We start from the raw sequence: 144,179 nt of genomic DNA, 5'->3' as shown, positions 1-144,179 counted from the left end.
CAGTGAAATGTAGCTATTTTGCTGCTCTTATTGCGTCATCAGATAACTGCCCGGCCGCCCTGTTTAGGGTGACCCGCTCCCTGCTCCACCAGGAAGCGCGGGAGGACCCCTTGGAGGGTAGAGCCGAGGATTTTGTTCAGTATCTGCATGACAAAATCACTCAGATCCGGGAAGATTTGGACTCCGACTGGGTAGTCTCAGGGGGAGGGACTGGGGCAGGTCTTGAGAATGTTATCTGGGATGAGTTTGATCCTGTGACCCCTGAAGACGTGGACAGGATTCTGGGTAGACTGAACGCGACCACTTGTTTATTGGACCCGTGCCCCTCCTGGTTAGTGCTGGCTTCCCGGGAGGTGACGCGAGGCTGGCTCCAGGGGATTTTAAATGCTTCGTTGGGTGAGGGTGACTTCCCCACCACCTTGAAAGAGGCGGTGGTGAGGCCTCTCCTCAAGAAGCCTTCCCTGGACCCAGCAGTGTTGGCTAATTATCGTCCGGTCTCCAACCTTCGCTTTGTGGCGAAGGTTGTTGAGAGTGTGGTTGCGCGACAGCTCCCCCAGTTCCTGGATGAAACAACGTATCTGGATCCATTCCAGTCGGGTTTCAGGCCTGGGTACAGCACGGAAACGGCATTGGTCGCGTTGGTTGATGATCTCTGGAGGGCTCGGGACAGGGGTTGCTCCTCTGTCCTGGTCCTATTAGATCTCTCAGCGGCTTTTGATACCATCGACCATGGTATCATGCTGCACCGGCTGGAAGAGTTAGGGGTGGGGGGCACTGTCCTACGGTGGTTCTCCTCCTTTCTCTCTGACCGGTTGCAGTCTGTGTTGGCAGGGGGGCAGAGGTCATCCCCGAGGCCCCTCGTATGTGGGGTGCCACAAGGATCGGTCCTCTCGCCCCTTCTGTTCAACATTTATGTAAAGCCGCTGGGCAAGATCATCCGTGGTTTCGGGGTGAAGTTCCATCAGTACGCTGATGATACCCAGCTGTACATCTCCACCCCGGACCACCCCAACGATGCCCTTGAAGTGATGTCCCGGTGTCTGGAGGCTGTGCGGATCTGGATGGGGAGGGACAGGCTCAGACTCAACCCATCCAAGACCAAGTGGCTGTGGTTTCTAACATCCCGATATAGTCAGTTGACGCCATCGCTGACTATTGGGGGCGAATCGCTGGCCCCCATGGAGAGGGCTTGCAACTTGGGTGTCCTCTTGGATTCACGGCTGTCTTTAGAAGAGCACTTGACGGCCGTGACTGGGAGGATTTTTCATCAGGTTCGCCTGATCCGCCAGTTGCGTCCCTTTCCGGATTGGGACTCCCTACACACAGTCACTCATGCCCTCGTCACCTCCCGCCTGGACTATTGTAATGCTCTCTACATGGGGCTCCCCTTGAGGAGCACGCGGAGGCTCCAACTGGCACAGAGTGCGGCCGCGCGGGTGGTTATGGGAGCAACATGGCGCTCCCGTGTAACACCTCTCCTGCGCGAGCTGCACTGGCTCCCGGTGGTCTTCCGGGTGCACTTCAAGGTTTTGGTGACCACCTTTAAAGCGCTCCATGGCTTAGGACCTGGTTATTTACGGGACCGCCTACTACCACCAATAGCCTCCCACCGGCCGGTATGCTCTCATAGAGAGGGTCTCGTCCGGGTGCCATCAGCTAAGCAGTGTCAACTGGCGGCCCCCAGGGGGAGGGCCTTCTCTGTGGGGGCACCCACTATCTGGAACGAGCTCCCCCCGGAGATATGGAGGATCCCGGATCTGCGCACCTTCTGCCGTGCTCTTAAGACCCTCTTATTCCAGCAAGCTGGCCTGGCCTAATTTTTTCTCCCTTTTCTTTTAAATTTTAAATTTTAAATTTTAATTTGTTTTAAATTTATTGGGATTTTAATTGTCGTGGGCCAATATTATTTAATTTGGTTTTAAATTGTTCTTAACTTCTGTATTTCTGTATTTTATCTTGTGCCTGTTCACCGCCCTGAGTCCTTCGGGAGTAGGGCGGTATACAAATTTAATAAAACATAAAACATAAAACATAATCCTGTTGGAGAACCTTGGCAAAGTGTGTAGTGTGCACTATAATAAAATTAATAGAATAAGATATATTACTAGTACAGATAGTCCTTGACTTATAACAGTTCGTTTAATGACTATTCAAAGTTACAACGGCAAAAAAGTGACTTATGACCATTTTTCAGTTACAACCTTTGCAGCATCCCCATGGTCACATTATCAAAATTCAGGCACTTCTTATTTATGATGGTTGCAGTGTCCCAGAGTCATATGATTCCCTTTTGTGACCTCTGATAAACATAGTCAGTGGAGAAACCAGATTCACTTAACAACTGTGTCACTAACTTAAGAACTGCTGTGATTCACTTAACAATTGTGGCAAGGAAAGTCATAAAATGACTCAACAAATGCTTCACTTAGCAACAGAAACTTTAGGCTCAATTGTGATCATAAATCGAGAACTACCTGTATTATTATTTGAGAAACTAATGTAAATTTTATTTGCCAGATTTAACTACCTTAACTTCACTTGATATGCAGTGAGAGTGTAGCAGTTCTAAGTGCTTCACCAGTATTAGAGGATTTAATGTTCCTTTATAGAAATATAAGTCTATAAGGCTGCGTTTGGATAACAAGGCACGACTTTAACACTTTAACTTTTATTGCTCAAAACTGCCTCAGATATAGAGGATCAGATAAAGATAACAAACATGATACAGAAAGACTGAAATAACAGTTTGCTGAGGCAAATATATTCCACAGTTAGCTACAATGAGGAAGCACTGATTGATTCATTCATATTGATTCTCTTTTCATGAGGAGTTACTGACATATTAACCTCTTTATACATATACAAAATGGGATTGAGAGGTTCTGGCCCTTACAATGTGGGTTTCTGCACAGTTCAGTACTCTCTCCATTTTTATTTAACATCTAAATGAAACTGCTGGGTGAAAATAATCTGTTGCCATGGAGTAAGGTATCATCAGTATGCTGATGATACTTAATTATATCCTCTGTCCCTGGCAAACTAAGTGATGCTATGGATGTCTTGTCCTGGTGCCTGGAAGCTGTGGGGGTCTGGATAGGAAACAACAGGCTTTATCTGAATCCTGGCAAGACTGAATGGCTCTGGGTTTTGGAGCCTTCTGGATCTGGGACTTTACCATTTTTGGTGCTCTCAGTCAGATCTGATGCACTGTCTGGGAATCCTTTTGTAGACCCAATAAGAAAACATTTTTGAGATAATTCTCTTGTTTGTGATTTGTATTTCCCCTTTAATTTTTAAATTAAGCCAGGTTTGTTTGTACATGTCCAATAAAATGGTCCTTTTCCAAATCATGTCTGGTTCCACTTTCTATTCTTTCTGTCTTATCAGACAAAATTTTCTTCACAACTATCATTCTCTCATTAACGTATTTTGAATATAATCTACCCATTTAGTCAGACATTATTACTGACACCATTTATATTGTACCTACTCATTTCTAGCTCTAATCTTCAAATATCTCCTTTAATATTTCCAATGTTATGATTGAAAGTGTTATGCCATTTTTGTATAGGCTCAGGTTTTTCCCCCATCTATTTGGAACCTTTAGTTCTCTCTAGTGTCCAGTTCTCAAATCATAAAGCCGCTTATCTATGTTATTAGCCTAAGATTAGGTTCCCATAAGAAGATATTTTTTATAGTCAATTCTAAAATCTTACAGTGAAAGTCAATATTCCAAATTTAACTGGACTGTTAGTCTGTTTATAACTTTCTTAGATCAATTTTATTTAGTGATCTGCTATTTATTTCAAACTCTAAGTTCCTAAGCATATAATTATTTTTTCTTTTGCTCAGAACTGAAAGTAAACACTCCTGGCAACTTTTCAAACTTGTTATTCTGATGGTTTCTAATAGCTTTATGATGGTTAGATAAGGAATTTCTGAGAATGATTAGAAATAGAGGCTTGCAAATTTAATGTCCTTTAAAGAGCTTTGCTGGGTTGCAAGCAAGACAGCTAATCCAGTACTCCAGTATTCATCTTCCAGTACTCAAACCTGTGTAGACTTTTATCCTGTATTCCTTACAAGGAGCAGCCATATGGAGTTCGCATGGGTGATCTCCAGTCTTCTCTTTGTCTAGAGAGATTCTGAAAAAACAGTCTATTCATTGTTCTTTGGTCTTTGCTATTAGTTTTGGATATGCTTTCACAGAGTCATTTTCAGTTCACCATGACTTCCCGCAGAACTCCCACAGTGTATGAATATCTTTTTTAAAGTACAGCAAATGGAGTGGGGAGGGAGGAGAACCCGCTTCAGGTTTCATCAAATCAGTTCCCCCATTACATTTGATTTAGTCTGCATTTTTTAAAAAAAGAAGAGGAAGTGCTATTACCAGCACACATAGCCTTGAATAAAGTAGGAGTATAAAACCACCCAATGAGTGCAATGTATTTGTCAGGGCATTAGGGCCTCAGCAGCTGTTGTATTCCTTCTCCTTTCTCTGTTAACAGCTGCTAAAAATACAAAAACTAAAATATTATGAGGCTAATTAATTTCAAGCCTATATTTTATTGACGTAAGTTTATAACAGTTGTTTTGCTTTTTCATAGTTCTTATGAATCTTAAGATTCTACTGTCAAAATATGCAAACAACAACCCAATAGTTATCACCATCTGCTCTTCAGCAGACAAGCCTGTGGGAGTGAGATTAAAACTGTCAAGAGAAGAAGATTCCAATCATCTGTTCAGCAGAAGAAATCCAGATCAGAATCTAGGCAAGCTTTGTCTGAGTTGATGTCCTTTAACATATTCAGCCATAACTTGAATTTTTAACTTGACAATAACATAGTCAATGACGAAACCAGTGGAGGAGGACAGTGAGACCAGTCATTTAGACCACAAGTGTTATAATTTTTGCCCGAAACTGTCTATTATACCATGTCTCTTTTATAATAAAAATCCATTTCTGGCTGTAACAAAGAAGCTACTGATTGAATTCCTAAAGTATTTCTAGGACAATTTCCCTGTATTTGGAAAAGCCAAAACAATTTAATGGGATTCAGATTTTCTCAAACTCAGTGCCATTCTTAGTAATCATATTCTGAAATGCGTGATAAATCTACTGAAGCTGATGGAGTTCATTGTCATGCATACATGACATCTTATGCATTGTCATGCATAAGGCAGTGATCTATTTCTTTTGATGTGTGTGGTTTTGTGTGTGTGTGTGTGTGAGAGAGAGAGAGAGAGAGATATGTTGGTTTATCTTTTAATCAGAATGTATTAAGTTCTAGAGAACTTCAAAGCTTTTTTTCATTTTGCATATTCAAACTGAAAAAAATATTTATAAACCTCCTACTATTTCCTCCTTTCTCTTTAGGTTCTAACTGAACAGCCTTTTCCTTTTCCTGGAGCTTCTGTAGATACAATTAATAGAACTACCATTTTGGATTTCAACTTGCTGAATCATTCTTATATCATAGTAACCCAACTCATTTACAAAGCATGAAGAATAATGTGTGGCATGAATTGCAATTTTCAAAATATAAATAGCATAATATGTATGCACCAGAAGCAAAGTGTGTAATGAACTCCTATAAATGTAGGTTCATACCTTATTTTTTTAATATAAATATTCCTTTCTTTTTTATGTTACTAGACTTGGCATTTGCCCCAGGTTGTAATTTATGTTCTCTCATAAGCTATTTTTGAGATGTATATGGATTAAAATATTGATAAAAGCAAATATTAAAAAAATAAATAAAATCTTGATGGAAGATATATCTTTTTACCAAATTCCCAAACACTGTGTCCTACTGCACCATCCCACAATCATACAAGGAAATGTAATTCCTTGTGTATTGGATAAAAGGGCCTCCAGTAACAGGAGCATTTTAAGCCACCTCTGTCTGTTGATCTGAACAGTTAGGCAGCTTTATATCAGGAGAAGCTGAACTGCAGGTAGGCTACTTCGTGCTTTAGGAATCAAACCTTAAATTGTACGTGGAAGGTGATTGATAGCCAGTGCTGATCTTTCAGTGAGGAATTATACGAACCCTGAACTAAACAGTAGCTTAGCCACTGCATTTTACATGCCTGAACATTTTTCAATGATATCGTCATTAAGTTAGTCACACCTGGTTGTCAGAATCCCCTAGGAAGGTCATAAATGGTGAACACTGCAACTGTCATAAATATATGATGGCTACTAAGTGCCTGAATTGTTTCACATAACTGTGGGGTTTTAAGTGTGAGGACTGGTCATAAGTCACTTGTAACTTTGAACAGTGGTGAAATCTAAACCGGTTTGCTACCGGTTCACTGGCCGTTCATGCACACTGCACACGCTGTGTGCGCATGCACACCAAAGGGAGGCTTGGGAAGGTAAGTAGAACAGCGGGGGGGGGGGGGAAATCAGCTGTGGCATGCGATTTAGCTTCACTAGAAAGCAGGATTTCCTGCTTTCTAGCAAAGCTAAACCCCACTGCACAGCTGATCATCGGAAATACCGGTTTGTAGGAACCGGTAGCTTTTTAAACTGCCAGTTCAACTGAACTGATAGCTTTTTTTTACAACCGGTTTGCCTGAACCTGTAGTTTTTATCATTACCAGTTTGCCCGAACTGGAGTGAACCGGTAGCATTTCACCCCTGGGTTAAATGAATAGTTGTAGGTCAAGGACCACCTGTGGTTAGCTTCAGAAGAACTGGAGCGGGTGCACTAGTTGATACGTGGGTTTCAGCAGGTTCTGACTAGTTCTGGAGAACCGGTATGGAAATTTTGAGTAGTTCGGAGAACTGGTAAATACCACCTCTGACTGGCCCTGCCCCCATCTATTCTCTGCCTCCCGAGTGCCAGCTGATCGGGAGGAAATGGAGATTTTGCAGTATTCTTCCCCTGTCATGCCCACCAAACCATGCCCACCAAGCCACACCCACAGAGCCGGTAGTAAAAAAATTTGAAACCCACCACTGTTGTAGTCGTGTAGATGTGCTCCTCACCATAACTGCCACCAGGAACTATTAAGGATTAAAAAAATCAGGCAGCACCTTTTCAGACCAACAGGAAGGATAAAACCCTGTGAAAGCAGCAGGTCACAAAACCTTATGCATTTATAACAAACCTTATGGTCTGAGAAGGAGCTGCTAGAGTCCTGATATTTGGATACCATACTCGTCCTGATATAAAATCTACAACTGAATTAAAGAATAGAATAGAATTCTTTATTGGCCAAGTGTGATTGGACACACAAGGAATTTGTCTTGGTGCATACGCTCTTGGTGTACATAAAAGAAAAGATACATTCATCAAGAATCGTAAGGTACAACACTTAATGATAGTCATAGGGAAACAGTCAATATAAATCTTAAGGATACCAGCAACAAGGTTATAGTCATACAGTCATAAGTGGGAGGAGATGGGTGATAGGAAAGAATGCTTCTAAACTGCAAACCTACTTCTTTGGTAGGTAACCACCCAGAACGAACTTCACCAAAATGCCAAATATTAGTTTTATTTCTTATCGATACTACTACCATCCTGTCTGGATTTAATTTCAGCTTGTTCAGCTTGAGAGTAAAGTGGGGAAGTCTGGAGACTTTCTCCTTGTATTCCTCTATCCTGGCAGACAGATGTGGGAGAGACCATTCATCCCCCATCTTCAGCCAGGACTTTGTAATATATGCTAGGTCAGTGCAGAATAAAATCCCAAATAACAGAAGTTTTGTCAACAAATGATTTGACATTAAAAAGACCTTTATTTTCCCCAAAATTAATTGTTTTATTATGCAATACAAATAAGACTTTTTGACTGGAGACTCTTCTTGGAGTTTCTTAGACTTTGTGCCTAAAGTTGGGAATAATACTCAGTCTCTTGTTTTCTAGCAGGCTAAGGAGGATAAAGGACACAAACAAACCTGGTCTGTTACTGCCTTTTTATTTCTGCACTCACTGACAATCCAAAAGAAACTATTGTTAGGGCTATCAGCCTGTGCTTCCCACTGCCTTTTATACTTTGACACTGCCCACCCATCACCCAATCACGCGCACAATCCTCTCCCATGTGATCCGGAAGTATTTACAATATTCAATAGCCAGGATCTGCTTGGCCTATCCCATGTCCCTCAGGCTGCTTGGCCATACCCACTAGGAAAGGGTGCCAGCCACTGTGCTGGTCATCAGTCTATGACAGTCAAGGGAAGATGCAGAGTTAGAATTGCTGCCAGGAGAATCCAAGTAAGATGCAGGGAGATTGGAGGTGTTTCCTCCTGCTTTTGCCAGTCTCCTTGCTGATGTCATCGCTGCGCAACCACCTCTTAGCTGTTTGGCGGCTGTGCGACTCCCCTGTGGAAAGGCAGATCTCTGGAAACAGTTCGGAGCCCTGACGTTGCTCCCACAGGTACCAGGCAGCGCAGCACTGTAGTGTGCATCCCCCTTGGCTCCTCGTACAGCTGGGTGGTCGCTCCCCCCAAAATGGCAGCTCCAGGCCGGCCGGCATGCCAGAGCTGACGTGTGTGTGTGTGTGTGTGTGTGTGTGTGTGTGTGTGTGTTTTTCTATCGAGACACATGGTCTACCCCAGCATGTGAGAGGGAGCATACTGCATCTCTTTTGCCTTTCAGCTCCAATCCAGGAGCCCTCAAGCAGTCGCATTCACGACAAACCATTTTATACCAAATTTATATTTCTCTGATAAAGAAATAAAGGGAGACTAGTATAGATCTATTTCAAGCTATTTAGCTCTTGTTAGCTAGCCATACCTTTACTTGGATTTGAACTTGGGCTGCCTGCATGTTAGGCACTTGTAATAACCTCTGAGCCACAAGTAAGCGTATGGGTAGCTGATGAGAGCTAAATAGCTTGAAATAGATCTATACTAGTCTCCCTTTATTTCTTTTATCAGCGAAATATAAATTTGATATGTGTGTGTATGTGTGTGTGTAATTTATATTTGCTGATAAAGAAATAAAATAATTTTTCAGGAAATATAAATTTGGTATAAAATGGTTTGTCGTGAATGCGACTGCTTGAGGGTTCCTGGATTGGAGCTGAAAGGCGAAAGGGATGCAGTATGCTCCCTCCCATAGACCAGGTGCTTCGACAGAAAAACACTTTACACACACACACACACACACACATCAATATCATTACATGAACAGTGAGGCATCTGGGTATCATACTACTTTTAACCACTATATTTTAAAACTATAGTTTAACTATATTAAACTTCATCTCATGCCACTAAGCTACAAATTAATAAAAGTAATGAGCAGTTGCCCTATGCAAAGTCTGAGCTTTCCACCCATGTTCCTTCCCTTTATAAGGGCAAAGAGAATGAGCCAATTCAATGACGATGCTTGTGCATAATTTTAAATGTGTTTATGTTAAGTAAAATTTGATGCAATTTGGACAACACTAACAATAAGTTATAGCACTGTGTGTAGGTGGGAGTGGTTTCTTGAAATGATTTTGCTCTACAGTACTTATAATAGAGTAAGTTGGATTTTTTTTCATATCTTTCTTTAGGCAAAATAAAGTAAAAGAAACATAAATATACTATTTACAGCCAATGACAATGTGAAGCTATGTGAACTTGTATTTTTGAATCTTTGAGTATATACTGTCTTAAGTGTTACTAGAGGTTGATAATCATCAATGGGTTTTTTGTTTTTTTGATGTCACTGAACAAAAGAAGGATATTATATTAATGTATATCAAAAAGTGTATATAGATTTTTCAGATATACTGTACACCACGATCAGTGCTATAGTTTTCTTAACATTTTATGGGTATTTGGCGGACCATCTGCCGCCAGCAACAGTTCCCCATCGCCCGGTGCGTTCCCACAGAGAGGACCTCCTTGGGGTGCCGTCGGCAAGACAATGTCAGCTGGCGACCCCTAGGGAGCGGGCCTTCTCTGTGGGCGCACCTATCCTGTGGAATCAGCTCCCCCTGGGGCTCTGGGTGGCCCCTGACCTTCGCTCTTTCCGCCATGGCCTCAAAACATGGCTATTTTGCCTGGCCGGCTTGGACTGAAAGGGTTTTAGAGGGATTTTAATGGTTTTTATAGTTTTAATAGTTATTTTTTTTAAAAAAATTGAACTTTGTGTGTTTTATTGTGAGCCGCCCTGAGTCCTTTCGGAGATAGGGCGGCATATAAGTCCAAATAATAAATAAATAATAAATAATATGTGGTTGATATTTCTCATTGCATGTTATGTCTTCCAAATATTCCTATTTCCTATATTTTTTCACAATATATATATCTTTATCCATCCTTTGGAGGACTGTCTCATTTCATATAACCCATATTATTAATCTTTTATACATCCACACTTCGAAGGGTGTGTTCTGTATGTATTGTTACATACAGTAGTTTTGTGTTCCCTTTAGTTGTTTGAGCAGTGTATAAACTACTGTATGTAAAGAACAAAGTATTTAATAAGGCTATTTCATTCATTCAGATCTCGGATGTCTTCTGCTTGTGTTCCCTTTATTTTTTTTGAGCAGTATATTATCTTATTGCTTGAACTATTACCTATACTACTACTTTACATGATAGAAATGGGAAGACATAACAGCGTACATCTCACAAAGTTCCAATCTTAAATCTCAATAGCAAACAAGTTTCCATATTTTTTTAAAATAAGGAGCTTTATCCAGCTCCTTATTTCCATACTGTCTATTTAAGTTCAAAATATAGTCCAGGCATTTACACTTTATTCAAACCACTATTTTTCTTTTTTTTAATAATTTTTATTAATAATAAAAAGAAAAAACAAAACCAACATAAATACATTGAAACAACATACAAAACGAACACACATCAATTCAGTCCAATGACTGACTCTTAGAAGATACTACAACGGTGGGTTATTTTTCATATTTCTATTTGTATCAATATCTACAGTCACCTATTTACTTGGTTATATATGTACATATATAGTTGACTCCTTATTTACTTCTATGCATTTCTATTGAATAGTCGAAAATCATCTTTATATTCCTATTTTTGCCTCCAGCCAGCTGTACCATCTTTGCCATACTAAATAGTAATCAGTATCATCTTTCTCTTGTATTTCTTTTGTGAGCTTATCCAATTCTGCACATTCTGTAATTTTAGCTATTATTTTGTCTTCTGTGGGTAACTGTTCAGATTTCCAATGTTGGGCAAAGAGTATACGTGCTGCTGTGAGGATATGGATGATCAGATATTTTATTTCTTTGGTATATTGTGCTGTGATTATTCCCAATAAAAAGGTTTCCGGCCTCATTTCCAGTTTTTGTTTCGTGATTTCTTCAATCATTGTTTTAATTTGTTGCCAGTATTGTTTTGCCCTTCGGCATAGCCACCAGAGATCATAATATGTCCCTTTCTGTGATTTACATTTCCAGCACATCGGAGATGTATTTGGGAACATCTTGGCTAGGCGTGCCGGTGGGAGGTGCCATCGGTAGAACATTTTGTAAAGGTTTTCCTTATAGGGTATAGACAATGTCATCTTATAATTTATCTTCCACAAATTCTCCCACTTATCCAATTCAATAGTATATCCTATATTTTTGGCCCATATTATCATATTCTCTTTGACAACCTCCTCTTCTAATTTGTATTTTAGTAGGTACTTATAAATTTTGGTAATCATTTTCTCATCTGTACTTTGTAATATTTTATCCAATTCATTTGGTTCATTTTGGAATCCGAATTGTGCCCGATCAGTTTTGTATCTTGATTCTATTTGCATGTATGGCCACCAATCAATGTTTATACCCTGATTTTGTAATTCTTGTCTTGTTTGTAATTCTCCTTCACTGTTCAGTAGTTCTTTATAAGTCCTCATTTTCTCTATATCCATGGCATTGGGATATATTAGTGCTTCCATTGTCGATAGCCATCGTGGAATCTTGGTATAATGTTTTCTAATCTCTTGCCATGATTTGTACAATGATTCTCTAATAATATGTTGCTGGAAATATCCGTGGTGCTTGTCCTTTCCCTCCCACAAAAAGGCATGCCATCCGCGTTGTAATTCAAAGCCTTCTAGTGATAGCATTCTTTTATTCTTAAGGTCTATCCAGTCCCTTATCCAGTTTAGCGACGCTGCTTTATAATATAACTCCCAGTCCGGTAGGCCTAAACCTCCTTTTTCCCGAATATCTTGCATACACTTTATTTTGATTCTGGCCCTTTTCCCATTCCAGATAAATTTTGTTATTATTTTATTAAGGTCCTTAAAAAAGTTCTTTCCTGGCCAGATTGGGGTTACTTGAAAAAGGTAGAGTAATCTAGGCAGTATATTCATTTTTATGGATGCAATTTTCCCTAGATATGACAGTTGTAATTTGTTCCATGTTTCCAGGTCTTTTCTAATTTGTTTCATTAATTTGTTATAATTGTCTTCTCTAATTGTTATTGCTTTAGCAGTAAGCCAGATTCCTAGATACTTTATTCTCTTTACAATTTGTATTCCTAATTTGTCTTCTAGTTTTGTCTCCTGTACCTTTGTCAAATTCTTTGTTAATACTTTAGTTTTTTGTTTGTTAATTTTAAGCCCTGCGACTCTTCCATATTCCTCTATCTTCGCTAGAAGTTTGGTTCCTGTTATTTCCGGTTGCTCCATTATAAATACCACGTCGTCAGCGAAGGCTTGCAATTTGTACTCTTCTTTCCGTGTTCTCAAACCTTTTATTTCCGCATCTTTCCTGACTTCATTTAGTAATATTTCCAATGAAATTATAAACAGTAGTGGGGATAAAGGGCAGCCCTGTCTCACACCCTTTTGTATATCCAGATTTTCAGTCATATCTCCATTAATCATAATTTTGGCCGTTTGGAGAGAGTATACTTTTCTAATCATATGTAAAAATTTAGCACCAAAGTCCATGCAAACCACTATTTTTCTACTAGAATACTTGGTTTAGGGTTTTGTTTTTATTGATGACAATTATTTCTTTTCTTTTGGATTTATTTTAGTCAAAATGTTAATTCAGTGGATATACATGCTTAAGTCTTCAGTTTTGTAAAGCTTGTTTACTATTTGCCACTGTATCATTTCTTTATATATGTTAGTATTGTTTAATTATGATACTGTGCTCTATCCTTTTATTACAAATGAGGTATTCCACAAATGATATTTTTATTTTTACTTCTTCCTGCAACACCACCTCCCTCTATGCTGTAGAACAAAGGCCATTCCACTAATGTCATTGAAAGTGAGAAGTATGTAAAGCAGGGCTGCATATTGTCCCTACTTTTATGCAATTTCTATATCAACTCCATAGTGGCCCATCTTCCCCACACAGACTTCCTGGAGGAACTTGCTGTTCTAATCTGTGCAGATAATGCATCAAGACTTTCAAGATCTATTGGCCTTAAAAGACCACTGAGATTACTGCAAAGAAGATCAGTTTGAACTCAATTATCAGAAACCTAAAATCATGGCATTTGCCAAAGGACTCAGGAGCTATTCCTGAGCTTAGACAGCCACAAGACTGACCAGGCCTACCATTTCAAATACTTGGGAGTAGAATTTCATTCCCCCCACCCCCAGGGATTACATTGCTAAAAATGCACAGGAGAGCTCATCTGCCATTCTTAAATTCCTTAGGAGAAGAGGTGGCCACTATATACCTGCAGTTCTCAAATTATTTGAAGCCAAGCCAATATCACAGCTTCTGTATGGTGCCCAGTTGAACTCCTCCTCCAATTTGCATTATTGGAACATAGAGTCACACTTTTGTGAGATGGGCAGTCATATAAATAGAGAGAGGGGGGAGGGAGGGAAGGAGAGGGGGAGGGAGAGAAGCAGAGAGAGAGGGTGGGAGGAAGGGTGGGAGGGAAGGAGAGAGAGAGAGAAAGAGAGAATGCAAAATTTTAAAATCAGATCTATTACATTAAATTATTAAATTAAAATTTTCTAGTTCAACAGTTAGAAAAAGTGCAAATCAGGGCAGCCAATTACTGAGCAACTGTCTTCTGAAGAAATATTACCACAATGGGAACTTCTTAGCCTAAACGGAAATAAGGAACATTATGAAATAGATGTGAAAGGTCATGTGTGCCACAGATAATGCAGGGTGAGAGTTTTTTTTCCTCTTTCACACTGTTAGCACTTGATCCTATTCAGCGAATATGGAAAAATTCAGGGCTGAGAGGTATAAATATTTATTCAAAGCATACAGATAATTGGTGGAATTTCCTGCAAGCTTGTAGTAATGGCAGCTAATTTGGACACTTCAAAAAATATTGGACACGTTTATGGACAATCAGGCTATCAATAGCTGTTAATACAAATAGGGTTTTATTTCCTTCTGAATTTTAACATATTATTGTATGCTATAAATATATGTTGCTGAGGATGACAGTGAAGTCCAAGCATCTGTGTGACACAGGAAGAAGGATGAGCTGCAGTGGAACAGTGGTTAGAGTGCAGTACTGCAGGCTACTTCTGCTGATCATTGGCTGCCAGCAGTTTGGCAGATCGAATCTCTCCAGGCTCAAGGTTGACTCAGCCATCCATCCTTCCGAGGTCGGTAAAATGAGGACCCAGATTGTTGGGGGCAATATGCTGATTCTGTAATTTGCTTAGAGAGGGCTGTAAAGCACTATGAAATAGTATATAAGTCTAAGTGCTATTGTTATTCCATGTTCCACATATTCCATGTGTTTCTGGGATACTGTGGCTCAAAAATTCAAGATGGCAGCCACAATCATATGATCAAATTCCTATACATTTACACATGCAAAATAAAATGTGATTGTGCCTACCATCTTGACTTTTTTAAAATCTCCCTGAAGGCACCTCTACTGGACTAAATGGACCTATAGGGCTGGTCCAATAGGTCCAATGTATTCTTTCATTTAGCTCAAAGGTCTGTAAACTTGGCAACTTTAAGACTTGTGAACTTCAACTCCCAGAATTCCCCAGCCAGGAATTTGGGAGTTGAAGTCCACAAGTCTTAAAGTTGCCAAGTTTGAAGAACCATGATTTAGTTGAATGAAGTCACTAAAATATTTCAAAATGGTCTACCACTCTTTGTCCATTAATATTTTCTTTCTTAGAAATGGCTTTGTAAGAAGATAATCATAAATAACACTGAGTAACAGTCATTTTCCTCTATTCTAAGAATTGCAATTCTACTAAAGTAACTAAAAAGATTGGGAAGTTCATATTTTTGGAATGGTAATTTTTTAAAATAAGCACATTTTAGCAATCTATAACACTCATTTTGAAGATTGTAGCAATTTTCTCATGTGTAGTGGAAAAGCTTTAAAAATAATTCCAGTATAAGCTGTGTGTATTGCATGTATATCTAGACCCTAATCAAATTAGTATGGATAATTAACTTCTCTAAGATGGGATAAAAACAAGAGATTGTCCTTAGTCTACCACATTTGACTTTCTGAGCTTCTTCTCTGAGCTTTTATTGGACTAATGTAATCCTACAGAAACATAATAGTGTGCACTTTGTATAATGGACAGTGCTCCTTCACTAAAAAAAACAATAATCCTGGGGTCTACTCATTTTGGATTATCTTTTGAAAGATCTTCATATGAGTTAATATCCTCACTAAATTTTAGCATTTAGGCTATCAACAACAACAAAGAATTAGGACAGAAAGAAGCATAATTTAATTTTTCTATATTTTCCCCTGATTATCAATATGTCAGTTGCTAACCAATTTTCTATATAAGTGCACTTCCCAGAATAGCAACCTGAACTTTACTTTTCTGTATAAAAAATATAGGTACTTTTCAGCTAACATCATACTTTTATAAACCACAGTAATGATGTTAGATGAAGTACTGTATATATCTTGTTACAAAGCAATTCACCACACATTGAAAAATATTAGTAATAGTATTATGCCTAAAAGCCTTCCATAATACTAGCAATTATGCTCTTTATGTAGGCAATTCACCTTCAGATTTAAGCATATTTTGAATAAAAGGTGGCCCAAGATTATGACGCTTAGATTTGGATACAGTAAAGCAAGCAAGCTTACTTTATGCTCAAAGAAAGGAGTAGAGAATACAGTGTTAATAATAGAAATGAGTTATTAGTGCAAATTAAATGCAGAGATTTACAGGTAGTCCTCAACTTATGACCACTTAGCGATTGTTCAAAGTTACAATGGAATTCCCAAAAGGTACTTACAACCTGGTTCTGAAGTTCCAATAGCACCCAACACAGAGAGAGAGTCACATCATGTTTGCATTTTGGGCACATAACAGCCAGCCTGCATTTACGTCTATATGCATCGTTCCATGGTCACATGATTGTGATTTAAATTTCTGTTGAAAACATGTTGGTACTGGTTTTGGGCAAAACAGTCCTATAGCAATAACACTTAATGATTGTGGTGTTTGTTTAAAAACCACTACACCTGCTTAATAACAGCCACACAAAAAAATGTCATGAAATTGGATTGGTCACAACAGTCATGATTTATGCCCATAATTGGCAGACTCCATTGCTGTCATAAGTTAAGGAGTTCTTGTATTATTAAAAATAATATGCGAAAGAACAGATAGATTTGGGAAGGGATCAGATTTCCAGATCAATCAAGTAAACATCTCAGGAAACAGTAGCAAGCACAGAACAAAATGAGTCCTATCTGTATCATGAGATATTTTCTGCAGAGATCATTCAGAGCAAAGCAGCTAATGAATATCAAAAGAGAAAGCACACAAAGTTAACCTCATATTTCTGTGGCTGTAGCAAAGAAAAAACAATATATTGTTACATGAAGCACAATACTCCATCCTCATGCATTAAAATTTTCAGCATGGCAATTTATTTTGGAATTCTGAAAGTTGCAATATCGATATATCTTGCAGTTGATGTTTGGAAATGCTAGACGACAAACAGGATAATAAAACTGCTTAGGTATTGCCTCAGTGAAATTCCACTGCTAGACATTATAAACAGATTCAAAACTCATTACACAAATATCATATTTTTAATATAATATAATAATGTATTTACTTCCTTTGTTCAAGTTTATGTTCATACCTATAATTGTTATCTTGTACATGTTTGACAAACAAACAAATAAATACAATAAATATCAAGCACATATCCTCTCATTTTTCTGCTTCATGAATTTAAAGAAAACAACAGCTATCAGGGACTCTCAACATATTACAAAATGGCATTGAAGTTTTATTTTATAAATAAGAGAATGTACATATTCCAATCATCTCTTCCATGTCAAAGTATTAGAAATTAAATGACAAAGTCATTTCAGATAATATGAATATTTTACAAAAGCACCTCAATAAAATGTCCACTTTTGCACATACTTAGACATTCTGAGCAGTTTGATGCAGCCCCAGATAGTGCCACAACTCAAGGAGAGGCTAAGAAACAGACCATTTGCAGATTGATAGGTAATGCAGTTGTTATAATTTATAAGAGTCAAAATCTCATGTCTACAACAGGAGACCCTATACTGGAGTCAAAATAGTACTGGAAGCTACAATGATGCTTTTGGTTCTATATGTTCAGAGGCAGTTAACTGAATCTAAATGATCCACAATACTGTGATTTTCACAAGTTAATTGAGATTAAATCATGGATAAAAATTGTGGCTGAAGCATATTGTCTCAAGTTTGGGCATATTAATTAAAAAGGAAAGACTCCCTCAAATGCTAATATCCTGCTGGCTCCTTTGAGAAAGCACCATGAGCTAAAAAATTTTTTCAAGCTTTACAGAGGTGGTTTAACCACAGGATGGCACCAATAATACACAGTAGGAAGAAAAACTAGTTCTTAAGCTTTTGAAGTAACAGAACAACAGAGCTGGAAGTTTTGAAGTAACAGAACAACAGAGTTGGAAGTGTCCTTGGAGGTCTTCCAGTCCAGCCTCCTGTCAAGCAGGAAACTATACCATTTCAGAAAAATGGCTGTCCAATCTCTTCTTAAAAACTTGTAGTGATGGAACACCCACAACTTCTGGAGGGAAACCATTCCACTAATTAATTGTTCTCACTGTCGGGAAATGTCTTCTTAGTTCTAGCTGTGTTGCATATTTATTTATTTATTTATTTATTTATTTATTTATTTATTTATTTATTTATTTATTTATTTATTATATTTCTATACCGCCTTTCTCCCGTAGGACTCAAGGCGGTGTACAGTCAAGAAAAATATAGACACACAAACATCATAAAATTGCTAATTAAAATTATTACTTAGATTATAATTAATAATTATTAATTATTAATTATTATATTGAATAGGAGGAAACACAGGCTTCACTCAGGTCCGCCAAACTGGTGGGAAAATACTCAAACCTCATTGGCTAACCTGTCTGACAGCTCCTTATAAAAGGGCAAGCTGTCAGACGAGCCGACTGCTGGATTGCATTGCACCGATCTTTTTTACTGTTGGAACCGTGTCCTGTCTCTTCCATTGCCCGATCTAACAAGCTGGATCTCTCCTTGATAAGTTTCCATCTGTTAGTTCTTGACCTCACTTCAGGAATAGGTTGACCCCCCTCTTCTTTGAGGCAACCCGTTAGATATTGAAAGATTTCTATCATGTCATCTCTAGTCCTTCTGTTCATTAGACTAGACCAGGGGTGTCAAGGCCCATGGGGCTGGCCTGGAAACAGCGAAGGACCAGCCCAAAGGGTCTCTGCCAGTGGTGGGTTGCCCCCAGTTCGCACCGGTTCTACAGAACCAGTAGTAAAACTGGCGGGAAGCTCCGCCCACCAACCCCAACATCATCAGAACGCTTCTAAGCATGCGCAAGAGCGTGCATGCAGCCCCGTTGCGAACCAGTAGTAAAGGTAAGTAGAACCCACCCCTGGTCTCTGCCAGTGAAAACGGTGCACAGCCCACCTGAGCTCCATTTTTGCTGGCAAAGGGCTGCAGGAGGCCTTCACAGCTGAAGAAGGGGCCCAGGAGGAGCTCTGTTTTCACTGGCTGAGTGCTAGCAAAACAAGCTACTAGCAAAAGTGGCATTTGATCACATGAGTGACGTCGAGCTGGCCACGCCCACTCTGGCCATGGCCATCCCAATCCCTGAGGTCAAACACAACCCTTATGTGGCCCACTATGAAATCGAGATCTACTTCTTGCAACTGGTCTTCATATGTTTTAGCCTTCATTTTTGGAACAGGTACACATTATTTATTTATGCACAAATATCCTTGGAACATCTTTGTGGCAGTTTATGGAGACTTGGAAATTACAGAGATATGTCATTATCATCATGTAAGAAATATCTCTAGATCTTATGATTATTGAAAGCTGTGTTGTTGCTGTTTTAGAAAGAAGCTGTAGATCTTTCAGCAAGCATCATTACCAAAAAAAAACCACTTTTTCAAGCAAAAGAACATTTTTAGGTGTTCTTGTTGGAGAGAATTCATTCTGATCACCAGTGTAAAGGGACTGCTGCTTTTGTGAGTAGACCTATGCATATAAATTACTTAGAAATCTGGAATATAATTATATGCAGGCATATCATAATTCTTTCTTCTTTCTTATTGAAGCAATTATCGATTCATATACAGATTGTCCCTGATTTAGACAGTGTGTGGGTGGAAATCAGATTGTTTTGACTGTTTGCAGATGTATTTGGACATTTACAAATAAAGCATGCTTGCATGCTTGCCAACCTATAAAATTTGTGAAGAACAACCTATTCAGTTCTTGCCTATTGGAACACCAGCTGTGCACAAGGAACTGTAAATCAAGCAACCTTGGCTTAAAAGGCCTGTAACTCTATGCTTCTTCCTCCTTTGACAAAAATAAAGATGAAAATATTGGTGGTTTTTCCCCTTGTTTTTCATACTTCCTCTGAGAGGTCTTTGTAATTTGATAGCTCTTGACTCCAGGAAGAGAATGGAGAACAATTGTGAGGAAGTGGTTGGATTAGCAGTAGAGACCCACTTCTAGTCTACCCACAGCCACAGAAGTTGTTTGGGGGGACCTCACAGGGTAGTTGTAGGAAACTAGGAGGAGGAAAGATTTTTGTTGCCTAGAGTTGCTTATAAAAATAATAAAGACAGAATATAACTAGCTAACTAACTAGTATACTCTCTCAAGTTCTGTAAAAGAGGTGAGATATAAATGTAAAAAAGTTTTTACTTTATAGGTTTCTTGATTATTTATTGTTGCACTTCTTTTAGAGTTGTTGGCTGAAGTGGTTTATAAATTCATAAGTAAATCAATAATAAACTCCCTTTTTACAGCTCTGTAGTCCCTAAGTAAATCAATAATATGTACTATAATTGCTTTCAGCTGCAAGACCCTGATAATGATGCCATATGATCAGGAGTGGGAGCTTGTCTTACAAGAATACAAGGCTGTGGCTTGCCTGAAAGACCCCTTATACGCCTTCTGATAAAGCTGGACAAGATTCTCTCTGAACTTCTCATATCTTACAAAACTACTAGCCAATCTCTATACTTGTTTTGTTTTGTTGTTTTATATTTTCCCAGCTTGTGGTAAGCAAATAAAGTGACTCATTCACCACAAACAGAAAGTGCCAGTTCTGTATGCCACACCCAAACCAAATGGAAGTGGTGCATATGCAAAAGCAGCCACTTTGTGGTGGCTCACATGACTTGATCCTTATGACATGCTTATGAGATTTAGGGCAAAGAATACAAGAGTTCCTAATCAAACCTATTTGATAAGTGGGTTGGCTCTTTTCTCATGTCATACTATACAGCTTAGGAATAGTATGTACTACACAGCGAATAGCCAAGAGCTGAAGTTGGCCCAGGTTGTCATTTCATGAATAAGTGATTACTAAGATTATGGGACAAAAAATCTTGCAATACCAAGATAATGTAAGTACATCAATATATCGAGAGATTAAATAACTGCAGGATTTAATTTCTTGATGAGTTATTGACCAATGTTTACAGACAATATGCCATGACCCCATCAGATCCTGGTTCAGAGGAGGAGGAGTTGGAATCAGAACGATCTGATGGGGATGGCACATCTGCCCTGGAACATCTGGAGAATCCAGGGGCTGAGGATGCCGTCCCAAGCACCTCCAGCATTGGGGGAAGTGGTTGACTGGATAGGGAGCTGCCTGCCTTCACACTGGAGGATCGGTTACAGACAGGCAGCGAAGATGACAGACAACAGATCCCCTGTGATGAGGAAAAGCTGCTTCCCCCACCCGATCCATTGGGAACAGAGAGTGGAGGAGAAGGAAGCTCAAATTGCCTGCCTAAATCAGCCACTCAAACCACAAATCTAAATCAAATTGAAACATTAATTTGAACTGAATTACAAATTGAACTCCAAACAATAATTCAAATTGAATGCAAATCTGAATTGAGGGAGGGAGTATTCCCACAGCATCCTCAGATGGACAACAGGGGCATCACAAAGACAGTTTTAGAGATCTTGGAGTTGATTCATATGCAAAATGTGGACCATGAGAAGAAGGAAAACACACATCCAAAATTGAAATGCATTGTCTCTGTGGTAAACTAAGGATGGGATGAAGGTGACTTCATTCAGGACACGAAGTAGTAGTAGAAACAGGTAGACATCTTATTTTTATAATTAGAAGAATATGGGGATGAGCCCACAAATTACTTCCATGTCGCCACTATTTCCAGTTCTTCAGAATTAATGTGAAGATTTTTTTTTATTTCTGCCAACATATAAATATTGAACAAGGAGTTTTTGCTTGTGCAAGGTAGAAGTAAAGAGAAACTAATAGCCTAAACCGAAGGTAGAAACTGATAGTGTAATTGATCAACTTATTTTTTGATTCGTTTGGACTACTGAGAGGCAGATGCAAAGTAAATAAAATAGCATTCCACAGAAACTAGAATTACCAGATGCAAGGCTAGGTAAGAATTCCTTCCAGTGAGAACTTGTTACAAACAATGAAATATGCCACTGTTATTAAAATTATTGAATCTGTTCCAATAATGACTTGTATTGGATATAAGAAAATGTATTTGTAGAAAAATTAAACCCTCCGAGCAAAATTCAGAGAACTTGAAGACCTGCCTACATTTCAACTCTTAGATTTAAGCTAAAACAATTATTATAATCTTGTTATAAATCGTCTCCAGAGATTTCATCCATAAAACTGCAAGAAATGGATTGTGTTACAATTATTAATTAAAAAAACAAGAGCTTCTGTGCAAGGGAAGGGACATTTCTAATTCACAGGTTCCCAGCACTTTTTCTTAGATGGTTATTTTGTTAGGCTTTCTGTGTCTGGTTGCTTAATTCTTGCTCTGGTTGATCTGTGCTTAACTTGGTTTCAAATAAACTAGACTTAATTTTGATTCATCTTCTTAGTAATATTGAAGTATGCATTATTTAAAAATGGCTTGTTTGGAGTTGGTTTTTTGTTTTGTTTTTGCCTAACAGTCATTCAAACAGTGAGAAACATTATTTTAATAAAACAACATGAAATTATTTTCAAATGATGAAAAACATGAAATTTGTGTCTAGGCATCACTTGCCCAAAGATGTCATGATGTGTGTGGTATCACTGTGACTTCTAATGCCTAGAAAATGTAGTTTTGGGATACAAGATATTATGGCACAGATAGACAATTGTACAATGAAGTATCACAACATGAACATGTATGTGACATTAAAAATCTCCCCTGCAAGCACACAAATATCTTCCAAGGTAGTGGAACTCTTGAGTAAGTACTGGCATCACTGAAATGTTTCATCATACAGAACTGTCATGCCACATGAGTAACGTTTCATAATCTGTACCACCCCAGAGTATCTGAATTTATATGTTAATTAATTCAGAGTATGAAAGTTAAATGCTTTATTAATTTCTTGCTTATGAAATCATAACAGAAGGCATATAGTCAAATAACAATACAGGGAAAAAATTAAAACTACATCTGTTTATCCTTAGGACTTTTCTAATAATAGAAAATGTTAGGAAACCACTGCTACAAAAATACAGTTCACTCTACTGTGGGCTGGCTTTATGCTGAAGTAAAGGTTCTTTAATATCACGGTTAATATTGCCCTGTGGTGTAGAAATGTTCTAATGCAGAAGTCTTCAAACTTGGAACCTTTAAGATTTGTGGACTTCATAGCTGGCTGGAGAATTCTGGGAGCTGAAGTCCATAAGTCTTAAAGCTGCCAAGTTTGAAGACCTCTGTTCTAATCAGTGGTGGGTTTCACTTATGTTTGCTACCAGTTTGCTTGTGCGTGCTTGCTTTGCTCACACGCGTGTCATTTCTGCTCATGCGCAGAGCATATTTGACAACATCCAGGCGGGTGGGTAGAGCCTCCCTCCGCCGCTACTACCAGTTCTCCTGAACCGGTGCGAACCGGTAGCAACCCACCACTGGTTCTAATGCAAAACTTGAATAAGTTTCAGTAAAACATAATCTTAACCAATTTTTTTAAAAGGTCTCTGGTACATCATAACTACCTGGAACTGCTAAGAAACATATGTCCTTCATTTGATGGCCAAAGACTAAAGGTAATTCTCATTTAGCCTTGTTAAGTGACCTTTCACAGTTGCAATAGTAATGAAAAAGTCAATATTTTGATCAATCCTCATATTGGTGCAGAGTGCGGTTGCGCGGGTGGTTATGGGAGCGACGTGGCGTTTCCATGTAACACCTCTCCTGCGCGAACTGCACTGGCTCCCGGTGGTCTTCCGGGTGCGCTTCAAGGTTTTGGTTACCACCTTTAGAGCGCTCCATGACTTAGGACCTGGTTATTTACGGGACCGCGTGCTGCCACCAATAGCCTCCCACCGGCCAGTACGCTCTCATAGAGAGGGACTCCTCCGGGTGCCGTCGGTCAAACAGTGTCGACTGGTGGCCCCTAGGGGGAGAGTCTTCTCTGTGGGAGCACCTGCTATCTGGAATGAGCTCCCCCCGGAGATACGGAGGATCCCGGATCTACGCACCTTTCGCCGCGCTCTAAGACTTTCCTATTTCAACAGGCCGGTCTGACCGAACATTTTCTTTTCCTTTTTAATTCTAATGATGAATTTTAAATTTGTCTTAAAAACATTGGGGTTGTTTAAATTGTCATGGGCCAAATTATTTAATCAGATTTTATACTGTTTTTAAATTTTGTAATTTATGTGTTTTATCTGGATGTTCACCGCCCTGAGTCCTGCGGGAGTAGGGCGGTATATAAATCTAATAAAATAAAATAAAAATAAAATATTTACAACATTCACAGGTCTGTAAAGCCAAGAAAAGCTGAAGTAGATTATAAGCACCAATGACTTCCTCTTAGCCACAACTTCACTTAGCATCACAATGACTAGTCCAAATTGTGGTCAGTAAATGAGGACTACCTATATTTGAATATCAAATTATTTGCATGTTTCAGTATTATTTATATAATCAGGCTATGAGAGGCCAATATAATTGGTTTGAAGTATTCATAACTATTGAATATAATAATAAATAACTATAATACTGTAAACTTGGTTGCTTACTTAAAATTAAAGACCTCTGAAGTGGATCTTAACCTCTAGAGTCCTGATGACCATGGAAAGAGGGAGGGGGGACGCACGTTGGGGTTGGTGGGCAGAGCCTCCCCCTGGTTTTACTACCGGTTCTATAGAACCGGTGCGAACAGGGGGCAACCCACCACTGGTGCAAATCTAGCCTGCATTATTAGCTTAAAACTATCTAAGCCTGGTATCGTGTGTAGCATATGGGTTTATACATTTTAGTTAAAATTTGTTGGGAAATATCATTTCTCTATTCACATTTGAGACTCTTTGATAAAAATTGTATTTTTAGGTATTTAAGGAGAAAGTGAAAGAGATGGCAAGAAAGAGTTTGAAAGATTAACAAGATTGTTAGCTAGTCATAAAAAAGGAAAATTAAAACAATCTGCTCTGCTTCTATGACTTCAAGGGTGGCTTGAATAGCGTATAATAGGCAATGATGCTTTTGATGTTGTGAAGCTGAATCTGCCATCTTCCCCTGCATACTGAACACGCTGTTTTGGAAGTGGCAGGTAGTTCAAACCATGTCCAACTTTTGTGATTCTATTTGTGCAATTTGTATGCAACTCTGCTGACTTTGCCATATTACCTCCCTCTGAATCATTTTTCTTCCCTTTCCAACGCAAGCAAGATTGAACAGCTTTGAGTGTTACTCCACTCTGGACACTGGTTCTGGGTACTTTACATTGCTTGATGCGGATGGGTCTGGCTCTTGTTTAAGGAACAGGTGGCAGTCATGGCCAGGAGTGTCTTAGCACAACTTTGTGTTATCTGACAGTAATGCCTGTTCCTATTGTAGGATGAATGGAAATTTTCCTAGTTTTTATTAGCTTATTAATAGTTGATTAGAGGCTTTTGTAAACCATGAATTAATGTGAACCAGAATTATTAGTTGTGCCTTTGCCTGCCAAAAGTAATATTTCTTTAAAACCTTTTGGAAAGAGCTACAGGGACTGATCACAAAAATTCTCCTATATAGACTAACAAGCTGTGGTTTTGACACTTAGCTAACACCACTTGCAAGTGAAACCATTAATGGTATCAAGGAAGGTGACATGAAATTAGGTTAAGCAGTGGTTAGAGGCAACCAGACAAGGGTCCAGAGGTGAACAGTTTATCATTAGCATAGTAAAAAAACAACAACAACATACTGAGGGGTAGTCAACTTATATGATAATGAAGTAGGCTTAATTAATTAATTAAAAAACTATTCAGGTTGCTTTGTACACATGTGTGACTGTCATGAAGTTTATAACCAATCAGCAATTCTCTTACTTTGGTTCCCTGGGGTAAATTGTATAAAAATAACTGAGCCTGATTTTTGGTACACTCCTTCTACTTCTGCACAGAAATAAAATGTCTCTCCTTGACTCTCCGTGGAAATTGGCGTCTTCACACTAGGTTCCTATACCTAGCTAGACTTCTGGCCTACACTAGAGGGAGAGGCCTTGTTCATAGTCACTCATGCCTTGGTCACCTCTTGTATGGATTATGCAATGCAGTCTACATGGGGCTGGGCTTGAAGAATATTTGGAACCTTCAGCTGGTGAAAAACGTGGCTGCATCAGCAGTTATGTCTACCTCTCATTCAGTGCATGTCTGCTCTGCAAGTCGCACTGGTTGCCAGTTTGCTTCCAGGTTCATATCAGGGTCCCGGGGATGACCTATAAAGCATGGAACAGGTTATTTGAGGGCCAACTGATTCCAATCACATCTGCCCGTCCCAACAGGTCCATAGGAAAGGGCATACTCTGGGTAAATTGGCCAGGGAATGTCATCTAGGCCAGTTAGGCAGGCTTTTCTGTTATGGCTCCTCCTTGGAATATCATCTGCCAGGAGGTCAGATTGACTCTGCTGGCCTTTCACAAGGCATTGAAAACATGGTTTTGCCAATGATTATGGGGAACTGGAGTGTGTGATACAGCCTGTGCAGTGGCTGTATTGATGAGTGTTACCCCAACTATGTTTTCTTGTATGTCTTCCTACTTAAGTTTTATACTGTTTTTAAATTATTATACTGTTTTGATGTTTTTATACTGTTTTGCTTGTGAGCTGCTCACATTAACATGCACAGATATAAATTTGAAAAAGAAAGAAAGAACAAAAGAAAGAAAGAAAGAACAAAAGAAAGAAAGAAAGAAAGAAAGAAAGAAAGAAAGAAAGAAAGAGGTGTGCAAGACTTGCAGATCATTGGTCCCATTTCAGTCAGACAAATATCATCTACCAGTTGTAACTATCATTTTCATTAAGCAATGTATGATTGCGATTTTAGGATTAGTTCATGAAATATCCTGACTTTTCTGAACCCCCTGTCGCTACCCTGATTGCTGCATTACCATCTGCAGTTTCTAACTGTGAAAAGTAAGGTTTGCTTGTAGAAATTTTGTACTGTTTCAGGGAGAAAGCAATATACTTTATCATACTTTATTACAGTTTGCTATTTCTGTTGATAAAGTTAATTGTTTAACATTGAATAATTATATGGGTAGAATTAGGTAATAATCTAAGAAGGATATTAAATTGAGTAAGTCTGCAATGAAGTAAAAATTGTTCAGTCGTTGTGCTTTAAGGACCATAAGCACCTTTGCTAAATGGGAAAAGGAAAACTTTCATTAGGACTGAGTTGCAAGTTGACAATAAACTTTTGTTTATTAAGGCTTTTGTTAGCTGTGATGCAGACATGGTGATTTAAGATCAACAATTATCTCCCTTGTAGCTTGTTCAGAGTAGAGTGTTTTAATGTTTATTCCTCTTGTGGACTTCACATGGATATAGATATAGTACTTTTGGTGATGTTTTTCCTGCAGGTTTAGAAACTATTGTAATAAATTGTTTCTGTGCCTCAAAAAAAGCTCATCTCAGGATGTCCTAAAAGCATCATATTCTGGAGGCTTCTTTCTGGCCTATCCAAACCCTAACAAAGGCAGCAAGGCTGCCATTCGTACCATCAGCTGATTATTATAGAGGCATCTTCACTCTGAAAGGCCAGGCAAATGCTACAGCTCCCTCTCACATATCCTACTGAGGATATCTTATAGCAACACATTTATTATTATTATTATTATTATTATTATTATTATTATTATTATTATTATTATTATTATTATTATTATTATTATTAATTGAATTTGTATACCGCCCTACTCCTGAAGGACTCAGGGTGGTGAACAGCCAAAAAATAAAATACATATAATACAAATGTTAAAAAACCATTAAAATGCAATTAAATAAATTGGCCCAGAGAACAAAATTTAAAACACCCCAAATTTATAAGACAAATTTAAAATTAAAAAAATTTAAAAACAGTTGAGGTTAGGCCACGCCGGCCTGCTGGTATAGGGATGTTTTGAGGGCACAGCGGAAAGCGTGCAGATCCGGGATCCTCCATATCTCCGGGGGGAGCTCGTTCCAGATGCCCCCACAGAGAAGGCTCTCCCCCTGGGGGCCACCAGTCGACAGTGTTTGACCGACGGCACCCTAAGAAGCCCCTCTCTATGGGAGCGTACTGGTCGGTGAGAGGCTACTGGTGGCAGAAGGCGGTCTCGTAGATACCCTGGTCCTAGGCCATGGAGCGCTGGCACCAACTGACTATATCGGGATGTCGGAAACCACAGCCACTCGGTCTTGAATGGGTTGAGCCTTAGTCTGTTTCTCCCCATCCAGGTCCGTACAGCCTCCAGGCACCGGGACATCACTTCAAGATGTTTGCATGATGGTTTGTTGGAGAGCTTCCCAGCTTAATCAGTGGAACAACTTGCCTCCAGAAGTTGTGAATGCTCCAACAATGGAAGTTTTTAGGAAGAGATTGGACAACCATTTGTCTGAAATGGCATAGGGTTTCTTGACTGAGCAGTGGTTTGGACTACATGATCTCCAAGGTCTGTTCCAACTCTGTTATTCATACAGAATCCAATCGGTTATTCATCAGGAGTAAGAACCTGATGGAAATGGTCTTGGATAGAAATCCTTGTTTTCCATCTCTCCTCCTCCAGCTTCAGAAAAAGGATTACAGATGGAACAGGCTCCAGAGGGACTGAGATACATAGATAGGACATGGGTAGAAATGAAAAGTCATAAACTCTATCCTCTCATATAATTCTTATTGGTTCTAAACAGTTTCAATACTCTATTCTAGTCCACATCAGGCTGTAAGCACCAAATGCTCTAAAATTGAATATATCAGTGATTGTGTTAGCTTTGGCACTGCCTTATGCCCTAGGAGGTCAAACCACATTGTAGGGCTGTATTACTATTATCCTTCTCATTTTTCCTATGACTTTAGCATCTTATGACTATCGCTTTGTTGTTTGTATCTTATGATGTATGTTGATTGCTTTTATTTAGTATCCCATGACTATCACTGAGTTGTATCTTATGATTTAAGATGATTGTATTTTATTATTATTATCATGATTTGTCACTTGTTGCTTGTATATACACTGAGAACTTACGCACCAGAGACAAATTCCTTGTGTGTCTAATCACACTTAGGCAATAAAGAATCTATTCTATTCTATTCTATTCTATTCTATTCTATTCTATTCTATTCTATTCTATTCTATTCTATTCTATTCTATTCTATTCTTAGTCCATTGACTATTTACTTATTTATTTCAGAATATTCCCAAATCAATCATTTTTTTTATTATCACTATTTTTTAAAGTTTTTTTTTTGAAGTCAGTAGACAAGTTCCAAGTCCCTAGCTCTTTAAATCAGAAAAGTATTTCCTCTTCTCTTTAACCTAGTTGAAGTCTGCAGGCAGATTAAGAATTCACTCCATATTAGACATGGGCACAAAGTGAACTTCCAGGAGCTGCACTTTTGAATAGCCTTGCAGAAGTCAGTTGGAGGGAAGTAAACTTTGCTATGTTTACAGACATAACAAGGCTTAGTGTTTCCAGCACCTTTGTACCCTATATTTCTTCAAATCCTAATCACACTTACACATTCTCAGAAATGCTTATTGAGTGCCATAAGCTTATTAAAAAGATAGCTGCAAGTGAGAGAAATATGATATTCCAGTTCAAGGATTTTCAAACTTTTTCACCCACAAAACCTGTTAGCTAATAATAATGATATTTAGGTCCTTGGAAAGAATTCAATAGTAGATAAAAATGCCAAATCCAGCCTAAACTATGTGATGAACAACAACAACAACAACAGTAATAATAGTAATAATAGTAATAATAATAATAATTGCCTGCAAGCAAGAACTGGTGGGACCACAAAATAGATAATTAGAAAACGAAGAAGCTAAAGTGTTCTGGGAATTCAAGACACCTGTCACATAACACCATAGACTTAACAATTGTCAATAAGAAAGACAAAAAAATATGGATACAACTTGGGACGCAGCAGAAAAGAAGAGAAAGGACTGGAGAAAATCACAAAATACAAAGACATGCAAACAAAAATAGAACGAAGATAGTACTAGTTCTAGGTGCCTTGGGTGCAGGCCCAAAACAAACCTGAGCACTATTGGCATTGATACAATCCTCATTCATCAATTACAAAAGGTAGTTTTGTTTGGAATAGCTTACATCCTGTGGACAATCTCTTTGACACCATTAACTACATCTGCCTATCCCAGGTCCTTGGGAAGAAGCTGATAGTTGGATAAAAAATGCCAAATCCAATCTAAACATTTGTCTGACTGTCCAACAAGTCATAGTAGTAATAATCCAGAATTCCTAATCAAGAGACAAAGTTGTAGAGATAAAAAATTGGCTTTGTACATTTCCTTGAGTTCTTGCAGAAAATAGAAATATAACTAATGAAAGATGGAACAAAAATGCAACTAACAGATAGAATTTTAATCTAATAATTTAATTTAATAATAATTTAATATTATTAATAATATTTATTATTACACTGGAATTCCAAAGTCCAGGTACAAAACTGGAATAATAACACAGATTCTTTCCCTTGTGTGAAATTTTTAGTTTGTAAGCTCTCATGACACTCAGAAAAAAAAAAAGGCTGAACTATTGTATTTGCGTAAAAGAAAGACTTTTTTCCCTGATTATTTACCTTCAGATAATAGGGTCAGCTTACACTAGTGAGCTTGTGCTTACAATATAGTAATTCTTGGAAAATGTTTTCTGGCTAATCTTCCCTAGAGTAGCAGTTTATCTTAAAAGAGATTTTCCTTTTTGGTAAACACAATATTTGCAATGGCATTCCACTTGAATATTTATTCTGCTGACAGCAGGTGGCAGTACCTATACCTTTAAAAGCTAATCAGGATTGGAGCAGACTAGTAACCTGAAGTGACAACTGTGAAGTGACAAATCTCTGGGTTGCAGGCCAGACTTGGAAGATTTTTTAAAAAAAACTGAAAAAAGGCAGTGGCAACCATTTCTATACCACTGCCAAGAATTAACTTTTTGCAAATGTCTGGGAGGGTCTTACCAAAAGACCCTGGTTGACTCTGAGATATTTTCAGAGATAACCAGCTTTTCGAAAATAGATACTTTTCAGGCTTAATCTGTTTGTAGGTTTACATTGATGCATGATACTCTCAGTATGGTTACAAGTGAGGTGATGTCTGAATTCCAATGTAGACTAGATTACATTTACAGAAATCCCAGGCGACCTGGGCAGCAAGTGAAAGATTGACGGAGAGCATCCTTGACGCTCCCCATCAATCTGGAGACCAAGATAATTGGGAAGCAACATGGCACTCCCTTTTCTTCCACTCTCCCTCTCTTGAATGTCTTCTCTTTTTAGCAACATGAATGTGAACATCGAGTCAGAGTCTGTCTCACTTTTGTAATTGATGTGAGCTGCTTTGGGAGACAAAGTGTCTGAACATAGAAATCTACAATAAATTAAATAATAAATAAAATAGGCATCCTCACTGGAAATTCTTTACATGCACCAGATAAGGGAACATAAGTTTAGAAACTACAATATACAGGAGTGGGCTTCAAAAATTTTAGCAAGGGATTCTCTGCCCAGTTGCTGGGTGGGCGTGGGCATGGTGGGCATGGCCTACATGGTGGAGGGGGGGGCGTTTTTGCCTTCCCCGGGCTCCGGAGGCTTTCCTTGAGATGAAAATGGCCTCCCAGGCCCTCTGGAGGCCAGAAACGGGTCTGTTTCCAGCCTTCCCGAACTTCCAGTAGGCCCATTTTTCACCTTCCCCAAGCCTCCGTGTCAGTGGTGGGTTCCTCACGGTTCGGTCCGGTTCGGCCGAGCCGGTAGCGATGACGATATGATGTCACCGAACCGGTTCTCCCTCTGGGTAGTCCTTTTGTGCATATGGACTACTCAGAGGGCTGAAAAAGTTATTTTTGACTGGTCCTCGCACTTTTGACCAGTCCTCGAACTTACAACTGTCCTCACATTTTACGTTTTTTGCTCTATCTTGTCACCATGGTGAAGAGAAGCAGTTGTGAAATGAGTGACATTGTTGTTAAAAATGCTGCACAGGTATAAATGTGAGGATGGTCATAAGTGTGAGGACCAGTCAAAAGTGCGAGGACCTGTCAGAAATGACTTTTTTCAGCCCTCTGAGTAGTCCCTATACACATAACCATGGCCAACCGGTCACATGACCAGCTAGCCACGCCCACCCAGTCACATGATATCCAAGCCACGCCCACAAAATAAGCCACGCCCACAGAACCAGTAGTAAAACATTTTAGAACCCACCCTGCTCCACGTGTGTCCTGCACTTACCTGCATCCAAAACAGGCTGTGTGGGGACTCCTGGCAGGGGAGGGGCGGTGGGAGGCGGGATCAGCCAGGAGTGGGATTAGGGAATTCTCCGAACTGCACAGAATCTTAGCTAGAGGGTCTCCAAAACCTCTGCGAACCCCCAGCAGCCCATCCCTGACAATATATAAAAATGCTACTGCCATTTTCCAGATTTCATTAGGATACAAAATATGTCAACTCCATATTTTGCCTACCTTTTCCACAACCTGCAGGATAAGAGAACTCTTAACTTGTCCTGCCTTCCAGCTCCTCAGTTATAACAGGTTGTGCTAATTTTTCAAAGGAACCAATTATTCAGGTTCTTCAGTGTTGATAGTGTGAAATCATTTAATTGGTTTTAATGCATTAGAGGAGACATTTCAAAGCTCTTTCAACTAAACATTTGGTAAACTTTAATCCTGCTTTTAAGTCTCCTTTCCCAAGAATAGCCAAACCATTAATTTTCTCTGTCTCTGATCATGTTGTCCTATTATGGAGTGATTACTATTAAGAAATATAATAAGGAAAATGTCACAGTGACACACTGAATTTTCAATTATGGCTCTTCTGAAACAGTTCTCCACTGAATTTCACTGGGCTGGGACTGGGAAGTTTGCAGTCCATTGCCTATGAGAGAAAGCCATCAGAAAAATAATTTTTCTTATTTCATGTTCACGTTCCCTGAGTGAAGTTCTAACTTATCCTACTTAACCCTCTTTTTGAGTACTGTTCTTCAGAAGCAAATGCGTACAGAGGCCAACAAAAGTTATATGGTAAATTACAGCAGCCATTATATAAAGCTTTTCTGAAGATCTACAGCGAGAATCTAGGATGGCCGCAATCAATCCAATAGGAAAAGTGTACTACAATACTTCTTTTGGAGCACTCTGTCACTGCAGATTCTTCCATATCCAAAGCTTTCCTGGATTCAGAGCAGGACTGAAGAAAGAGCAACATTATTTTCTTTTGGGAGGACTTTAGTTGTGTTGTAGAAATTATTCGAAAAGTTCATTTGCACGGACCTGTTTTCCAAAGGACCTCACCTTATGCAATTCATGTTGCAAAAGCAGATACTTTAGATGCAGTTCCAAATCTTGGGGGCCGCCCCACTCACAATAAAGTATCCAGGAGAACTGAGGACGAGTGTTAGTTCACAAGATAGGTACAGAGTTGCACAGGGTGAAATAAAAAATATGGCATATACTTGTCAAATGCATTACTTCAAAAACAAACAAAAGATGGCACACATATGCATACACCGAAGACTACAGGTAATGATGGATTCATTTTTTAAATAATCAACATTATTATGTTTCAAAGAGAGATAAAATACAAAAGACTCAAAAGAAAAAATTGGGGGAAAGGAAATAAAATGGGAAAATTTAGAAGCTAAAAAAGAGATTGTTTTGTTATGTAGCTCTAATGTTGTTTTGATTGCATGTTTTTATATGATGTTTTTGTGGTTTTGTTTTAATTTCAAGTAATACTGTAATACTCTACTATATATTTTTATCTGTACTGAAGAAATTTAGAAGTTAATATTCTTGTCACTTTTTAACATTTCCCCCCATTTTAGGAAGTGAAGGATTCATATAAATAATTCAGATAAATATGAATTATTATTGGTAATTTTAACAGTTATCCTGCTTGATGTACAATTTGATGTATGATTGTGCAACTGTCCCCAGCAAAGTGCTTTCTAGATGTGTTATGTGTTAAATTCACTAGCAGTGAATGATGTGACTTGTCCAGTATATTTGAAGTTCTTCTCATTAAGGTGGTTATATTACTCTGTTTTTGTTATATTTGCCTGTTTTTGTTTTCCTCCTTTCTCCTTTATTTTTGCTTCCATAAAAACTAATATGAATCTCTAATGCAAGGCAAAAGCAAAAGTATACAACAAAAGCTAATCAGCATAAAACAATTGCTTACTAATCATTTGAATATATCCAAGAATTTTAAAAGTGATATAATATAAATTGGGTATATGTTGCTTTTCTCCACACCACTAATTAATGCTAAATATATTTCTTCACTGCACTTTGTGTCAACTATCAGAACGTTTTTTGTATTTTTAATACAAAAAAATCCTCTAACTCAGAGTTCCCCAATCTTTCCGGCTTTGCAGACCAACAGGGGGATAGAGGAAATGGTTCCGCAAGAGTAGTAGGCAAGCATGCGCTTGCCACTTCCACTGCCCAGTTCTGAATGGCTCAAGGCCTTGTAGTGTTCCATGGCCTGGGGGTTAGGAACCCCTGCTATAACTTCCGTCAATAACTGCTGCAAAGCAAGTTATATTCACACAAACATACACATACACACACACACACACAAATTGCCTTTTCATCTGGGAGGTTAAGGCAACTGATATTAATAACAGAAATAATAGATTTAGCCATTTAAAATATTGCTTTCAGAATAATTAAGAATAAGGGCAAAAAATGTTGCAGGTTATTAAGCTGATTCAATAGGAAAAACGTTTAATTTTTTTTTTAAATCACAAGCTGACTAAAGCAGCATAATAAATGTTAGTCATTGGTGATGAAACCATGTCCAATATTTTCCACACGGAACTAAATAGCCAAAGATACTGTTTTCCTAAATTCGGGATGGCAGTAACAATACTGAGAATAAAATGTTTCTTTCTTTCCTCCTCCAGCCACTGCAAAAATTCTCCTTCACAGGATATAAAAAGCAAAAGCGTGAGATAAGAGGCATGGCATTTCTTGTCATCGTAGGTAGCAATTATGATATTTCTATGAAAAGAATTTGAAAAACACATCCTACTCTTAAGAAAATTACTAATCCTTTTACGGTTCCAAACATCAACATATCAGCTGTTCTATCGTCACATTTCGATCCAGTCCAGGATTTCTTTCCATCACTGTTGGCCTAAAGCCATTTTTCTTGAGTGTATTTCCAAGAAAGCAATTGACAAGCTTGGCACAGCTATTCCTGGAAATGTTCAATAGGTCATCTTCTGGAAAAGCGTGTTGACTGACAGATCAGAACAGATCTTGTTCCTCATTCCACCCGACACTTACAACCTCTGTCTGAATCTTCCTGATTCAGAGACATAATAATCTTAAACAACAGATAATCTGTAGCATTTGGCCTGTGCAGGAGAGTAAGTCTCAAGTTCTCTTTCTCTTTTGGCAGCACATCAGCAGCAACAACTTGCTTTGTTGTTGCCAACATACACTAAGTGAATTGCCTAGAGCTAAGATCATAAACACATCTAGTAAATAATTGATGCTTAAGTTCAGAATACAATAATGTAAACAGCTGTATTTAGCAAGGAAGGAAGGAAGAGTGGTCAAACTGAAAGCACATAAAGCCAATATCTTATGAGTATTTCTGGATAGCTATTACTTATTTATAATAGCCTTTTCCCACTATTGGCTCAAAGTCCTATCTAGCGATCCTTGAATTTATCACAAAAAAGTCCCAGTGTAAAACTTGCTGCCCATATTGCAAATCACTGTCTTGTTTTGATTGCCTTTGTTGCTTCTGTGTTGTGGCCGAATGGTGTTGTCTGGCAGTGTGCCACTCATTTGAGGCATGATATGGGTTTTCTCCTTTGGCTTAGCTGCCATCTTCCATAAGTTCATCAATAGATCAATGGAGAAACCATCCACTTCTTGCTGTGAATTACAGGGCTATGCTTTTCTAGCCTGGTTTGTCAACCTTCCTCTCATGGTGTCATGGTTGACTTGCAACCCCGTTTGCAACCAGACAGCTGTAACGGGAGTGGGGAGAGAAGGCATTGGAATGTAAAGGAGGCAGTGGTGGTATTCAAATTTTTTTCCTACCAGTTTTGTGGGCGTAGCTTGGTGGGTTGGTGGGCGGGTCATGGGATTGCAGCCCTGTTCTATGGTGCGTGTGCATGGTCGGCACGAAGAACAGGGTGGTGATGGCGGTGACAGTCACAAGACTGAGGCTCTTTTTCAGAGCATTTGAGAAGCGGAGGCTGGTAGTTTTCGGCGCAAGAACTGAAGCCTCCAGCCAGCCTTGCAGCTGCCAACTGGCAAAGAGGCAGAGGCTGGGAGGCTTCTCACAACAAGGGAGGTGAACAAATGCGGGCTAGCGGGGAGCGCAGTCGTGAAGGCTCAGCCCTGGCTTGCCTTCCCTGGCAGCCAGCCATGGGACGAAGGTAAGGTCGCGGGACGAAGAAAGAGGCGGTCATGGGGGAGGAAGTGGTGAGATTGAGTAAGGGCCAGGGCTTCTGCAGGAGGGGAAACGGGATGACATGTGGTGAAGGGAGAGCGGGCGGCATGCAGGAGGAAGCCCCGGAAAGGCAATGGTGCATTCCCCAACCTGGCTGAGATGGGCGGCAAGCGGGAGAAGGCTCTGTGGCTTCAGGGAATGGTGCATGCCTGTGCTCCGGCCCCTGACCCAAGGTAAAGGGCAAGCGGGCGGCATGCTTACCTTTGGTGAGCTGAGCAGAGCGGGTGCGGCACGGAGGTCATTGGCAAGGCGATTAGTTGGGCTGTGTGGTGAAGGCAACATATATAGGTGGGGATGGGTGGGGTGAGCAACGAGTGGACAGACGGGGCAAGCAAGCAGTGAGTGGGCAGGGGAGGGGCCAACCAGAGGTGGTATTTACTGGTTCAGCAAACCAGTTAAAATTGCTGCTAGCGGTTCGTCTGAACCATTCCAAACCGGCTGAATACCACCTCTGAAGGGAGGTTTGGGAGGGAAATTTGGAATGCAAGTGTGCCATCTGGAGGCATGAGACAAACCAACCCCTCAAGGTTGCCAGCTGGGGAAGTCCGACAGATTGTTCCCAAAACAAAGAGAGTGCAAATGATTGGTGGACAATGGACAATGGGAGGTCCAGGGGGGGAAGTTAAAGTTTTCCTATGCTGTTTTCAGGTGAAATCATTAGAACTGGCTTTTCTACTTCTCTAGCCACTTGGAATCTTCAGTAAAGTTATACGCTTGGTTAAAAAAAAATATCCCAGGAGTTTCTTTTGCTGTCTAACCTAGACAGATGGTTGACACATGGCTAATTTGAGCATCTCACATCTTTTTTTTTTTTTTTAAAGGAAGTAAAATAAATATGGGAAGATGCCAGTACCGGAATAGTCTAGGGAGGTTGCAGACAGACACTATAATGTCCATAAAACTGGCTACTTTATGCAGAAGTGGGTAGCTGAAACTGAATAGCTGCTGAGTAATCAGGTATTTTTCTCTAGGGGAAGGGATTGAAACTGAGAAATGTAGGAACTGAGAATGTAGAGAAACTGGCAAACAAGAACAAAAGTTCAACATACTTTTCTGCACACTATGTTGTGGAAAACCCTTTGGGACTACTATGAATGCTGTTGGAATAAGAAGAAAATGCTACTTTTATATCTAGTGATGCTAACTTAAAGCTTGCCAAGGATGAAGTAAGAACAAAGTGGTGGAGCTAAGGGGAAAAATTAGTATTATTGTCAGAGTAGGATTGTGCCACTGCAAATTGCAAGAGGGAATCCATTTTTCAAATAGCCCTACAAATGTCCTCAATGCCGCTGTCACATCAATAGTGAGAACTTCTCAGCCTTTTCTCCACTGACCAATCAGAAGGCATAAAAAATGGCATCAAGTCAATGCCTTGGCCATCTCCTTGTTCTTAGGAATTCACTGTGTTTTTGCAGAGAATAAAATTGAAAATCTGGCCACCTGCTGGGTGGGGCAAAAATTGTCCTTCTGTTCATAACCAAAAGAATGCTGAACCTCAGTAAATATCAGAAACCAGGAGGCAGGACAAGAAGGAAACTCTACTAATGGGAAACAATATTTCAAAAACAATAGTATGAAAAGATAAGGGCCAATCCTATATTAGCACTGGGGGGAAGGGGGAAGACTTTTACTAAAGCCCCCTGTTGCTTCACAGAAAAAATAAATTTCTTATACAATTTCCACCTTAACTTTATTTATTATTTATTATTTTTCTTTTTATTCTTTTTATTTCTTTTATGTTTTTATATCCCTATAAGCCGCCTTGAGTTGCCATGTCCGAGTAGGCAGCAATATAAAATGTCTAAATAAATAAATTTAAAAAAAAAACTTTTCCCATGTGAAATTTATCTATCTCATCTCTTATAGTGACTCTCTGATTGCTTTATCGAGCCTGCAGGTTTATATATATTTGTTTGGAAGCAAGTCTTTTTAAATGTGTAAATGTATATGGCATTGCTATAAGAGTATGTGAACTGTACTGCAAATCATTCCACTTATACAAAAGTTTCCAGATAATAAATCTGTAATTGGTTATGTGATATCAAGTTGAGCTCTATTGTGCTGGCAAATGCTCACCATTTTAATTTATGTTTAGAAATAACTTGAAGTTCATCCAAGACATTTGGTGATCTCTTTGATTCCAATCAGCCATTTTGTCTACATATTTGTTCTACTTCTTCCCTTATGTATTTTTCCTAGGCATCATATGCTTGTCCCAGATGAACATAGAATAGTCCGCATGGATTAAATCAAGACCCATTTTAGGCCAATTTTATACTTTTTAACACCCCTCCCCTTTCCTTTTCTTCATATCATGTTTTGTTTTTTTCAGATACCTGGCAATATCTTGTTGATTCATATTCAAATTTAGGTTCTTTCTTCAGATGCTTATTATATTGCTTTTTGAAGAGATGCATTCTGAAGATTGTGATTTTTTTTTCATATTAGTGTGAGAGTGTTGTCAAATGTATTTAAATCTTAAATACATAGTATAGGAAGCAGTTTAACCAAGATTATCCCTGCTTCTATATCATTGCAGCTCCTCAGGCTTTATTTTTGCTCTACTTCTGTGACTCTCCCCCTTGTACTGCACAAACACAATTTCTTGCAAGTTCTGGAATATTTTCAGTGTGAATAAGCATCTTCAATTATTGGGATCAAAGGGTAAATCCTTAATTTTCTTCTAATAGTATAGCACTGATGATATTACCTAGTTTGGATAATGAAAAATCTATAAGAAAACAACTAAGCTCTGAGAGTACCAAGGGTCCCTCCTTAATAGCAATAGCATTTAGACTTATATACCGCTTCACTGTGCTTTACAGCCCTCTCTGAACAGTTTATAGAGTCACCATATTGCCTCCAAAAATCTGGCTCCTCATTTTACCAACCTTGAAAGGATGAAAGGATGAATCTGAAAGGCTAAAAGGTGAGAATCGAACTGCCAAACTGCTGGCAGCTGACAGGCAGCAGAAGTAGCCTGCAGTACTGCATTCTAACCACTGCGCCACCACAGCTCTTATATTCTATCTATACTTAGTGCTTCCTTGTGGTCCTTAGATAATGAAGCAATGAAGAATTATGCGACTGCATCTTCAGTGCACAGCCCTTCTGAATATACTAGTTTTCTAACCCTATCCCATTGGACTAGTCTGAATAGCAGTTACTTTTGGACACAGGTTTAGACGAAGCAAGAATTAGTCCCCATACCCAAAGAAAAAATAGGTATATCATACTGTTGTCCCATTCACTCTTTTTTCTTACTGATAAAACTATAGTCATGCATTTCCTGGGACAGGCATCAATGCCTCCTCTTACATTAAGAATGTACTCTAGAAGCCGACAGTCTAATAAAAAACGAAAAGCAAGTTTCCAACATAAATGAATGCTGCTGATACTACCACTCTCAGAAATAGGCATTAGAAAAACTGCTTTTGACCAGTGAACAAAATAATAATCTAAAAAGTTCTTCAGAATTGTATCAATATGCCATCTAACAATTGTTATAAATAGCACTGATGCCTTCATTATTCTAAGCACTCACACTGAATACTAATTTAAAATTATTCATTCATTTAATTACCTCTTCATTAACATTCACTGAATTTTGAGCCATGCTGAACTAAAAATAATTCCGTAAAACAATCTTCTTCTCCAACCTGGTGCCTTCTAAATATACTGGAATTTCTACCGCATTGCCTTCTCTTATATCTCAGCATCAGTTGATATTTAATTGCCAATATTAAAATAACACATTGGTTCATAAATTGCCCTGTGTAAGGTTTATCAGCATCTTCCTTTGGCTTTTGCAGCTGCTGCCTCAGGTTTCAATCTTCAGTGCATGCAGCACCCCAAGAAACACTGACGCACAGAGTGCACCAAAATATTCACACCATGCCCTGCTGTTCTAAGAATATAAACAAGAGAGAACAGATGCTTGACTTTACCAGCTCAGTTGCTTCCCCATTATGTGCAGTGACATTTCATCAAAACAGCAATGAGGAAATTAAAAACTAATGCTAATTTTAGAGAAGTCTTCTCTTATTTTTTTCTGGCTCCCATATGCATGATCTACACTTTACATGGTAGCAATAACATTTGCATGACCTTCCCATGTGTACAACACGGAAACCACAAGCTTTGGTAGCACCTAAAGGAAGTAGTCCACTGTCTACTCTGAACTTCTTTCATTTCCCCAATAATGTAAGATCGTATTGCATCATGTTTTGAATCATTCTAGAACATTATCTGGAAACAAATTACATTTAATTCTTTATCATTCAATGCAAGAGTATGAAGTGGTTTCACATGGATCTTAGGAAAAGTACACTGCTATGGATATTCTGTGTTTTCTTGCATATCATAATACCAACCATAGTGATAGAGCTCTATAGAAGGAGATGTTGGGTTTGGGAATTGTTCTTTTGATTATGAACGGTTGCTAAGAATTCTACATTAGGGAGAGTGTAAAACAAATATTGGAAAGAACTGTAGGCATCCAGGAATGTTTAATTGTACCCAAATAAAATGAGTTCTTATAAATAATCAGAAAGTTAACATTGAAATGGAACATACCATAGCATGTTTTATAAACTGCAAGTACTTTTGGCAAATGTCATTGTGGTAAACATGTCATGTTTAATGGAATCTAGTCATCACCATTATAGATACTAATGATGCAATCAATATTTGTACAGTAACTTGCTAGCTGAAATTATTTCTTTGAATGAATAGCATGAAAATCTACTTCAAAGAAAAAACATCATAAAAACCACACATTTATAGAATGGTATTGTTCCAGCCTACCAATTCAATGTTCTTTTTGATTCTGCATAGTACATTATAGTGTTTATTACAATTCAATACTTTTATAGAAAGCTTATACAACATCCCATATTTAATCTGCAAGTATATATTAGTTTACAAATAATTATCATGCAGATTCCAGAATGTTTTTCCTAGTTTTATATGCTGCTCACAGTCCACTGGAAATGGATGGCCAACCCCCCCTCCCCCTGAATAAATACCCTTCTATCCAGGGGTGAAATCTACTTACCTTCCCTACCGGTTCAGAAGTGCACACACATGGATCCTTTGCACATGCACAAACCTTTCTGCGCATGCGCAGAGGGTATAAAACAGGTTAAAACCAGGAAGTAACAACAACCAGGCGGTGGGTGGAGCCTTGCACTGCCATCGCTACGGTTCTCCGAACCACCCACCGCCATCGCTAACAGTTCGGCCGAACTGGTCCAAACTGGTAGCATTTCAACCCTGCTTCTACCTCTGTTGTTATTCCTGAATGATTTGAAGACAAGACTCTTTTAAAGTGTCTTTGCTCAGTCACTCATGTCCTTGTGACCTCTTATCAAAGTGTTCTGCATGGGGCTGTCCCCGAAAAGCATTCCAAAGTTTCAACGGGTGCTGAATGCAGCTGCACAAGTAGTAGAAAGGGTATTGGGTATTTAACACATGTAACACCACTGCTTGGAGAGTTGCATTGTTTGCCAATATTTCCAGGTGTGATTCAAGGTGCTGGTTATCATCTTTAAAGCCCTTCCTATCTTGAGGCTGGTTTACCTAAGGAACCATCTTCTCCCAGTTGTTTCTACCTGTTCAATTTAGTCAGGCAGGTTGGACATGCTGCAGGCCCTGTCAGCTAAGAATGTCAGTTGGCAGGAATTAGATGATGTGCCTTCTCTGCCCTAGTCCCTGCCCTCTGAAATATTCACCTTCCAGATATCAGGACTCCAACCCTTTTGGCCTTTTGCAAGCTGTGAAGACTCGGTTGTGTACCCAACTCCCATTTCCTGACTGTATTAATGAATGAACTGTTGTAAGTCAAGGACTACCTGTACTGTGTTTCTTCTGGAGTAGTAGCAAACTACTACTCAACGTAAGAAGCAAATCACTAGTTTTAAGAGTGTATGGAGCACATATGGATTTGCTAATCTTGAAAAGAGCCTGGAAAGGCCTGTCATTAAACAGGAATCAGCACCTGAATCACCTCTTCAGAGGAAGATGAAGAAGGCAGGATGGACAAACAATAATGTAATGTTAACAATAATGTAATGTGGACAAACAATAATGTAATGTAGAGATCTGCAATGCACTATGGGTTTTTGAATTAAATAATTTATCGTAGGAGCTATTTTGCATTAACCTATTAGTGAGCCATATATGGGTGAAGAATTCTCCAGAGGATGTGCAATAAAATGATGTAAAAAGAATGATGAAATATTGCACATTCACTTCAGAGTGTGGGCAGAGAAGGAAAAAGCTGCAGTTGTTATTTTTGTAACTCTTATCTGCAAGGCCCCCAGAAGTCCTGCTTTGCTGCCTCATCATGGTGAGTAGGTGAGTTTTTTTCAAGGGATGAACCAAGGATGCTAGAGATGATGCTCTAGGGGTATATAATTCTACAATGGTCACTCAAGGCATGAAAACTAACTCAGGTGCCCAATAAAGCAAGCTGCCACCTGCATCAGGCACGATAGCAATATTCCAATACTTGAAAGGCTTCTGCAGGAAAGACGCCATCAATTTATTCTCCATAGCTTTTGAGGGTAGGACAAGAAGCAGTAGGTAGAAGTTCGTCTGGAGGAGATCCATAATGGAAAATGTACAAGCAAGATTTTAAACACAGATTAAAGTAGTTTTGTATAAAGATAAAAAGTACTTAAAATGAATGATTCAAACTTCTCCTTGAATGTAGCAGAATGGATTGTTAGAGTTTGACGTACTAATTTAAAAGGTTAAATAACTAGATTTTTTTGTTTCCTCCCACGGAAATCAGCACAAGGCCAGGTTAGGTAATCGAAATCAGAACATATCACATCGCTGTTCAAATGAAGTTTCTCAAACCTCAAAAGTAACATTATCAAGGCAAATAAGATTAGCATAATGGTTACCATTTGAAGGCAAACTTACTGAACACTTAATTCTAACTTCCTTTTCTTACCACAGAAGGGGAGTATGGCACCAGAGCATTTTAAAAGCAGTTCCTTTTCCTTGTCTTTTTTGGCCCCACTATTGCAACTCTGTCCTTGGTGATAATATTAGCTTTCTGGATAAACAAATTCAAAACAGAGTTTTGAGGCATTGGAAGGGAACTGGGCTTCACAATCCCCCGGATTCTGAATAAATAATAATAAAAAAAACTAAATTATTAGGCCATAACATCAAAGGGAAAGTGAAATGAGAAATTTTACAATCTACTAAAATATAATAAATCTTCAAATCAGGTAAGAGTAGGATGGTGATAGTCAGGCTAGTAATGGACAATTAAAATTTACACAAATTCTGATAAGAATCTTCCAGAAGGCAGAGGACAAGGGGTCAACTATCCAAGAGAAAAAAAGCTACCTGATCAGACCATCCGTGGGTGGTAAATGATTTAAAGAGGAATGAAAGCTGACAGCAATCAAATATGAAAATTGAACTACAAAGTTCAATCCAATAAGTAGAAAACACCTGGCAATATTATTGAATCACAAATAAACACATCCAGAGGAACATGAAACAAATAAACATGACACAGGTTGGAAAAAGTATGCTTTTCACCAATACTTGCTTTTGAACTAGAAATATTTGGGGTTTTTTTGACACAGAACTTTCTGCGGACTAGTGACATCCCATGCAAAGATAGGCATACTTAGATCCATTAATTTCAGGAAACATACACCTCTGTGTCTAAAATGAAACTGCAGGCAAATGTATATATCACTGTTGTTAATCTTTATATACAAAGTATAGAATACAGAGTATGCTCCAATGCACAAGAATTCAGCAAGAATTAAAATCAGATCCAATCCATGACTTAAGTAACTTACACAATAAGTAGTCAGAATTCATATAACAAAATGTAGATTTTTTGGACTGTTCTTTTTTATGGTTGTAATAATAAACAATATGCATGCTCTTGCTGGGTGTATAGCACTAGGTAGTAACTCCAAGTACCTGTTCTGTTTCCTTGCATCTCTAATAGGGAGACTATTATCCTTGGTAGCTATTTAGTGATGACAGCCCTTTCTTTATGATTTGCTACTGGATCAACTTATTTCTATTAATAAAGGTAATTAAGGCCAAGAGGAGAGTGCCTTGGAAATGCAGAAGGCTTGCACAGCATTGGTACGGTTGTCAACACTAATTTCTCAGGATCTCATGCAATACCAAAATCTCCTCCACAATATCTGATCTGAAAAGTGGCTTTGCCATATGAAGGCATGGCATTTGGAGACTCCATAGAGGAAGAAATTACCAACACTAATCATGAGGGCAATATAGCTGCTGCAGCAATCAATGTCCACATGTTAAGGCCAATTGGTAAGCAATGTGAGAATACTGGGTGGTTGCTAAAGTCGTGCCAAGATGTAGACTTTCCATAAGTTCTGAGTGAGCACTGTGGAGACAGCATATTGGATGGGCCTTTGGTTCAATTGAATCCAGTTGTGATGAAGTTTAGAAGCTTATTGAAACAGCTGCTGGATTACTGAAGAATCTACTTCTCCAAATTTCAAACCAGTGCACAGACTCTCCATAGTAGCTTTATTCCCCAAACGCTGCCTCCATAAAATGAAGGCACTTACAATCTGTGATTTGATATTGTATGGGTGGTTGACTTTACAACAGTAGATGTCATTTTGGCTCAAGCCAAGAGACAATACAATGCACTCCCATTCAGGTCCAAGTCCCTGAGCAAGTTTGTTAATCTGTTGATCAGTCGGTGATTTCTTCAAAATCTTTTGTGGAAATCTGAGTAGCTGATCATCTAAAACAAAGAAAAGGGAAAAAAGCAAAGATTTTAAGGCTTACCTAAAGCATTAGTTTCAGAAATAAAACTTAGATTAGCCCTTTATAACAATATAGACAAATTTCTTGTGCGTCTAATCACACTTGGCCAAATAAAGTATTCAATATAATCATATTTATTATTTAGCATATGATGAGAACATGACAGAAGTAAACATATACACACAATCCACATAATTATATACAAAACTTCTTCCGGGGGTATGGCAGTGGCCTCATAACTGGAGGTCCAATTTAGCTATCCAGGTGATCACCTCTGGCATTGCTTTGTGCAGATCTTCTGGGGAACCGGAGAATGCCTGTCGCAGACAATCTTGCACAATATGTTTAATTGTTTGCATATCAGCACCACAATCGCAACAAGGGAAATCTTTCCACCCCCACCTATACAGAGCAGAGGCACTTCTTCCAGTATCATACCTAATTCTGTTCAATTTCATCCAGACAGAGTGAGGCAGGTCAAAACCATGTGGTTTTGATTCAATATAATGAAATAGAATAGCAACAGTCATAAATAATTTCAATTAAATAATAAAAAGGTTAAAAAAAACTCTTTATAGCTGTAATTTAAATCTAGAACTCATTAGATGCCCAAATTGAATTTGATGTCATTTTCCATCACATGCATTCTAAAATAGGAATTGTATCACTGTACAGCAGGGCTTCCCAACTCCTAGGCTGTGGCCCGCTACTGACAGATGAATGTGCAAAGCTTCATTTGCTCATGTGCAGGATTTAGGTTGCGTGTGCAAAACCCTTTGCTCCTGGTGCCGAAACTGCTAAACCATTGCCGTCAGTCCACAGAACCAAAAAAGTTGGGGACCCCTGCTGAATAGGATGGCTCAGGGAAACTTTTACTTATCAAATGTGACATTCGTTTTCTGCTTTGCAGTTTGAGTACTATAGAATTGATTTACGGCAGGGTAAGCAATAGAGTGCTACTATAGATATGTTGGATTAACTCTAATTATCATAGTCACATATTATGGGAACAAACTGGAGAGCCAAAGGCAGCTTGCCTCTATTTTACAAAGTTATTAAGTATCCAGAAAACTTCCAAAGAAAGTATGGTGAACTGAAGATGGTTCTGTGAAAGCAGAGCCAACAAACACAGCAAAGACCAAGAAACCAGTAAATAGAATGGTTCCTTGGAACCGCTCTGGCTAAGGAGAGGATGGGAAATTGTCCACATGCCCATGTATCCTGGACAGGTGGTCCCTGCAAGGAGTTCACAGGACAGTGATTTTCCACAGGTATCAGTGCTGGGAGACATTAGCCATCTTGCTTGCAACCATGGAGACTAGGAAAGGTTCATAAACCTCACTTTCTTATCACTTGCAGAAATTGATCATTAAATACCTGTAACCTATTCCTTCAACAAGTTTGAAACACTGAATAAATCTGACTTCAATCCTAAAGGAAATAAGTTTTTAATCATAACCTTAAGAATTTAAAGAATCCAGAATAAACAGCAAAAAATTAAATTAGATTCTGGTCTTAGAAAAGTATAAACAGATTAGGGGTCCAAGAAAAATTGAAATATTGAAAGTTATTATAAAAGATTTTACAATTTATGACCACAATTGAGCCAAACATTTCTGTTGCTAAGCGAGATGCTTGTTGAATGAATTTTAAGCGAGGCATTTGCTAAATGAGCTTTGCCCCCTTTTACGACCTTTCTTGCCATAGTTGTTAAGTAAATCACTGCAGTTGTTAAGTGAATCTGGATTCCCCATTGACTTTGCTTGTCAGAAGACTGAAAAAGGTGACCACACGACCCCAGGACACTGCACCTATAATAAATATGTGTCAGTTGCCAAGAATTCAAAATTTGATCACATGACCATGAGGATGCCACAATGGTTATAAGTTTGAAAAATGGTTATACATCCCTTTTTTCAGTACCATTGTAACTTTATAAAGTCACTAAGTGAACTATTGTAAGTCAAGGACTACCTGTAATTATAAAGAACAGCTTCTGGTGGAAAATAGATTCCGTTCTGGTTTTCACAAGATACAGCAATTTCATGACATGGACACTAGAGGGGACGAAGGCTTTTAGGAAGAGGAAAGAACTCGAGCCTGTAAAATATTGCAAGACATTGTAATAATGAAAATAATGGAGACTTTTAAAGAATAGAATAAGAAAATAGTAGTTGCAACATCAATAACGTCAATAATGATGTCTGCTTCCATGGATAGACTATCTCCAAAAGATGTTAGGAAAAAAATGACAGATGTAGAACAATTTTTATCCGACAATATAGATATCAAATTAGAATGTTCAATTAGAAGTGATTAAGATATTCTTTGAACGGTACAAATATATATATTTGAAAAAGTAATTGAAAATTGGATATAAGATTTAAGATGTACTGTGCAAAATAGTACAGTTTATTGTTTAATAAGAAGAGATCACACATAAATTTGAAAAAGCAATGGAAAGGAAATGAATGATTGTAGTGTTATATATTTAAGGGACTTTTAATAAGATATTGGATTGTAATATCTGGAAAAGTTGATAAAGAAAAATATTTGTGATTAGAATAAGGGAATCTAGGGAACTACGCGGAATTACATTATGTTGTGAGATTTTGAATTTAAGGGTTTTAATTTGCAGAAAGAAAAGTGAAAAATTGAATTTGATTAAGATTAGAGATTAGGGCGAAGGGTAACATTGGTTAACAAAAATTAAAGAGAAAGATTATTATGGCAAACAGTGAAATATATAAATTGTGTTGGAGATGACTAATAATTGTACAGATATGTGACTCGGCCAATACTCTGTTCAGAAAAAATGCATTGTATGTTTGTTTGTGTGTTTGTGTAAAAAATAAAAAACTTTTACAAAAAAAATATAGAGATATCAAAGTGGGTTTACAATTCACAGGCTAAGAGAATGAATTCAAAAACAGATGTTTCACTGGATCTACAAAAAAAAAAATGGCTGACATTTTAAAGGAAACTGCGAATAACAAACAGTGACTTCAGTAATTTTGTCCTATTGGATCTATAAAGCCTTGAAGAACATTGTGCAAAGGGACAAAGAAGAAATGAAATCAAATCCTGTAACATTTGAATGAGCTGAATATTGAGACTGTTGGAAGTGATACAGAGGAATATAAAAATGGTTTATTTTAGTGTTTCCGGATTTTCAGACTGGGGTGGGGGGGAGAGAGGATGGTTCCACTCTTGCCCACTGCTTCCGCGGCCTGGGTCTGAATGGCTGCAGCCCGGGGGTTGGGAATCTCTGGTTTATTTGATTAATATTAAAACAAGATATGTTGTTATTTCTGCCAACCCTTTATGGACTTTCTGCTGACACCGGGACTGAAAAAAATGTTTCATGATTTTGTTTATAGATAAGAAATGTATATGGGATGAGTAATAAATGTTTGTAACCTTAGAGGGAGTGAAGAGTCACTAAATTTGTTTATATGTGTTGTGATGAAGGTCAGAAGTTATTCCTTAGTATATTCTTTATTTACTTATTTATTGTATTCTTATGTCTCTCTTTTTTTCCTATTCTCTTTCATTTTTTAAAGTTTAGTGTCAACTTGCAAAGCTTTCAAGTTGCCATGAGCAGGAGGGAGGGAGAACTGAAGTGAATTCTATACATTTTTCTGATCGCAATCAGGAGGGTGTTAGGTTTCACAGCCAGCCAAAGTGGTTAATTGGAGAATGTGATTTATGACATGGCCAGGGGGGAGGGGAGAGACAGGGTCATAGGGGAACGTAAATCTACGTGGGGTCAGTCCTGACTGCATCCAAGTATTGCCAGAATGGTGCTCCAAATAAATAACTATATTTCCTTTGAAGTTTGGATCATGGCTCATGAATTAATTAGGGCATCTTTCGGAAACTTGACATTTAGTTTGTATTAGATTTTATTATTATAATCAAAATTCTTTAAAACAAAGGTATTAAGCATCCCCCAAATATTCCATTTATCTTTTTCTTTATGGAATTGAGTACCATTGTTACTCTGTAAAGTATTTCAAACAGCACAATACACACCATTCTCATAATGTTAAATGAGGAAAAATGTTTCTATATAAAACCTACCCAGAGCAGCAATGATCAAGTTATGACTCCTTAGAGAACACTCTTTAGAGAGCACTTTGTGAAATATGTAAATAAAGCACAGTAGATAGACTACTGAGAACAGACTGGATGTGACATTACATGTTGTTCTAAAGGAAACAGCTCTTACTTTTAGAAGTCGGAAACATCTCTGAAAAGCAGCACTAAAGTACAATCCCCTGCTCAGTACAAGAACCCAAATTAAAGTGTACAGGTAGTTGCCTAGCACCCTCTTAAACACATCCAATGAAGGGAAACCTACCATTTCTCTGCACATCTCTGTTAAACTCTTCTTATTGTTAAGAGTTTCATAAACACTCAACCAGGCTGTTTCAAAGGTGCTTTTTCAGGAGGCAACTGGACTTTCTTGTTTTTTTCTTTGAAGACATTTCACTTTTATCCAAGAAGCTTCTTCATCTCTGACTAGATGGTGAGAATGGAAGGATTTATATTCCTTGCAGAAAGCTGGTCGGATTTATATTCCTTGCAGGAATGCAAATCACCAGTCAGAGCTGAAGAAGCTTCTTGGATGAGAAGCGAAACGTCTTCAAAGAAAAAACAAGTCCGGTTGCCTCCTGAAAAAAAACACCTTTGGGGACAACCATGACCTGGCTGACTGAGAATCTCCAGACATTCAACCAGGCCTTAATTTTTTTTTGGTATGGCTTTATTTCAGGTATCTTAAAAGTTTTTCTGCAGTCTTTCTTCTTTAAGGCTAAGCATTCCCAATTTCTGCAACCTCTTTTTAGAAATTGTACACTTTCCAGGGCCCTTACTGCTCTATTCTGAATCTGGTTCAATTTATATGAACCTTTCTATGCTCAAAACTGCTTTTTTCCATGGCGAGCTGGAAAAAAAATGCAGTTAAGAAGGTTATACGTTCTATGAAAGAAAATGGAAGGAAACAGAACTGATAAATAGAACTAAGCAATAATGCTGAAAGGTGTTGAGATGGTTTGCTTGGCTCCATCTTTCATGCCTTTATCTGGGCATTGATTTCTAATTTTGGTTGTGAAAGTAGCACCACCGTAAGTCAGGCACATGAATAAAAAAGCAGACTGGTTGAAAAGAGGTTATTCTCACAATAGTAGCCACTATTGGTGCTAATGGAACACAGTGGGAATGTCTCAAATGATTCTTAAAAGGCCGTATGTTCCTTGAAACACTGCAGCTATAGCAACCGCTCACCACTTGCTTAGTTTCCAGGAAAACCCTGTTTTGTTCTGTTTCTGCTCCCGGCAATTTGTGACATGATAAACTCTTTTCGAGAGTAATTCCACGCTTAATACTGACATCACTGTCATAACTACTTTATCAGGGTGATGAGTACCACTTAAAATTAACTGGAATTAGGCATGCTAACTGAACATTCTTGCTTTCTACTTCTTTTAAAGTGTGGTTTTCAGATTTTCCAGACCAGGTCCCTGAAAATTTTAGCTTTCTTGGGTAACACAAAATAAATAGAAGACAAAAGCTGAGAAAAAGATAACATAAATGGTTGTATTTATCTAGAAGATCCCCTTTACTGCATGAAGTTATTGGCCTAATTACGGTGATAATAATATCCCATCAAGTCGATGACAACTGTTAGAAATGATATATACTTTCTCTAGGAGGAACTGCTCTTAGCCAATGGCCTACCTAACCTAACCCCAAAATTAGTAAAATTGATTAAAAGTTTTCCAAGCCTTTTAAGGAGGAGAGTTCCCATCCTTACCTCAAAATCTAAGCAATTTAACCAGGGACTGTTTGCATGTAATGCATTTATCATTAATGCCATTCATATGGATATATTCATTATATTAGAATTGTTCCATCCTGGATATTTTAATGAAAGGCTGTGAATTTTAATCTTCATCTTAATCCTTTTTTTCTTTTATTTATAGCCTCTCAAATGTATGAATGGAATATATGCAAAAGCACAGTAGACCAAAAAGGACTTCTTATTAAGACTATTTCTAAATAAGCAGGTACACTTGTAATAGCTTTAAAACACTTGAGGTCATGACTTTGATTTTCTGTCACAGCTGATCATTCTAGTAATAAAAATAATTGCCATTTAGTGGAGCTGTTATATAATGCAGTTACCAGTAATCTACCAGGATTTTGGTATCATAAGTGGCAATGTCCCTTTGGGAAGCTTTAGCACAATGCAGATAACTTGTTCTGTATTTTCACCTGGCAAAGTTGTGTCTCATATTGGTGTATTAGGCTTGAGCAGGAAAAAAAAGCTTGTATCATTGAGAAGTTAAGTCCTCAGTCTAGCAGAGACACATTATGTCTTTGAACAAGCTCTTTGCTGGTGCAGTATTGTCTATTTTTTTGTTTATCATCCTTTAATTAATAGGAACAAAATAAGAATAGGAACAATCTGTCTTTACCTTGATTTCTCCCCTGTTAATAGATATATTAACAGGCCCAAGCAGGGGGCAACTTGCCCCATTCAGAGAGGGGCAGCTATCTGGGCATACAACACCAGCATTTCCAGCATCCTGTTAACAGATCACAGCTGTGCTGCAATATGTTTGATATGCTCCAAGTTGTGAAATGCTGTCCAAGAGGTCTATTGCTGACATTGCATAAGCTACCATTCAAAAGAATTTGGATGAATCCATTTATTAACTGGGAACAAGGAATGTCAGGATGCTATTCTGCTAACTGGAAAAAGACACAGATTTAGCAGAATAAACAGCACCTAAATGCTGCTCCCACATCTTAATAATTGCATTTATTTTTTTAAATGATTCTCTCAGTCTTCATAAAATTAAAATGCTTAGTTAAAAGTGGCATTGCTAGGCTATGTGGTATGTCTGCCAAAGATAACACCCAGCTGACAATGGCAGAACTCTCATAGCTGATCATTACTGTTTTACAACAATTGTCAGGTGCTTTTGGGCTAAACCATTCTTCCATTCTTTCTTAAGTTTAATTTACGCTATTTTATTTACTGTCCTTTCTTCCTGCTCAGAATGACTGGGGAATAATCAGCCTCATGAAATTTCCTGGAAGCCACACACACTGCTTGTTAATGATGCATGTTCGAAAAGACTGAAATAAGTAGATGTGGTAGAAACAAAGAGCGGTCATGGACTCATGAATGAGCCAATGAATATAAATGTTGCAAAGATTCTACCAGTCACAGAAGAAGGATTTGGTATTTTGGTATTTCTTCCTGATCAAGGATTAAAAATCAGCAGGCAAAGAAACCTAAACTAAATTCTTTCTTTTTTTTAAATAATCTTTATTTACATTTTACCATTAAAAAACAAGAGAACAACATAATATATAAATAACAAACAAAACATACAAAACAAGACAACAAAAACCTACAACGCTAGCATATCTATAAACAGTACCTTGATAACCTAGTACTCAGTACTGTATATCTATATTATAATCCGGAGAAGACAGAGCATTTTACATATCTTTATAAAACAATTAGGTCTATCCGACCTCACTTTACTCGTATAATATAAGTTTCTCAATACATATAGTTCCTCTTCTAATTTGGGTTATATTTTCCTTTTCTCAAGCCATTTATAAAATTTTTCCCAGGATAAACATAGTTGTGTTTGATCTCTATCTTGTAATTTTTTGGTCAATTTATCTGCTTCCGCAGAGTCTAAAATCTTTTTTATAATAGCTTCCTCTGATGGGATATTTTGATTTTTCCAAAGTTGCGCATACGCCAATCTCGCAGCTGTGACAATATGTAATGCAAGATACCATACATCTCTTTTAATACCTTCCGGTTTGGAGCCGAGCAGGCATGTCTCTGGTTGCCATTCAATCGTTTGATTTAGAATCTCATTCAGCCATTTTTTAATTTTCCCCCAGAATTCTACTGCTTTCGGGCACGTCCACCACTGATGGTAGTAGGTGCCACGCTCACACCCACATTTCCAGCATTCTGCTGATTGTCCAGTAAACATTTTCGCTAGTCTATCGGGGGGAAGATGCCATCTGTATATCATCTTGTAAATATTTTCTTTGTATGCCGTGGAAACTACTAATTTCATATTCTCCCACCAAATCTCTTGCCATTTCTCTAAATGGATTGAATAACCAAAGTTTTTTCCCCAGGCGATCATTGTATCCTTAATTATCTCATCGCCTATCTCTATTCTCATCAACAATTTATAAGTTTTCGAAATCATGCCTTTTTCTTGGCCCATCAAAATTTTATCTAATTCTTGTAACTCACCATTAATACCCTTCTTATCTCTGTCTTTTTTGTATTTAGATTGGATCTGTAAATATGTCCACCAGTCCACTTGTACACCTTGGGAGTTCAATTCTTGTTTGGATTTTAATTTTCTTTGTACATTCGGCAAGTCTTTGTATGTTAATTTTTTCGCATAGTTATAGAGTTTAGGGTATGTTACTGCTTCTAAAGGTGATATCCAACACGGTATTTTAATATAATATTTTTTACTAACTTTTTCCCAATTTCGAATCAAAATATTTCTTATGTAATGACGAGTGAACCATTTGCTTTGAGGGGTGTTGTCTCGCCAAAGTGCCATATGCCAACCCTGATGTAGGTCAAAGCCTTCTATTTTGAGAAGATGGCTATTATCTAAAGTAATCCATTCTTTTACCCAAGTTAGCAAAGCTGCTGAATAGTAGTTCTTCCAACATGGTAAGCCCAGGCCTCCTCTTTCTTTTATCTCTTGCATCATCTTTTTTTTAATCCGTGGTTTTTTCCCTGCCAAACAAATTTAGTTATTATTTGGTTTAGGTCCATGAAAATTTTTTTTAGATAAGTTCACTGGGGCGGTTTGAAACAAAAAGTTAAATTTCGGTAGCACGTAGGATTTAATTGTTATTACTCGTCCTAGGAGTGAGAGTTGTATTTTACCCCATTTGTCTAGGTCTTTTCTTGTTTGAGTCAATAATTTGTTGTAATTATTTTCTTGTATGCTCGAGCATCTACCAGTTAGCCAAATTCCCAAATATTTAACTTTGTTAACTACCTTTAACCCAGTCACTTCCTGTAGGTCTTTCTTAGCTTCTTCTAAAATATTCTTAGTTAATATATTTGTTTTCTTTTTATTGATTAATAAACCAGCTACCGCCCCAAATTCCTCAATTGTCTCTAATAGATGTAAGCAGGATTCTATAGGCTCTTCCACAATGAAAACCATATCATCTGCGAAGGCCTGGGTTTTATATACCTGTTGACCTGTTGTTATTTTTTCTTCATTTCTTATTTTACGCAGCAATGTTTCTAGTGATAAGATAAAAAGTAAAGGAGATAAAAGACAGCCCTGTCTTGTGCCTTTATTAATGGGAAATTCTTCTGTTATGTCCCCATTTATCAGAAATCTAGCTGTTTGTTTTGAATAAATAGCTTTAATTGCGTTTATAAATCTCTGTCCAAATCCCATGTGTTCTAACTGTAATAATATGAACTCCCAGTTAACTCTATCAAAGGCCTTCTGGGCGTCTATAAAAATTAGTGCGACCTGTTTGTCTGGGTGTTCTTCATAAAATTCCAATATATTTAGCATGATTCTCATATTGTCTCGTAATTGTCGTGATGGTAAAAATCCATTTTGGTCTATATGTATAAATTCATTCAAAAATCCTTTTAATCTATTTGTTAAAATTGTAGTGAAAATTTTATAATCCGAATTCAGAAGTGATATTGGTCTATAATTTTTTATATCTGTCGGAGGGGGGATCTTCTTTAGGGATTAAACTAATGTTGGCCTCCCTCCATGAATGGGGAATTTCTGCTTTCTCAAGGACTTCATTGAATAGGTCTTTCATATGTTCTCCCATAACCTCAAAGATTGTTTTATATAGCTCTGCTGGTAGTCCATCTGTACCAGGTGTTTTCAGATTTCCCTGTTTCTTTACTGCTTTTTCGATCTCCACTAAAGTAATTTCTTCTTCTAATATTTCCTTCGTTAGATTGGGTATCCTGGGTAAATCCGAATTCTCTATATAATTCTTTATCGCATCTATTAAGATCTCCTCTCTTTTGTATAATTCTTTGTAAAAGTCCACTGCAATTTTTTCCTTCCCCTTTTTGTCTTTTATTAAATTCCCTTCCTTATCTTCTAGTTGGTCAATTTGTCTGGCCTGTTTTTCTTTTTTTAATCTAAATGTAAGCCATCTTCCTAATTTATTAGCTGATTCGAAATGTTTTTGTTTTGCAATTTTTATCTTCTCTTTCAATTTATCTAGTTCCAAGAGATTCAATTGGTGTTTTAAGAGTGCTATCTGTTCTTTGGCTCCTATGGAAAGTGGGTTTTCTTGTAGTTGTTCCTCAGCTTTTATTAATTTACTTTATTGATAGGAATTTATGCTCCAAATATTAAACAAAAATCATTCTTTCGAAGATTACAAAGAGAAATCCGAGATCTGGAATATGAGCAGGTATGCCTTCTGGGTGACTTTAATGCAATTGTTAATAGAATACAGGACTACAAAACGGGGGGAAACCAAAAAAAAAGAAATATAAGACAAGACAAGAAGATATTACCAGTCATTTATAATGAAATAAAAGACGAACTAGGATTGATAGACACCTGGCGTGAGCATAATCCGATAAGCAAACAATTTACTTATTATTCTCCCAGGCATAAATCGTGGTCCAGGTTGGATATGATTTGGATGACACAAGAACTTAACTCTCAAGTGGCAGAGGTTAGAATTATGCCGAATGATTGGGCAGATCATAACCCAGTACTAGCCGTATTAAAGAAAGAGGGGAAAAATAGAAAGAGATGGATGATGAGATCAGAGATATTAAAAGAAACTGAACTTATACAAAAACTCAAGACAGAAATACCCCTTTTTTTCCAAGAAAATAAAACACCAGGAATGCCATTGCAAACAATTTGGGATACTGCTAAAGCCTTTATAAGAGGTCTTATTATTAAATATATGGCCACTAAACACAAAAAAGAAGAAGAAGAAAGGGGTGAGTTAATAAGTAAATTAATAAACTAAATTCTAATTACAAGATGATAAGATTGTACGGTGATCTTTTTTGAGCCATACAGAGAGAAAAGAGTTAAGTATTTGCTTTTTTACATACATACTGTAATTTACATACAGCTTGTTAGCTATATGTTTTTGTGGACTTAAATAAAACACAGTAATCCAACATTGAAAGAAAAGAAATGATATTCGATACATTCACAAAGAATCCTTTGATCTGACCTACTGGAGAATCTACAACTTGACTGCTAATTCTATAATAAATGAATGCAATCAGGTTGAAAATGCATAGTAAAACTGGTTTAGCAATAGTTGAAATAAATAGACAAATAACCAAGCTCCTGTCAAATAAAACGTGAGGATGTGAATCTTCTATAGCGATAGTTAAGACTGAGAAGACAAGGATTCAAATTAATATTTAGGAGTCAATCATACTCTAGTCTAGCCTACACATTTTAAAAGGGTGTATCAATAGCAACTAAAGAGAGCCACATACATTAGCTTGAACATTGTGGGAAATATATGAATAGTATAAATGAATAGTAAATACGATTTGTGTCTTTTCAGGATCCAATCTGATTGAGCTTCAAATTCCCAATATGACTTGGAGGTCAAATCTTAATTACAACTGCAAATTTTATAAAGTTTTTAAAGTTCTTATAAAGAACGTCACATGACAGCAGTTTAGACACTTTTCTCTAAAATCTTTACCATTATTTTTATAGTCTTTCAGTTTAATCTCCTAATTAAAGTATTATTATCCAATTACTGAGTAAAAACTTAAAAAAAAAACAGCACTTCAATTGTTTAACTGCTTTTAAACATATTAAAATATCTTTTCAAAAGCTCGAAAGGAAGTACCAGAATATTTTTTTTGAACACAAGTGTTTGTTATTCTGCAGCCCTCTGAATTTCTTGGAGATAGTATTCTAAGAAAAAGGAGGAGGGAACGAATCATTAAATTAACACGGGGATTTTGTAAACTAAAACAGGGAGATTTGAAAACCATGCTCTTTTACTGTTTCCTGTCTTCCTGGAAAAATCTTATTGTTAAATCAGTTTGGATTACATAAAAGGACTAAGTGATGGTTGTGAAAAAAATTACTTTTTTAGTAAAAGCCACAATCTTTTTCTTTTTAACAATATTTTGCTTGGACATATTTCCATCTTGCACCTATACTAATGTTCTAGATATCTAAAAGATCTGTATTTACATTCCTTCCAATATGTAATAAAGAAAAGATGCATTAAGACTGAATTCAAAAGCATATATGTTAGTCCCACTTTACTTATTAAATAGCAAAACAAAAATAAAGCAAATCAAAACTTTACAAACAAACAAGAAAACCAAAAACCATACTGTTAATCTGCCAGTCTAAATGCAAGACACAAATGGAGATGAATTAAGCAAGAGGAACTCAGAAACATGGACAATTAATTCAGCTCAAAAATCCAGGCTTTAGTTTTGATATTAATAAATACTTTTTGAAAACATTTGGTTTCCTTGTATCATATTTTTGTGTTGTCATCTGCTACTACACACTACATGAATTATACACCAATTTACAAATCAATATACCAGTGAGGTATTTCAGTCCGGATGCCTCAATGAGACAGATTCTGCAATAATAAGATGATATTATATAGGACATTTGCAGCACATGCTCCTCCTTAATGGAAGTATCCATATTTCCTCATGCTCACGTGGAGAGTGAGAAGGCTAATCTTGTCCTCTACACATACTGGGGTCTTGATTCAGATGGGAATAGGGAAACACATTCGATTTTAATTCAAATTCCAGCTAAAATGGGTACATTTTATATTATCTTTAATTAGATGCTTAGAAATAGTTTGTAAATAAATCATGCTACATCACTTATGCTGTTAAACTCAAATTTACCATTTGGAGTAGTAGAGATTATCACGAAGATCTCAAAACCACTATCCCATGTAATTCTGAAGTATATCTCACAGCCTCAAAAATCTTCACCTGGAATACAGAGTGATAGACAGATATTTGTTTGTCAATCACAGTCTTTTTTGTGTGCAAGTTTTATGAATATAAGGCAGAAATAGGACAAAAAATCAGTTGGGGACAACTTCCATGAATCTTGAATTGTACAATAATTTTTCTTGGAAAAACAGCCAGATCATTCCTAGTAGGGATATATGCAGCACCTGTCCTGGAATGTAACCATTACTGAAAAACTCTGAAGCTGTTCTTATTAAAACAATTTTCTGCTCCTTAAAAACTTTATCCTGTCTTTTTATCTCAAGGCACAGAATACACAACTATAGTTTTATAGAGTATCTTCTGCAAGTGTTAGTTTGTATTTATAAAACTGGTAACATTTCAAAAATATTAAAAAAAAAGTGATGGCTAAAATTTACAACAAAATTTGTTGGAAAAAAAACCAGCCTAATTTAGCAGGTATTTTCTTCATTGTGATTCTTCCAGCAAAGCTATGGTACATACCTAAGTACTGCTATTTGCTGATACTGTAAATCAGACCTTGTTTAAAGTTAAGATTATTTCTGTATTTGCTTCTTTTTTGAAATCTCTCTTTCTCTCTCTGTCTGCATGTTTGTAGATTAATGGAGAAATATTTTATTGTTTTTGAGGAATTGTATTTATCTCTGTCAAGGGGAATTGCCAAGGTCATCATTTTAAGAATTTGCAAAAAAAAAAAAAAAAAAAAAAGTTTGTCTAGACTCTACGGTAGATATTAAGAATTGGATTCAAGAGATATGTAATTTATCCATTTCTGAAAATGCAAACTTTTCTATCTGATTTAAAAAAAATGCATTATATTTCTCTTTGCTACCGATTTCATGTTTTATAGCAAAAAATATATGCTTATATTCTCCTTTTTCTTTTCTGTTTTGTTTCTTATTATTGATCAGTTGGGCTGCTTTTCTGGATTTTCTTTTTTTTCCTTTAATTTTTGCATACTCTTTTTTAAAAGTTGTATGAACATATTTTTAAAGATTAGGGTTATTTCCTAATGATGGTACTTAATTCAGTGAATTCTGTTGATAAAATATTTGCTTTCTTTCTCTAGCACTGTTTGTCTAGCAACAAGCAAAATATGAAATGTAGTTGATGGAAAGAAAATGAGAAAAATGCACACAAGACAAAAACAAATAGCACGCCATAAATATGGGATTCGACTATGTATGAGATTCTGAGTTATTTATGAAAGTTTTGCCATTTTCCCCTCCATTTTTAAATATATTGAATTATGTCCAGGATCTCCATTTTCATGAATATAAAATCTGAGTATATTTGAAAAAAAGCTTATAGCAACTACCGGTAATTTTTCATGATTATATAGAGGGTTCATGTAAAAATGTAGAACTTGTGATAGTAGAAAAGCAATTATGATACATACATTATTTGATTTCCCACTCATTTAGTATCAATGCTTTTTTATCAGTATGTGGTTAAAAATTCAATAAATTTAAAGATAAAATTCTTATAATTTTTTTCTAATTGCCTTCCAGGATTTTTGAGAATAATTAGAGCTCAATATTATTTTTTTGGTTTTCCCCTTCTCCAAGTGCAAGTGCATGTGATGTTTAATTTGCAATATCCAAAAACAGAATAAATTAAAACTATGTGCTACAAAGTGATGACACAAAACCATAACGATAAACACATTTCCTCATCAGTAACAATGGATTGTTTCCTCCCTTTTTAAACAGAATTTATTATCTGGTTAGAGCTGTTGAAAATTGAAGAAATCTGCTTTATTTATTTATTTATTTTAGATCCTGCCTTTATTACTTTTACAAATAACTCAAGGCACTGAACACATCCAACACATTTTCCTCCTCCTATTTTTCCCACAACAACAAACCTGTGAGATGGGTTGGGGTGAGAGACAGTGACTGACCCAAAGTCACCCAGTCACATGGTTTTCATGTCCAAGGCTGGACTTAAACAAAGAACTTATAAGGCTACTAAGAACACCAGATTTTTACACTCTCCAAACCACATCAGAGAATATATTAGGTTTAATTTTCATTAATATTGGAGTATAAGAATCTTGAGATTACTCATTTGAAATTAATATTTAAAAATTGTTTATATAAATTACTTATATAAAAGAAAAATTTATAGAAAACATTTAATGAGGGAAAAGGAGACTAACTCTGAACAATAAAAGTAAAAGACATGAAGAAAAGTTTTCAAATTTTACAGAAATTAATTTCTGCCATTCAGTTTATTGTTTCACTCTAGAAATAGGGTCACAATTAAAATATAAGTTGCTTGAAGACTGCACATCTCCGTTCCTAGTAAAGAAAAGTCTTATTATTCAGAGCTAAGAATAACTCTTAAAAGCATTAAAAGTATAACCGAGTTTGGAAGATAAAGCACTACAGTTGCATGAATTCGCCTAGAATGGTTTTGATTATATTTTTCTAGAAACATTTAGGGAATGTAACTGATGCTTTCATTATAAAGCATCTAGTTTGACTAATACAAGACAGAGTCATATTCTGTAACTGCTTTAGATACAGAAGCTATAACAATTATAAATTAAGAGTATTTCTGTTTTGTGATCATGTCTTTCGCACCTACCTACTCTTTTGTTAACCAGAATTCTGACTTCCCAGGAGCTACACATACTGAATATCTTCAAAGTAATTAACATTGTATTATCCTGAATAGTTAAATAAGGCATGAAGACTAGAAACTAGGAGACCATGAATCTCGTCCTGCCTTAGGCAAGTGACCTTGGGCAAATCATTTTAACCTGAGGAAGAAGGCAATAGCCTACATGAGGACCAAAAGCATTGTAGAAAGTGAAATCAAGCTTGAGGATTCCTTTTGCAGGATGCCAGGGTCCCTTTCATGTTTTTAAAACTGAAATAATATTTCAAAAATAAATAGAACAGGGAGATCGATAGTCAATAGGGAATGAGTTGGTGAAAGCAATGGACAACACATTAGGGACACAGGCAATAAAGATGGCAAAAATTGGGTAATAACCTATCACTTAAGCTCATTTTAAAAAATGAAAATTGCATATAAAGAAAACTGTCTTCCTCAAGGCCAAACCAACAATAATAAGGCAGAATTAATTAACATAAAAGCTACTCAAAAAAGCTTTCCCACTCTAAAGCTACTAATAGATAAATGAAAAAATAAAAATAAAAAACAGAAGAAAGCATCCTTACTGCTCGGCTGCTCCAAAGACTGACAACACAAGGGGGAGGGGGGGACTGAAATCCTCTATTTATCCAAATGAGAGTGAAAGCATTTGCAAAAATAATTTTTGTCTCACTGTTTCAGTGTTTTGAAAACCAAAGGAAAAAAAAATCAGTTTTCATCTAAATACAGCAGGTAAACAAACTAGAACTAGAAAAGAAAGGTTGTGGAGAACTGCTCCAGAACAAGTAGAAAACAATCACATAAAAAGCTAATATTGCAGTCAAAAGGCAATGAAGAAATACATAGCTTTTTGCCCCCGTCATCATCGAGGAAAATATTCCAAACCTTAAAAGAAAGTTTACTTTACTATTGTAGGTGTTAATAAAAGATTAACACTTCTGGGCAGGAAATCCATTTATTCATTTTATTGAAAAATTTAACACCAAGGATATCTCTGGAATATATTTGATTGTAGTATTAAAACCATGCCCAAACTGCTTAGTCTTACCTAAGTTTTATTTAGAGTGTCAAGGAAAGTGGTTGGCATTATGATACAACTTTTATAATTCTGAGTATTCAACCATTTTCTGTAGTAATCCAGCAAGAGAGAACAAAAACAAAGAATTGGCAGCAAATAGGGATAAATCTCTTCCAATTTTCACCAAAAGGACAGCAGATGACCGTATGTCAAATTACATTTTGGCAAAAATATATTGTTGTGTCTCCAACTGCTTGTGTAAAACACTAACAACAAGTGAAAGGCAGAAAACCAATTGCAATGAAAACTAGGATTTTATGGAAACATAGAAACCAAATAGATACAGTACGGAAGAATTAGAAATGTGTTCTTAACATTTTGAGAATGATTTTTACTGTTCTTGGCATGGATAAAAAAACCCCATATTTGATCAGACATCACTTGAACTCCAGATTAGAACTCCAGGAACTAAGCTAATACATTCATCACATCCCACAGTTGTAGAAGCATTTCTACGTCATCCCTGATCCATGGAGGCTGCTCAATTCAGAGTTCAAGGTTAGTGGCAGCCTGTTTGTGTGTGAAGGTTTGAAGTTGTTATCAGGAAATATACCCTCTTCCTCAAACATACTCTACTCTAAACACCACCACCCACTACTCCTCCCCTGTATTGGTAGGATATTATTAATTCTTACTTTGTATTTGGCTTAATAGTAGGCAGAGTCTTATGTTGCTGGATTTTTTTTAATTTGATGTTTTATCACATTTATATTTATATAAATAATATATACTTAAATTAAATGTTTAAAATATGAAAGGAAACATGAACAGTCTTTGTTCCCAAAATGGGCTAATAATCTTCAGGTGATCTAACTATAAAAATATTAGTTATTATCATCTACTCTATTTAAAAATCTACAATAACTAAAATAGGCGATTTTGATTTTTGTAGATATATTTCTCAGGCTGCAATGCAATGCAGTGACTTTAAATTCATCAAAAGGATAAGAAAATGGCAGGAAGGTAGGACTTTTATTCAGAATCTGCTCTGCATTCAAAAGTATAAAGAAATATTTCAACAGAAACTCTGCTTTACCCTTCTCTCACTGTGCTAGATGGCAATTGGTAATTTACATTTTCAGCATTCCTGCCCAGGAAACTAATCTACCTCAAATAGAGGTCATAGGCACTGAAAAACAACCCCTTTTCAGAATAGAAAATATAAAGTTCCATCAATCCAAGATGATGAAAAGTGAGAGCTGAGAGGAACAGAGTCATACTTAAAAAGAGGACTTCAGTATGTGGTTATTGTAACTTGCATTTATAGTAAAGCAAAATATAATAATAATGCACAGCTCCGATTCAAAGAGAAATAGGAGCTTCAATGTACGAGTGTGTGCATTTAGCACACACACACAGAGGCCCAAGGAAACTAGTCTTTCATTCAGCACCTGTGCAGTCCTTCTGGCATTCAAAAGGTCAAAATATAAAATGTGAAGCCATTTCTATAATCAGAAGCTACAGGGAAAACAGGAGTCTCATTCTTTTCCCAGCCTTTCAGCTGAAAGGATATATAGACTGCCAGCCTGGCATGGGGATTGGCACCAGGCCATATTCACAACAATTAGATACTAACTTTATTACCTAGTGTATTATGAATCATATGCTCATTCAAATGCAGTACAACTCATGCTTTTGCATACTTTGTTTTAGGCTAAGGATATGCAATAGTGCCCTCCACCCAACTCTGAAGTGTCATATCCCAAATCCCTTCACACTATCCATGCAGCTGTAGTTGACAAGAGCAAGTAGTGACAAATCTGGAAGATACCAAGCTGCCCACTTCTGATTTAGGATTATCTTTCAAAAGTTTAACTGTCAAATCTGACCAAATACCCCTTCAAACAAAAACAGCTGTATGAATAAGCTAATCCAAAATCACAAAACAAAACAGGAAGAATAGGGTAAAACTGCTTTCCTACTCCTCCTTTCCTATATGCATTGATTGTGTATCAATAGATAGACAGACAGATAAACAGACAGACAGACAGACAGACAGACAGACATAGATAGAGATAGAGAAATATAGATAGATATGGGGGAACATTCATTCATGAACAGATCTATCCATTTTTTTCTCAGTATTAAATCTAAAATCACATCAATAGAGTTAGTATTTAAGAGCAGAACAAAGGGAGGAAGGGAAGAAGGACAGAAATAGAAAGAAAACATCCCACAGGAAACTTAACTTCATTCCACAGCACAGTTATCATTTTACAGAAACATATAGTGCGTTATTATAACTTGCTGTTCCTAGAAAGAATTAAACATTTCTGCCAACAGCCACAACTTTTCTTAAAAACTGTAAACATTATGCAGAGGCTTTCAGACTATTATATACCTTTGCCAGTATTCCTCCAAATAAATCCTCAGTTAGGAAGTCATCTTACTGCCTGATTGGCTAAAACTAGGCATGAAACTGTTTTTTATAGTCACATAATAAACATATCCACTAGATGGATCAAACAGAGGTGATATTGCTTAGAAATCTTCTTTTGTTGATAACTGCAGTCTTTCTGAATCTGAAGCTTACTTGTTAAACTGAAACCAAGATGTTTATGAGCATCACACATCTTTTCTGCTGCTTTTCTTGTTTAGCCAAGTATGCAATGCAGGGAACTACTCAATCTCATATTTGAAATACTGATGTTTTAATTAAACTAGTTTGGACAATGTATCAATGGAATTAATGTGATATTGGGGTCATATGATATGGAAATATGTAACTACTGTTTATATGTTCTAACAGTTATAATTCAAATAAAGTAGAACAAAATAATGTCTGAAATATATAGCTTTAAGTTATCTCTTGTTGGATTGAAAAGCTCTTATCTGTTGTGCATGTTCCAACTATTTGCTTACTGGTACAGGTAGTGGTCAATTTATGACCATTTGTTTAATAATGGTCTGGAATTATGACAGTCTCAGAAAAGGTGCTTTATGGACCACAGACCACTTTTGGCTATTGGGAAACATTGCACTCCCCAACCCCTACAGTCACACGATTGTGATCTGAGTGCTTGGCACTTTTTCGCACTTGCCAAGTGCCCAGCAATCACGTGATCGCCATTTGCAATTTTCTATGCCAACAGACGGTCAATGGGAAAGTCAGTATGGAGGGTTGCAAGTTGCTGTCACCTGCCAAGAGGACCCGTTCAAGTGGCCCAATCAGGCATGGAGCTGACATCCTTCGGCAGGGAGTTTTTTTCAACCAGCCCCCAGAGACAAAAGGGGGGCTTTTGTCTTAGACAAAAGACAAAATCTAAGTAGGATTTTCAGTTTCTGAGTGAAGGGCACAGCGCAACAAATGAGCATGGGGTGCCTCAGGGAGGGGGGGGTAAGGGGTCTCTAGAAGGCTAAGTGCAAGCTCCATGCAAATAATTCCCCACAGCCACCCCTAGAAGCCCCAGCCTGGCTCAACAGAGTGGTGCAGAGCCACAGCTGCCCTGGGAAGTTCCAACCACATGATGCAAAACTAAAACTGTCCCAGGAAGCCCAAAACTCAACCCATTAAAGAATCACAAAGCCCCAGCCACTCTACACTCCAAGGCCACTGCTGCCCTGCACTCCTGCCCCTGCCTGAGTTTCCACCTTCTTGCTGTCACTGCTGACAAGGCATGCAAAAAGGCCAAAAGATGATGGGAGATAGAAAGTTGGGAGGAGCTGAAGTGCCCCTTCGGTCATAAGTGTAAATGGGCTGCCGAGCATCTAAATTCTGATCATGTAAGCATGGGGGTGCAACATCCGTCACTTCATGGACGGGGGGTATGTACCATTCATTCAGTACCAACATAGGTGCCTACATTGTAATTCAAGGACTATCTATGCAGAGCCAATGTCTGTAATCAAATGTGTCTATAAGAAGTGCAGAAGCTGCCAAGGTCTTCCTGAAGCAGAAGCTGCACAAGCATGGGCCTCTTGTAGCATGAAAGAGGCCATTATGCAGCTAACTATTAAAGATAATGGATGAACAATGGGTAAGCTGTTCTTCAAATATTATTCTAACAGCAGGTAGCTTCACTTCCAGTTCATTCACTCAGATGCCAACTCCTTACAACAGGAAGAATGCTCTCTCTCCCAGCTTTCTTCACTACACTGTAGAGAAGAACCCAGAGATGGAAAATTTTCTAACTTTCATGAAAAATGCATTTGTGAATGGGCATGCAGAATCTGTCTCACTAAACAACCAAGTCAAAGAATGCTGGTATTTCCTAACCATTTGCAAACACGAGGGCAAGTTACAGGTGTGTGTGACCCATCTGACCTTTGGGGTGAGGTATCATCCATATGCTAATGTTATCCAGTTTTAAATCTTTACCCAGGGATGCCTGGGTGATGCCATGGACACCCTACCTCAATGCCTGTAGAGGTCTAGATGGGGTGCAAGGACTTAGGCTCAACCCAAGCAAGACTAAGTGATTGGGTGTTTGGACCTTCAGGTACCAAGGTTTTTCCACCTCTGATATTGGTTAGGGTGACACTGCCTCAGGCGGACTTAGCATGCAATCTGGGAATCCTTTTGGATTTATGTCTCCTGCTGGTAGAGCAAGTGGTAAGTATGGCAAAGACGGCCTTTGCACACTTTTGGGTTGTGCACCAATTGTATCCATTTATAGATAGGAAGGCTCTGACTAATTCTTACTCATAGTACCTGCATGACAAAGTCACTCAAATTCGGGAAGGCCTGGACTCTGACTGGGTAGATACAGGCGGGGTGATGCAGACAGATCTTGAGAGCGTTATCTGGGAGGAGTTTGACTCAGTGACCCCTGAAGACGTGGACAGGATTCTGGGTGGACTTAGCGCGGCCACTTGTTTATTGGACTCGTGTCCCTCCTGGTTGGTGCTGGCTTCCCAGGAGGTTACACAAGGCTGGCTCCAGGGGGTTGTTAACGCTTCTTTGAGAGAGGGCTACTTTCCGCCGCCTTGAAAGAGGCGGTGGTGAGGCCCCTCCTCAAGAAGCCCTCCCTGGACCCGGCTGTTTTAGCAAATTATCGTCCAGTCTCCAACCTTCGCTTTCTGGTGAAGGTTGTTGAGAGTGTGGTGGCGCGACAGTTTCCCCCGTACCTGGATGAAGCGGTCTATCTCAATCCGTTCCAGTCGAGCTTCAGGCCTAGGCACAGCACGGAAACGGCATTGGTCGCATTGGTTGATGATCTCTGGAGGGCTCGGGACAGGGGCTGTTCCTCTGTCCTGGTCCTGTTAGATCTCTCAGTGGCTTTTGATACCATCGACCATGGTATCATGCTGCGCCAGTTGGAGGGGTTAGGGATGGGGGGCACCGTGTTGTGGTGGTTCTCCTCCTTCCTCTCTGATCGGTCGCAGTTTGTGTTGACGGGAGGCCAGAGGTCGACCCCGAGCCGTCTTGTATGTGGGGTGCCACAGGGGTCGGTCCTCTCGCCCCTTCTGTTCAACATTTATGTGAAGCCGCTGGGTGAGATCATCCGTGGTTTCGTGGTGAAGTACCATCAGTACACTGATGACACTCAACTGTACATCTCCACCCCGTACCACCCCAATGATGCCCTTGATGTGATGTCCCGGTGTCTGGAAGCTGTACGGATCTGGATGGGGAGAAACAGGCTCAAGCTCAACCCATCCAAGACCGAGTGGCTGTGGCTTCCGGAGTCCTGATATAGTCAGTTGGTGCCATTTCTGACTATTGGGGGCGAGTCGTTGGCCCCCACAGAGAGGGCTCGCAACTTGGGTGTCCTCCTGGATGCACAGCTGTCTTTAGAAGAGCATGTGATGGCCGTGGCCAGGGGGGCTTTTTATCAGGTTCGCTTGATTCGCCAGTTGCGTCCCTTTCTGGATCGCACTCCTTACGCACGGTCACTCATGCCCTCGTCACTTCCCGCCTGGACTACTGCAATGCTCTCTACATGGGGCTCCCCTTGAAGAGCACCCAGAGGCTCCAACTGGTCCAGAATGCGGCCGCACGGGTGATTATGGGAGCGTCATGGCACTCCCATGTAACACCTCTCCTGCGTGAGCTGCACTGGCTCCCGGTGGTCCTCCGGGTGCGATTCAAGGTGTTGGTGACCACCTTTAGAGCGCTCCATGGCTTAGGGCCTGGAGATTTACGGGACCGCTTTCTGCCACCAAGACCCTCCCACCGGCCAGTACGCTCCCACAGAGAGGGGCTCCTCCGGGTGCCGTCGGCCAAACAATGCTGACTAGCGGCCCCCAGGGGGAGAGCTTTCTCTGTGGGAGCACCTGCCCTCTGGAACGAGCTCCCCCCGGAGATACGGATGATTCCGGACTTACGTACTTTCCGTCAGGCCCTCAAAACCTTTTTATTTCATCAAGTCGGGCTAATCTCTCCAATTGTGTATTTTAATTTGGATTTTTAATGGGGGATTTTAACTGTCGGGCCAAAATTTATTTTTAAATTGTTTTTAAATTTTGTATTTTATGTTTTTTACTTCTGGCTGTTCACCGCCCTGAGTCCTTCGGGAGAAGGGCAGTATATAAATTTAAATATCAAATCAAATCAAATCAAATCAAATCAAATCAAATCAAATCAAATCAAATCAAATTAAATTAAATTCTCTTGTGACCTCCCATTTTGACTACTGCAATGCATATTACATGTCAGGGTGTATTTGATTTATATCAAATTGATTTAAATCATGATTTAAATCACTAGTAAATGAACTCGATTTAAATCATACTTTTTAAAGAGCAACTGTCATCTCTGTCCCACAGTGGCTTCTCCTCTAACCTGCTGCTGACTCACCAAGAGTACCATTCACTTTAATGAGACAGCTGGTGATGCAGCAGTGACACAACAAGGTGAGGGATGTGGCAGGCAGCAGGTGAGTGGATGCCCTCTAATAGGCACTGCCATGATGGATCTGAAATGACAGGTGCTCTTTAATATTATATTTATAAGCTGCTTAGAAGATTTCACTTTCATTTTTACTGTTGTCCTTCCTCCTCACACTTAGAGCCTGGTGGTACAGATGCATTTCTCTTCAAACAATCATAGAATTTGTTGTATACATAGATTTGTAAAACAATGGGATAAAAGAATATTCCTGAACTTTGTTTTATGATTTATCTCATGGTTACAGTGAAATTGTGTGAATGCATCAATGCAGTGTATGTTATCTCAGCTTGCAGAGCTTGATTCATTGAATGAATTTACCAAAAATGTAAATATTGCAAAACATACAGTCTCATGCTACATAACTAAGCTCCAATTCATGCTGAATAAACTAAATTATTAATGTACCTTAAATAGAAAACTATCTTTAGATAGATTTTTACTCCAAAAGCATTTTATTAAAACAAATTTGATAAAAATCAAAAAAATCTGATTTAAATTATGAGAAATGTGGAAACCTTCCTTGTAAGCTTTTGAACAGCTCTAGGTCCCACATGTTCATGCTTTCATTTCTCTCACAACATTGCACACAAACAAATTTGGTATCTTTTCAGATGCTTCAGCAATGATTTATCTGAAAATTATTGATACATAAGGAATATACCATGTAAGTTTGATTCTCAGTAAAATAAAATGGGTGCATTTGTTTGAAAACACTATTCCAATTTGGATTTGCAATGCTCAAGACAGAATGACATGTACATTCAATATAACATAGTAAAGATTTACACTGATCACTAATTTGTACTGGTGTATAACTGCAACCAACCAGAAAACTGTATGTATATGTAAGCAACAGGGTTGAATGCATCAGGAAGTGAATCTAACTACAATAGTGGCATTATGTTTTCCGCTGAGAAGAATTCTACAAACCACACTTCAAGGTCAGAACATGCAGAACAACGTGCATAGACACAGACAGCATGGCTTACAAAGCCAGAATTCTCCCTACACAGTAAAAAATTAATTACCAAATACATAAAACTTTTTAAATTTCTGGAATCTGAATCTATCCAAAAATCTGCCCTCAAGTGTCTCTCATCCTTAATATCTCATCTAAAGGTTACACACTGTTTTATGTTTCTTAAAATGGTCAACTCTGTCTCTATTGAGCACCTCATACATATTTCTTGATACTCTCTCCTAAAATTCACGAGGGTATCCCTGTTCTTTTACCCTGCAGTTTTGCACCATACCTTGCACCAGCAATTACTTCTGTCAAACATGGAGAATCATTCTCTACAGTAGAGCTCTTTAACCTTTTTGTGCTTTGAGACTTTATTGAAATCTACAGACCCATTCTCAGAAAAACCTATCTAAAACAAAATGTACATGGACTATAGATGTTAGAAACCAATTATGGAAACAAACCCCTGGAAATCTCTATGGATTCCAAGTTAAACCTTCTGTCCTACAGTAGGCGGCCTCAAATTATGGACTGCAGACTGATCCGCAGCCTATTAGGAACCAGACGAAGTCAGCAAAGCTTCAATTGCGCATTCCTGGAATCCAGGTAGTACACAAAATCGCCCCTCCCCACCAGTTTGTGGAAAAAGTTTCCCGGAAACTGGTCCCTGGTATAAAAAAGATTGAAGAATATGAGAATGGATATGCAGAATCTGCATCACCAAATAAAGAAATCAAGGAATGCTGTTATCTCCTAACCATATACAAAAATCATCAAGATAGATGACCAACAATAATGCCAAACCACACAAGAATGAACAAAATGCAATTAGTATATCTAGTCAGCACTTTATTAAAATATTGGAGGCTGTAAACTTTGGTTGACAATATGAATATATTGGAGAAAATATCAGTGGGAAACTGATGTTAAATTAACATTAATATAAATGATATGCCAATGGTACATGACACTGACTAAACAGTCAGAAATGTATAAAAGAGTATCAAATCAGTGTTGGAAATATGAAAAGGAAGAGGAGACTTTTTACCATGCAAGGTGGACTTGTGAAAAAGCAAAGAAATTTTGGGTGCAAATTCACATTATGATTAAAAAAAAGGTACTGCAAATTAATATTACAATAAATTCAGAATTATTATTGGATTTTATGAGTGCTGAACTAAAAAGAAATACAGGAAATTGCATATGCTAACAGCAGCAAGATTATTCTACATACAGAACTGAAGAATAATGAAATAATCATAGAAGAAGGTTGAATTATAAAATTGACTTAATTTTATAATGGCAAAAATGGCAAAAGTAACTAATTTGGTTAGGGGAAAAATACTATTTTAAAAGACTAGAAGCCTTACATGGACTTTTTGCTGAAAAAAGAAACGATGGAACTAAAAGAAGAAAAGATAGAACTGATGACTGAGGAATTTGGAGATTAAAAGGATTAATAGAGCAGGGAAATAGATGGCAATTACTGGATAGAAAGAACAGCGGAAGTAAAAATTCTGAGCTTCCTTTCTTTTTTTCATTTGATTTCTTACTTTTTTCTTATTTCCTTTTTTTCTTTTCATGTTTATACTTTTATTGTGTTGTAAAATTCTAATAAAAATATTGTTTTAAAAAGCACTGTATTAATAATTTTACTTGTACATCACTATAATGGCAGAAGAAACACCACCACTAACATTTCATGGAGGATGAAATGAGATTATTAATTCAAAGCCTCCGATTCCTGTCTTTACTGATCCAGAATCTCCTAATAATTCGTTATGCTTTTCACTCAGAAGATGGAACTTGGCACCACTTGAGATGTTCATGATCAAGAACCTGTACAAATGTCAACAAAGACAGATACCACGTCTCACCAACTCATTTTAACCCCCACAACTCTACAAATAAGATGCAGTCCATTCAATAGAATTCCAAGGTGGTGGTCTGTTCTGCTGAACGACATGTAAGTAAACTAGATTCACGGCTCCTGGAATTCTTCACTCAAACTATGTACACTCAAGATGAAAATATTTGAAAAGCAGAAATAAAATAAATGACCATAAAACTCTTTTCAGGACCATCACTGAAAGATATATAATTAATATGGATCAAACTAGTACATATTAGAAATATTCAAACTATTTGCATCCAAAGCAGGAAAGAAGCTTCATATTTGGTGTGGCTATAATCACTGTACCTGTCACTAGATCCTTAAATAAATTATGCTTTTTAATAGGTTCATATGCCATCTGTATGATCCCAAGAAAGTGCATGTTTGAATTAAAGTGGCAATGTTACCATTTCTTTATCATCTCTCTAACTCAACGCACATATATTCCTGGGATCATGCAACTACCATATGAGTGTACAAATGATGTGGTTTCTTTAAATAGTTATTGACAGGTACAGCTAACATGGCAATGTTGGATCGTAAGAATATTTTACCAGGAACAATCTTCATTGCAGACCTTGAACATGTTTTGGGGTAAGACCCCAGATATTAAATCAGCACTGTTGCTACTTGTGAACGTTTTTAAAAAATTAGCCTGGTATTAATTCTAATGTAATTTTTTTATAGTAAATTCTACATTCTACATTTTCTAGGTTCTCAAACTACTAATTACTTAAACAAATCTTACCTACAGAAGTCATTAGCATAACTTCATTGCGCTTTGATTCAAGTTTTTCTCTCACCCATGGAAACTCTTGTAAGGATTCTAGAAAGGCTTCAAATGCCTTAGGCCCTCTTGTTGGAAGGATATCAAGAAGTACCAACGTTTTCCGTTGGTTAGTAACTTGGGCCCTTATTTCTTGCACATGATTGTCTGTTAGAATTTCTTCTTGATAAAGATATTGAATGATAAGACCCTCAACCAACAGGTCTGCACACAGCTCCAGGCGCAAGGAGCGCAGAACCTGCTTGTCTCTGGCATCCATCCTGAGAAAGAAAAAATATGTGAGTGGTCAACTTTGAAGATACCACTTTGGAATCCTATCAATACGCATTTGTAAAATATGGCTAATTATTTTTATAAAGGTGATTATGATGAGGCATTAGCGGAGAAAAAAAATACAGGCTTGGCTAAGATTTTTCATAATGGAACAGTTCCATGTTCCTATAGAAAATGTGACATTCGTAGCCATATTTTTGGAGACTAGAACTTCTAGCATTAATGGGTGTCAACTAGCTTGGATGTTTTTTGACCTGCAGGTTGTGTGCGTGAGTGTGTGTGTGTGTGTGTGTGTGTGTGTGTGTGTGTGTGTGTGTGTGAAGGGCATATTGCAAAAGACCCAGATGACTGTTTTATTTAATATTTCATGACCATGATATCTGTTGTAAAGAGTAGGACAAATCTAAAATATAAAGACATCATTGATTATGGTTTATCATTTTAAGCTGGCATGTTTTAAGATGATTTCTTCAGTTTAAGTTAGTTTTAAACATACGTACAACACTATACTCTTTCCTAAAACAAAGGAAAGTGACTAGGTTTACAAATTACAAAAATCATGTGGTTTGGTTCTATAACAGAATGTTGTATAAGCCTACTTAATTATAGTTTACTCAGCAAATAAATTAAACAATCGAAAGCTTAACAGTTAGGTTAATATAATATACTTTAATATATAAAAATATTATATATATATATATATATATATATATGATTTATATATAATATATAAAAAATGTAAAACGATTGTGCTGCAAAACAAAGCATCCACTTCAAACATGTATTCTACGGGTGTTTAGGGTCACACATAAGATTCCCAATTTTTTAATTTTTGCATTTTTAAAAAATGAAGAACAGTCAACTGCAATCCAGTTCTTTATTTGGAAGTGTGTTTATCTACTTCCCCAGTGGGTATTTAAAAAAAAGACAAAGCTAAATAGAGGTAAAGGTAAATAGAGAACTTTTTAAGAGTATGGCTGTCTGAGGAATTCTGGGAGTTGAAATGTACACATCTTAAAGTTGCTGAGGTTAAGAAACACTGAACTACAGGATTGATGGGAAGCAGCCATATCTGATTGGTCTGACCATGCCCATCACAATTATTTGTGAGAGGACCCTTAATATACACAGATTCAAAATGTGCTCATTTGCTCCAAAAACAGTGCACAAATCCAATTATTATCTAATGCTCTTCTCACTTAACCTGTATTGCAACCGCTTCAATATTTCTGAACATGATTTTCTTTAAAAAACAGCTAGAAATTCAGCTGATTTAAAATACAGCACTATTTTGACTGGAACTAGCTGAACAAGCTTCATCTTCTAATTTGTTTCCAGCTGTGTTTTTAAATCCACAAACCAGATGTGTCCAACCTTTTGGCTTGCCTAGGCTACAGTGAATGAAAATAAATGGTCTTGGACAGCACATAAAATATATAATATAGTTAATGTATATAAATAGCAAACATCCTTTTAAAATACATTTTTAATAAAATCTTGAGGGACTGAATTACTAGTTGTCCAAGGTCGTGGATTAGACATGCCTGCCCTAAAAGGTTTGGGATTGGGGAATCTGAAAGACAATATATCCCCATGTGCTCCTCAGTTCACCTAGATCTTTAGCAGAACCTAGATTCTGTTCAATGTCCTTCATTGGCAGAAACCTCAATATGTCAATGACTATATTATTGTAGCAACAGCCTTTAAAATTCTGTCTAGCTGTGTCTGAAGTGCCTTAGAAGAAGCACCCCAGTGTCTTCTAAGAAAGGCTGACATATTTTTGACTGGGACCCCTGAAGTTAATCCTGATTTTCTCAAAACTGTCAGTGTTATTGTGCAATATACCATCCAACTGAGCTTTGCTTTTCCATAGATTGACGTGAGCCATTTTAGGAAAACTACCCAAACAAAACCTTGAATTGTAAGATAAAAATAAATAGACGCTCTAAGGGGGCCTTAGAATTACAATTAGAAACACAGCAAGCAGTACAAAGCATTACAAAAGAAATAGCAATCGGAGAAAAATAGAAGCATTAAGCTTTTTAAATGGTCTGGGTAATCATGTAAGTTCAACATGTTTACATTTCTTGTAACATTTTTTGTTTTTAAATATGTATGTATATTGATTTTTAATTTGTTTGTATTGGGTTGTTTTTACCTGTTGTGAGCTACACAGAGTCACTTAGATGAGATGGGAAGCCATGCAAATAGAATAAATAAATCATGATTTATCTTTTTTCATGGACTCCAGGATAACATAAGGGATTTTCCTCACACACCTTCTATTAACGAAGTGAGAAGAATTCCAGGTTTCTTTATTTTGCCTTAAGTATATTTTTAGACCACTGTATCCAGAACCCAATTTAAAAACCAGCCACGCTCAAATCATTTTATTATGATATCATTTAAGCAGCTTTCAGACATTGCTATTCTTCTCTCTTTAAAATTATGCATGCAGCAATAACAGTCAACTCACAATTAAAAGCCATTACTTGCAAAATGTAATTCAATAACATTTTTTTTTTTAAAAAAGTAAAAACAGCAGAACGTTGTCGCAGAAAGAAAAACTGCAGAGAAATGAAGTTGTACTGCAGGTTTATATAAATCCTGAGAAAATAAACCGGACTGCTCTGAAAACTCTCCGTTGGCACAACAATCAGCACAGTAAAAAGAACAAAAAAGCTGTTCTTTTAAAGTACTTACAAAATGAAGCGAAAATGTTATTTACAACTCCAGGCGTAATTCTGAACTACTCCCCCTGCACCATTTTTCCTGGAGAGAAAATCGCGAAACAGGAAGTGCTCCTTTCCCGCATTTCTTACAAGCGACAGATCTCGATATAGGCGGGCGCTTGAACCAAACTTGCGAGACGATACCAGTCGGAAGTTCTTGCATCCTTTTGCCGCCATTTTCCCTTTCGCTTACAAGCTTGGAGGGAAAAGCGAAGCAATCTAAATTTGGAAACGTTGTTTCTTGTGATTAGATGCGTGGGTTACTCGTAAAAGTTGAAAAGGAACAGGAGCTTTTATTTCAAAACCATATTACGACCAAGAACATGGTAAAAGCTTGGATCAGAATATATAGAAACTACAATTCCCAGAATTCCGTGGAACTACGCTACGAATTGTAATTGCGTGAACCTCGGAGAAGCTAGAAAATATTTTTATCTTTCTTCAAATTGGACCAAGAATCTATGGTGCTGAAATTCTGTACAATTACCATATGATATATCTGAAATGAGTTGCAATTTAACTTTTTGGTATTTACTGATGAAATACACTATATTGTTAAATCAACATTAATATATGAATAAATCTAAAAATTCAGAAGATATATTGTATATATTGTTGTGCTGCAACAATCAGGATGACAACTAGATGGCAGTAAAGTGATCTTGCATCTTTGTTGCCATCTTGTGGTTCTCTGTGAAGTTAGGCAGCACCAATATGACAATTCAAGAAGAATCAATCCAGTGGTCATTACTAAGGTGTGGCCAAAACACATACACTGTTTATCACTAAATTATGTTTTCTTCTACAATTGCTATAATGGACTGTGAGAAGTATTGTATTTGTAACTCAAAACTGAAACTTTAGAAATATTATTTAAGAGATCAAATTCAACTTTGTGTTAGAAAGGTTATGAAAATAGAATGGATCATGTTTTGGCCAGGTTCTTAAAACAAGAAATTAACATCATTATTGGTATAGACCAGGCATGTCTAACCTGCAGCCCATGGACTGCATGCAGCCCATAAGTTCATAAAAAATAAAGGAAGCTTGTTATTTATATACATTAACTATATTATATATTTTATATGTGACCCAAGATAGTTCATATTCACTCAATGTGGCCCAGGCAAGCCAAAAGGTTGGATACCCATAGTTATAAACCCTATTTCTAAGCCATTTAGAATAGAATAGAATAGAATAGAATAGAATAGAATAGAATAGAATAGAATAGAATAGAATAGAATAGAATAGAACAGAATTTTTTATTGGCCAAGTGTGATTGGACACACAAGGAATTTGTCTTGGTGCATATGCTCTCAGTGTACATAAAAGAAAAGATACATTCATCAAGAATTTGACCCAACCCTGGGTATAGGTGGCCAATTAGTTAGGCACTTTGACTTTCTGGTTTCTGTTAATAAAGCCATGTCAGTGAGCAATAAGATTGCATCAGTCTGTGGTTTGGTAGTAGATGAGCATGCACACCTGAGATACGACTGAGCAGTAACTGGAAGGTAGCCCAAGTGAATATATAACCATTTCAAGTACTGCAGCAGAGATGGCAAGGCCAAAGAAAATGGATTGCCATGGCCATGCATGAGACTCCAGCAGTGATGAAAATTGCTTCAGAGGTAACTGTGTATGAATGTCTTTGCATGGAACTGTTCTACAGAAACAAGGTAAGGTTGCTGGTGGTATAGCAGTATTGTTATAGAAACTCCTGGATGCTGTTAAGAGTATCCAGGACTTCAATCCCCATGCCTTGGAGGATGGAACTGCAATACGTTTTATGAGTAAATGACCTCCACGGCCACTATGGGTTTGTTGCAAGTAATTGTGATCCCATGCACCTAGATAGGTACATGCCACACTACTTGTTTCTTCAGAGGGGATGAGACATTTTCTGAAGATAGAAGATGGTGACAACTTTCCTTTGGCTTGGTAAAATCATTTCATTTTTGCACTATAAACCATGGATGTCCTGGACCTCTCCATGGGTGACAGTCTCTAGAATTTTCCATCCCTATAATTCATTGGATCCAGACGTTCCAGAGGGTATTTGATGTGGGTTTTTTTAGTTAGTAGGCATGTTTTTTTCTGATTTGATTGATTACAATGACTATTTCTTAAAGTCAGAGATAGAATGCAGGGTGAGGTTGTTCCTACATTCCCTGCATGATTGTCAATCCTGGGTAGCAACTTGAAATGTGCCCCCTTGGTTCCGTTAGATTTCTTGACAGTATTCAGAATCATTGAATGTGGTATCTTCTGGACTTTCTGCCAAGTTGGAGTTTGAGGCACTGTTCTATAGTGAGTGGAATCACTCCTGCTTAAGCAGCCAATTCCTGACAATAATTCTAGGAGGGCAGCACTCAAGTTAATAGCAAGTTCTTTGCTGTTTAACATCTATATGAAACTGCTTGGAGAAGTCACCCTTCTGTTGGAGTGAGGTATCAGTATGCAAGCGACATTCAGTTAAACATTGCCATCTCAATCCAAGCTAGAAATTCTGTGGAAACCTGAATCAGTATCTACAGCCGTGATGGCGAACAGGTGGGACACAGAGCCATTTCTGACTCCCGCCGGTCAGCTGATTTTCAGGTCTCTGCCGCACAAGTGGGAGACGTACACACATGCCCATACTGCCCCGCCTCTCCCAGGAATCTCCACACAGCCCATTTTGGATGCCAAGTAAGTACAGGGCTTGCATGGAGGTTCTGGGAGGGTGAAAAATGAGCCTACCAGAAGTCCAGAAATGGGCCGTTTCTGCCAGGGGAGACCGTTTTCGCCCTCCTGGAGGCTCTGGGAAAGCTTCTGGAGTCCCTGGAGTCTGGGAAGGGCAAAAAACAGGCCTACCGGAAGTCCGGAAATGGGACATTTCCAGCCTCCGGAGGCTTCAGAAAAGCCTGCTAGGCCCAAAGTGGGGCGTAGGGGGGTCGTGCGCGCCAGTGCAAGGGGGTGGGGGAGTGCAACGGAGGCGCGCGCCTGCACAGGGGCAGGCAGCACAGGGGGTTGCACGCGCATGCGCAGGGGGACATTGCATGCAGGGGCATTGCATTATGGGTATGGGCACATGCGCGTGATAGCACGGTTGCATGTGTTTTTTGCACCCGAGGAAAAAAAGGTTAGCCATCACTGATCTAGAGGCTGTATGAGATGATAGAAGATTAAAGTAAATCCCAAAAATTAAATTATCGAGTTCCTAGTAATTAAGAAGCATCTGGGCAATACATTCACATTGGTAATTTCTCTGGATAATATCATGCTTCCTCAAAAGATTTAGCTTGCAAATTGGGAATCCTTCTGGACTTGTAGTTCCTGTTTAAACAATAGGTACCCTGTTTCCCCCAAAATAAGACATCCCCTGATAATAAGCCCAATTGGGCTTTTGAGTGCATGGCAATAAGGCCAAGTGCTTATTTCAGGGTTCAAAAAAATATAAGACAGGGTCTTTTTTTCGGAAAAACACGGTAGAGGCCATGGCTAGTGGAATCAGGTATGAGCCTACTTAGACCAAAATGCCCTCAAGATTTGATCACTACAGGTAGTCCTTACCTTACAGCCACAATTGAGCCCAAAATTTATGTTGTTAAGCGAGAAATTTGTTGTGAGTTTTGACCCATTTTATGACCTTTCTCACCACATTTGTTAAGTGAATGACTGCAGTTGTTAAATTAATAACACGGTTGTTAAATGAATCTGGGTTCCCCATTGACTTTCCTGGTCAGAAGATTGCAAGAGGTTAATCACCTGACCCTGGGACACTGCATCCGTCATAATTGTCAGTTGTCAAGCATCCAAATGTAAATCACGTGACCATGGAGATGCTGCAATGGTCGTAAGTGTGAAAAATGATCACAAGTCACTTTTTTCCAGTGCTGTTGTAACTTTCAACAGTCACTAAATGAACTGTTGTAAGTCAAGGACTACCAGTATATGGCTGGACCTAGACTACTACAGTACACATGTGGAGCTATGCTAGAGATGACTTGGACCCTGCAACTAGTCCTAATTGTGGCAGCCAGAATGCTGATACACAAGCTCACCATTTCAGAATGAACCTATTGTTAAGATTGCTGCACTGGGCACTTATAGGCTTCCAGGAATACATTAGTATGCTAGTTAAGACCTATATAGTTATAAATGGTGCAGCATCAAAATGCATAAGGCTCTGTCTTTCCAAAGTTAAATCTGTCATTCTGCTATGAACATGTTAAGATAGTCTATTAAGCATCCCTCCCTCCCACAAAGAATACTGGAATATGTATGAGATACCAGGCTTCCTGTCTAGTAGGCTCTATGATTTGGAACATGCTTCCACAATAGATATATTTGATCCCCTCCCATCTTTTATTTTCTAAGGCAATAAAAGCAGCACATGCTCTGGGTTCTAATTAGCTCTTACTGTTTTTGTTTGTTTGTTTGTTTGTTTTAATTGATTGGGAAATTCTGTAAATAATATAAATACCCCTCAGCAGCTTGCCTGCACATTCTGTACCAGCTGTAGTTTCCCAGTGATCTTCAAAGGCAGCCTTGTACAGAACTGTACAGTTCAGTATGTTAAGAATCAACAATACTTCACTGTACAGTTAAACTTCCTATTTGAAAAATAATGATCTGTTTGCAAATAATCCCTTAAAGAATGCTGTAATAGTGTTGATTCACTAAGTAGGTGGCTTGAAAGTTTTCTCCTTGCTCATTTTAAAATAAATGGGAGATGATATCAGGATGTCAAAAAGCCTGAAAATCAGCAGAAAAGGGAGAAGGCAAGAAACAAAGGAGTGTAGTAAAGTGAGAATTCTACTTAAGGGGAACCCCTTCCAAATCTGAAGGGTTATTGCTGCAGAAATGTCTCTGTAGCAATTCCTTTTGCACTGCTGTGGAGACAAAGTACATTGCACCTTTCCACAAGGCAGAGAGGGGTGCAAAGATTGAATATGGAGAGCCCCGTACAGTAAGGAGTTAATAGTTTTGTAGTTTATTTTGGTTAAATGGTTCTTTAAAGTACAGCATTAGCAGACATACCCAAATCTAATCTTTCAGTGATTATTTTGAATATTATTAAAAGTTATTATATAATGGCTACACATGTGCATTGCACATTTGACTATGATTTGATGAATGCACTACAATGGTTGGTGGCTATTCCAACACACTAAGCCAAAAGATATGATAGCTTCGACAATGGATGAATTTTGCTGGTAAGGTTGACAAGCTTCAGGGATTTATTTTCAAATAAATATTAAGACTGTGCTCTAAAAATATTCTAACCACCTCCCCAATTACAAGAGGAAAGAAAATACTGAAGAACTTCAAATAGTCAGCCTATCTTGTGATAATTCTACCAAATTGGCTAAAAGCCCTTTTTTAATGTAAATGAACATGTGCAGCTACTGCTTGCTCTCAACGACAGCTAAATCTGATCCAACTGGTAGTATAAAATCAGGAGTCTATTTTTTTCTAATCAATGTAAAGCTCATAGATACAAAATACTTTGTTCTCCATAAGATTTCCTCAGACTAAACCCATCTCCCAGTCCCTACACGCCCATGCTGTTTTCTTGGCAGCAATATGGAAGTGATTTATCATCACCTTTTAACATTGCCACCTTTTAAAAATTGTATAGCCTACAGCCCTGGGAATTTTTGATAGCTTCTGTCCACGAATTAATGAATGATGACCCTGCTTGGTTTTCTTGGGATGGGAAGTGAAGGGGAATTAGTCATGTTTGGCTAAATGTTAGGGTTGTACCTCTCTCCCATTCTTTTTAGAAACAAACCTCCTAAAGCAATGAACTAAAAGCAGAGTAGTCATAAGAGACATACAGATTTCATGGCAATGTTGTACAACACAAAGCCATTTTCAATCTCACTTAAACGCGACACTTCAAACCTCAGCTGAATGTCTCAATAGAAGCAGTGAGATACTAAGAGGACTTTTGAAACTGGCATTTAACAAACAGCAGGGCTCATAGTATGACCAAATGCCATTTCCTATATTAACTCAGAGAGGGTTTGCCTGTGTCAAAAGTCGTGTGCTACATTCCCTGAGTATGCTTATCTTCTGTTGAATACTGATACATTTGCTGCCACCTGGACTGCATTTTATTACTTTACTTTAGTGAAAACAACTCTTGTAGATAGAAGTACTACTGAAATCTGTCTCTTTAGATGCAGTTTTCCATATAAAATACAGAAAAGCTGCACACAGTTCAATGTTAGATAGGTGAGACTATATAAATATTTTAAATAAATAATCATACATACAGAATAGAAATATGTATTATGTAAATGTCAGCATAAGTAATCTGTAATTAAAAACCATATACAGTATAGCTATATTTCAAAACATGTACATTTCTGGCCTTATATATTTCTTAAATAAATTAATTAAGATGTATGCATCTGAAAAGAACTTTAGGGCCTACCAATATGAAAGTACTTAATGTACGTTTTGGTTACAATAAAATGAGTAAGAGTACATTTTTATTCTCTAGAGAAGAAAGAACCAAAATTAGACTTGGTAGCAAACTGCTGTTTCATTGCTAAATTACTAAGAATAAATTATATCTCTCAACTTTGTATCCAAGTGTTTTAATATGGTACTTTATATAACAGATCAGGCTAAAACCATTTTTCACAAGTACAGCAATTGAAATAATATTTATGCATAACCTGAAATATGTAAAAATTGATTGAACAATAAGATATATTGCTTCCTGCACTGAAATATAATAATTTTCAGAACACTTTTAATGTAGTTACAGAATAAATAATAATAATGGATATTTACTGAATATCTTTAATAGAATTTAAATAATATAGACTGAATTCAATATCACACTGAGTCACAAGGTAAATTATATTTTTTTAATCATAATAACCATAATTAAACAAAATCATATTTTAGTGTAATACATGAAGGCATTTATAGATTGATTTTATATACATTGTATGGGAATATATTTTATGACACTGAATTATATTTGCTTCATCTGTACATGTTTAGAGTTGTTCCCTCAAATTGGAGGAAAAGTTCTACTGTAACTAATCTATTATCAAAAGATAGTTTAACTATTGGGAATACCAAATATTGAATGGTGATCATCTTTAATGTTTCAGATGCTTCTGATTTGATGAAAGAATTACAATATTAAGCATGTTTTCTGAGTTCCTGTATTTTTTAGATTATAACATAAGCTGAATTTGTTGGTGCGTAATTTGCAAAAACTATGCACACTACATATTCTCTTAGAGCTAAGTTTAAATTGCAATTGACTTCCATTCATAATTTCAGGCCAAAGGTGACAATAAAATGAACCTATTGTCTCTTTAGAAAGACATCTAACTTATCCAACACCTTTCAACAGACTCTCTCAATGGTAGCAAAATAAAATTAGTTTTCAACATAAGCTAGTACGACACCAAGCTAATATGGAAATAATCTTAATTCATACAAATACAAATATTTTAAAACACTATTTAATCAGACATAACAGTCTAATCTACATATTGAGCAGGGCTACACATTATAGTACACCAAAAGCAATCACTTGATTAGCATGGCATGATAGTCAGCCCCATGTGCTGGAGTTATTACAGTACCTTTGAGTCACTACTACAAAAATAAGACTAGAAAATATTTCATCCTAGCATTGTAGAAATCAAGGAAGAATACGAGGTGATATATTCTTCTACTTCTAATTCAACATGCAGTTCAAAAGATTAGGAACAAGAGACTTTGCAATAATGAAATATACATTGCTATATCAATGGACAATCTGAGGCCACTTGCAATATGCCAGCATCCCATTTGCTGTTCCCAGAATTCCACTGCAGTTCACTGAACCAAATCAAAATGTTTTATGGGTGGTCCAGAGATGACATGTGCTATAGAGGCTTATTTTATCTCTCAACTTCTGCCTCTCTCTCACTCTCAAAATGGACTAATTTATTTTATTTGGATTCTTTAAGTCTTTGTGAGAGAAAAAGGGGTGAAAAATTGGTCCCACATTCATTGTAATGACATCTTAATCCTCCAACCTCAGCCACTTACACGGAAAATATAATGTGCAGCAACATGTGGAATAATTTTAGCATATTTATTCTGAATATACAAAACAGCAATGAGAATAAAGTGGATGTAAAAGAAACATTTCATCAATAATGTTGTATACCTCCATTTCTTCTTGTTCCCACAGCAACAAATGTACACAAGATAGTTTTGCAAGTAATCATGTGAGCATGGCCTCAGTTTCTAGACATGAATATCAGTGTATCTCTGCCTAAATTTAGCTCCTAATGTGCACCTGGCTCTTTGCATCCCCAGATGGATTTTCCCCCCCTTATTTGAATAAACAGAATAAAGACCAACTTTAAAAGTAAACTTCAAAAAGTTTCTATGATTGCATCCACCAACTGTTGAGAACTTATGTAGTAGTATTTAAAAAGTAAAGAAAGTGGATATTTTTCTTTCTTAGTCATATTATTAAAATTCAAGTCCTTCAGGACAGAATAAATGAAGTCCTTTTTTGCACGATGCGTAATTATATGGGATTAAGCATAAAATGTAGTTGAGGCTATTAGTTTGAACAGTATTAAAAAAGTGTTGAAGCAATATGTCCTAGAAGAATTTTAGAGCTACTTTATTACCTATCACTAAATTTATCAAACTTAACTGCTAAAATGACAGTATGAATACATTTGGTGCCATAATTTTTCTCTTCTGGAAATGACATAGACAAATATTGCTTGTATAATTCTGAAAACTCCATTTGAACACAGAAACTCATTATGAGCATAAGGGCACTACAATTTGATTTACTGAGTACAGTCTGAAATCAGACAGTTACAGGCTTGAATAGTTTTTTTAAAAGGCAAAATTACTTTCATTTCAAGGAAATAAGAACACTAATAAAATTCTACATTGTAGAAGTTAGTCATATTTGCTATTGTTTTGGATGGAAACAACTGCAAGACTGCAGTCTAAGTATTTATAAAACTTCATTCAAGGTAGGCCTGTTACTGATGTTACGGATCTAGAAAAAGTCTGTGCTAACACAAATAGTGGTACATTTCCCCAATGTACTATATTCACTGAGTCTCTAGAAGAGGAATAATATTACCTTTGCTTTTTCAGTCCTACTTTGGAATAAGATTACCTTGCCTTAAATTAGGAATGATTGATTCCACCCATCTCAACCCCCCCCCTCCCCATTTTTCTGGCCTGACATGGTTACTCCCATGATTACCATTTCGGGAGGCTTTGTAGAGTCTATACTGAAGGCTTGGGTGGGGCTTGTGTAGCTTTGGGAGCTAAGTGTATGAATGAGACTGCTGTAGCTCCCCAGAGAGTTCAGATTTCATGTGTGTTTGAATGCTATATTTTACCTAGAAATTTAATCCCATTTTGACTGTTCAAATAGAACTTTGCTATAATGCTAAACTTACATTCTGAATAAAAATGGATAAATTTGCTCTATAGCTTTTGTAAGAGCACCAGATGATGTAGTGGTTAAGGCATCAGGCTAGAAATCAGTTCTAGTTCCATCTTAGGCAAGAAGCCAACTGGTGATCTTCGGTCAGTCTCTCTCTTTTTCTCTCAGCCTTAAAAAGAAGGCAATGGCAAACCATTTCCCAAAAACTTTGCCAAGAAAACTTCAGGACTTGACTAGGTAGTTGCAAAGAGTCACATGGACTTGAAGGCACCCCTCCTCCTAAAAAAAAGTTTAATGTATTCATAATCAGGAAGAACTGCTAGATAAGTTTTAATAAGAAAACACTCGAATGCTATAATATTAGGAAATAAAAGCTTTCTATTTATTAATATGTAAATTATAATTAAGAATGTGCAAAATACATAATCAGGAGCGTTAGACTGATCTAATCTTAGACAGTGAATCTCACCAGCCAGTCTTTTATGCTAGCTGGAAATTTATTGCCGAAAATGTGTTCCCTTTGTAACTTCATAAAAAGTTTACAGTGACCTAATTGCAGAGTTGTTAGTCATTTGCTGCTGAAATCCAGATGTCTATCCTCCCCTTAGCCCTTCTGATATGAGGGGAGCATTCAACTGTAAATGGTCACTGGGAATTGGCAAATATTTCTCAATCTTTCAAAATACTAATGAATGCAATATGCTCTCAGAAGGAGGACCATAGATTATTTTAAGGTACCCATGGTATCACTGACTGGTCCACATTATTCAGAAGTTATTTTGAAGGGCAGCCGCATCATTTGGATTGGGATGTAGTAATATTTTATAAGATGGCTTTCTGTAAGAGAACCTTATAGAACTGCCTCATTTATTTTAAGAAAAAAGTGAGTGCATAGGTATCAAAGAGCAGTGAACCATTCTCTTGTAGGCACTTGTTCCCACTGAAACACATTTCCCTTCAGCTTGTAATTCTAATCGCATCAGGGAGTTTACTGAGCACCAAAGTTTTAACAGTGGAAAGCTAAATCCAAGTCCTCTACTAAAATCTACAAACATACACAATAACATACCATTTTCACAGTGACCCACACAATACATTCACACAGCTGAAGATTTTGATTTCTCACAAATTGTATTCAGGACCTGTTTTCTTAAAATGAGGCTGAGTATATGCTTATACCCGATATCGATATTCCTTTAAGAATTCCTTCAATCTTGTTGGTAATGGAAGTTCCTGGATTTTACTTGTGTATCTGTTTATTGCTACTCTACACTGATGCTGTAGAGACAGTGTTGAATGATAGAGAGGTTTATTCAAATAAAGATGGACTGTTCCATTGGAAGGTATTTCGGAGACCATTCTTCTGTCCTTGCACATAAGGACATAATATTCAATTAGATGAACCACACTGTCAAATTGCTGGAGCCTTGATCGGATGCAGATAATAGAATCCAGACGGAATTTACCACCTTGAAATTCTATTCGTAAGTTGGTAGGACCTACTGAGGTTTTAACTGAAATGGTAAGTAAATACTCTGAGTGAGAGCTGTCTCTGACCAAGAAAGTCCCTTCAGATGTATCTTGTAATCTTTCCTTTGCTTCTGCAACATTCATGCTTCCCCAATACCATCCTAATAGAAGAGAAAGCAAAATTAGATAAGAATCTTCAGCATATTTTTAGACAGAATACCACTGGAAACAAAGGACTATCTGCACTGGAGAATTTTGATAAAAAATCAACATAATCAATGCATGAAACCCCAATGATTCAAATCCGTTAATATTCTAATACTACTTCCTAGTAGTATATTCTAATACTACTTCCTAGGTGTCCTTGAATAACTAATGCAGTTTCTCATTTTTACTTTCTGCTTTGTGAAACATGAATACGAGCCCCACAAGGCCAGAAAAGATACCTTGCAAACAGAATCTGACATATTTATTTAAGAATAAATACCATTACACTTCATAGGGTTGATGTCTGAACCAACATACTTAGAGTTGTATTGCAAAAGTGTAGTACGAATACAGTATCAACAGGATTTAAGATTGCCCATTTTTCAATTGATTTTTATTAACAGCTCTGCTAAACAAACAAACAAACCCAACCCTATAACATTGCAGTCATCAAATACAGTGCAGATATGTGAAATATTAGAACAAGGCAAATTTTAGATCCCAAAGAACCTAAAATCAACACTTTCTTTTAACTAAAAAATAAGAGAGAAAAAACCTTTCATGTAATAACTGAAGTAGCCTGTCCAAGATGGTTGTCCCCACATGCATTAAAATACAACTAGGATCTCCTGGCAGGATTGGAATCATTTTTTGCTGTCCATAACACAGTAGTAATAGCTAAAAATAATAACTTTTGCAGTGTATCCAATTTATTCTCAGAACTAAACACAAGACCAAATAGGAAAACTGTAGTGAAATAGTGACATCTCTTTTAAAAAGTGTAATATAAAAATTAAAATAATAAAAAGTCTAGGGTGAATTCAGCAAAAAGATTTTACAAAGAATTCTTATTAAAATTTGTGCTCACTATTCAAAACAAATTGACCTGTTTTTATTAACACAGAGATGTTTTCCTATAAGTCTTATGTAACTCTAGATTTACTCTTAGTTCTGCCCAGCATTTTACTAGTCTCTTAATTCTGAGGTGCTACTACTAGTGGGAGAACAAGTTCAGGATTATACAATGTATCTGATAATGAACATCTAATTGTGTTGGCTAATCTGAAATGTGGAAATCCAAGATGAACTGAAGTTGCAGCACAGTGCTCCAACATACAGGTCTGAGAAACAGCAGGACTTGTTTCTTCCTTCTTATTCCCAAAATCTTAAGCTATTATTGTATTCCATCAGAGAGGATTCTCTGCCTGCTTCCCGAGAGTTACTTTAACTCGGAATGACTATTACAGAAAAGTTGAAAAGCCTCAGCAGTTTCCAAACGCAAGAAAGGAACGAGGGACTTAAAACTTGCATCATGGAACAACCTGTAGAAAAGTACCTAGCTAATCTGCAGAGGTTCCCACGGAGGTAAACACATTAGGTTTGCGGAATACTTTGGGTTCGACCCGTCATTTTTCCACTTTCGAAGCGTGATCCTTTCGAGTCGTGTCTGCAGCCTTGTCCTCCACTTATAGATTCTGCTGGGCGCCGGTTTTGGGGGCTCCACCTCTCACGGGCTTAATGGCGGGAGACTTTTTTTCACCTCACAACCCTATCAGCGCTGGGGATGCTACACAACAGAATCTCTCCAGTTCCTACGAACCCTGAATGCAGGGAGTGGGACAAGTTATCCCCCCACGGCTCAATCTAACCCCGGGTGCCCACTCCCCCGTTAACCGTTCCCCACGCTTGCCTTACCCGCGCATCTCAACTCCCTCATGGCAGAGTCCAGACGCTCCCCTTCAGCAGGTTCCGCCGAAGCTCCTCCAGCTTCCCACTGGGGCCCAGCCCTGTCGGTGCCATCCGAGGATTCGGCCGAGCGCAGGGTCATTTGGGGGCAGAGACCACGGCGTGAGGAGGAAAGCAAGGAGCGCCGGGCTCTTACCAGAGCTCCCGGCGGCTGTCCCAGCCCATCTGACCGCCGCCCGCAGGGACCTGCACCTCTGCAGGAGAACCAGGGCCCGTCGAGAGGTCCGTCGAAATCCGCCGCTCCGAATCTTCACTTACGGAGCATCCCTCGGAAAGGCGATCCGTTTGTTGCTGGGGTGGGCGAGGGGCGTTTTCTCTGCCTCCTTCCTATTGTCCTGACTTCCCCATTGCACACGAGGGGCAATGGCACCCGCCGGGAAAGCGCCCCACCTGGCCGGGGATTTCGAGGATGGCTTATCGGCTGCTTCCAAGGTGCACGCCTTTCTCCTCCTTTCCTTTGCACACAGAGTCTGGCTGCTGTCTAGGAAATAATCGGTGGGCAGCCCGGGGCGAAGAGTCGTGTGCACTCAGCCAAACTCTTACCTTCGGCCTCGCCAGCAAACGCGACAAAAACCCAGAAGGGCGGGATGCTGGTCTCTTTAGCGCGGCGCTTTTTAAACGGAGAGACCGTTGGGAGGCTCGCCACGGCGACCAGCCCTGCTTTTGTTTCCAAAGGAGAGAGAAAAAGAGAAAGACCCCAGCGGCATCAGCTGCGAGAGGCCGGGCAAGTGTCCGCCGGGCCGGCCAGCTCAGGTTATGCTCTACAAGAGCTTCTCCTACAACCCCGGGCAGGAAATATTCATGTGACGCGTGGACGCCAAGTAAACAAGAGCAAGGAGCCGCGGCCGGCGGGCGAGATTTGCTGCCTGGTGCGCGCCGATACCGAAACAACTCAGAAAAGTGGGGTGACGTGGTTGCATGTCATGACTGGGATTAGTAATGGCGAGGCGAGCGTTGCCCCCGTCTTTCCTCCGGTGCCATTTCAAGATAGGCTGAGCGAGCTACTGCTCGGTGCGGGGGTGGGAGGGGGAGAAAGAGGCAGGTTTCTCGTGCTTACAGTAATGTGGAGCGCCCCCCCCTCCTTTATACCCCCTTGCCCCCCCCCACCGCCGGACACATTGCAAGCGGTCTCGAGGCAGCCTCGCCCGGTGTTCGGCCGTTTTTTTTATTTTGCTTTGCGTTTTTACTCGCGGAACGATTAAAAATGCAAAGGCCGCTTTCCAAGAACTTTCCAGGAATCGCGTCACGTGACCGCCGGCTCCCGCGCCTCCGCTTGAAATGGAGCTGCCGTGTTGCAGCCGCTCCTTCCTTCCCTTCCCCACTGCCTTCCCCCCACCCCCCCCACTCCCCACCTCTTTCTTCGCCGGGTGCGGTGGGGGGGGGGGGGCGGGAGAGCCGAGCCGTGGGCACAAACAAGCGTCTGTCGTCCTAGCCGGGCGTCTTCGTCGCCGGAAAACATGGAAAACAGCCTCCGCCGAGCTTCTTTAGGGAGTGACGCTGCTAGGTGCACGGACGGCTCTTGCTGCTTTACGGGGCTGCTGAGGAAGGGTCGCTCGGGATCTGTGAAGTTTATTCCTCCGGGATAGAGAACGTGAGAAGGGCGTGTGCCGCTTCTGGGGTGGGCACAAGAAGGGCAAGGGGACCTCTCCGCGAAGGGCGGACCAGGCTCTTGCTGCCCTACCGTCAGTCCCTGGGAGCGGTTTACTGCCTACATCCTCAGCCGCTTCCGAACCACCTACAATTAGCATGTGGCCAAGCATTGCTTCTAAGCAAAACATTAGGCCTGAAATAACCTTGAAGGTTGGTTGAACCGAAAATTTAACGTGTCCATGAATGTTTCCAGTAATCCCACATTTAGGCTGAGGTGTAGCTGTGCAATGGGCTTTTTCAGGATTTGAATGTGATGCTGACTGGAGATCCTGGGTATTCTTGACCACAGGAAAAGGAATGGGGTTAATGCATATTGTTATTATGCTAAGGGATTGAAATGGGCAGCATTTTAAATGCCTCCTATGTGTTGGATTACTCGATACAAGTAAATCCTCATAAACACAATGGATCAACTATATAATTCAAAACAATAGGCTTAGGTGATGATGACCAAGATTGATTAATGTTATGTTGACTAATATTTTTGACCAAAACTATTTTGTTCTGAAAATGATTTAAGGGCATTATAGGAAACAATAACGATCCTCTACTCTAAACATAGGAAAAGAGTATTTACAGAATACTCTTAGCCATGGTTAACCGGATAATGGTTCATTCAGTTATGGGTTTGTATGACATACTGAAAGATAAATTGACCACATGAGTTAGTTTGTGTAATAGGCTAAGCTAAAATGGTTGGAAACAGAGCACCTGAAAGTTTGGGTTTTTTGTTAGTAGTTGGATATGCTTTCACTGACCCATCATTTTCTAAGAATGCTTCTGTTGCCATTTAGAACCAGAGGCATGTTTAAAAAGACAATTCTTTTTTAAAAATGAAGTTTTTTTTTCTAAATATAAAAAAAATCTGATGGGGCAGAGAAGCCTGGTGGGTACAGTACATAAGCACACTGATTTCATATTGGCAATACCAGGGCTAGGGCATATCTATACATTTACACATAACTTATTTTAGCTCATTATTATACATTAATCTTTTTGTCTTAGACTACGGTAACAAACTGATGTCCACAATGGCTTTAATTAGCATTAGTATGATTTTTGGATTTAGACCTATAAGAAGCATGTACCGCTAATCATATGGAAATTGCACTATATAACATTTTGTTTGGGGGCAAAAATTCAAAGTTCTTATTTTTATACAGTAATTCTCTGCCTTGTTTAAAGAAAAATCACAATCTTCAGTAGGGCTGATTATAGGGTATGATTAGTATTGAACATTTAAGGACCTTTATAAGTTGCACTGCAGATACTTACAGGAATCTCACCTTGTGTAAACATACTAGTTTTTATGATCTGGCACACATCAACAGTTGTGTGGTTGTCATGAATTCATGGTTCTTGGAGGCAATTGTCAATTGAGGCTTACCAGATCCGGGTCTGTGGCTCTTTTAAATGAACATCAAATACTTGTTTATTTAGATACACTTTTTGTGGTAAACATTTGGTTTTACTGGCTGCTATATTTATCTTTTTGTTTTCAATAATTTTACTAATGTTTTCAATTACATTTATATTTTATTTTTAACTTTGATATAAGAATGGTTACTAAGAGGGCAAGCTGCATATTTTCTAAATAAATAAACTGTACTTTTAAAATATTTCCCAGTAATTCTTTGAACTATTCTGAGAATTGGTTCTGAATTTTAATTTCTATATGCCTGTTAGAAGTGATTGTATTTAAACTCTCTGGTGTGAAATTGTTTCACTTTTAATTATTCCTGCTTTAGGCTGAAAAAATTAGTAATATTTGGTAAGATTAAATTGTCCTTATTGAGTTTTTGTACATGTGAACATCTTAGTAAATATTTAGGATGCAGGTTTATGTTTGCTTTTACATATTTATTTCTTAGAATCCTTTCTTTGACTCTGTTGAAATAAATATTTTCAGCTAGCTGTTGCAGATGTTTATTATTTATTACGCTTACAACCAGTTGCAGTCCAGTTAATGACTTCAAATGCTTGAAAGATAACTTTCTTCCATTCAGTTGTGCCCGATTTTCAGAGACTGCCTGGACAACTTCCTTCAGTTTTCTTTGCAAAGTTTTCAGAAGTGGTTTGCCATTGCTTTCTTCCTAGAGCTGAGAGAAAGTGAGTGGTCCATAGTGATTCACCTGGCTTTGTGCCTAAAACCTGGATTAGATTTCTTTGTCACTGTATGTGTCATTTGGAGATAATTGCATAGCTGTTGCATTTATAGTTTGTGAATGTTTGTTCTAGTTAGGAGGTCGCTCAAATAGCAAAGCACAAAACAAAGTTGAATCAATCCGCATGCACAATTCGCAGTTGGAATTTGGGAGATGTGTGCATCAATCCATCTGCATCCTGCAGCTATTCATGAACCCCTTCACACCATAGGTATGTGACAGCACGTACTCACAATTGCAGGCAACTCTAAATCAAGTTTTAGGCGCGACTAAAGGTTCATGGTTTATAGCTTGATGCCTTAATCGCTACACCAAACAGGCTCTCATTCACAGATTTTATAAACACATAAAATAAAAATGCCCTAATTAAAATAAAACACAGTGGAAAAACTGTAAAATAAATGGTATCAGTAAGAAATGCTCTACAAAACAGTTCTGTTTTAAACTGCAGAAGGAATAATGGTGGGAACTAATCTTAATTTCAGCTGGAAAACTTCAAAGAGCCAAAAATGCCACTGAGAAGCAGCACTCCCTTCCTGGCTTTAGTCACCCTCATCTAAAAGGGAACACAAGTTATTTCTACACCCACCCACCCCATTCTTTTTATTGGGCCAATTCTAATTAGAGAATGTAATTCTGAAAGTAACCTGGTGCTAAACCATAGAGGACTTTATAGATTAAAAGCAGCACTTTAAATTGTATCTGGACAGTTACTGCAGTGGTGAAATGTAAAATTTGTTACTACCGGTTCTGTGGGCATGGCTTGGTGGTGGGAGGTTAATGTGACTGGGTGGGTGTGGCCACCTTTTTTTTTTACTTTTTTAAAGCATTTTTTTACAACCTATTTGGGCAAATAAGTTGTTAAAAATACTTTTAAAAGGTTAAAAAAAAGCTCTGATGATCGCATGGCACACCTGTGATTGTCAGAGCCTTTTTTTTTACTTTTTAAAAGCATTTTTACTACTGGTTCCAGAGAACCGGTAGTAAAAAAATGCCTAAAAAGTAAAAAAAAAAAAAAAAAAAAGTTCCAATGATTAGCTGAGCGACGCGCAATCTTCGGAGCTTCTTTTTTTACTTTTTAAACTATTTTTAACTACCAGTTCTGAAGAACCAGTAGTAAAAAAATGCTAGAGTAAAAAAAAAGTTCCGATGATTGTGCATTGCTCAGCTGATCGTTGGAACTTTTTTTTTCTTTTTTTACTACCAGTTCGGGAAAACCAGACCTAACCGGGAGCATTTAATTCCTGAGTTACTGGAAGCCAGTGTACAGCTATCATGTGCTCCCAATCCCAATGCCAGAAATTAGCGAGCACACAGGCTGTTGCATGCTGGATTATTTGCAGTTTTTGAGTGGTCCTTAAATACAGCACATTATGGTAGTCAAAATGGGTAGTGACAATAGTCTGAGGATAAGATATAGCAAGAACTTCAAAGCTCTGATCTTCCTCCCTGTCTAGGTCAAATTTATACTTGAAGGCTAGTGAGAAGTCCAGATCCTGACAAAGGTAATCTAGAGTGCCTAGTGCCTCTCTGTCCCATCTGAGCCTGAAACATGACGGAAATACTTCATAAAATCCATTTCCTCTAGGGTGCTTCATTCTTGGTTCCCTACCTCTATCATTTCTAAAAAGGGAATATTGGAAACAGATCAGTAGCCTCCAAGATGGCCTCAGCCATGATCACTTCAGGGTTGACACTTGGATCCAGGTAATTATCTCCCTTTTGGCCACGTACACGAGCCAGGAAGGACAAAAATCCAACCCACAAGTGGCAGAGGACATCAGGAAATAAAAGGAATCCCAGATAATACCGGTATGTCAAAATGCCTCAGTCACCAGCCAACACCTTGGCCATATTAAGTCAATTACAGAGCCAATCTTACTGTAGTGTTACAAAAGGATTCCAAAGGATTATTTTAAGATGGCAAGCCATATTTTACTCAAAGTTTTAAGAGTTGCTATTCCTCGTATTTAATTATAGAATTATAATGTATCTTAATGTGGGATGGATCATTTTGCCACAAAATTACATTAAACCAATTATAGGGTTAAGCAATATTTAAAGGACATAATGGCAATAGAAATTGTGTTATGTTTTCTCCTTCACAAGTGTTTAAAGATAGAGAAAAGCAGTGTTACTCCAACATAAATAACTACTGGAAAATCCAGTTCTTGATGCTTTGATATACTGAGATTGTGTCAGGTCTGTAAATGTGATCCAGTTTTGTGCAGTGTTACAATTTTAATGTCTTTCTCAAATCTTCTGAATTTGATCTTTTGTCTTCCTGTATTGTTATAAACTTAGACTCTTCAACACAATAAAGACCTTCTGTTCCATGATATGAGTTAATATCACTGACATCAAATTCTTTGCATTCAGTTCTGAAATAATAGCAATTCCTCTATTTACTTGAATTTTCCTAACTAAGTGGTATCTACAAGCTTTAATGAGCATTATGTTAAATATGTAATCAACAATTTTATATACATATAATTTAATTTAATTTAATTTAATTATTAATTAAATTTATATGCCGCCCCTCTCCGAAGACTCAGGGCTGCTCACAATACATTTAAAAAATCATTATAAAAAGACATTGAAAAATTAAAAAACATTAAAAACATTAAAAACTCATTCACACTATTCATGGACGGATCTCGCCAGATCACAAGAGCGAGCTCAACGGCCCCAGTCCTGCCAGAAAAGCCGTATTTTACTATAAGCCTGATTCAGTTCAGATTTTGCAATCTAGCTCCATCCTATCATATTAAAGAGAGTGGTTGATAGATGTTTTCCTGCCAGCAGGTGACATTGGCAGGAGTGGAAGGAAACACAGTCAGGGGAATCCACTCTTCATTTTTTAAAATAAAACTCCAGATGAATAATTGTTACCAGTACTGAAGCAGGGGAGAAAAATATTAAACTTTTGTCTCTTATTCAGTTGTTATTCTAACAGCTGTTATTTACTTTTTTAAACAAATATGAATGTTGAAAGCAAATATGCATTTTATATTTCCTACTTTGATCATAAGTCCATTTTATAATTTAATGAATATATTCCAAATACCTTATCTAAATCCTGTTAAACAACAGTGCATGGAATTTAAGCTAGGACTATCTACAAACAACATCTGTGTTATCACTAAATTCTTTAACTGCTGAGATGAAGGAAGCATGGGTGCTGGAACAGTTTATGAAGTGTTTGTTGAAGTTGGTTCGATGCCTTCTAAAAAGAAAATGTGGGATGACATTATTTTGCTAGTCATACCCATAATTAACATGACTACTAATTGCCAGATTTAAGGTTTTCTCAAAATGAGGGTTGAGATTCGCATCAGTTTTCTCACACAGGTGATTGGTACTTGCAGGTCCAATTAAAATTACTTCAGGAAGAGAAAGACTATCTGTAAATTATGAGAATTCTTGGAGTGATACTAGAAATTTAATTTACATATTTTGTTATGAAGTTGAAAGAAACTTTGGCTAACAGTTGTGCAAATGGTGTGGATCTTAAATATCATCTTCATTAATATCTGGAAATAATGCTAAATATGAACAACCTGCAAACATAAATTGAAACATCCTAATTTAAAGTCTAAACTGTGATATTTGGGGAAATTAATGAGTTACTTTTATATTCGCTTTAGTATATATTTCCATAAGGGTTTCATGCATATCTGACAACTAGATGGAAAGTTCTTATTTTTTTTAAAAAAAGTAGTAATTCTAAGAATTCAGGCAGAAATTGAGCAATTCTGAGAATTCAGGATGTGTTTTGCACGCCACTCCCTCCCCATATGAGCCAACATAGTTCTTGAGATCCAAGTTTTACATAATGGCACCCATGTAGTTTGGAATTAGTTTTTATGCTAATTTAAAATATTACAGTGAAGTTGGGTAAGCTAGAAGGAAGAAAGATCCCTGTTCAGCTTGTGAATTCACTGATTTTAGAAATAGATTATAGTAGTAGCAGCTAAAAAAAAAAAAATCATAGATAGACATAAGGGGCGTTGTCTTTTTGGTCTTTTCAGGGACTTTTCCAACCAGAAAGGAATATAAATCAAGTAAGTAGCTGAAATATTTAGCAAATTAAAACTTCAGGAAACTTTGGAAAGTGTTGGCTTTTGCTGATCTTTTTTATCCAATCCTCTTTAGTTTGCATTAGGATTTTGCAGTTCTGATCTTATCAGAGTAATCAATGATACTAATGGTGAAAGACAGGGGGGAAAGCTGTACTTTGCGATGACAAAGTAAAATAAATTCCCTCTAGCTGAGACATGCACATATCCATGTAATTTTGGCGGTAATATGGAAAATCTTTGCCACGGTTTTTTTCCAGGGTGCTTTTTTGTTTTACTTGTTTGTTTGTTTGTTTGTTTTTGCCTTCTTAATTTAGCCTAGAGTTCTGAGATTACCTAGCAGTTGCCAGTTCAAATACTGTACTAAGTAGATCTGATTCTGCTTACATTTTTTTTATTTTTTTTTTGTGGGGGTAACTCTGTCAAGATTAGCTATGTACTGCTACCAATTCAGCCATAATGAAGAACTTGTGCAGTTATAAATGCTGAAGCACAATTGGATAAAAGTGCCCAATTCTATTTCAAACAAATGCATACATGGGTCTTCAACTAATTATTGTTCACAAATCATTTTGAAAAGCAGCCTTTCACTGGACACATTTCAGTAATTTAATATGTAAATTGTAGTTTATGGTACACCAGCCTACAGTAGCAACTAACACTTCATGCCTAAGAACAACCTACACATTCTGTGTAATCTTACTTTTTCAGGGAGAATGTAGCACAATCTCTATAGTGTGTTCAGATGAATTATAACACCCGCCAATAGTACTTGTGGATGTAGTGGTTTGAGTTTCTGTTGATTGATTTTTATTTAATCCATGGATAGACAATCCATACAGACACACAAATAATGTATAATTGTATCAAGAACTGCATTACTATGTCCAATTCTTCCTAGCTGCTAATTACAGCATAGAAGTGATTTCATTTTATTTACATCTTGTCCTCTTCTTAGAATAAACAGTCTTTTCTCTGAATTGAGAAACAGGAAAATCAGGTTTAAGCTTCTTGCAAATTATGGCAAACAATTGTAGATATGCTTCAGAAAATGGAACTGACAAGGAGATTCGCTAAGCCTTTTACATTATTTGTATGCACTCTGGTGTATGAAGAAAGGTGTGTTTCGTTTATCTTTGTAATAATTTAATGTGAGAAAAACTAGCATTTTGGTGCATTCTTAAAAATTCCTTTGATGGTTATATTATTTCCCGTACTAAAAGACAGAATCCAATTTTATATTTGATTTCTTAAAAAGGAAAGATGGGTGAATCAGTGCAATTGACTACCAGATAAGTACATAGGAGATTAAAAGTTATTTTGACCAATCTGCTGCAGGGTTTATCACTTATTTTACATCAATTCAAATAGGAATGAAGCTGTTAGATACAGTCTGCAGCATGGACTGCAAGAAGTTTCACATATGCTGCTAATGATTGTATGTATACTTAAGCAATGATTATGTTCATGTAATACATTCTGGTTTAGGACAATGAGAAAAACCAACCATTGAATAGCAGTGGTTCTTCAGCATTCTGGAGGGGATTTTTTCTCATCTCTCAGCAGGGACTGCTCTTGGAATCTCTGTTGCATTCAATTACACTCTGCCGTTGAAGTATGTTTTTAATATAAGTCCAGCTGCATGGGTTTAGGTTTCTCTTGTTTTCCAGGAAAACCTGTACTAAAGAGCTAGGGTTTTTTCCATAGGTTTTTTTTTCCTAGTTCACAAAATCAGATTATTTGAAAGCATGTTCCTGTGTTAGTATAAGAGAGTGCAAATAGCTTTTGGACTGAAAGAGGTTGGCAAAGTGTATTTCTTGTGGGTGATGGATGTGGATGATGGATGACTTTAGCATTTTGTTTTTCTGGCTTTGCTGTCTTTTCCCTGTTGGCACAGGTGTTATGCAAGGATCATCTTATAATGATTATGTAATGATATTTTGTGTTTTGACAAGTTGCTTAGTATATAAGCTATTTTGAGACTTCATGCTATCAAATTAGGAGTTAAGAGACAGTCAAGTAGGAAGTTACATAACGGTCTCCCTATATTTTTGCTTAATGAAAAACAGATGCTAGATTGAGAGGTGCTTTACTTTTTTCTCACCCTCTTCTTGCTCAGTCACACTTATAATCAAAGCCTCTTTTCACATGATTCTGTATGATCATGTAGGTAATTCAGTTTTGGCTTAGCATGCTACAGTAGTGTTTAAAAGTTTGTGAGCCTTTTTGAATATGACCTATTCTCATTAGTGAACTATTACAATGATTTTGATGCATTTGGGACTCATGTGAAGAACAGATCATGTGTTAGGTAGTATTTATACAGAAATCTTGAAAATTCAAAAGGGTTTACAACCTTTTAAGTACCACCGTATGTGGTTTGCAAACCATGATTTATGAGTTAATTCTTGAATTTACAACATGACTCTCGGGGCCACAAGGCTCCACATCAACTTTCTGTATTTTTAATTTTTCTAAAAAGTGAATCTGACATACTGCAAAGCTCAGCCCCAATCTCTATCATCACCTTTACTTTCAAGAATATCCGAGCCCCAGATCAGCTTCACGAGCTTCACTGGAAAGTAAAAGCTGATGGCCGCAAGTCAATTTTTAGTTTAGAAATATTAAAGCTCAGGAAGAGTCAACTTTGAACTCATGTTATAGGTAAAATTACTGCTAATGGGGACATTTTAATTAGAATGCTCCTTGTACCCTTTGGATATTCCTGGTATAGTAAATGTCTATGGAGATTCTCAGTCATCCAGATCATGGTTGCCCCAAAGGTGCTTTTCAGAAAGCAACTGGACTTTCTTGGGGTTTTTCCTTTTCCTTTCCCTTTTCATCCATGAAGCTTCTTCAGCCCTGGTATAATCTCACATGCGCGCTCAAAACAGGAACATAGGAAGAATAGTTGGAAGTGGAAGTGGGATCCACAGTTGTGCAAAGCCTTCTTTCATATGACAAATAGATGTCTACCCCAAAGCAAGCTGCACCAAATTTAATGGAGCAGATGTCTGGATAAGTATTCCACATGCTCCGAGATCCTGAAAAATGTGTTTGAAAGTCAGATCATTTCTTTCTCAGAAATAGTTTTGTGTTTTCTCCTGCCCCCAGAACTTCCTCCCTCTGGGCATGAGAAATGCTTGCAAGGCCACTGGAGTTCATGAGTTATTTGAACGACGAACATCTCTCTTGCAATTTTCTGTACAGGTAATCCTCAATTTACAACAGTTTAGTGACCATTCAAAATTACAGCCGCTCTGAAAAAAGTGACTTATCGCCATTTTTCACACTTATGACTGTTGCAGCATCCCCGTGGTCATGTGATCAAAATTTGGATGCTTGGCAACTGGTTCATATTTATGATGGTTGCAATGTCCCAGGGCTATGTGATCTTTAGTGAACTTTTGATAAACAAAGTCAATGGGGAAGCCAGATTTACTCAACAACCAGGTTACTAACTTATCAACTGCAGTGATTCACTTAACAACTATGGCAAGAAAGATTGTAAAATGGGCAAAAGTCACTTAATAAATGTCTTGTTTAGCAACAGAAATTTTGGGCTTGATTGTGGTCATAAATTGAGAATTACCTGTACATTTAAGGGGCAGCTCTTGGGGCATTTCACATTTTCATAGTATGCTGACACTATGCTGGGCTTAGAAATAAACATGAGCTGAACATCCTAATTCCTCCAAAATAAATCTGCATAGCTGACCTCAAAACTACAAAGCTAATAACATTGTTTCCTGTGCTTCTAATAATGTATTTTTCATTCTTTCATCTGATTTTTAGGTTGGGTTTACCTCTCATTTATCCATAGTTTAATTAATCATGGAAATAAGCTATAATTAGGCTCAAAGAAGTTTTCAACTATTAGAAATCTTTGTATTGATGACTTTGACAGCATGCAGTGAGTTTCCCTTCAATCTTTAGCAAAAGAAAGTTTTAACTACTAACTTCAAAAATTTTTGAATAAGCAGGAAAAGGGTGATTAAAATTTTAGAAAGTTACAAATGGACTAAAGTCCAGATGAATTTGAAATAAGATTTTGGAATTGTAAAGAACTCTTCCTGTGGAAAAATGCCTGATTTTAAAAAAAAATAGAATAAGATTTTAAAAATTGGACACAAGGAACTCAAAGATTACAATGAAAAGACAAGAAGACATGAACTTGACTAGAATTACAGAATGGAACAAAATATTCTAACATTGGACATATTGAAGGTATTTTTTTGGGGGAAAAAAGGATTCTGATGTTAATACTGTCAACAGAGACGTTTGAGAGACTGTACTTAAAAGATGTTATGGAAGAACAAGTTCTGCCTGACAGAGTTGAAAGTGGATTTTCAAATGATGGGCTACAAGAACAAGATGTAAAAATATATTACTTTAGACCTATAAAAGAAACCAGCTGTTTTAATAATTAAAAGGATATAGAAATAATAAACCAAAATAGAAATAATAAACCAATATAGGTAATTTTCCTATATTGAGTTTACAAAAGACGCTTGTTAAAGTTTTGAAGGATCTCTTGTCAAGGGACAAACATGGACTTTGGCTGACACCAGGAGTGTAATGATGGTGCTTTATGGATTTGTATATAGGTAAGGGACGGGATATGGAAAAAGATCATTTGTATTTTAAGAGATAATAAGTTAGTAAAATGTTTATTCTTGTGATGTCATTTTCTGCACTTGTACTTTCTTTCTATTCTTTTAATTTGTGTTAGTTTTTACACTCTGTGGACCAAATCCTATGTGTGGTCCATAGCAGGCTACATTTATACTGTATAATTGTTTTTTGTCATTTTGATTCTGACAATCTTACAGAAGTTTCTGGAATAGAAACTCTGGTCATTATTTTTATAGGAACAGAAAATAATTTTCAATGGGGTAAGAAGAAACAAAGGTCCTCAAGATACTTTTCATAAAGTTTATTATTTAGTTTTTATTCTGATTTTGGCTGCATATTGTTAACATATTCTCTTACATGCCCACACCCACAGATTCCTCCCCCCTCAAAAAAGTATAGTAAATCTAAATTCTTGTACAGTAGTGCCCTCTGGTGGTTCACATACCAATTCAACTCAGCTAGCAATATTTGGGAATAAAACTTCTATTTTGAATATCCTTAAGATTTTACAAATCAGAATCCCTTGATTCTACAAATTATCTACAGAAATTGACAAGGATTTAGTTAGAAATGAATACTCCAACTACAGAAAGTTTTCCATGATGATAAAGACAAATGCAATTTCATCGGTCTTTGGAAGTATTGGTTTTCTTGCGTCTAGTGTGATACCTAAATGAGAAAAAAACCCAGAAGATATATTAAGTTAGTATCTCAGACACCAAGTAATTTAAATACTTGTTTTTTAAGAGATTAGGAGTGTTATTAACAGTTATGTTTGAAAACATTATCTTTATAAAAGAAGACTGTAGACATGTTCTATTTATCCAATAATTAAACCATGTTTTGTGCAGTTTCTTCAATCATGTAACAAATCTTCTATTGTTTTGGTTCAAGGGCAAAAGTAACTCCCAGCTGTAGAAGGATTCAAAATATTTTTAAAATCTGAACACTGCTTGGAACATTCACAGGGGCAGAGGTTCACCAAAGCGTACCCAGCACTATTCCTACTTTCACCTAAATTTCTGGTAGGAAAAAAGGAACCAGATTTTCCTAGTTATTTCTAGACTTTCTAGATAATGGAATTCTGTTATCTGTCTTTCTGGTTATGTTGTTAAAGTTAGACTTCCATGTCAATACTAAATTAGTTTTTTTTTTAAAAAAAGCTGTGGTACCAAATTCAAAGGGAATTGTAGTGGATTGTACCGATCCAGAGTCCTACAAGGGAGGCTGTGCATTCCAAAGGAGTTAAGAGACAACTCAATTCAGATAGTTTGGTGAGAGAAAGAGAATGAAGAGAGCCCCTCCTAATAGTTCCCAGAGTATAGGTTTGTATAGCACAGTGCTTTAGTTTGGCAAGATTCTGTCTAGAGGTAGTGAATAATAAAGAAATCTGCTTGATGAATCAAGTGTCTTTTTTTAAATTCTGAGGGCCTGACAGGAACCTTGCTCATTCTAAGCATAAAAGTACAATATGAATACATCCTATTCAGTACCTTCTTGATCTTTCTTGCACACAATAGAAATCCATGACACACCTAAAACTTCCTCAAACTGTGTCTCATCTAAAACTGTATATTGCTTTAAGAGCATATGATTGACACCAGGGGTGGGTTCTACTTACCTTTACTACCAGTTTGCAACGGGGCTGTGCGCGCACGTGAGCGAAGCGAGCGTGCTCTTCTGCGCAAGCGCAGAAGCATTTTGGTGATGTCGGGGTCGGTGGGCAGAGCCTCCCGCCGGTTTTAGTACCGGTTCTATAGAACCGGTGCGAACCAGGGGCAACCCACCACTGATTGACACCAAGACATTTAGAATGCATCTGACGCACATCAACTGGGTTACAGATGTATCAACCTCTCAAGGAAGTACAGGCCCTAGTCACACGATACTTTTTCATTACTTCCACTGGGAAGCAATTTCATCGACGGGTATTTATTGACCCAGTGGCTTATGGAGCAAAATGGTCCACTAAGCAATAAATCATAAATATTTATTCTTAGTTCCAGTCTGGAACTTTAGATGTAAAACTAAACATTCTCCAGAATATATTTCTCACAAAATTTGCTAGTGAAGCTATTCCTAGGCAAATGTAACTCTTAGGAAGAAAAGAACTGCATGCACATTTTCTATGAGGTTATCACATTCCTAAGAGAATTCCAAGATCTGAAAAGAAATAAAAAGCAAAGTATTTGCACAACACAGTCCTCCTACATTTTAGAAAATGCAGAACAGTAGCCAGACTTTCTGAATCCAAAGAAAGGTACACGGCTTTAGTAAAGGCAAATAATTTTGTACCTTTAAAAAAAAAAAAAAAAAACACCTTTGAATTAGAAGAAAGAGCAACAAATGGCATGGTTTAACTCAGGGGTGAAATGCTCCCAGTTTTTTTTACTTTTTTACTTTTACTTTTAAAAACATTTTTTCTACAACCTCTTTGGCCGAAAAATGCTTTTAAAAGTAAAACAAAAAAGCCTCTGATGATCACGCGGCTCAGCTGGGATTGTCAGAGGCTTTTAAAAGCATTTTTTCTATAACCTTTTTGACCGAAGATGTTGTAGAAAAAAATGCTTTTAAAAGCCTCTGATGATCCCAGCTGAGTTGCCTGATCATCAAAGGCTTTTAAAAGCATTTTTTCCTGCAATCTCTTCAGATGAAGAGGTTGTAGAAAAAATGCTTAAAAAAAAAAAAGTTGGCCACGCCCACCCAGTCACATTAGCCCACCACCACCAAGCCATGCCCACAGAACCGGTAGTAACAAATTTTACATTTCACCACTGGTTTAACTTCTAAAAAGAGTTAATTAAGTCTTGAATCTAAATGTCAGAAGTACTGCTGATAAAAATGTTTACTCAGCATAACATGTTCCCAATTTTCTTCAGCATTTAGACATTTGGTAAGAACATTTCTTGAGCCAATGTAGTGTACTTTTCATCCAAGATGCATATGCAGTTATTTTCAGTTTTGGTGCAGTGGTTAAGGTGCTGGACTAAGACCATAGAAATAGTTCAGATTCACCCTCAGCCATGGAAACTCATTCAACCTCCTTAATTTACCTATAGGGTAATCAGAAGGACAGAAATGTGAGGAACTATGAGTGCTGTGTGTGTTCCAGGCTCACACAGAAAAAAAAAATCTGGCTGCCTTAATGAGTAGGAGAGAAACACTCTACCCATGCAAACTCCAAACACTTCTTCTCTATCATTTCCATAGAATGTATAAACCTAAGGGTTGAATCCTTGAACCCTAATAAGTCAATAAATGCAGACCAAATCTGTGATGCAGTTCAACTGAGTTATGCACCAGGAAAGAACCTGAAGTATTGTAATTCATCCCATTTTAATTTTACAATTGATACCTTCAGAAATACTTACTGTCCTACAGGATACCAGCGATGTTTGGTTGTGTAAAACATTTTACTAAGTGCCTCAATTGTGGGCTCATCCTTGTAGACTTCCTTTTCTTCTAATTTAGATTTCAGGACTTGTTCATGTGTTTCTTCTTTATAGGTCACAGGGTCTAGTTGTGGAATGGGCTGTCAAAGTATATGTTATCCAAATTAAGAAATACAACTAAAAGTTTATTTCTCCAAAAAGATTCCATTTACTAACACTACACATCTAGATGAGCTGGCACTATTTGACTGTAGTACAGTTAATAGAGGCTAGGAATACAAGACAGCAAAACTATTAATACTAATACACCAAGGAAAGTTTTGTAAAAAGCATTTCTAATAAGATCTTAATACAAGGACTTTTTACAAGACTTTTCTTAGTGTGTATAGTTAGCCTAGCATCCTGTTTCCATCAACAGGCAGCCATATTTCTCCAGGAGGTTTACCTGCAAAGCATAAAGACAGTGCTGACTTTCTCACTGTTTCCCTCCATAACCACGTATATCCAGCGATATGCTGCTTTTAAATCTGGAAGACTTGCTTATCGTCCTTGCCTACTCCCTTTAATCTATGATAGTCAATAATTACATATTTTGTGGCACTGAATTCATAAGATAACTGTGTGTGAAATAAAAGTATTGTCTAAATGTTATTCCAACCAATATTAGAATCACTGACTCCAAACTTTAGAGAGGGAGCTTCTACAACTGTACTCTAGGTAATCCATAATCAATGAAAGCATTTATACCTTTAAAATGATCCTCAACAATATTTAAGGTTACAGTCAATATTGTACTTCTTCTAAATAGTACTGAGATTACCAGGACACCATTTTCCCATTATGTGACCTGAATGTATTTTTGTCATCTATTTGAAGGTAGCTCAAAGTATCTGAGGTAATCCATTAATGTAATTTTGCTACCTCCTGTATTTACCTTTTATGATCTTACCTTGTAAATCACATTTATATTATGGTATAATACCCAACAACATATATATGAGGAAGATTACCTAGGCCTAGTAACAATTTTCAGGAAGATACAATTTTCAGTAACTTACTTTTGTATGTTCATATGGAATATCCACTGAAGGGTGATAGCAAACAATTGTCTTTCCATCTGATGTCATAGCAAGTTCAACTTTGCTAGAAAATAAAGCAGACGTCAACATTCCTGCCATTTTAAGAAGATGGCATTGGAGATAATGCTTTAATTAAAATTTATGGAAAATATACTAAACAGTAATTATTTTGAATGACACCCATAAACTGTAAAATATTTAACTAAAAGACACAAGATTAAAAATTGCCAAAATATATTCAATAACAAAGTATTTTAATAAACATAAAAAAACCAAACAAGCAAACATGCAATACATAAACTGCATAGGAGCTAAAACTGGTATTTGTAATCTAAAGACAACAAAATTTTAAACGCCCATATTCAATATTTCTGTGGGACGGATGAACTGCCTACATGATAGCCAGAGGCATATGCCCCACTGATGCTGCAGACAAAGTGGTGGGTAAATGCAAAATTGTGTACCCCGCAATATGATGGAAATAACACAAAGAACAAGATGATTCAATATTTCTTTGAAAACTTAATGAAAGTAAGTATTTGGTACTTCTACAGTAATATAACTAAAAATGGAGATCAATTGTGTATATTGTGTATTTTTTGGCACTTGTGTCAGTTTTCTAGCCAAGTTTCCCAGCACTCTGAGTTGCTTCAGAACAATATATAGTATATTTCAGTTTAGGAGATAGGGTAATAGTATGTTAGCTTGCAAACTGGACCATACTGGCTCTATCAGGCCTGTTTATATTCTGTCCCTAATATATAAATTTGCAGAAAGGCTAGAGAATATTTTTGTGAACCAACTTCTAGAAACTCTGCAAATAGCACCTCTCTTTCATAATTAAATAACAGTATACATGTAGAAACAGCTGAAGCAGTTTACAGAACAACAAAAAAAAGACATGTGCTTTGTATGCTCTTCCACATATTGTGAATAATTCTTTTGCAGGATTTGCAGTCCTAGTCGATAGTTATTTCACTGTTTAAATAACCTTTATGAAAAAGCTGCTATTCTTATCTGTTTAGAAATTAAAATAATATACATTATTAATTAGTTAAACCTAATCAATGTATCAGGCTGGTTAGTTTAAAACAAAGGTACACACCAGTTTTTGCATTTGTCTTCAACCCACACATAAGACAAGGGAGTTGCAGTGTACTGGGGATATTGTGATGGCACACCGTATGAAACTCAATTACCAGCCCATTCAGTACAAACATTAGCATCTAACAGTCTTTGTAAATTAATAGTGATAACATGTAGAATAGTTAATACTTGCCAGTTATAGTCATCAGGAAGTGGTGAATATGTAGATTTGGGACAGGCATGAAATACTGCTGCATCTGCAAATACAGGAGCTAAATAGTATAACAGAATACACACCAGACTGTCAGTCTCTTAACACTGTGGGAATGAAAATACCACCAAGGTTATATATTGTAGTGCTAATCTAGGGGTTGATGATAAATTTAGGGGTTTTCACTCTAGCATAAATCCAGTTGTTTCACTGTTCAAAACTTTAAATCAAATTGCAACTTTGAAAGAAAAAGCAAAAGGACTTCTATAGGGCAGTTTTATCCAACTTGGTGTTCTCCAATATTTTGGATTAGAATTCTTATAATCCTCAGTTTTGGTACCTTAGAATAATGGGAACTGAGGAGGGCTGATTTAGAACATACAGAAAAGGGTGAGATGGGGAAGGGATATAAATGTTCATGGACATTTAAGGCAAGACTACATACATTGGAAATCCAAGCCCGATCCGGTAGGGATTGCGGCGGGTGGTTCGGAGAACCAGTAGCAAAAATCCCTGTGCGCGCCCCCCCCCACCATGCCCAGCTGAGCCGCACGATCATCAGAGGCTTTTTTTTTTTTTACTTTTAAAAGCATTTTTTCTACAACTTCTGCCGAAAAAATGCTTTTAAAAGTAAAAAAAAAAGCCTCTGATGATCGCGCGGCTCAGCTGGGATCTCAGAGACTTTTAAAGCATTTTTTTCTGCAACCTCTTCAGTGGAAGAGGTGGTTAAAAAAATGCTTTGAAAAGGCTCTGATGATCCTAGCTGTGTTCCTGATCGGCAGAGGCTTTTCAAAGCATTTTTTTGCATTTGCAGAAAAAAATGCTTTGAAAAGTTAAAATAAAAAAAGTTGGCCACGCCCACCCAGTCACATTACCCCCCCCCCCACACACACACACACCAAGCCATGCCCACAGAATCCGTAGTAACAAATTTTACATTTCACCCCTGCCAACAAAGTTCTTTTTCTGCTCATCTGCTATCCCCACAGTTGCCAGTGAAGCTGCATTATTTGTTCCTCCTGGGAATTTATATTTCTTATCACTCAAAATACCATTATATTTCCTTATCCATGAATATACAGTAGGTAGTCAATTTACAATCACAACTAACACTGGAAATTCTGTTGCTAAGTAAAGTGGTTGTTAAATGAATCTTACACAGTTTTACCTTTTTAGCCCATGGTCATTAAGGGAATCATGCAGTTGTTAAGCAAATTTGGCTTTGTCCTATTGATTTTACTTGTGGAAATCCCATGGGAAAGTTGCAAGTGGTAATCATGTAACCATGAGACACTGAAAGCCTCATAAATATGTGCCACTTCCCAAATGCCCAAAGGTTGATCATGTGACCACAGGGAGATTGTGATGATTGTAAGTCACTTATTTTAGTACTGTCATAACTTTTGTTATGTTGACAACATAAACAGTTGTTAAGTGAATGGTCATAAGTCAAGGACTACCTGTAAAGACATTGACAACCAAGCAAAGATCAGAAAAATAGAACTGTTTCTTCTTGCATAAACTGAATACTATTACTGAATAGAAAAGGGCTTAATCAATTTTACATTGAAGTCAATTCTTTCTGTTCCTACCCAAGCCAAGTAACATAGCTTTATGGTGACAACATCCTTGTCTCTTGAGCAAAGGAAGGCCACCACATGGAGGATTATCAGATGGCCAATATCTGACATAATGTTCATTTTTTCAGAAAGATTGAAATGGGCTGTTGATTTCTAATGTAAGGTCACTACTCTCCTGGCCACAAAGAAGCAGTATTCTAGTATCCAATTAGCTAGTAACACAGAGAATGCACAGTGCTTACCAGTTAGCAAAGGCTTCCTGATGAAAGTTGCCAAATGCAAAACAGACTTCCTTGAGGCTGTGGCCATGGTAGCTGGTCAAAGAGTGGAATTTGGAGAAATCAATTCAGGTTTCATTCTTGTTTGAAAGTTAGCTCATTAGCTTAAATATGTTAAGTCAATAACAATTACTCCAGTATTTCAACAGCTGTTCCATGCATTACTAGGGAGCAATTAACAATACAAAGTGTAATCACTGCCTGAGAATTCATTATTTTAATTTCATAGGTGGGAACTTCTTCATATTCACAGTCATTATTGATTATTTCATTAGTCATAGTCCTCTAAACCAACCTTAAAAATTTCCAGGTATGTGGACTTCAGTTCCCAGAATTACCATCAATGGCCATATTGATTATGGAATGTTGGATCTGAAGTCCACATACCTGGAAATTGCCATAGCTGAGAAGCACTGCTTGAAAGCCGCACATTTCCAAGGTAGAATTAGGATATTGCAAAAATAAGGAGAAACCAAGTTATATAAAGCACGCAATAACTGTTTTCCCCTTAATTTTAAACAGTTCTATTTAGTCTTTTTGTAATGAACAGTCAAAAATTGTCCCTCATTTAGTATAGCAGTATTTGTATGCCTATCATATAAATTTAACTTTTATTAATCAAATTTATATATCTGTTCATCTCATGAAAAGTGACTGCATACAAGAATCCAGTAAAACAGTGAATATATAATCTATATATCTATACATCATCTAAAACCATTATATAATAATTATTAAAAAGCATTAAAATGATTTTTATTTTATTTAATTCTATCTTTATGTTTATAAATAATTCAAGGTGGTGAACATACCTAATACAGTACTCCTTCCTCCTCTTATTTTCCTCACAACAATGACCCTATGTGGTTCCACCTGTGCTGAGAAAGAACGATTGGTCTAAAGTAACCAAATCGGCTTTAATGGCTAAAGTGGGACACTCTCCCCCTTTTCAAGGCTAGTATCTTAACTACTAGGCCAAACTATAAAAGAAAAGTTAAAAAAGAAAATAATAGGCAGAAGATATTAATAACAAATCTGTTCTTTATCAAAATATTACTTGAATGCAACAGCTATTGATGCCATGGTGTGGCTTTAAATGAGTGCTCAAGTCTCTAGTAGTCTTTCACCAACCCCAAAGTTAAGCAGAATTAACACAACTTGACTGCTTTTCAACGTATTTCTATCACCACCCTCTCAATTCCTGCACATTCACCCTTGTTGTTCTTAGTATTTGTCCCAGTTATTTGCAGGATGCACTTGTTTTACATTGCCTAATTCTTGTCAATGCATGGTGTGACATGGGGTTTTGTTTTTCAGCCAGCTTGTCATTGTTAATTAGGCTGACAGGAGATGACTGGCCCAAAGTCATTCAACTGGTTGCCATGCCTAGGGGAGGACTAGAAGCTGGCAGAGGGGAGGACTAGAAGCTGTTAACAGTCCAGCTACACAACTGGCTCTCTCTGCATCTTTATTCCAATATGGCTTTTAAAGTTATTTAAACAAACTAATATTATTAATATAATGCATGAACAAATAATAAAAGTTAAAATGCTACTTTAGTATTTTAAAATAGACATGTTTTTTTTTTAAAAAAAAGGATTTTAAGCCAACACTGAAAAGAGAAAAAAGCGTCATTAGGCAAATATTTTAGGAAGATAGTTCCATATAGTATCTGTGGGAAATGTAAAAATTCTGACTCTTATTGCCATCCATTTAGCTTGGAGAGTAGTATCATTTGAAATTCTCATATACTATGAACTGGTTTAGAATTAAACCATTAAATTCACAAACAGGTATATTATGAATTATAGGGTTGTAATGGTGTTACACTTAAAATGATATTTAAATTCAGTTAAGTCTACGATAATAACCTACATATTGTAAATTCCTATGCAATTAGTCTTTATAAGAAGTTGGCTTACACAACAGAGAAGGCAGAAATAACGACCTGTCTGCTAGGAGTTATTGCTCTCATTTTACTGATTTTACTTGATTCTAGTTAGTATTTACCAATCATTTGGGGTAAAAAAAATGACCTAATTTAGTCACCAAATTTTGTGCTAATTAATCATTTAATTTATATGCCGCTCGACTCCCAGCGACTCTGAGTGGTAAATTGTGTTGGACTACGAGCGCCATAGAATGGGAGATTCAACTAGGATGAGAAGAGTGGAAGCTGCAGTCTAACACGTGGAGAATATCAGATACCAGAAGTGCCCAACTACACTATTTAAACGGCATAAGCTAAAGTTTCTATATGAGGGCGGAACTTTTGCGACAGGACAAGAGGACGTGACCAGACAGCCAAAAGTCTAATCCAGCGAAAAGAAATAACGCAGAAAAGCTTACCAAACAGAGGACACCGGATCTCTATGACATAGACGAATTCTCGGAACAACTTCCGGGAACCCCTCAAGATTCACCAAAGGACATTGGGAAATGTAGTTCGGATGAGAAGACTGTCCAATTGGTAGCATCCGAGTGTGTAATGATAGATCTTAGCACAGGAGTCTTTCCGATTAGTTTCGTTTTCATAGTTTATCAGCGCAAACTTTCCTTCCTTCTTTCATAATCATAGTCTGGTTTGCGTGGCATGGTGTGTGAAAATAGAACAGTCCAATCTCGCGTGACATTGGGTAGGACTGGGAATGATTCCTACCTGAAACTCTGGACAACTTCAGAAAGTAGGGTAGTTCTAGTATACCGCTGAAGTGTCTGATTTGTAGTTATTTGACAGTAATAATAGAAAATCATGGTTATAGTCACATAATTATCTGCCACAATGTCCTTCCTGTCAGTGACTACTTCAGCTTCAACCACAACAATACACGAGCAAATAATAGATACAAACTCAAGGTAAACCGTTCCAAACTCGATTGCAGAAAATATGACTTCAGTAACAGAGTGGTCAATGCCTGGAATGCACTACCTGACTCTCTTGTTTCTTCCCCAAACCTCCAAAACTTTAACCTTAAACTGTCTACTGTTGACCTCACCCCATGCCTAAGAGGTCTGTAAGGGGCGTGCATAAGCGCACCAGCGTGCCTACCGTCCCTGTCCTAATATTCCTTTTTACTTACTCTTTTCATGTATTCAAATTATGTTTATACTTTTACCTGCTATCTTATATATGCTTGACAAATAAACTTATGATTATGAAGATACTAATTCAGGATAACAATTTACTGAATATATTAACAGTATAATTTGAATTGCTAGAATAATATAGACTAAAATTGTAATGGCTAAATTGAGGTAATTGTGTGTAAACTAGATCAACTATGATTTACTGAACCATTTAACACTGTTTAATTCTATGTGTGAAATCAGCAAGTGATATTTTCCACCCAAATTCTGCTGGAATGGGGGGGAGGGAAGCACTAAATAACTGGGTCCTAGAAACAAATGTTTGTAAGTGTGAGCTCAAGTCAATGTAATACAAAGCAATAACACATGCTTGTGTTCAGATCTAACTGCTTGTTCTTTAATTCCAAGTAGATAATTCTATAACTGGTTTTGGCTGGAGGCTCTAACTTAAACAAAAATATATTTGATGGGCTTAAAGCCCTTCTACCCTGGTAGGTAAAGTGTAAGTCAATTTCTTGACTTGTGTTTCTACATTTGGAGAAAGACATGGTGCAATTGTAAAATATATAAATTCTAGGCATCTGCAAGATCCATTCTTAGCATCTTAGTTTGGGAAAACTTAGAGCCTGAAAATCGATGTAGGCGACAAGGTTCATTTAATTTAAGTCTGTTTTGTGATCTGTTGGATCATAGGTGAACATCCTAGGATCCACAATGAAAAAGTCCTCCAAATTCAGAACCACTAATATTTTGTTCCTTAAAAATACTCAGTGGCTGAAATGGTTGGCTGGTTTCAGATTTATTTGCCAAAATACAGACTTAATATTCCAGTGCACTCAGATATAAGAATGGAAGGATAACATTCAGAAACTGTGGTGTAAAAGGAAAAGAAAGAGGCAGTACTAGATGGGAGGAGATGGGAGGAGAAATAAGTTGGGAAATGGCACATCCAGTATTGTGGATGAGCTTCCAAAAAGTCTTGCTCAGCACACTTCCCTGCAGTGTCATTGTTGTATCTTCCTAACAGAAGCCCAGAATAAAAGCAATACTACTATAATATGTAAACATAGACCAAAAAAATATTTAACACAGTGAGGAAAGATATGGAGACAACCTGTTTTAGAATTTAGAATTACCAGAAATCATCTATGGTAGGCTGAAACAATCAAAAGAGGGTAACAGGATGTCCATAGGGATGGAGAAATAGTACCGTAAAGAAGAGGGAGTCAAGCTATTCTCCTGAAGGCAGGACAAGAAGCAATGGATAGAAACTAATCAAAGAGAGAAGCAACCTAGAAATTTCCTGGCAGTGAGAACAATTAATCAGTGGAACAACTTGCCTCCAGAAGTTGTGAATGCTTCAACAGTGGAAGTTTTAAAGAAGAGATTGGATAACCATTTGTCTGAAATGGTATAGGGTTTCCTGCCTGAGCAGGGGATTGGACCAGAAGACCTTCAAGGTCCCTTCCAACTGTTCTGTTAAATAGGCCCCTTCAGTCAGACTTCACTGGCTACCTCTCTGTGAGAGTGGCCCATGAATGTTGATGCAGGGTAATTGATATTGGTGACATGCAAGTGTAGGAAGTTAGCACCCACCCATCTCCTAGAAGAATGAAATATTCTAGGTGATATTAAAAAGGCAGAATATTATATTTTCCCTAAAGGAGAAACATGTTTCTAAAGACATAAACTCAGAGCCTCAGCTCCCTGCGCCGCCGCCCCCCCCTGATATTTTGGTGCCAACCTATCTACAAGACAAAAGGCTAGGCCAGCTTATCTACAAAACAAAAGACCTTCACCCTCAGGGCATAATAGGATTAGCCCTCTACCTATCTCACCACATGGCACCTGGGAAGATTGCACCACCCAGCAAGATTCAACCAAGCCTGGGACTCAAGACAGCCTACAAAGTTATCCCTGCATAGTGCCCTCAAACAGCCTCCATGTTTCCATTGGAACTGAACCCAGATGGACATTTCTTCCAACACAAGGATACTGAGTTTTATGTTCATGCAGTAGAAAATAAACATAACCTTTTTCTAAAAAAAAAAAATTAGCTGCATTTAATTATTGACAGGGTATCTGTTCTTTAACTGATTTGCAAAAATCGTTAAGTCTATTCTACACATGGGGTAGCATTAGTAGGCAAGCTATGCTTTCTAAGTATCTGAATTTGATAAATAATGAAATTAAATCAGTCGAAGTGATCTGTAGTTCTTAAAAGCTTACACTTCACTAACATTTTATTACAAACCCATATTCACCCTGGAATTTATTATGAATTAAGTAAAAATTACTTTTGAATTATCAGGTATAGAATTCTACGCTAGATTTATAAACATTTTAAGATGTTTTAAATACTTTGCAGATGAGGATATCCTCTCCCTTGGTTGAGAATACAATAAAGATAAATTTATACTGTAATTATAACTGCATTTTGTATCTCTCTATCAGCGTAAAGTTGCCTGTTACCTTCAACTTTCTTCAAAATACAAATGGTCCTCAACTTACAACCACAATTGAGCCCAAAGTTTCCATTGCTGAATAAGGCAGTTATTAAGTAGTTTTGCCCTATTATAATATTTTTGCCACAGTTGTCAAGCAAATCACTACAGTTCTTAAGTGAATCATGCAGTTATTAGGTGACTCTGGCTTCCTGCATTAACTTTGCTTGTCGGAAGCCATCTGGGAAGGTTACAAATGGTGTTCACATGACCCTGGGACAGTGCAATTGTCATAAATGCCAGTTGCCAAGTGCCCAAATGTTCATCTCATGACCATGGAGATGCTGCAGTGGTAGTGTGAAAAATGATAAGTCACTTTTTTTCAGTGTTGTAACTTTGAATGATCACTAAACAATTGGTTGTAAGTCAAGGACTACCTGTATTCTTCAAAACATTTTGCATTATCATTTTTTTTTCCAACACCTTGTGACAAAATTGAATCAAGCAATGGTCATGAAATAATCAACTTATTAACAAGCTAAGAGGTTAAGAACAGTTTGTAGTGATGTCCATAGAGCAGGGGTGTCAAATTGGATTTTTTCGAGGGCCAGATCAGTATTGTAGTTCTCCTCCGCAGGGTGGATGGGTGGGGGTGGGGGGTAGGGAGACGGGATGGACCCATCCTCCCATGCCATTTTCGGCCTGGACAGCTTCCTGCAGCACCTTGCTGGTCAAAATGGGGCACGGGGGCCCCTGCACGCAGCTCCCTTGTGCCCCATTTTGGCTGCCAGAGGCACCGCGGTCCAGTCCATTGCTATTTCAAGGCCGGCCCCTTAGACCAGATTTAAGCACACCCCCCCCCCCCGCGGGCTGGATCTGGCCCGCGGGTCTTGAGTTTGACACCCCTGCCAGAGAAGAATCAAAATCTATGATAAATGTAGCATTATGTTCAAATGGGCTTGTAAAAAGGATGGGGCAAAGGTCCCAACCCATACCCACCATCTTTCAGATTTTGATATCTTCCATTTATTGTTGCTGGCAATCCTTTCTGTCTACTTAATACAAGGCAGAGCTGAGTCATTCAGGGAAAGAGTTGCAGCATTGTGACCAATGCAATGGAAATATGGTACTGTAGAATGGAGGCACTACTTTTCCCAGTATTGCTAGAGAGATTGGTGGTTTTTTTCCCTTGGATATTACTTAGGTGATGGTTTCATAATGTGGTTGCTGAATTGCATATTACTTTCTTTAAAGTAACATTGCTTTTAAGTAAAGTTGCACTCCTGGTGGCTTCATGGACATGGCTATGTCATTTTCTTGGCAACAGTACAAAACTGCTATACTGTTTACTGCTTTCTTCTGAGAGTTCTTTCTCCCTAGTCTGGTTTTTCCTGATGATCCAAATACTAATCAGGCCTGACCCCAATTAGTTTCCAAGCCCACATAAAATCAGCCAGATGCTGCTTCCTGCTGAGGCAAGTCATGTTTGTATGTCCTTCAGCAGGTATATGACCGTAGCTCAGCCTTCCCCATCCTGGAGCTGAATTAGATGCCAGAATTCTCAGTCCACATGAGAATTAATAAATAAATAAATAAATAAATAATTATTGACATTAATTTTTTTTCCTGTACATAAAATAGTTTAACATTGAACTGTGTAGAGAAAATGTAACAATTTTCAATTTAAGCTGCTGGTGACTTAATGGGTATGTTAAAATGGCCATGTGGAAGTCCTTTGTGCTGTCATCTTCTAGAACAGGGGTGTCAAACTTGTGTCGTCATGGTGGCATCACGTGATGTATCAGGACATTTTCCCCCTTCGTTAAACTGGGTGTGGCCACCATGGCCAGTGCGTGACTCATCTGGCCCAGGGCCGGGAGTTTGACAGCCCTGTTCTAGAATGTTTTTAAAACCTTGCTAGTGTAAGAGACATTTTCAGGAGAGCATCCTGGAGTAGGAAGAAGTGATTTGTAATTTTAAGACAGGATCTATAGCGAAAGAGAAACACAGATCAGCAAATAAAAGACAGATGTTTTACATTTTTTCAACATAAATTTATTTGAATTCAACTACAATGTTTAATATGGAATTGTAGCATTAAATATTAGTATCACAAAGCAACCTTCCTAGATGAGTCCTTCATAATAATACCAGCATTTTACAGCCACTGGGAGAGTAGGAAACTAGGAAGTTATTTGTGAAGGACTCCATTTCTAAGAAGGCCCCATGATCAGATAACTATCATTCCAGTCTTGGATTCAGAAGAGACACCGAAAATAGAATTGCTATTGAAATATGAAGGCATGAAAAATTTGCTTTCAGTGCAAATGCAATATGAGAACAATATTAAATTACCAATAGGCATTATGAGACAGCTGCCTCAAGATGCAAGTTTAGGATGCAGTGGAATGGCAATAGTTATGTACTGACTTTTACAGTAAGAGAGATACAGCACTGATAGCTGAACAGATGTTTGATATGATCTGCCCTTATGCACAGGTATTACATTAAATTGATGGTCTCTAACTTGTCTACATGACAACTTATGAGGCATAAGGTTATTAGATATATGAAGAAAGGAAGGACATGGAGAATTGGACAAATGGGTGGGTGGAACACACTGATTGTTTAACTTTCTTGGCATCCCCAACAAAATTGGAAAAAATTGTAATGAAAATAAAGTATTTAGATCTACACGTGTATGAAATTACTTTTGCCAGTATCAGTTTTTTTAATTGCAGGAATGTGCTGGAGCCAATTAGTAGGCAAAAGTCTTGTATGTCCCTTCTAGTACTGATGTTATCTAATTGGATAATGAAATGTCTGCAAGGATACAATCAAACTTAGACTACCAAGGAACTCCATAGTTCAACCCTGAGCTACAAATATTCTCTTTTATTAGAACCAAATAAGGTCTTATTAATTTCAGGCAATAGGGAATCTACAAATTAAAATCTCCAACCTTGTTAACTTGCCATTAGCATTCATTAGGGAAGCCTCATGGTGAAAAGCTGATACGGAAGAGATACTGAAAAGGCCTGACAATATTTGATTTTAAGCCTGTGCTTGCTGAATGGAGGGCAGGAGGATAAAAAGATCATGTCTTCCTTTTGCCCAACTCTGATAATCCTAGGTCAGGGGTCAGCAACCTGCAGCTCTGGAGCTGCATGTGGCTCTTTTACCCCTCTGCTGCGGCTCCGTCACTCAAAATATGCATCACAACCGCCAATGTGTGACACCCACCGGCATGCGATTTATTGAGTTTTTCAACCCCCAGTACGCCAATCATGGATAAATCCAAGAAAAGAAACATTTCAGAAGAAATCAGAACATTTAATTCAACTACATATGCTAGTTTTGTGGTTGCTCAAGAAATAGTCAGGCACGGGAAAGATTTTGTGGCTCCCGGTGTTTTTTTTTCTGTGGGAAACGGGCCCAAATGGCTCTTTGGCCAAATGGTTGCAGACCCCTGTCCTAGGTGCTTAAGGATATTGATCTACCTGTGTACTGAGGGAGAACAATGCAATATTATCTTGTTGGTAGATCTAGTGGAAATAAATGTGCTTTGTTGTTGTTAGTTGCGAAGTCGTGTCTGATCCATCACGACCCCATGGATAACATTCCTCCAGGCCTTCCTGTCCTCTACCATCCTCTGGAGTCCATTTAAGCTCACACCGACTGCTTCAGTGACTCTATCCAGCCATCTCATTCTCTGTCATCCCTTTCTTCTTTTGCCCTCAATCTTTCCCAGCATTAGGCTCTTCTTCAGTGAGTCCTTAGGTGGCCGAAGTATAAATGTGCATTTGGGAGCGAGCATAACAAACTAATTTTAAAAAGATACATATTTAATATTTCCCCCATAAGCCATATTAAAATGTTTACTTTTTTGATGATCACGTGGTCCACCTAAAGGAAATTGGCTGTGCTAAACTTTATGTGGTTTGTTTAGTGTTTTATTCTTTTGTGTAAACCCAGCCAACTTTAGTTGATTCAAGCAAATAACGGTTAAACAACCATGGTTTAATCTTCAGGCAAAAAAACCCAAACCCCTCATTGGGATGAGAATTTTACTGCTTTGCCTGAGGCAACAGAATGCAGAACGGCCTTTCTCAAGCAAAGAGAGACGCCTCAATGGTTCTCATCTTTAAGGGAGACTAAGAGCCGCGCCTTCTAGAGTCCTCCCGCTCAGGAAACCACTGGGTTCATTCATCCTCTCTTGCTAGCAATTGACACTACACTTCCCAGCTTGCCCCCGGAGGTGCTGCGGTGACGTTACGGGAAGTGAATCACGGGCTTCTTCCGGTAGCGCGTAAGCCCCGAGCGGAGTCGAGGTCCAGTGGAGACTATATCGTGATAAGACAAGATGGCTGGGTTGCCCCGCAGGATCATTAAGGTACCCGCTTTACTTCTCCTCTTGTCTGTTTCCTCTCCTCCCTTCCTCCCCCCCTGCGGCAGCCGGAGGCAGGCCCCGCGTGTAGCTCGTGGCCGGGAGAGCCTGGCGCAAATGCTTCGGGGGCGCGGCGTTTCCGGTGAGGGAGACAGGCAGTGGTGTCACTCCGCTTGCCCGCGCCGCTGCTGCTGCTGCAGGGGGCGGGGGGGGGGAGAGCAGCGAGGGACCGGCGGCAGGGAACAGCCACCGCCATTCGAGGCGCGCTCTCGCTCGCTCGCTCGCGTGCGCGTATATGTGCAAAGGAGCGACGGCCGATGGGTGCGTGACGGATGCAAGGAGCGCCGCGGGCGAGGCCTCGGCACCTCAGCCTGCCGGGAATGAATGGGAATTTCAGGCGGGGAGGCTTGCACGAGCCCCCTCCCTCTCCGGCCGTCCCCTCTTCCGGGCCTTTAGCGCGCGGTCCACCCGCCCCTCAGTCCCCGCCCCGCCCTGCCCTTCGTTTTATTCTGCGGCCGAAGAGGGAGGTGTTTTGATGGGGCAACGCAGGCTAAGAGATGTATGACCTGGGGCCGGGCCGAGCCGGCAGACGGGTGGAAACGGCTCAGCTGAATTGCTTCCCCAGAGCTCTGATATGCAGTCTCTACATTCATTCGCCGCCGAAATAATTCTGCTCTTTTCTTTCCGATAAACAGCTAATCCCGGGGAGAAGTGAGCGTGCTCTCCCTTCCCACGAGGAGGAAGGAGATGGTCAGTTTAGCGATGACTCATGAGTACCTCCTTAAGGAATTGTGCTTTCCACCGCTTGCCAAATTGCCTTGCAGCTCCTTTCCCCACCTCCTGTGTTTTTGTTTGAGTAAATCCAGATTTGGATAGAAGCTAAAATATTTTAATTTGAATGCATGCATCTTATGGCGGATTCTTGATGCCTCTGTGTGTGGCATAATTCCCTTTCTGCAGAATTTAATGTAAAGTTTTAAAACCATGAAGAAAAGAAGGTGAATTAACTGTTAAGCACTCGATTTAAAATAAATCCACTTACAAATTGTCAGTCTTCTATATGTATTTTGTCATTTGTAGCATTTTGTTTTGTGTAGTTGAATATTTATGAAAATCTGTTCCGGTGTTAATAGAGCACTTATGATTTCTCTAGCTAAGAGGGGTATAGATGATTCTGCTGAAGGAGATGCGTTTCCACTGGTGATAGGGCCAGAATGGATTTCCCAGAGACTCAATTAGGCAGATGTATGAGAAGTTACCTCCACCCTTGACTGGTGGAAGTTGTTCATTTTTCTTTCCTCTCCACAGCTGTTTGATAAATATAATTAGAAATTTAGTAATATAATTTTATTGGTAGGTACTAGGAGTTATAGGAACTATGCACACACATAATGCACACATACAAATGATAATGAACTTTGATAACTTATACTAAAATCCTTAACACATTGTAGTCTTATAGCTTTCTCCAAGATACAATTAATTGCTTTGTATTTTAGAATGACTTTTCTGGGAAGGTTCAGCTTTAGTGATGAAATATCTCTTCTTTGGAGTAAAACACCAGTTAAAACTGCAACTGTAAATTTCTTTTAACTGGTAATTTATAAAACTAGTTCACAATCTTCAATATTACTAAAGGAGCAACACCAAGCCAAATCTATTTGCTCTAATGTGCTTCCTGTAGCTTTCTTGTTGACCAATTTGGAAATGGAATGTTGAAATAAAAAGGCCTTTGATGTGATCAAGCAGGTCATATCTCTATTATTACAACAATGAAACAATTTATAATAGTTCTAATCCAAACCGAGAAGAAAGCATCAGGGTTGAAGAAAGGGTTGGGATTTTTTTGGTAGATTTGGCTTACTTGATCAAACTATTCATATACAGGTATATTATTTGGACTCACTACATTGGCATTTCAAGGTTACATTTAGTTATTAGCCATTGTAGTTGATAATGCAAACCTGCAGCTAATTATGTATTATCGTAGATAAATCTTGGAAACAACTGGAGGAGGAAAATGTCTCTTCACAAAAGGAATGGATCTCTGAGCAACAGCCACCAAATATAAGAATGAGTGATTTATTGCATTCTTCGTTAGAGAATAGACAAACGTATTTCTTTTAGCACCACCTGGGTCTATGATATAATCCTTGTTCCACTAAGCCTGAGACTCCTAAGTCTGTTGTAATATCTGAGAATGGTGCTGATATGAATAACACTCATTTGGTCCACAAATCCCTGGTACTCAGACCTGGTAAAATCTTTCACATTTTAGCAATGGGATCATCCAAAAGGATACACCTACCCAGAACCTAGTTGGTTAGTAGCCAAATGTATGGAAATTGAGTGGACATTTTGTTAACCTGCGGTACAATAGCAAAACTATCTAAGCCATCCTAGCATTCTAAAGAACTTCTATTTGTATATACTAGTTGCTCATATAGTGAGCTATCTGCAGACAGGCTAAAAATAATATCACCAATATCAGTCTCCATTCCCCAGATCCTGACCTTTCTATAAATTGGGATCTTGCATAAGTATCAGCCTTCCCTTTAGTACTGTTACCAGGAAGCATTGAACCTTTCTTGGCATCATCAAGGGATTCCTAAGTGGGAGGGATCCCTGTTAAGATTAACAGCTATCCAGAAGTATCTGTTGTGGGGCTTTCAGCTAGTATTTCAAGTCATAACCTGAGCCCTGATTGAACTCTTATGTGAGTCAGCTTGGAACTCCCTGCATGAAGTAACATTCCTTAGTCCCATAACTTTAAACATTGCTCTCTACCAAGAAAAAATTGTGTGTTATCTAGCCAAACATTATCATCATCGTCATCTCTGTGGCTAGACCAAGGGTGTCAAAACTGACAATCCGCAGGCCAGATGCATCATATGCAGGCCATGCCCACCCCAGCTCCGCGAATGGGGAAAACATCGCAAAATGTCATGTGACAGCAACGTGGCGCTGCGAGTTTGACACCCGTGGTCTAGACCAACTTTCATGACAAAGATGAATTTAGTGTTTTATTGGGGTCAGGAAAGTATCTTTCCTTTCACTCAAATTCTAGGTTTAGTTAAAGAGGCATCAGCACAAATTGGATACCAGATTAATAATCACAATTTAATTGAGCAGAATAGAGAGATTTGGAGTTTTAGATAGCCATGTGTATTTCCTTAAATGTCCCATCTTGGCTATAATTCCTATCTTATCATCATGATCTGCAGATGGATCAAGGATTGCATCTGACTAGTCTTGCCCAGGAGGTATTGTGTCAGTCCACCAAAAATGCACTATTTTAATTCCCCTAGGCAATAACGCTCCCTGGGAGATGTAAAAAACGAAGCCTTTTTTTTATAGTAGAAACAAGGCATCTAGCTCATTCTGGCGAAAGAAAGAAAAGGGAAAATATGAATGTATCATGGGCTCCATCAATATTTATATGTTCTTTACACTGGCTCATATTTGTTGCTACTTTTCTCAAGTGTTTCTAATTAAATTCTCTTTCTGGCTTCACATTCCCAAAACTAAAAGTAGTGTCAAAATCTTTCATGTCTTACATTGAGAATGTGGAGAAAGATGATGGAATATTGTGTCTGCTGTAAAAAATGATCCAGCCAACAAATACATTAGTTTTATGTTTTGATCTGGACAATTCAAGAGCAAAGTTTAAAGAAATTGGTTTGTAAACATCTTGAAAACTAAGAGTAATAATGACCAGAAGTTAGAATAATTTTTCCAAGGGACTAGTCTTGCCAGATATCTCATTTTTTTCCTTCAGTAGATAATTGGAATGCTTTAAAATAACATATCTTGCTTTCACAAAATTGACAAAATTTTGACAAAATTCAGAAAAGGTAAATGCAGTGCTTTTCATTTAGGAAACAATAATCAAACACACAGAATGGGAAATATGTAGTCTGGTCACTTGTGAAAAAGATCTTGGAATAATTATTAATTACAAATAATATTGGTCGGCGTTTTGATATATCTACAGAAAAAGGCAAATGCAGTTTAAGTTGAATCAACAGAACTATGGCCTTCAAATTATAGGGATAACAGTTCTCTTTATTCTGCATTGGTTGGATCTGCTTTGAGTACAGGTAGTCCTCGATCTACAACAGTTCATTTAGTGACTGAAGTTACAACGGCACTGGGAAAAGTGACATGATCATTTTTCATACTTATGACTGTTGTAGCATCCCCAAGGTCACGTGATTTACATTCAGATGCTTCACAGCTGACTCACATTTATGACGGTTGCAGTGTCCCAGGGTCACTTGATCCCCTTTTGCGACCATCTGACAAAGTCAATGGAGAAACCAGATTCACTTAACAACCCTGTTACTAATTTAACAACTGCAGTGATTCATTTAACAAATCTGGAAAGAAAAGTCATAAAATGGGGCAAAACTCCCTTAATACATTTCTCACTTAACATAAATTTTGGCCTCAATTGTGGTTGTAAGTTGAGAACTACCTGTACTATGTACTGTAGTGTTTGCCATGCTTTAAGAAAGTTTCAGAAAAAGTAGACCGGATTCATAGGACAACAGGAAGAATAATTGGAGGACTAGAACAAGGTTCTGTGAAAAGAGGTTGAAAAAAATATATTTTGTAATAGAAAATTGGGGTGGATAAGAATAATGAATTTAAACTACACGATAGCAAATTCCCATTAAATATTACAAGAAAAAATGGAGTTGTTTGGAACTAATTATACAAAGAAGGGTTGGATTTGCCCTATATTCAGTATGTTCAAATATAATCTATATAACTAATGGGACTTCTTTAATTGGGATTTTAGGATGGACCTGAAGGCCACTTCATTTTGTATGATGATAATGTGCTGTTAAAATTTTCTAAAACTCTTGCATATTTATAATGACAAACTTTTTTCTGATTTTTACTGCTATATTTTCACTGCCTGTGTACTGCAGTACAATCATTTCTGGACCAGTAACAGTTTGTACATTTGTTCTGTACCATTGGAAGCAAATTAATGTCTGCATTAATAAAGTAACAAAAGTGCATTTGAAAAACTGGTTCTATAAATATTATTCAGTATGTTAAATTGGATCTTTTAAAGAAGTCTTCAAGTGTCTTTATCCTTTTTTTATAATAGATAACAGTATTTTTATAAATAGATATCTAGAATCTTTGGATTCATTAACATGATAATTGTTTTATCTGATATTATATTTTAAATTGATAGGCTATATTATGCCTTCCACATATTTATCCAGTTTCTAACAAGCTCAGCTGGAATGGCCAATATTAAGAGAGAATGGGAACTTCACTAACATTTGGAGATAATAAACATTTCCTAATCTGTAGGTAGCTTGTTAACTTTTATTTTAAATCTCTGATCAGATTATTTGTTAAATAATTATGTATGAAATAAATAATATAGATATGACAAGGTAAGTTTTAGGATGCCTCAAATGTTACTATGCTACAATCAGAATAAGATGAAGATTGATAATGTGGGCACATATATTTCAATAAATAGAAAATACTATTTTCAGATACTTTTCTGAATGAATCGGGAGAAACTAATAACTGGAAATACTTCAGTGACTAAAATATGCAGAACTAAGAAGCAGAAAGAATTAAAGGAGATGTAACAAGAACTAATGATTGATCAGGAAATAAGATCTGCAGCTGTGACTACCATGTATGACGGTGTTTGATAATCAAGTTCTTGACTCCTGACTGAGATCTAATAATAGTTCTTTTAAAAATTATAATGAGGCATAGAAAGAAGAGATCAAGTGACAAATGGTGGTGAGAAAGACTAAAGGATTATATTAGGCAGTTAAAAGGTATTTTTGTCCATGGAATTCTAACATATTGTTTATGTCCACAGATTCAGATATTAAATATAGTATAATAATGGTAAAAGCCTTTATTAGGGATTACCTTGTGATAAGACTGCAAGAAAAAATATTTTTCTACTCTTACTGCATCTGCAGGGCTGGCAGCTTTTTCAAAATGATCTGATCTGTGATCTGTGTAAGGTGGTGCTAAGGGAACATCTATAAGGCCATGAACTGAACTCTGGATATCAAGTTGAATGGAGTTGACTGAGGCATGATCTGGCTTGGTTATCACTTGTCTTGAGAAATAGACCAGGCCACGTGGTACATGCATGTTCCTTCCAGTTGGTTAAGGTTTCCTGGGAGACAATATATAATTAGATGCATATAATGGTGAATCCATTTCTGAGGGAGGAAGGGATCCTGCTAACTCCTCAAGAAGCAGTAGTCCTTTCCCTTAATGAATCATTGCTGATCTAATGGTCCTGGACAATTTTCATTCTGTCTATAATTTTCCTTTTATAGCGAAAGTGCTGAGAAGGTAGCTGAGTTGCAAGGTGAAGGTGGCTAAGGACCTTGGCGAAAGCAAGTTAATTTTGCTTTTCGGTAAAGATTCAAACTTGGGTAATGAGTTAGGTTTGATCACATTTGTTGGTAATTTTTCAAAAGGCTGGAGTGGAAAAATGCATCTTTCTGGATCTTTCAGTAGTTTTTGATACCATCAATTATATCTTCTAGACTAGTTTTAGTGAGAAGTGGGAATTGTGTTATTGTGACAGTTCTCCTTCTAGGGTAGTTTCAGTTAGTGGGGAGAAAATCTAGCTCTAGACCCTGTCCCCATTCCTATTTTACACTTACATCAAGCCACTGCTTAATATCATCAGTCAGCATGGGATTAGGTATCATCAGTATGCTGATTATACTTAACTATACTGCTATCCTGGACCAATCAATTACTCAAGGTTCTCTCACAGTATCTTAGGCTATGTGGATCTGGATGAGAAAAAACAGAATCTGGGTTGTAGGCTTCCACCCCCTTATTTGGGGATGTTCCATCTTTAGTTCTGAAAGGGGTAACACTCCCCAGACAAACCAGTCCACAACTTGGGGTCCTTTTGGACTTTTTGGTTCCACTTGCAGAACAGGTAGAAGTTGTGGTCAGGAGGTCCATTGCACAAATCCATTTTGTGCACCAATTGTGCTGCCCAGAGTCATTTTACAGTGAGATGGCTGTCTTATAAAGTAAATAAATATGTTTGGATTAATATCCACGGTCACTCGTGCCTTGGTGACCTTCCATTTGAATTCTTGCAATGTGCTGTTCATGGGTGTGTCTTTGAATACTATTTAGAAGCTATCACTGTTCCAGAATGCAGTAGTGTGGGCAGTTAGAGGCACATCATGGTGCACTCATGTAACTTCACTTCTTTGCAAGCTGCACCGGCTTCCAGTAGGCACAATTTAGGGTTCTAGTGATAAAGTCTTTTTTAGGCAAAGGACCAGCTTATTCCCTTATCTTTGGTTGTTTCTGCTGTCACATAAAGAGATGTTTTATGTTCTCCATGAAACAGTGCCATCTCATGGGACCCAGGAGATATGCCTTTTCCTTTGCAGCTCCTATATTATACAACATTTTTTGCCCAAGATTTGAATTCCTTGACCATTTTGGCCTATTATTTGGCTTTGAAAACTTCCCTCTTCAAGCATTGGACCAGGTGTTGAATGAGTCCATTCTGTAAGATATTGGCATTTATTGGAGTATGGGTTTCTAAATTATTTTTGTTTTGATTATTTGCCCTGATTCTACCCTAAATTAAGGGATTACAGGGCCGTAAAAAGAGAGTTTGTTTTATAGCGTTTAGCTCTTTTTAAACTTAATGTTACCTGCCCATAATCACTATCTCTGAAGTCGATGGTCATAGAAATATATTAAATAATAATAATAAAAAAATAAACAGCTTGTATTCTGAACCACATAGGACTGGACTTGAGAAAGTACTGTGAGAATAAGAGGGTGATAAAATACTTGTAGAATGATCAATCTGATTAGGTAAAGAAAAGGATTTATCTTAGTATCGGATGGCACTCAGTAAAAGAAAAAGACACAAAGTCTTGATTCAGACACTGTACTAAACCAGATAAGGTTTGTTTACTCTGATACAGCATGTTACAAGAATCTAGCCAGAAATGGCTTGCATTTAAGGTATTTTGTTAATCTTTAAGGGTGTGCTGTGGCCTCATCACACCCTTAAATATGGTCATGGGTGCCCATGCCATATTTTATCAGAATCTCCTTATAAATGTATCTTTTCCTAGGGCATTATGACATTCATGCAACCCAGGAAAATACACATTTTAGTTAGGGAGGCATATCTGCCTCAGAGCACCTTGTCATATTATGAGAATAGCTCTATAATTTAAATGTGTTATTTCCATGGGATCACACAGTTACTCTGTAGGCCCAGGAATAGATGCAGTTTCTTTAAGGAGGCATTGACAAATACATCTATTCTGAAATGTCTTTTTGGCTCCGAATCTGAATTATGCCATATCCCTATTAATCTTAATGTGTTTCTTGTAAGAGGTGGAAATATGTCGCATATACTTAGTATATTTGCAATATGTAACTTTATAAATTGTGTAGCAAGTACAAGTGCTGTATTCAACTAGTTGCTATGACCAAAGAGGCTGTAGATCTCTTTCCTCTGATAGTAAAAAACAAAACTGGATTCAGGTATCTTAAGATAAAATATCCATTTGGTTTAAAATAAACACTTCTTCATTGTTAGATACAGATCTGTTTTTTCTATCGTGTTTCCCCGAAAATAGGACATGTCCCGAAAATAAGCCCAAGCCTGATTTTTGGGGTGTGCCTAAATATATACCCTGCCCCCAAAATAACCCCCCCTCTCTCTACACGCACACACAGGTCCCTCGCCCCACTGTACCTTCCAAGGCAGCCACATCCCTGTGAACTCCTGCACCTCCCACTCTTTCGCTGCCCGCAGCACCGAATGTAAACCTCGAGCGCCTGCTCCTGCGCCATGGTGGCAGCCCGCCCACTCTTGCCCCCACTCCCAGGTGCCGTGTCCACATAGCCCACTACAGCAGCCCCAGCGCAAGCATCGCCGCCCCGGGGCTTCCTTGACAGGGCAGCCACCGGCGGCAGAGAGGCCTCCATGCACGGCAGGCAGTCGCAGAGGACTACAACGGCAGGCCTGATGCATCCCGCAGTTGTATGCGGGTCGTGGCAGGGATGGCTGAGGCGCTGCAGGTGTTGCCGCCGCCGCCACTACCTGTGGAGGCCCAACGGTCCCCTGCAGCCAAGCTCAGCCATGGGTGAGAAGCGTTGGCTGTGGCTGGGCCAGCTGAACTGTGTCTGTTGGGGCTGCCCGGCGTCTCGCGGCAATCGGAGTGGAGAAGAACAGGGGGGAAGGGGAGGCCTTTGGCGACCATCACCATAGAGTGGGAAGCACACTCCCACAGTGGCTGCTGTCCTGGCTGGGGTTTGGAAGCCACAGAGGCAGAGAAAGAAAGACTTCTGCTGCTTCTGCTTTTGGCTGCATGCAAGGAAAGCAGCAGAAGCAGCAGACGTCTTTCTTTCTCTCTCTCAGCTCTGCCTCTGCAGCTTCCAAACCCCAGCCAGGGCAGCGGCCGTTCTGGGAGTGTACTTCCCACTCTATGGTGACGGCTAGAGCTGGAGCTGGACCCTGCAGAGAGAGCTGGCTGAGGCTGTGGCTTCTGCGCGGGTGCTGGTGGTGGTCACTGGCTGCATTGGCTACGAGCTCCTCAAGGACCTGGTGCTCACCAGCTTCGCCAACATCGATGTGAGGCCTTGGAGGCACACAAGCGGGGGGTGGGGATAGGCACTCGCGCGGCTTGGTGCCTTCGGGCCATTCGTGTTCTACACACACACCCCTCGGGAGGGGAGGGGCTTGATGGTGGCGCGCAAAGGGAACCTCTCTCTGCTGGACTTCCAGCTGTGAGTGTGCAGGCCGCCTGGGGTCTCCTGCACCCCTGAAATAATAAGATCCCCTAATAATAAGGCCAAGCCTTTATTTCGGAGTTCAAAAAAAAATAAGACCCTGTCTTATTTTCGGGGAAACACCGTAATGAAAATGGAGCAGAGAAACTAAAACATAAACTTGTTTATAATAAAAGAAGATTTTACTTTGCAAACTAAGAAATAATTTGTAAATCTCAGGGAACAGATGCAGTTCTTTCAGACACAAGCATGGAAAAAAATGTAATATTGTAAATGAGGGAGCATTATGCTTCATAACACTATTGAATCTTTATTGTCATCTACAGCCATCTGTCTGTCTGTCTGTCTGTCTATCGACATTATTAAATAAATAAATAGTTTAAATTTTATTTATTTTGTTTAGCAAAATCAGTTTCTATGCTTTCTCAGACTATATCTGAAAATTTACAGATTACAGCAAATGGAAATTTTATAAATTTAAACAATTTTTCAACTCTTAGTAATTTTGTTTCAAATCTGTTTTTCAAATAGATCTGAAAGTATATAAGAAATTTGATGACACACTGGTACCTGATTTGTCAAACAAACTAAAGTTGTTGTTTTTTTAAAGCAGTTTTTATATTTAGCCTTGCATGTTAAAAATAGTTTTTTTAGTAATTAGAAGGTGGTTCTAATTATTTCTTCTGTTAATCAGGAGAGTAAGAGCAATTAATGTTAATGTTTTTCAATTTCATCTAGTGTGGTAGAAAACTCACTTCCAAAATAACAACAACTAGACAGCGTGCAAACAATTATGTTATTAGTTCCAAGACTTTCAGGTTTCAGTGAGTCACTGGTCTCATGCCCCCAGATGAACCCAGAGCAAGAGCTGTAAGATTACATAGATCTTATATAAATGTTGATCAAGGACAATTTGAGCAGGTGTTTACAGCAGCAGAAGACCTCAAATATAGAAAAAGTTGTTGTTCAATTTATAAGAAAAAAAGTTGGCCCCAAAGAAAACAACAGCATTAAGAAAAGCTTTGATAGATGTGCTGAACCAAGATTTTAGTTGCTATTCCAACAGACTTCCCTTTTACAGTGGAAGAGGGAAGAGATAAGGAAATGGCAGCATTTATCCCTGAATTGTGTCATTTCAAGGCATGAATTCTTACCAACAACTGTTGTTTTTTTCTCTTTCAGGAAACCCAGCGCTTGCTGGCAGAACCTGTTCCTGGCATAAAGGCAGAACCAGATGAAAGCAATGCACGTTATTTTCATGTGGTCATTGCAGGGCCACAGGATTCCCCCTTTGAGGGTGGGACATTTAAACTTGAACTATTCCTTCCAGAAGAATATCCAATGGCAGCTCCGAAAGTACGTTTCATGACCAAAATTTATCATCCTAATGTAGACAAATTGGGAAGAATATGTTTAGATATTTTGAAAGGTAAGCATTTTGGAATCATTATTACAATGATACCTTCTTTTAGCCGATTGTGAAGATATTCAGAAATTATTTCAGTGATTTCCCAAGTTGGGAGGTGTGGGAGAAAGAGTGTCTTTATTAGAAATGCTGCTGTAGTACCCTTTCACTTGCTTCCTCAGATAAATGGTCTCCAGCTTTGCAGATCCGTACAGTTCTGCTATCAATCCAGGCTTTGTTAAGCGCACCCAACCCAGATGATCCACTAGCAAATGATGTAGCTGAGCAGTGGAAGACCAATGAAGTCCAAGCCATAGAAACAGGTGTTGTATCTTCATTCTAGGCCTAGTACCTCTTTTCAAGATACCTACCTACCACCACCATCCCTCTTTCTCTCTTTCTCTTTCTGATGTGGGTGATTGATTTGAAGAGAGTAGGGCAGTGGTGGGTTCCTCCCCATTCGGCCCTGTTCTGCCAAGCCGGTAGCGGTGATGATATGACGTCACCAAACTGGTTCTGCCCCCCCCGCCCCCCTGCATTATTCTTACCTTTTATTTGGCCCCACCCCCTATCTATTGCTGCCTCCTGAGTCCCAGCTGATGGCTAGAGGGAAAAAAAGTGTTTAAACTCTTGCCGCTGGGCTTCAAAGGGCTGCCCGACAGCTGATCAGTGTTAAAAGAAACAAATGAGTAGACCGGTGCCTGCAAAAACAAATGAGTAGACGGATGCCTGCAAAAATAAATGGGTAAACTGGTACAGCTCTGCAAGCAGTTAAAAGCCTGGTAGACCAGTACCTCTGCTAAATCATAAAGAATTGTCACATGACCATCAAGCCACATCCACAAAATAAGCCACGCCCACAGAACCAGTAGTAAAAAAAATTTTAGAACCCACTCCTGGAGTAGGGCCCTCCTGTTTTTCACATTGCTTTTCTTTTGCTTTTCTTTTATAAACATATTCAGATTATAGATATGCATGCAAGCAGTTAACTTTTTTAAATGAAGGACTAACATCTGGTACAGCATAATTTCTGCCTACCCTCCGTTACTGAAGTTTATTTCCCGGCTAGTTTGTTAAGGTTACTTGAATAAGCATATTGTATATATCAGAAAAAAAAAACATTAAATTACTCTTCCAAATGGCACTGCTTTAGTGTCACAAATGAGACACACCGATCACAACTAATTATGATAAATACTGCATAACAAACAGTAGTAATCACGTGCCTAATTTCAACATGGAAAAGCCACTATCAATTCATAAAAAAGGAAACTCATGGCACAAATATAGATAGAATACTGTAACAGATTTTCAGCAAAATCAAATAAGTGGAGCAAAGGAATATATTTAAATTTCAGTATCTTACTTTTTTGACTAATATATTTTTTTTCCTTTCTTTTTACAGCCAGAGCATGGACTAGGCTATATGCCATGAATAATATTTAAAATGTGCTCTAAATTAGTGTGCATCACTTTTTCCTGTTCTGCCAAGACCTCTTCCTTTTTTTTTGTTTTCACGTAATGGACAGAGTCTTAGAAAACTTTACAGAATAAAAACCCAGACATCAGTTCTTTGGTGATTTAAATGCACATTAGCAAATCTGTGTCTTGTCCTAATTCACTCCTGTTCTGCATGAGCAGAGGCTAGAAGTATCATCAGGATTGTTTGTGAAATTGTTTAAAAGCAGTAGCACATCTCTGCTTTTAATGATTTTTTCCCATCATGAGTTAAGTGTGAGCACTGTGAATGAAAGTAGTCAGGGTTAGCTGCAGGGGTTTTTGTTCTAATTGTGTGGGCTCTTCCTCCCTTTTTTATGGTGATGCTAATTGCATTGGTTAAAGCAGCTAACCAGTTATATTCTAGCCAAGTCTAATTTAGCTGTAGCTGGACAAGCTTGGTTGTTTGAAAAAAAATGGGAACATTAAACATCCATTCACTAATAATATTGTGATTCTGCTGTCAAGTGTAAAAATCTTCCTTTCAAGAAAAAGCTTGTGACCATTTTGTATGGCTTGTCTGGAAAATCTTCTGTAAATCTTATGTTTTAGTAAAATATTTTGTTATTCTACTTTGCCTTTGTACAGTTTGTTTTGATGTGTTCTTTTTCCCCTTTTCAATTGTGACAATCGCTTTTTTAAAAAAACAAAGCTGGATTGAAGCTGTCTGATTTCATCAACCTAAAAGCTGTAGTATAATCTTGGATTTTTTTTCGACTTGTATTAATGCCTTACTAGTGTTCATAATATTTTTTGTTTTTGTGTTTTTAAAAAGCCTTTGATAATGTAGTAGCTTATCAGAGACTTAAATAGGTTAGATGCATCATTGATGTTATGTACATGCAGTGTAAAGTACCACTAAAGCAGGAAGCTAGCAAAACAAACAGCAATTTTGGGTGTGTATGTAACTTGTCTGTCTTGTGTTAAGTATTATCGGGTATCAGAGTATACATTTAAAGATAATTTGCATCTTTTAAAAATGATCCTGTGCATAGAATTAAATCCTACATTATGGTGAATTAAGATCTTTACGGCTAGCTTTGTTAAATATGGTTTTATCTACAATCCTTACATTAACATGGTTTTGCTCCATTTCTTAATTTGGAATATAGATTTTTTTTCCAAAAAGCCATCATGTTAAGATGCAAAAAAAACCCCCACAGGGGCATATTTTGACCACATTTCTAACTCCCACACTTCCTGGAAACTTCCTTTTCTTACCCTATGTCTTTGCCTTGACTATCTTCTAATCCTCGTGCTTTCAATGTGGCCAATGTAATGCCAATTGCCATGGACAATATCTGTCTTGTAGTTCAGGGGACAGTATTGAGATCCTTAATTTTCCCATCATACCTGTGCTAGTATCATCTGGGATTTCTATATAGAATATGGTGTATGTATTGTGCTCTTATGTAAGATAAATATCTATTAAAATCACATTTTCAACAGACAAATGCTTTTAGTGATGGTATTGTCCCCCGAGTTCATTGCATTATAGTATAATAAAAGGTTCATATATTTTAGCAAGAGAGATTATTTTAAAACGGTTTCTCTAAAAGCTGGTATTAAAGCCATCTTAAAGATATATATATATATATATATATATATATATATATATATATATATATATATATATATATATATATATATATATATATATGTTTTCTCAGGTTTTCGCGGGTGTTTGTATGTAGGTCTTTGGTTATTCGGGTCTTGTCCCACGTAAAATTGAAGGTTTCTTGGCGACGTTTCGACGAAGTCTCATTCGTCATCTTCAGGCTGGTGTTCTCGGCTTCGTGCTTCCAGGAGCAATGTGAGATCGCAGCTGTCTCTTCCTTTTAACTGCTAGTGGGGGTGTGAGCTGATTGGGTGGGGCTGCATCATTAGCCACTTTAAACCCCTCCAATCCATACATGAAGCAGACTGACACCCACCATGAAGAGCTCGCACGGCCACAAACACGAAGCCAAACAACAACAACGCAGCTCACCAGCTCAAATCCCCCTGCAACTCAGACTAAGCTGAGCACAACCAAGCCCCCACCCAAACAGAACACACCCCCAGCCAATCAGAGCACAACCAACCCCCCATCCAATCAGAGCACAGCCAAGTCCCCACCCAATCAGCTCACACCCCCACTACCAGTTAAAAGGAAGAGACAGCTGCGATCTCACATTGCTCCTGGAAGCACGAAGCCGAGAACACCAGCCTGAAGATGACAAATGAGACTTCGTCGAAACGTCGCCAAGAAACCTTCAATTTTACGTGGGACAAGACCCGAATAACCAAAGACCTACATATATATATATGTACATATAATCTTACAACCTTTACATATGTAAATTCTTCCGTATTTGATTGATAAACATAAACAATACATATTTGTAGTATAGTGTAATTCTAAAACTATTAGTGAAATACATATCTGATTTTGACAATGCCTACTATCTAATACATTTTGCTTTAGCTTGTAGTTGAATGATAAATAATATATAATACTTTTGTTTAGCTGGATATTCACATAGCATATGTCTTTGTATTGTGTATTTTGACATCCCCTTTGGCATTTTTCTGATATTCAAAATACTTCTGCTGTGGATTTACACTGCTTTTATTTATTCTAAGAACGCTTAACGGCTGAATGTTTGGTTATTATATTATTTACATTCTGAGATATAACCACTAAACTATATTTATTAGAAAACAAAATACTATAAATAAAATTGGTCTTTAAAATTCCAGAAGCATTTTGACCTTAAATTAATTGTGAGAAGTGGTTAATCAGAATCCTAATTTATCAAATGTATTGCATAATCCAGCCAGACTTAATTATGGGTTTCATTTGAAATGTTTATAGACTGATATCAGGCATTTGCTTGCAGAAACTGCCACTAAGCTCTTCTGTAAATGCATAGGCTCACTGGTTTAAGTATATTCTGTTAAACTAAATGGAACTTAAAATATTTTGCATTATGCCCCCCCCTTTCTTGCATGTAATGAAATGCTATATGTGTATTCAGGTAAGTGAATATATTGTGTATATATATAAATTCTGAATATTATGCAGAGATATATACATTGCCATAAAAATACTATGTAGAAATGTATATACACACATCTTTTTAAATTAGAGGGTAAGAGCTGCTTTAAAGTTTATGACTTGTAAGATATATATTGAACTCAAACATTCTGTAGCTGTGATGGCGAATTTATGGCATGCGTGCCAGAAGTGGCACATACAGCCCGCTCTGGGCACGCACGCCATCGCCAGCTGCTCTTCTAGGTTCCGTTGCGTGCATGCGTGCCAGCCAACTGCTTTCTTCTTAGTTCCGGAGCGCACAAAGACCAGCTGGTCAGTGTGCATGTGCCTGATGGAACCTGGAAGAGCAGCTGGCCACCGTGCACATGTGCACTGGCAGCTGCTCTTTTCTGGGCTTCGGTGCTCTGGCGCGCATATGCACGCTTCAGTTTTAGCATTCGGTGCCGAAAAGGTTAACCATCACTGTTCTATAGGGACAATAGAATTTTTTCCCCAAAAGCCTCTTGTGAATTCTAGCTCTAAATGTTGACAAGTGAGGTTTCAAAAAGCACAGATTATTTTATTTTAAATCTGAATCTCATTTTATATCATCAAAAATAGCCAGGCATGAAAGACCAGGTCTACACATGAAGGTTCAATTGAATTGATTTATTGCTAAAAACCTATACACAGGAATTGTCTCAATTAATGGCACCTGGTTAGAGTTAAATAAGGGTCAACAGTGCTAAGGGGACGGGTGGATTTAATTTTAGGCTGATCCCCCTTCTTTGAATACTTTATTTGGCCAAGTGTGGTTGACACACAAGGAATTTGTCTTCAGTACAGAAGCATTCAGTGTACTTGCAAAGCAACAGAGAGAACAATAAGAATAAGAACTTAAACTCTAACTTTATTGTCACTTTGAATGTACACTAATCGGCATACATTAAAATGAAATTTTGTTGCATACAACTCTCAAAGGGTCTCCACCTCCAATATACACTACATAAACATAATAAAATAAATAAATACAAAATTATGCATATACCCACATATATGAGATGGAGAAATAACAGTAACAACAACATTAATAGTAATAGTAATAATTGATTGCACTCAGCTAGAACTTGATAACTTGGATCGAAAGAAGAAAACTAATGACAATGTACCATGCTGTGCACCCAAAAAGTGATATTGATCTATTGTACTTGCCCAGATCTCAGGGTGGCAGAGGACTCTTACAGGTGAAACAAACTGGAAGAGGAAAAACGCGGCTTAAATGACTACATAAAAAAAGCAAAAGAAGCTCTGTTGAAGGAGATGAACAAGAGAAACCTCTTGAAAACCGCAAGATTGAAAGCAGAATATCGAAAAGAAACTATTTAGCATCGAGTTTCTAACTGGAAAAAGAAGTCTATAGGCAGTCAATACCTGAAGGCCATTGAAGGAAAGGTAGATACAAAGCTAACATGGAGATGGTTGAGATCAGTGGTGCTGAAGAAAGAAACTGAAGGCTTCATTTTGGCTGCCCAAGAACAAGCCCTGTAGACCAATTCCATGAAAGCAAAAATTCAACATGTCAGTAACAACAGCAAATGCCACTTGTGCAACAAGAAATACGAAACAGTGGATTACCTTATCAGTGACTGCACAGCAAAATCTGACAAACTGATTATCTACAATGTTGTGATTGAGTTGCCAAAATCATACAGCTTTGCCAGGAGTTTGGGTTCGAATGCAGCAAGAGAAACAATTAGAAAAAAATAATGAAATACCGTGATCTGCAAATTGAAGTTTAGTGATTGTGAAGGAAGAAAACAATGGTTGTACCAATAGTAATAGCTGTGGAGCAATATCCAAAGGGTTGCCTAGATCAGGGGTGGGCAAATGTGGCTCATTTACAACATGTGGACTTCAACTACCAGAATTCCTGAGACAGCCAAGCTGGCTCAGGAATTCTGGGAGTTGAAGTCCACAGGTAAAAGAGCCACATTTGCCCACCCCTGGACTAGATGCATAGAAATTTTGAACTTATCAGGCCTGTATATTCTGACTTTGCAAAAAACCACCTTACTCGGAACTGCCTATATACTCACACATTACTTTAACAGCTCTTAGATTCTTGGTTAAGACTTGAACTGTTAGGTTTTTACCAGTTCCAGACTGTAAATTGAATTGAAGATTAAATCTTTAATAATAATAATAGTAGTAATAGTAGCAATAGTAGTAGTAGTAGGAGCAATAATATTGATGATAATAATATAATAATAATATAATAGTAATAATATCTAGGATGCTGGCAGCAACCCATATCAACCATCAGCACCAGTCAATGATATTTGTGATACATTTTTAAATGTTCAGTTGACTGAGTTTCATGTTTAATGAGTTTCACGTTTATAATAATAAATAATACAAATAAAAGGGGGAAGATAATTTTCACTCCGTGCCCAACTTCTGCCATTCTCTTACAAAAATTAAATCCACCCTTTTTTAAGTCCAGAAATATAGCATAGTTGAAGGTATTTGCAATTTATATCTCTACATTTATTAAATGAATGATGCAATATCTGTTATCAAATTGTACTATGTTTTTCCTCCTTTGTCTATCCAAATTTATGGAATTAACTTACTCTAAACAGTCCTGGTAGATATGCAAAGTTCAGTTATTTATTTATAAATAGTTCAAATAATCTGGATATGTCTGAGCTGAGTTCTCTTGGTGTTATGCTGATGAGAAGGATTTGATGTTTCCATTGTCTGTAAATAAGCTCTACAAATTTGAAAAACATAATGTTTATTTTAAGACAGAGAATTTTAAGCAGAAAGATTGGGCCCTTCATTATTTGAAGTAGGTGTGTTCCATATTATTGTGATTCTAAAAACAAACAATTTCTGTTTAATCCAATAGAGTTATGAATTATAAGATTAAATTAAAATTATCATCTCTACTAAGCCAGTTCCTGTACTTGCAATACTTGAGAAATGGAAATCCCTGGAGACACAGCACATACTTACATACATACCCTGTTTCCCCCCAAATAAGACATCCCCTGATAATAAGCCCAATCAGGCTTTAGAGCACATAGCAATAAGGCCAAGTGCTTATTTCAGGGTTCAAAAAAATATAAGACGGTCTTATTTTCAGGGAAACACGGTAAATACATACATACCAGTGGTGGGTTGCCCCCGGTTCGGACCGATTCTATAGAACTGGTAGTAAAACCAGTGGGAGGCTCTGCCCACTGACCCTGATGTCACCAGAGGCGATCTGCGCATACGCAGAAGCTTCTGCGCATGTGAGGAAGTAAGGTGCACATGCGATTGAAGCGCGTGCACGCGCATGATCCCGTTACAAACCGGTAGTAAAGGTAAGTAGAACTCACCCCTGATACATACATACATATATATGCTTCGCATGAATAAACTTTTTAGTTGACAAGTAAACAATATTTTGACTATAAAGTGTAATTATGCCCTAAGGAAAATGAGGATTGGATGCTTTGAAAAGCTTATTTCTAGTGCACTATGGTTATTATAAATTGTCTGATTTAGTTAAATCATGGTTTATATGTATAATAGTCCTTCATGTATATTCCTATCTTTTTATGATTATTTTAAAATGCCTGATAGGATTTGTTTGACATTTTTGCCTGTAATGTTATGACATTGAAATAAAAGGAAGAGTGATGATTTGTTGTACAGTGAGCTTTTCATTGGAGAATCCCCCTCTGAAAAATAAGGCTGGCATTATCACACTGATTTTTGTTTCCTTTGCACAGATATTTAAAAATGTAGATTTCCCCTAACCAGATAGCTAAAGTACAGAATTTCATTATCTCTTTCATTACCACGGGAGCAAACAGTTCCAAATTTTACAAATGTTGGACATGCCAAAGGAGGGGAGAGATTAATTTATTCACGCCAGCCTCTTTAAACTGTCAGGAGCAGGGCTTTAAAATGACCGTAACCCCCTCTGATGCTTCTGTCAAAAATACACTGTCCAACTAAAGAAAAGCCATGTTGGCAGTAGCAATTCACCTTGTGCCCTCCCAAATAGGCAAATGTAGAATGCCCAGCCCAGCCCCAAGTTGAAGCAGCAGGTTTTCTTTTTTTTTTATTGAAAAAGTTTTTCAAATACAAATTTTTCCCCCTTTTTCTCCCCCCCCTCCCTAACCCCCCCCTCACCACCCCTCCCCCTGTGACTTCTACAAAATAAAATCCAGATTCATAACAGATTATAATACTTTACCATCCCCCTAATACTCCATCCCCCTAATACTGACCCTTTTCTTTCTAATAGTATTATTACATCCCCCTTTTACTATACATTTCAAAATAACATTCTACTATAACATATAATAACTTCTAATTTAGCATAGTAATATTATTATAACTCCCAATTTAGCAATAATCTGACCTTTTTCTCCTCCCCCATACATATATCTGTATTAATATAACATTTCAAAACAACCTTCCACTTTAAGACTATATAATAAATCCTAATTTAACATTTAATCTTTTGTGTATATTAATATAACATTTCAAAGCAGCCTTCCACTATAAGACTATATAATAAATCCTAATTTAACATTTGTTCAGCTCATAGTCTATCCATTTCCTCCACTCCCATAAATATATCTCTTAAACATCCCTTTTCTTAAACTAAACAGTCAATAAACTAGCCTGTCTCCACCCACTTTCCTACAAGATTACCATACATAACAATTCTTAATATCTTTATTCTTCTGCCCACCCTACAAAAAAATATTCCCTTATATAGATAAAATCAATAACTTTAAACTTATTAATTCATATAATGTCTTCTTGATGTCTTTCCACTGGATTAGTAACTCCATCACCCATATTAGGGTAACGTAACATCCTGATTGCAGCAGAATGTTCAGAATCCTCAGTTATCATCTGCCCCCATCAGTAATAAATATCTTCATGTATATAAAAAAAGAAAACAACCACCCGAGTGACATTATAATTGTATTCCATATAATATCTGTAATAGTGGATTTCTTCAGGATTATTAATTCCCACCATCCTAATGGGGTAACAACCAGATCTTCTGCATGCCCCAGCATAACTCTCTTGCCATGTAGCTCAGCATAAACATAATATATTTATCAAAAACGAGTCCAAAATAGATAATTCCAATCCAACAATTTAAGGCCCTTTTCACATCCCAAAATTGCAGCATTGCAGAAGTCTGTCACTCTCCTCAGGATGAAGCAGCAGGTTTTCTTGATAGAACCTGGCTCCTATGCGTTTTACTTGGCATTTCTGTTGGAAGAAATGGCTCAGTTCATCAGGGAAATCAGCTATTTTAAGGTTGGGCCTCTTTATGAATGGTTGGTAGTTTAATAGTTTTTATATAATTTCTTTTTGTGTCGCTTTCTCTTATCGGCTTGCTTTTTCCCTTGCCCTTCCTTGCCTTTCCCTGTTAAAACCTTTATGCTCATCCAGCAGTAAGTCTGAAAATATTCTCTGGTAAGTCTTACTCCCAAGAAGGCTGAGGTCTTCCCTTCACATATATCAACCATCTGTCTAATCAGTTGAAGAATCATGACCTGTTTATAGTAGTAATTCATTGGGATTCATGTTTAATGACTATATTTACTTATTTTCTGGTTGGCAACATAAAATACACTTGATTTGTTGGAAGCCACAATTTGATTTGATGCTGAAACATCAGTGTGATTTGTCATTATTACTCAGACCAGTTTTGTTGTATTTGAAACTGAAATTTGTACATAGATCAATTTAAATCAGTGTTTCTCAACCTTGGCAACTTTAAGACTTTAGGACTTTAACTCCCAGAATTCCTCTGACAGCTTGGCTGGCTGGAGAATTCTGGGAGTTGAAGTCCAGATGTCTTTAAATTGCCAAGATTGAGAAACACTGATTTAAATGATGATAAAGGGTTGTAACTTGTGTGGTACCATGATTGAATTTTCTACTAGATTCTGAAGCATTTAAAGTTTTGAAGCCCTCTTGTGTAAATTCAGATAGTTATCCCTCTTATCATATTTGCTTTCAGTTTGAAAAAGGATTAAGGTTCTGCATGTTCTGTGGGAAATCTGTTACCTTAGGATGTCATCTTTATAAGGCATCATATGATAGGGAAAGAAGACTGAGCAAAGCATACTTAGGGGATTTCTGTGTTGCATAAACTCCACTAGGTTTATTTGTAAAATGAAGTTAATTGAGTTCTCAAATAGCTTTATATTCTGAAGTTGAATATGAATATGACAGGAGTTCATGGCTTGATGTCAGTACCATTTTCTTACCTTAGTTTACTGCTTCATAAATAAAAAATATTTAGAGTTGTCAATCCTTAATCTTGATCCTAAAAACTAGAACAAGGAAGTTTATATCACAATGTTTCTTTATGCTATGCTGCAATGTATGATAAATTGTAGGAATAACTTCATTTTTTAATGCTCAAAACAATTTTTGTTCTCAATGCGTGAAGAAAACATGAATATTCAGAAGTAACATGAGCTGAGAAGTATTTCTACAAATATTCTTGGCTAGGAATTCTTGAATAGGCAGAAGAATGTTTCAGTGAAAGCTTAATTCTTTACTACTGCTCTAGTTATTGTATTGATTGTTGCTTATAAACATAATTATTAACATAATTGTTTTCTTCACCTGGGGACCTTCCTATTTAATTGGATGATCCACCTGGTCTATAATCTGGTGAGCAGGATAATTCTTCACAAGTCTAAGTGATTGACTATTGGTATGTGCTGCTGACATGAGAACAATGTTTTGTATTATTATTCCTAAGAATTCTTTACAGCACTCTACACAACTGGGCAAACAGTACACTTAATGAAAGCTAAGTAGTGACTGACAAGATGGAAGGACTTGTCCACATAGCTGTCCTACAAAAATCCATTGAAGGCTTATGATTCTGGTGGTGTTGATGTTGCAGGCTCTCAAGTGAATGGTGATATCTATGAGAGTAGGCTTGTTTCTGTGTGGCAGTATGCTTATTGTGTAGCTAATGATAGTGTGAAGCCAAATAATGTAGCTTTCTGGTTTCTAGAGTATACTTCAAGTATATTCTAAGTACCTTGTATATTATTAGCTTGCATATATGTGGTATGTAAAAACTTCCAAGCTAACATCTTGAGGCCATGATCTCTGCACCAATCTCTTCTGGAGATTGATGTCATGATTTGTACTTTTGATTATTTTTGGAAATGATTTTTGGTAAGTTTGCAAGTTTCAGCTATCAGCATAGGTGCTTTAAATTCCTCCAGAATTTTCACTCATATATGCATTCTGTTATGTATGTACTTCTATAGTAGTAGGAACCATTAGAGTTGATGTAAATGCGAACAGACTCATGGCGCTGTCTGTGTGGTTTCCACATTCAAGAAGTGAGGATGGCATGCAAGACATGATGGTGTGAATCTATTTTCATTTACAACAGTTATAGTAGTTCCTATGCCATTCTCCCTGTTTTTTTAATTCTTGTGACAAAGTTTTTGCTTCTTTGTGTATTCAGATTGTAGATACAGTTTGTGTTGTTAAGTCTAGAACACAGGTTGTCTTGGGTTTTGTTGTTTGGAGGATCGGTAAAAATTAATTTGTTAATTTCCTGGAGAAAACAAAAGTGCCGAAGGCTGGATTTCTTCCTTGATCTGGATTTATATTTCTTTTGGACTCTGCAATGACTTTTGATCCCTAAATTTGATCACAGTTAGTATTAGGGAATTGCCAGTTTTCTTTACATGAATTATTTGCATATAAGGTTTTGTGAAGTTGACCACTTCCCAGTATTTGAGTCGTAACCTCCAACCTGTTTCTATATCTGAAGTCATGTTGGCTTTGGCAACAAACTGGAGGCTGGCTGTGGGTGAGGTTCAAGAATTTTGAGATATCTAGCTTGTTTTAGTCCCCTTTCCAGTGTCTTGCCCCTACTGGTACCTTTTGGAATACGGCTTAAGTCCAGAGAACTGAGATTTCAATCATACTTGAGTTTGCTGTTGTGCTTGCCCTGCTGCCTGTGTTAAATAGAATTCTTAGTACCACTTAGCCTGGTGACTACCTGAATCTGAGGAAGACCGCTTCCAATACTGAGATAACACAGATTCAGGTTTGTCTACGGTCAGCAGAACTGGGGTTTTGTTTTTTGCAAGGAGATTCAGCTTGCTGGAGAGCGCAAGTTCTTGGTTTGGCAGTATTCTTCTATTCCTTAATGAATTTAAAAAAGGCCCTCAATTCAGAAGCAAATACTTTGAAGTTACTTAAGAGGTAGTATAGTAATCATTGTGGCTGCCTGTTCAGCTTGACAACTGTTGTCTCTTTGCCAGTGGTATTGATAGTCTCATAGACTTTGCCAGTGGTATTAATAGTCTCACAGACTATTCTGTGAGAAGTTGATTGGAGATGCTTCTGATTTACACTCCCATCGTCGCTCAGGTCCTATTAGTTACTAGATGTTTCTTTCCAGAGAAAAGGTAAAAAAATCAAGGGAAGTCCAAATTGAGCCTTGATGGTAGTGGTCTAAGCACCCTGTTATTAACACAACTGCCTGCAATTACTGCTGGTTCGAATCTCTCCAAGGCTCAAGGTTGACTCAGCCTTCCATCCTTTCTAAGGTAGGTGAAATGAGGACCCAGTTTGTGGGGGCAATAAGCTGACTTTGTATAAAATATACAAAAGTATGAAGGCTATTGCTTAACGCATTGTAAGCCGCCCTGAGTCTCCGGAGAAGGGCGGCATATAAATCAAATTAAAAAAAAAAATCATCACAATAGCTAAGTTCTCAAATAATTTGGCTTCTCTCTTTTCCTTACAAGCCCAGAGGTTGAGGGAAACATTCCTGATCATTGACCAGAGCAAATTAAGTCTGTTGCTGAGGTTGTGCCCAATCCAGTTGTCATTGTAGAGATTGTTGCATGGTATTTGCTGTCGCTTGAATCTACTGTCCTGTCCCCTTTTGCATAGCGATTTTGACTTTTATACTTCCTCCTGCCATTTTGTGGTGGGGTTAAGAAGAGAGACAAGACTGTGGATGATGAAAGTCCACAATGAGAGAAATCAGCAACATGAGGTAGATCTGAATGGGTCTCCCCCTTTGTACTGATATGAGGGCAACATGTTTTTTTAGGCTCCTATGCCCTTTTGTCCTAGTGCAGATTGTCAAATGCTTCTTTTGAACCAAATTCCAAACATTGCCTCATTGTCCCTGTAGATTATTAATCAGTATAGCTCTCCAGATCAATCTTCCTCTATATTTGATCAAATTCCAAGTGCTGTAGACAGAGCCTTGGACATTCTGTAAGCAATACAGAATATTAATGTGCTTTGGTACATTACTAGAAGCATAGGTGTTTTTTTTTTTTCTAAAATAGCAATAACAGTGTTTTGGTATCTGGTCTCGTACATTTCCAACTCTGAACAAGAAAATGGCAGAGATGGACACATTTTAAAGCAAGTGCAAACAACAGGGCATCATTCTAAAGGACAGAAAGCGAAAAATGTTTTCAGCGTATTACACAAAGATTATTATACTCCTAAGGGCACTTGGTGAGACGAAGTGCAGCTCATGAAAACTTATTCCTTTTAATATAACATGCCAATCACTGAAAAAGTGGTTACCAGGCACCTGATACTTTGTATACATACACCAAGTTGGCTCTTCCCCTACAAAGTTGATGAGAAGCACTTCCGGTAGATGAGAATTTGATTAGAACTTAGTATGAATACATAGAGCCAGCCAGCTTGATTGAATCTGCTTCTGTTGTGGCAGTATATTTGTGGGTTCTAAACCTGGTGAAGCACTGCTTAATCATGATGCTAAACTTTGTAAAAAGGAACAGCAGTCTTCAGGAAGTGTTTATTTTTTATTTGAGGTTTCTTTCAGATATAAAAAGTCAAAATTCTTACATCAGTCTTTAAAAGAAAGCCATGCTCAGCTCAAAACGTTTACAACTTGAATTGTGGTGTTTTGTCTTTGTGTATGTACACTTTCAGGAGCACATTGAACAATTGTTTCAAACATTTTAATAGCTTTGGTAGCTTGCAGTAAACATGAGATTTTAATTATTTCTTGTTGCCTCTTACACTGCTTATAAGGTATGTTCCCAACTACTTGTTCTCT

The 144,179-nt window shown here is 37.7% G+C and overlaps 4 protein-coding genes across 8 annotated transcripts; 1 reads left to right on the top strand and 3 right to left on the bottom strand.

The window, feature by feature from the left end:
* Window positions 1-44,144: 44,144 nt before the first annotated feature.
* CRADD (CASP2 and RIPK1 domain containing adaptor with death domain) lies at window positions 44,145-75,514 on the bottom strand. Its single transcript, XM_070947184.1, has 3 exons — window positions 75,368-75,514; window positions 72,353-72,651; window positions 44,145-45,140 (listed from the first exon to the last, which is right to left on the bottom strand). The coding sequence occupies exons 2-3, from the start codon at window positions 72,648-72,650 to the stop codon at window positions 44,839-44,841; spliced, it is 600 nt and encodes a 199-aa protein (XP_070803285.1). The 5' UTR covers window position 72,651; window positions 75,368-75,514; the 3' UTR covers window positions 44,145-44,838.
* Window positions 75,515-85,192: 9,678 nt separating this feature from the next.
* Window positions 85,193-89,258, bottom strand: SOCS2 (suppressor of cytokine signaling 2). Its single transcript, XM_070947994.1, has 2 exons — window positions 88,205-89,258; window positions 85,193-86,463 (listed from the first exon to the last, which is right to left on the bottom strand). The coding sequence occupies exons 1-2, from the start codon at window positions 88,335-88,337 to the stop codon at window positions 86,006-86,008; spliced, it is 591 nt and encodes a 196-aa protein (XP_070804095.1). The 5' UTR covers window positions 88,338-89,258; the 3' UTR covers window positions 85,193-86,005.
* A 372-nt stretch (window positions 89,259-89,630) lies between these two features.
* On the top strand, window positions 89,631-131,603 carry UBE2N (ubiquitin conjugating enzyme E2 N). 2 transcript variants are annotated; one of them, XM_070947996.1, is made up of 4 exons: window positions 89,631-90,055; window positions 129,312-129,558; window positions 129,717-129,857; window positions 130,940-131,603. In XM_070947996.1, the coding sequence occupies exons 1-4, from the start codon at window positions 90,002-90,004 to the stop codon at window positions 130,978-130,980; spliced, it is 483 nt and encodes a 160-aa protein (XP_070804097.1). In that variant the 5' UTR covers window positions 89,631-90,001; the 3' UTR covers window positions 130,981-131,603. The 2 variants fall into 2 exon arrangements, with proteins under 2 accessions (XP_070804097.1, XP_070804098.1); XM_070947997.1 differs by lacking the exon at window positions 89,631-90,055 and adding an exon at window positions 118,251-118,334.
* On the bottom strand, window positions 101,071-110,792 carry MRPL42 (mitochondrial ribosomal protein L42). 4 transcript variants are annotated; one of them, XM_070947262.1, is made up of 7 exons: window positions 110,760-110,776; window positions 109,223-109,283; window positions 108,375-108,446; window positions 106,535-106,613; window positions 105,235-105,319; window positions 104,156-104,316; window positions 101,071-101,453 (listed from the first exon to the last, which is right to left on the bottom strand). In XM_070947262.1, the coding sequence occupies exons 3-7, from the start codon at window positions 108,439-108,441 to the stop codon at window positions 101,408-101,410; spliced, it is 438 nt and encodes a 145-aa protein (XP_070803363.1). In that variant the 5' UTR covers window positions 108,442-108,446; window positions 109,223-109,283; window positions 110,760-110,776; the 3' UTR covers window positions 101,071-101,407. The 4 variants fall into 4 exon arrangements, with proteins under 4 accessions (XP_070803363.1, XP_070803364.1, XP_070803366.1 ...); XM_070947263.1 differs by lacking the exon at window positions 109,223-109,283 and having other exon boundaries at window positions 110,760-110,792; XM_070947265.1 differs by lacking the exon at window positions 109,223-109,283 and having other exon boundaries at window positions 106,535-106,598; window positions 110,760-110,789.
* Window positions 131,604-144,179: the final 12,576 nt, after the last annotated feature.

The sequence above is a fragment of the Pituophis catenifer genome, unplaced genomic scaffold, assembly GCF_029215685.1.
Source record: "Pituophis catenifer annectens isolate HBS135680 unplaced genomic scaffold, rPitCat1.0.hap2 SCAF_7, whole genome shotgun sequence".
NCBI classification, from domain to species: Eukaryota; Metazoa; Chordata; class Lepidosauria; order Squamata; family Colubridae; genus Pituophis; species Pituophis catenifer.
The sequence above is the reverse complement of the archived record's forward strand: the minus strand, read 5'-3'. Positions and strand labels throughout refer to the sequence as shown.

Bases quoted from the DNA above. Each gene is read 5' to 3' on its own strand.
- CRADD (XM_070947184.1), bottom strand. From the start codon at position 72,650: ATGGATGCCAGAGACAAGCAGGTTCTGCGCTCCTTGCGCCTGGAGCTG. The intron at 45,141-72,352 runs GTAAGATTTGTT...TCTTTGTTTTAG, and splicing joins TATGCTAATGACTTCTGTAG to ATGATCAGCTACTCAGATTT.
- SOCS2 (XM_070947994.1), bottom strand. From the start codon at position 88,337: ATGACCCTGCGCTCGGCCGAATCCTCGGATGGCACCGACAGGGCTGGG. The intron at 86,464-88,204 runs GTAAGGCAAGCG...CTCTTCTATTAG, and splicing joins GAGGGAGTTGAGATGCGCGG to GATGGTATTGGGGAAGCATG.
- UBE2N (XM_070947996.1), top strand. From the start codon at position 90,002: ATGTGGCCAAGCATTGCTTCTAAGCAAAACATTAGGCCTGAAATAACC. The intron at 90,056-129,311 runs GTTGGTTGAACC...TTTCTCTTTCAG, and splicing joins GGCCTGAAATAACCTTGAAG to GAAACCCAGCGCTTGCTGGC. The intron at 129,858-130,939 runs GTGTTGTATCTT...TTCTTTTTACAG, and splicing joins AGTCCAAGCCATAGAAACAG to CCAGAGCATGGACTAGGCTA.
- MRPL42 (XM_070947263.1), bottom strand. From the start codon at position 108,441: ATGGCCACAGCCTCAAGGAAGTCTGTTTTGCATTTGGCAACTTTCATC. The intron at 105,320-106,534 runs GCAAGTATTAAC...TTTATTTTCTAG, and splicing joins CTTCCTGATGACTATAACTG to CAAAGTTGAACTTGCTATGA. The intron at 101,454-104,155 runs GTAAGTATTTCT...TTTCTCATTTAG, and splicing joins CGCTGGTATCCTGTAGGACA to GTATCACACTAGACGCAAGA.